The following is a 144,179-nucleotide window of genomic DNA, read 5'->3' on the forward strand; positions in this document are numbered from 1 at the left end:
TCTTGAAAAATTCTCCAAAACAAAATTTTAATAGCTGCACAGTATTCTTTGGTTTTAGGTATGCCTCATAATTGAGTTAACCATATTTCTTTTGTTGAGACTTACATTATTCCTATGTTTCACTGTATAAATAACACTGCAACGAAAGCCTCTATAAACAAGATTTTGAATGTGTCTCTATCTCTCTTAGATCTTTTGAAGTGGGATTTTTGTGATATCACAAAGTAGGAACTCTTCCAAGGGTCTGGATTTATGTCTCCTAGTTTTGTGATAGGAGGTCCAACCATGTCCCCACAGCATTGAATGACAGCATCCCATGCTGCTGGGGACACACGTTTTGATAAGCAAAAAAAGATGGGGAGAGCTATGTAGTCATTTTCATCATTTTGATTATTGGTTGGTTTGAACACTTAGAATATATTTACTGGCCTTTTCTTTTTCAGTAAATTGTATCTTCATGACCTTTGAAATTTTTTTAAAGTTTATTTATTTTTGAGACAGAGAGAGAGAGAGAGACAGAGAGACAGAGCGTGCAGGGGAGGGGCAGAGAAAGAGGGAGAGAGAGAATCCCAAGCAGGTTCTGCGCTGTCAGCAAAGAGCCTGATGTGGGGCTCAATCCCACGAACTGTGAGATCGTGACCTGAGCTGAAATCAAGAGTCAGACTTGTAAACGACTGAGCCACCCAGGTGCCCCTCCATTATTTTTAGACTCAGATCTTTTTCTATTCAGGTCAGAAATTTGCTCATATTTTCTGCTGTGATTTTTTAAAAGCATGCATCTCTTTAATCCAACTTAAATTTCTGTTGCTGTCCCCTGAATAACCAGTTTTGCCTATACTCTGTTGTCTAATCCATACCTTCTCCAGAGCCTTGTAATGCATCCTATGTCATTAAAAAAAATTATCATATCCAATTGTCCACTCAGCATCTCTACTTGAACATCTGCATAATGAATGTATAAAACAGGCCTCCTTTTCTTCTAAACCATCCTTGCTCCCGTCCCTCCCAGGCTTCCCTGTTTTACATAATGGCACATACATTCTTCTATTTGCTCATGACTTCTCTCTTCCTCTCACACCAGCACATCTACTCCATTCAGCTAATGCAGAAGCCCTACATTGAAAACAGTCAGAATCCAACCACTCTTCCTACCGACACTGCTTCCACTCTGCTCCAGCCCCATCACCTCTTGCCTAAGTTATTACAGCCATCCCTTACCTGGTCTGTGTAATTTTGCATTAGGCTAACTTCAGAGGGTTCTCCAAACAGCATCAGAAAGGTATGTTACATCTGTCCTTCCTCTGCCCAAAGCTTCCAATGGCTTGCCCTTCCCAATGGCATACAATGGTGAGGTCCTTACCCTAGCCTGTGGCATCCCCCTCTTACCTCTCCTAATGCTTGACCTGTCTCTCACCTCTGTCCAACTATAGTGGTCTCCTCGCTGGTCTTTGAGCAGTGCAAGCATGTTCTGGCCTTAGAGCATTTATACTTGTTCTCTCCTCTACCAGAAGTACCCCTTGGCCAAGTAGATGCATGGCTCTCACTGTCACTCCCTGTAGGCCTTTGCGTAAATATCATTTTCTCACTGAAGCATTTGCTATCCACACTCTTTAAAATTGCAAACTACACTCACTCCTCTTATGCCCCAAATTTCTGCCTCTGATTTTACCTTGTTTTACTTTGTAACACTTAGAACTAGATGGCATACTACCATTTGTATTCATTTACTTGTTTATTGTCCATTTCCCCACACTAGAAGGAGACCATGAGAGCAATAAAGTTTCTTTGTTTTGCTGGTAAATCTTCAGTCTCTATGTTTTTGTATTCATAATCCCATCAAAGTGTTTGGTCTTTGAGGGTTTCATTCCTTAATGCTCAGGGGGGAAAAAACAACTCCAGGTGTTTAAGTAGATCATAGTTTTCAGAGTCATTTTTTGTTTGTTTGTTTTTGCTGAATGTAGATGAGTTTCTATGTTTTCTATCTACTTTTGAAATTTGGTAGTATAGGGGCGCCTGGGTGGCGCAGTCGGTTAAGCGTCCGACTTCAGCCAGGTCACGATCTCGCGGTCCGTGAGTTCGAGCCCCGCGTCAGGCTCTGGGCTGATGGCTCGGAGCCTGGAGCCTGTTTCCGATTCTGTGTCTCCCTCTCTCTCTGCCCCTCCCCCATTCATGCTCTGTCTCTCTCTGTCCCAAAAAATAAATAAACGTTGAAAAAAAAAATTAAAAAAAAAAAAAGAAATTTGGTAGTATAAAAGGTGAGAAAAATTATTATGCAATGTTCTGTGCCCTACATTTTACCAAAAGTCTTTTAAAAATAAACACTTGGTGTTAGAATATTACAGATTTTTCATATTTAAAGACTTCCACGGGAGAATCTTGTCCTTTTGCAACACTTCTCAAATTTTGCTGTATAATAGGATCTAACAAATTGTGTGTTATAATTGTTTATGGACTTTCCTCTTTTTTTCCCATTTCCCGTCACAAGAATTTCATTCTAAATTCAATAATCTGTTCTAAGAATTACCATGTCTAAATGAAAATGTTGTATAACTAGTTGCCCCACCCTCCTCCCAAATTTCCACATCTGTAGAAGGAGAACTTACAAAATGAGGGCCTATGATTTGGGTAATTTTCTTCAGTGCAAAGGTGGGAAGGGGAGTTCTTGTTTTGTTTTGTTTTACCAAAACTTGGCATAATTATTTGCTGTAGTCTTGAAGAAGTTTTTTTTTATTAATTAAAAGCCAAGTTTAAAATGATTAAATAAGGGGCACCTGGGTGGCTCAGTCGGTTAAGTGTCTGACTTCGGCTCAGGTCATGATCTCAGCTTGTGAGTTGAAGCCCCATGTCGGGCTCTGTGTTGACAGCTCAGAGCCTGGAGCCTGCTTCGGATTCTGTGTCTGTCTCTCTCTGCCTCTCCCCTGCTCGCTCTCTCTCTCTCTCTCTCTCTCTCTCAAAAATAAACAAGCATTTAATTTTTTTTAATTTTAAAAAAGTAAATAAAATTGCTAAATGAAATAAGACACACAGTAGAACTGAGCTCTAATGCACATGCCATGGCTGGTGCCAACCTGCTGCTTTCCAGTTGGGTTTTCCATTAGGTATGGTTTTCCACTAGCCATATTTTTAGCCTCACATATTAACCATTCCTATAATTAAATGCTAGGTAATAAAAGAATCAGAACAGTCTCCGCTCATCTTAACCATGCCCTTTCTATTTTGAAACACGACCAAAAAGAAAGAAAGAAAGAAAGAAAGAAAGAAAGAAAGAAAGAAAGAAAGAAAGGAAAATAAAGAGCAAAGGTGGGGGGTGGAACATGGGAGGAGAAAACAAGAAAGTTTCTTTGGGACACTTTAGTTTACAAACATAGGAAAGGTGAACTTTTGAAAGTTTTCATTAACAAGAAACCAATTTCCCCCTCCCATACACAACTGCCTTCCTGCTCCTTCAAAAAAAAATTTTTTAACCTTTATTCATTTTCGAGAGACAGACCAAGTGAGAGTGGGGAAGGGGCAGAAAGAGAGAGGGAGACACAGAATGCGAAGCAGGATCCCGTCTCTGAGCTGTCAGCACAGGGCCCGATGTGGGGCTCGAACCCACAAACCATGAGGTCATGACCTGAGCCAAAGTCAGATGCTTAACCGACTGAGCCACCCGGGTGCCCCAAGCCTTCCTGCTCCTTCAAATGTCCACCAGTCAACCCAAAAAGTAGTGTTTCTCCAGCTCCTCAGTTGTAGTTTGAGACTCACCATGAAGTAGTATCAAAATGCATTTGATCAAAAATCTGTGAATAATTTTCTAACAAATCTGTGCTACCATAGATGCGTAATATAAAATCACAACTGTGAAAACTGTTACTTTGGAAAAAGAAGCCATGAATCTAAGACTGACTGGTTGCTTAAAACTTCTCCCAGTAATAATGCTTGGTACTTACTCATTTATCTATTCAAACAGATCATCAGTAATGACACCAAATATGCAAGCGAGATTTATGAAAGAATAATTTTAAACTAAGGAACTTTTCTCCACCTTTTATCCACAAATTGGGAAAACACTTTCGTTGTTCAGTTGGTGACTTTATCAACAAAAGCGTTCCTAAAATTAAATCTCACTTAGTTGTGTATTTCTATCGGTTAGAACTTTGTTTGCGTGTGACAAAAACTTAAAACAGAAGGTTGGAAGTTTGTTTGTTTATGAATATGGCCCAGAGGTGGACAGTGCAAGGCTATCAAGTCAGTCCCGTGATCACCGAGGCTCTCAGCACAGGGCTTTCAACTCATTGTCCAGTCTGCAATTACCATGCAGACAATAGGAAAGAGGAAAAAGAAAACAAAGAAAATCTCTCCATTTACTGATGCCTCCAAGAATTTGCATGTGGACCATGATAAGGGCGGTGGGGAAATGTAGTCCTTATTCCAAGCAGCCATGTATTCAGCTTAAATTTGGGGATTCTGTTATTATAGAAGAAAATGCCACACCATTTGATACACTAAAGGAAAGAAAAGTATATAAATGAAACTGTTAAAGAAAATAAGGTATACAAAAAAACTGAGGAAGAGTGGCCAGCCAGAAATTCTTCTACCTTGGGAAGTGTGCAATTACATGTTTCTAGTAGGAACCTCTGAATATCTCCAAAGCACTGTTCAAAGAAAGAAATTTCACTGCCCTCCTCATTTCTCCTTGTTTCCCACCCTGTCCAACCCATGTTAGGGGTTGGAGGAGGAATTCAACGAGAAAGAGAAGAAACTTACCTTACCCCTTCATGGAGGTGGCCAGACCAACACCAGCCCTAGCCTGGGGAGGAGAAAGCTGTGATTTTGACTGAAATAAGTTCTTACACAAAATTGGACATTTTTAAAAGTTTATTTATTTATTTTGAAAGAGGAGAGGGGCAGAGAGAGAGAGAGAGGGAGAGAGAGAATCCTAACCAGGCTTTGTGCTATCAGCACAGAGCCTGATGTGGGCCTTAAACCCCCAAACTGTGAGATCATGACCTGAGCCAAAATCAAGAGTCAGACATTTAACTGACTGAGCCACTGAGAAGCCCCCAAATTGGACAGTTTTAATTACTAAGTTGTGACAGTAAAAGTGATTATACGAGAGATCAGAAATGTCACAGATGCACCTGGGGATTTTATCCAGGATCAGGGAAAGAGCTTTTCTTCTGAATAAAGTTTAAAAGAACAATGAGAAATAAAAGCAAAGATCATTCGTGATTATATCCCGTGAGCATTGCTTGTACAAAGCAATGGTTGCAAGAACTCCCTCGCAGGATTTTTCATGAAGAATGTAAGAAAGTTGCAGAGAACAAGGCTTAGAGAGGCACTAAATAAATGTTGGTTTCCTTCCCTTGATTCTTATTATTCCTTCCACAACTATGCATTGAATTCATACTACTTGCCAATGATGGTTTTCAGAATAAAAACATAGGAGGGGGAAAACATCAGAGCGAACAGTAGAAGTGGATTTGAAAAAGAAGAATCTTTATCTCACATCTCTGGTCTAAAAAGAATTCAATCACTTCTTGTCTAAAGAGAATTCGACGTATCTGCCTCATTACCACCTGGGAGAAGCTGTTGGAATTTTAGACGCAACTCCCAGGAGGGACTCCAGCATTTGAAGCTTGGAATTTTAACTTCATTTTAGTAACAGTCATCCTATAACCTATCTGTTGAGTTGTGAGCTCATATAGTTATTTTTCGGTTAAAAGGTAATGCCAACCCAAATGGGTCCACACACAGATATGAAAGAAAGAGTCTGAAACCATTTCCTAGGGGTATTGGGCTAGAGAGAGGCCTCTTTCCATTTTCTCACCTAAAAGTATAAATTGCAGTTTTCTCCATTAACGTGGTGAATTTCACTTGCCTGTTCTGCTTTCCCAGTTACAATGGCCAGTGCCTACAAGTTTTATCTTTAGTGACATCTAGTGGTTACATATTATAATGCGAACATCTCAGCTTTGATCCTTTACGGGGCTGAAATCACGGGCCACGAGGAGTTAGGCTTGGGATTTGTTTTTCACCTCCTTGTCAAGTAGTCGGGTGGGAAAAATGTCTTTGTATCATGGAAATTCAGATTCTCCCACTTCGGACTGGCAAAATAGAATGTTTGTGCCCCCACATCATTGATAGAATGTCAAATATCTCTGGAAGAGAAGTACTATGTTCTTTCAAGTGGTAATTAGAAAGCAACTTCCTTTCCTACTTTAGGAAACTATGAAGGTGTTACAAATTAACACTATGGAGAAAAGTAGACAAGCAATGCCAAAAGTTTCCATTCCCTTTCCCTGGTTGGAGCAGAGACATGCTATGGAGATTTTTAGAGAGGAAGAAATCCAATGATTCACATTTTTCTGTCTGGTTTGAACTTGTAATTATTTAAAAGCAAAACGAAAACCAGAATTTGGCATTCCAGATTTGAAAGCTATTTCAAAATCATTTTATAACAGATCCAATTGTGGTTCGACTGAAATTTATTTTACTCTTGTCTTTTGTTTTCTCTCAACCCATAGATTACAAAAAATTGGGCAGAGTTAAATGAATTCCCAGAGAACAGAGGAATCTAATCCATTATGACTTTCTTCTTTCTTCCCAACTTGTACGTAGAAAAAAAGCACAAAAATAATATAGCATACACTCATGTGTCCCCATTTTCTTTAATAAAATAAAGAAAATATTATGGGAAAAGTTGGTTTTATTTTTTTCCTTCATTCCAATCCCATTCCCCATCACTATCATGCATATGGTATTTATTCTCCCAGCCAATGTTTTGTAGAAACAATTTTCTCTCTATATATGCACCCATCAAAAATATTATTCAGTGTGTGTTTTAATTATATAAATATTATTGTACTGTAGGTATCATTCTATACTTTGTTTTTTATAGCTATTCATGTATGGATATATAATCTTAGTCCTTTATTTGAACTGCTGAATTCCATTGTATAAAGAGATCACAATTTATCTGTCCATTCTTTTTACTGTAAGAAATTTTTTTCCCAACAGTATTTTTTTTTCCTATTGGAAACAATACTGTGCAGGTACTTTTGTAATGGTGGAGTAAGGACTTCTAAAACTCTGTTCATCCATAAAAGAGATGAGGACACTGGCAAAATTGTCAAAATCAACTTCTTTTCAGAATTTGGGGAACCAGTCAAAGGTTTGCAATCATCTAAGGAGTATTTACTAAAAAAAAAAAAAAAAAAAAAAAAAAAGGATGAAAATCCACAACATTAAAACCACAGTAGCTGTGAAAATTAGGAGCCCAGATGCTGCTAGAAAGGGCAGTATAGCTTCCCCCTAATTCCTCCAAATAACCAACCCTGTTTGATTTGTTTGTTGTCCCCTTGAAAAATACCATTTACAGGGCTTGTCTTTACCTGAATCAGGCTCCTTCAGTACATCTCTATATTTATAGCAGGAAATGCATATATTAAGGAAGAAAAAAGGGGACACCTCGGTGGCTCAGTTGAATGTTCGACTCTTGATTTCGACTCAGGTCGTGATCCCAGGATCTTGAGATCGAGCCCTGCATCAGGCTCCACACTGAGCATGGAACCTGCTTTAGATTCTGTCTGTCTGTCTGTCTCTCTCTCTCTCTAAAATTAAAAAAAAAAATAGGGGAGCCTGGGTAGCTCAGTCAAGCATCTAACTCTTGACTTCGGCTCAGGTCATGATCTCATGACTCAGGAGTTTGAGCCCTCTGTTGGGCTTTGTGCTGTGTGGAGCCTGTTTGGGATTCTCTGTCTCCCTCTCTCTCAAAAATAAATAAATAAACTTTTTTTTTTAAATAAAATAAAAAATAAATAAATTTAAAAATAAAGAATGAAAAAGGATCTCAAATCAACAACAAACTTTCTACTTTAAAAACTAGAGGAAAAAAAAAGCAAACTTAATCCAAAGCTAACAGAAGTAAAGAAACAAAGATTAGGGTGAACATAAATGAAATAGAGATGGTGGGGAGGGAAGGAAATTAATTGAAACCCAAACTTGGCTATTTGAAAAGATAGCAAAATCATAAACCATTGGCTATATTGCCCAAGAAAAAAGGGAAAACCTGAAATGGCTAAAATCAATGGTAAGAAGCCATTACCATCAACCTTCTAGAAATCGAAAGGATTATAAGGGAACACTCTGAACAAATGCATGACAACAAACTAAATAACATAGATGTAATGGACAGATCTCCAGAGAGACACAAACTATCAAAACTTCTCAAGAAGTAGAAAAAAATTAGATTGGATGTAATTATAACGAGAGATTAAATTATTAATCAAAAACTTTCCTGCAAAGAGAAATCTCAAGAACAGACGGCTTTCCTGGTGAACTCTACCAAGTGTTTAAAGACAGACCAGCATCAATTCTTTACAAACTCTTCTTAAAAAACAAAAACAAAAAACAAGAAGATTGAACATTGTCCAATTCATTCTGTGAGCCCAGCATTACTCTGAAAGCAACGCCAGACAAAGGTATCTCAAGAAAATAAAACTACAGATCACTAACTCTTATAGATGTAAAAATCCTCAACAAAAGAGTAGCAAACTGAACCTGGTGACATATAAAAAGGATTATATCCCATGATCAAGTGGAATTTATTTTATAAATGCAATGGTGATTTGTCATCCAAAAATTAATTAATGCAAAACACCATGTTAATATGATAAAGGACAAAAACCTTATGAGCACCTCAATAGATGCAGAAAAACATTTGACAAAATTTAATATCCTTTCATGATAAAAAATACTTAACAAACTCAGGTTAGAAGGGGGGCTTCCTCAACCTAATAAAAAGAATCTATGAAAACCCACAGCTGACACCATACTTAGTGGTGAAAAATTGAATTCCCTCACTACTTCTATCTATATCTACAAGTCAACACTGTACTGGAGGTTTTAGCCAGGGTAATTAGACAAAAAAAAGAAGAGGCATCCAGATTGGAAAGAAAAAAGTAAAACTCTTTTCACTTGCAGATAAAAAAAAAATCTTGTATATGAAAATCACTTGTATTTTTACATATTAGCAATGAACAATCCAAAAATGACATTAAGAAAAATCAATTTCCTTCAGAATCACATTAAAAAGTATAAACATTTATGCACAAATTTAACTAGAGAAATGCAAGGCTTGTAGACTGAAAACCACAAAACAATGTGAGATAAATAAATGGAAAGACACATGTTCATATATCAGAACTTAATATCATTAAGATAGCAACATTCCTCAAATTGATCTACAGATTTGATGCAATCTTTACCAAAATGCTCACTGTATTCATTGTAGGAAATGACAAGTTGATCCTAAAATGCATATAGAAATGGAAGCGACCCAGAATGGCCAGTACAATCTTGAAAAAGGAGATCAAGTTTGGATGACTCACACTTAGTGATTTTAAAGCTTACTGAAAAGCTACTGAAAAGTAAGTGATTTTAAAAGTAAAAGTGATTTTTAAGTAAAGTAAAAAAAAAAAATTAAAGTGATTTTAAAGCTTACTGAAAAGCTACTGAAAAGTCGCTTACTGAAAAGCTTACTGAAAAGTAATCAAGACAGTACTGACATAGGATAGGCATATAGACAGATCAATGGGATAGAACCAAGTCCAGAAATAAATAAACCCTTACCATTTAGTCAGTTTGTTTCCAATAAGAATGCCAAGACAATTCAATAGAGAAAAAAATAGTCTTTTTAAGAAATGGTAGAGATTGGGGCACCTGGGTAGCTCAGTCAGTTAAGTATCCTACTTTGGCTCAGTGGGTTTGAGGCCCGCATCAGGCTCTGTGCTGACAGCTCAGAGCCTGGAACCTGCTTTGGATTCTGACTCCTTCTGCTCCTCCCCCACTCATGCTCTGTCTCTCTCTGTCTCTCAATAAATAAATAAATGTTTTAAAAAAATTAAAAAAAAAGAAATGGTAGAGATAAGTAGGTATTGCACATGCAAAGAATAAACTCCTATTTTTACATCATATACTAAAACTAACTCAAAATGCATCAAACACCTAAATGTAAGACCTAAAACTGTAAAACTCTTGGAAGAAAATATAGGTTTAAATCTTAGAGTGTAGTTGGTTTAAGCAATTTTTTCTTAGATCTGACATCAAAAACACAATCAACAGAAGAAAAAATACAGATAAATTGGAATTTATTAAAATTAGAAACTGTGCTACAATGGACCCTTCAAGAATTCACAGAATGGGGGAAAATATTTGCAAATCATATATCTGGTAAGTGTCTCATACACAGAGTATCTGGAAAATCACTTACAGCTCAACAATAAGAAGACAAATATAACTCAATTTAAAAATAGGCAAAGGTCTTACATAGACTCATCTCCAAGGAAGATACACAAATAGCTAATTAGTAGATAAAAACATGCACAAAGGAGATACAAATCAAAATTACAGTGAGATATACCACTTCATACCCACAGGGATGGCTATAATAATCATAAAAAAAGATGATATTAAGTGTTGGCAAGCATGTGGGGAAATTGGAACCCTCAGACATTGCGGATGAGATTCTGAAATGGTGAAGCCACTTTGGAAAGCAGGTTGGTAGTTCTTCAGAAATTAAAAATAAAGCTACCATATGAACCAGCAACTTTCCTTCTCCAGTATATACCCAAGAGAAATAAAAACATAGGTTCACACAAAACTCTGTACATGAATGTTCATAACAGTATTATTCATAATAGCCAAAAAGTAAAAAAACAACCCAAATCTACATTAACTGGTAAATGGATAAACAAATGTGGCCTATCTATACCCTGGAATATTGGTCAGCCATACAAAGGAATGTAGTACCCATGCAGGCCACAACATGGATGCATTTTGAAAACATTATGCTAAGTGAATGAAGCCAGTCACAAAAAGCTATATGTTGTAGGATTCCATTTATATGAAACGTCCAGAATAGGCAAATCCATGGAGACAAAAAATAGATTAGTGACAGCCAGGTGTTAGGGGAAGGAGACAGTGAGTAACTTCAAACTGGCATAGGGTTTCTCTTGGGATTAATGAAAATATTCTAAAATTGGATAGGACACATAGTTGCCCAACTCTGTAAATATATTTAAAACTACTGAACTGCAAACTTTTAGAAAATGAATTTTATGGAGTGTGAATTGTATCTTTATATTTACTTATTTGTTGTGAAGTGCTATCTTATTATTTACATTCCAGTGACTTCAAGGCAGCTTAAGCATCCCTTAATATTTATTGATCAGTTTTCTTCTTCTGTGAATTTTTATCCATATTCTTTGCCCGGCTTCTATTGGGCTGGTGGTGTGCAAAACTACATTTCAGTGCTGGTGATGTATGAACCAGAACCAGAAGCTTCCCTCGACAGCAGTGACAAGTAAGCATTAGTGGCCACTTGGACATGTCAGTACTTTCGAGAGGGAACCACATCCATTCCAGAATGGAATCTCTGAAACACATGGTTACCATGACAAATGACAACATCTCAAAGGATTCCTTTAGTTGACAAGAGTGTTTTACTTTTGGCTAAGAGGTAAAGTACTTGAGTTTCTTTTCACTACTGTGCCTCATCACCAATAACAGAGAGGTTACACACAAGTAAGTAATTTTTCTCCTATTAACCCTTCAGTCAGTCAAAAGCCTGTATTCTTTCTCAGGTGACTACTTTCCTTAGTTTGTATTGCTAAAAGAAAAAGTACGGGGGCGCCTGGGTGGCTTGGTCGGTTGAGCGTCCGACTTCGGCTCAGGTCATGATCTCACAGTCCGTGAGTTCGAGCCCCGCGTCGGGCTCTGTGCTGACAGCTCAGAGCCTGGAGCCTGTTTCAGATTCTGTGTCTCCCTCTCTCTCTGTCCCTCCCCTGTTCATGCTCTGTCTCTCTCTGTCTCAAAAATAAATAAATGTTAAAAAAAATGTTTTTAAATAAAAAAAAAAAAGAAACAAGTACAGATACATGAGGATGTACCTCACCATCTACCCTCTTCTAAAGTTCTTACCAAATTTGCCGATTGGAAGAGTTCATCTTCATTCATTGATCTCCTGACTTCATGTCTATCATCTTTTCCACCATCTGCCCACATCTCTTCTGCCTTGCAGGCATTTGAGCTCCTGTGTTAGCTGATGGCCGTCTAAACCACCTATTGGCTGGCACCCACAAAATTTGGACTCAACCCAAGCACCCAAAGTCTAAAACTGAATTCCCATCCAGAAAGCCTTTCATTTTCTTCAAAGAAGCTGGACTTCAAGGAGTCAGGAAACAAACCCATCAGGTGGTGAAAAGCCCATGAGACTAATCAGTGTACACATCAGTTTAAGAAACGCTAATCACAATTTATTAAAATAAACCAGACACACATAGAAGCATAGAATAACAAAAATCGGATCAGGGAGAAAATCCTAGATCTGTCCTAAAATTTATTCATAAATTTAAAATTTATGTATTTAATCCCATGAGAATTTTAAGGAGTGAATTTTTCCCAAAGCGAAGTCTTTGGTGGGATAGACTAGGCACATTCATTTAGTAAGATGCAAAGTGTTTGGGAATGACAATGCAAACACTCAACAAATGAAAAAACAGCTAAACTGTGAGCACATACAACATCTCAGGGACGAGGCTTTTGTTCCCATGTTTGGATCCAGACATGCCTCCCTGGGAATGGATAACCTTTGGTTCTGGTTTTGAACCAAGGATAAGTGGTGAAGCTGAACTAAGCAAGGAGTCAGAAAGATAAGCCCTAGTGCAGAGGGCTCAGGATCGATACGAGAAATTCCGTAGTAGCTTTGAAGCCAATAGGATCAAATAGCTGGGGAAGAATAAGGCTGAAAGAGCAAATTTACACACACACAATTTTGGGTCAGGAAGAGAATTCCTCCACATGAAGGTCCAACAAACATTTGATCGGAGGATAGTTCATCTCATTCGATACTGAGTAATGATTACAAAGGAATCAAAGAAAGATTTTACAAGAAAAAAAGCAGGAAAGTAATATAAAAATAAATGACAAATAATTTTAGAAAAATATTTTCAAAGAGCAGATGACAAAGACTTTACAATTCAATGAAACAATTTTATATATAAAATGTGAGGATAAAATAAAGATATAAGAATTCAGGGAAGACTAGTGCGGCTCAGAAAAGAAATGGAGGAGAGAAATATTCTACAAAAACAAAGGGCATGTTGGAAACAGTACAAAGAAAATAAACATTGCTGTGAACATGATAAGGAGCAGGAAGGACAAATTGAGGTCAGCTAGAAAGACTTTTTAAAAGACATTTTTGGGGTGCCTGGGTGGCTCAGTCAGTTAAGCGCCTGACTTCAGCTCAGGTCATGATCTCACGGTTCGTGGGTTCGAGGCCCACATCAGGCTCTGTGTTGGCAGCTCAGAGCCTGGAGCCTGCTTTGGATTCTGTCTCTCCTTCTCTCTCTGCCCCTCTCCCACTCACACTCTGTCTCTCAAAAATAAAGAAACAGTAAAAAAAAAAATCTTTTTTAAGACATCATATGTAAGCACAATTGGTATCACCAAAGAAGAGAACTAAAATAACAGAAGAAAGTATTTAAATACAAATTTTAGTAAAACTTTCCATGAATGTATAGATTGAAAACCAGGCTACGTCCCCAGAAAAATTAACTCAAGACAATCAATGGTGAGTTATAGCCATTGAAAATGGCTGATTGAAATCACATTGAAAATGGTGATTTTCAAAGGTAAATAAAAGATGCTTTGGAAATCCAAGAAAAGGAAAAACGTTCAATTAATCTATTCAATGCTAGAGGACTCTGGAGCTGAGCCTCTAAAATCCTTGAGGAAGATGCTGTGGCCCAACAATGTTGTGACTCAGCCAGACTTTAATTCAGAGTGAATGTAACAAACATTTTTTAACATGAAAGAACTCACGTGATTCCCCTCCTCAATAGACTAACAGAAAATGAACTTTAACCCAACTAGAGATGAACGGGCAAAGCATGGCCGATGACAGTGGATCTAGCTCAATGTAGGGCTAAGTCACAAAGGAAAATGAAGATTATTATTTCAGAACTGAATATAAATATTATAAACTTTGAAAATATAGAAATGATATAATTAATAACATAAAAATTAGAAAACAAAAGGGAAAGTAATGTCAGGACATTGATTTCTTCATTATTAAAGCTTAGGGATTAATAAGTTATCAAGGACAGTCAACCCTTGAACAAGACAGGGGTCAAGGACATCAAACTCTGTGCCAGTCAAAAACCTGCATATAATGTTTGATTCCCCAAAAACCTAACTACTGATAGCCTACTGTTGACTGGAAGCCTTACTGATAACATACATTTATAGTACTCTATGGTATACACTGAAAAAAATCCACATATAAATGGGCCCATACAGTTCAAACTCCTGTTGTTCAAGGGTCCACTGTAATATAAACAGAAAAGCATAAAGGTTTCACTAAGTAATCAGCTAAAATTATATGGAGAATGAGGGAGGGGAGGAAATAAAAATTCATTGTTGATTTCAAAAATTTCATCTTGGCTCACAGTTGGGACTCGACAGATTCGCTCTAAAGTTTTGAAGAATAAATACATTACAAAAAGTTAGTCATATTAATCATAATCACAAGAGGAATATAAGCCTTTCGTATTAAAGAAACACACAAACACATCACATTATACACACACACACACACACACACACACACACACACACAAAGTAAGGGAGAAAATACCAAATCATAAAGGATTTAAAGGTAGCTACAACAGGGGCGCCTGGGTGGCGCAGTCGGTTAAGCGTCTGACTTCAGCCAGGTCATGATTTCGCAGTCTGTGAGTTCGAGCCCCGCGTCAGGCTCTGGGCTGATGGCTCAGAGCCTGGAGCCTGTTTCCGATTCTGTGTCTCCCTCTCTCTCTGCCCCTCTCCTGTTCATGCTCTGTCTCTCTCTGTCCCAAAAATAAATAAAACGTTGAAAAAAAAAAAAAAGGTAGCTACAACAAAAGCAGAACTTAAAAATAGGACAAAAGTAAAAACCCAAATCCATTATGTAAATACATCAAAACTCACCTATAAGAAGAAAAGAATCTGGGGCACCTGGGTGGCTCAGTCGGTTGGGCGTCCGACTTCGGCTCAGGTCATGATCTCACGGCTTGTGAGTTCGAGCCCCGCATCAGGCTCTGTGCTGACAGCTCGCAGCCTGGAGCCTGCTTCAGATTCTGTGTCTCCCTCTCTCTTCTTCCCCTCCCCTGCTCATGCTCTGTCTCTCTCTCAAAAATATATAAACATTCAAAAAAAATTAAAAAAAAAAGAAGGAAAGAATCTGGCTGAATTACAAATAAAACCCAGAAATATGCTACATACTAGAGACATTTATAAAACAAAAGATCTCAAAATGGTTGTAAATAAAAAGATGGAAAAAAAGCATTCCAGGAAAATGTACACAAATAATTGTGACAGCAAATTAGGAGTTGAGATCTTAATCCAGATAACTTGAATTCCACACTTGGAAATAAATGCCTGGCTTGCTCAGTCCATTAAGCCTCCAACTCTTGATTTTGGCTCAGGTCTTGATTTCACTGTCTTGAGATCAAGCCCCACGTTGGGCTCCACACTGGGCCTGGAGCCTACTTGGGATTCTCGCTCTCTCTCCCTCTCTCTCTCTGCTCCTTCCCCACTCGAGCTCTCTCTTTCTCTCTCTCTCAAAAAAAAAAAAAAAGACTTTAAAACATTAAATGTATTTTTAAGTTTGGAGAGCACTGAGATCTCCTTTTTTTTTTTTAATGTTAATTTATTTTTGAGACAGAGAGAGACACAGCATGAGCAGGGAAAGGGCAGAGAGAGAGGGAGACACAGGATGTGAAGCAGGCTCCAGGCTCTGAGCTGTCAGCACAGAGCCCGACACGGGGCTTGAACTCACGAACTGTGAGATCATGACCTGAGCCGAAGTCGGACGCTCAACCGACTGAGCCACCCAGGCGCCCCAACATTAAATGTATTTTTAAGCAGCACTTAATGAGAAAATGTATAATCCATAATGAAGACAAAATAATTATAAAAATCTACATAAGAAGAATTTTAAGATGCCCCCCAATATTCCTGTCTCTCAGTATCCATGCTTTGAATAAATCCCTCCCCCACGAAGCTGGAAAGGTAAGGCAGGATGTGGGCTGCTCTCTGCCTGTGATGAGATATGACAATGTTCCATAATATGGCAAAAGGGATTTTACAGATGCAATAAAGGTTATTAGGCAGCTGACTTTGAGTCGATCAAAATGGGTGTTGCCCTAGTGGGCCTGGTGCAAGTTTGGGTCTAAACGTGGGAGACGGAAGTCAGAGATTGGAGTGAGAGAAGGTCTTGCCCACGTGGCAAGGGATGGCCTCTAGGAGCTGAAAGGTGCACTCAGACACAGCCAGCAAGAGAGCGGCCCTCCATCTTAACGGTCTCAAGGAACTGATTTCTGCCAAACACCCAAATGACCTAGGGGAGGATCCTGTGCCTCAAATGAGATTGCAGTCCCTGCCGACACCTCAACTCCAGCCATGTGAGACCCTAAGCAGAGCTTAAACCTTCTGATCTGCAGAAACTGTCAAACAATAAATGGATGGTTTTTTAAGCCATTAAGCTTGTAGTAATTTGTCACACAGCAAAAGAAAATAAATACAATGTGCATTCCGTATAACATAGTAGCATGAAAACGATAAAGCAATGGAAAATAATACACCTATTCCTGAAATCATAAGGCAACTACAAATCACCAAGCACAAAAAAAAAGTCTTACAGGAAATCAAATAGTGTGCAAAAGATACAATCTCACCTACATGAAGTTCAAGAAAAGGCAAAACTAATCCTCTGATGTTAGCTGTCAGAATAGTGGTTATCTCGGGCTGGAGGGGGGGACAGGAAGGGTGCGAGGGGGAAGGGTTCCCACTGAAAAGGGCACAAGGGTACCCTTTCAGACACTGGAAATGTTTTACACCTTCATGGTTACATGGTTGTATAAATATGTAAGAAGTCATTGAGCTGTACTCTTAAGATTTTGTGCACTTTGTTATATTACCCCTTAATAAAAGTACCTTTGGGCAAAAAAAATGATAAAGCAAAACAAAACTATAAGAACGTTACTAGTTCATATACTAACACAAAACACTCTTTTGCAGTACTATTAGAAGACTTTAATTCAGCTTTGTCAGCATGACATCAAAGATTCAGAAAACAAGTAAGAATTTAGGATACAGCAAAGACAAAGGTAAATATGTATATGTATGTGTATGTTGTGTGAGAGAGATCTGTATATCAGTCTCTATCCATTAAAAACAGAGAAATGTATTTTTTTTCCCAGTGAGCACAAAAGGTCTATTCACAAAAGATCACCCTGTTAGGTTAGAAATCTCTGCATAAGTTCCAAAATGTAGAAATAGCGAAAATACTTTCTGATCACAAGGCAAAACATTAGAAAGTAATAACAAACTTAGGAGACTAAGCAAAGACGAAAACAAAAAACAACCTACCATTTTGCCATCTGTCCTACTCTATTTTGAACAATTCTTGGGTCAACGAGGAAATTAATACAGAAATTGCAGAATGTTGGTAACACATCGCAGGACCTACAGCACACAGCTGAAACTGCAAACAGAAAAAGATCCATAACCTTAAATATTTAGACTACCAGAAAGAATGAAAGTAATTGAATGAATTGAATGAATCATATATCCAAAGCAAGAAGTTAGAAAATAAATAAGTAAGTAAGTAAATAAATCCAAAAAAGGCAGTCAAAAAAGAAGGCATACATTCAAGGGATACAAGAGAGCTGATGCATAGGGGCACTTGTACCCCAATGTTTATAGCAGCACTTTCAACAATAGCCAAATTATGGAAAGAGCCTAAATGTCCATCAACTGACGAATGGATAAAGAAATCGTGGTTTATATACACAACAGAGTACTACACAGCAATGAGAAAGAATGAAATATGGCCCTTTGTAGCAACGTGGATAGAACTGGAGAGTGTTATGCTAAGTGAAATAAGCCATACAGAGAAAGACAGATACTATATGTTTTCACTCTTACGTGGATCCTGAGAAACTTAACAGAAGTCCGTGGGGGAGGGGAAGAAAAAAAAGAGGTTAGAGAGGGAGAGAGCCAAAGCATAAGAGACTCTTAAAAACTGAGAACAAACTGAGGGTTGATGGGGGGTGGGAGGGAGGGGAGGGTGGGTGATGGGTACTGAGGAGGGCACCTTTTGGGATGAGCACTGGGCGTTGTATGGAAACCAATTTGACAGTAAATTTCATATTTAAAAACAAAACAAAAACAAACAAAAAAAAGAAGGCATACATAAAGACAAGGCTGAATTCCTGAATTTGATGAGAGGAATAAGAAGACTACTAAGCTCAAATTTTGATACCTTCTCATGATGAAGAGGACACTTCACTTGAGTGACATTCTTTCCTAAAAACCCAGTCTTATTATGAGGAAAACACCCGACAAATGCAAATCAAGGGACAGTCTGCAAAATACCTGACTAGTCCTTTTCAAAACTGTCAAGGTCGTGAACAAGGGAAAGTTGCAAAAACAGTTACAGGTCAGAGGAAACTAAGGCAGCAGGATGACTGAATGCAGTGGGATCCTGGAATGGGAAAAATGGGTGAAATCCATATAAACTCTATAGTTTAGTTAATAGAACCGTACTAATATTAATTTCTTAGCTTTGACAAATGTGCCATGGTAACGTACAATGCTAACATTAGGGGAAGCTGCGTGAGGGGTATATGAGATCTCTTACTAGCTTTGCAAATTTTCTGAAAATCTAAAATTATTCCAAAAAAAAAAAATCTAAAGAACTTCAGAAGACCTAGAAAATCTAGGCAGAGCAATTAAAATGGAAGAAGTAAGAATAATTACCAAAGGGCTATCTCCTCAAACAAACAAAAGTATCCCAGGTCCTAAAGTTTCTATAAAAGAATTTTCCAAATATTTCAGTAACTGATAACTCCAATCTAACTCGTCATTCTGATAACATAGAGAAATTTAAAGAGCATTCACATTATTGTCCATGGAGTAAATAATTAAATAATAATATATTTTTCCTTTGTAATATATTATTTCTATTTTCTAAAAATACTGGATGATGAGGTACCTGGGTGGCTCAGTGGGTTCAGCATCTGACTCTTGATTTTGGCTCAGGTCATGACCTCACGGTTAGTGAGATTGAGCCTCGAGTCGGGCTCTGTGCTGACAGCGCGGAGCCTGCTTGGGATTCTGTCTGTCTCTCTCTCTCTGACCTTCCTCCGCTAATACTCTTGCTCTCTCTTTCAAAATAAATAAACTAAAAAAAAATTTTTTTAAATAAAAATACTGGATGGTTATGTGCAGAAATGGCAAATAGTGGTAGAAATTTTTGTCTCATTCTTTATTTCAATGAGAATGCTTCTAATCATTTCCTTATTATATCTGGTCCTAGCTTTTGTGCTTATATATCACATTGAGAAATTAACCACATATCTACTTTATTAGGAACTGTTATCAAGAATAGGCTTACAAAGCAGGGCGCTTGCATGGCTCAGTCAGTTAGGCATCTGACTCTTGATTTCGTCTCAGGTCATGATCTCTGGGTACATGAGTTCGAGCCCCGCATCGGGCTCTGTGCTGACAGTGCAGAGCCTGCTTGGGATTCTCCCTCTCTCCCCATCCCCCTTTCCCCTCCCTCACTCGTGCTGTCTCTGACTCTCTCAAAATAAATTAATAAACTTAAAAAAAAGAATATGCTTACAATTTTATCAGATTTTTTTGCCTCCACAAAAATTATTATGTAAATTTTCTTCTTTTTAAAGCAATTAATGTTAATAATTGTGTTATGAGCTCTCTTTTATTGAACCATCCCTGCGTTTGGAATAAATACCACTTGGTTATAGCTTATTATTCTTTTAATGTGTCTCTGTATTCTGTCTGCTAACCTTTTTACTAAGTGTTGTTCAGTATCTGAAGTTTTAGTGTGCGTGTGTGTGGGTGTGTGTGCATACTATCCTTGATGGGCTTTGCCATCAAGATCATACTAGCCTCAAATTTGGGGATACATCCCGCTAAGATGATAAGAGATTAAGTTGATTCCCTTTTAACTAGTCTCCTTCTCCCTGACTAGTAACCGGTCTCCAGTGTCTACGGTCCATCGTGAAATGGCATCGCCTGGTAAGTGAGATTCTAGAAGACATTAATGTAACTGAAATCTCCCGGGTAAATAAAAATAAAGTAAAACAAAATAACTTGTTCACTGTCTCCATTACAAGGGTATCATAATTCGTGTTTAAAATACATGTATCTGGGGCAAGGAAAGAGGCAGTTTGATTGAAAACTGGCTTTAGTTTTTTCTTCCCTGAAGAATCATATTCTTGCTTACCCTCATGTGCCCCCTGGAAATGACTTTCAACACTAATTCAAAAGGATGAAAGTTTTGACCCACCATCCCACTGTTTTCCCCACTTACCCACCCCCCATCTCCTAAATGATCTCCTACAACAGCCTCATATCCTTCCTTCCATCATCACTGTGAAACCCCTTCCCACCAAACTGGATCAGAAGTAATGCCATGAGCAGACAGAAAAAGAAAACTGTTTTTCCCAATTCACAGCCATGACCTGGAGAAATAAAGACAAGAAGGTGAGGGGAGCCATAAGAGAGGGAACCCCTTCCCTGCTCCAATCATAGGGAGAACAGCTAACACGTCCATAGCATTTATAACATGGTAGTCATGCTCCAATGGCTTTAAATAACTAAGTCATTTAATCCTTGTGACAGCCCTCCACGGTGAGTACTATTGCTATCCCCTCCTGGCAATTGAAGAGACAGAGCAGCAAGTGACCTGCCCATTTAGCTGCCAAGCGGCAGAGCCAGGATACAAACTCATGGAGTGAGCTCCAGGGGCTCTGGAGTCACAGTAGGAATTAGTGAGACAGCTTCAAGAACATGGTCCTACAAAGGTGAAAACTGCACTACAATTCAGGCCTTACTTTGTTTTCAAAAGCAGGGTCTCTATTTCTCTTAGCTGTGGAAACGATCAAGTCCAGAAATCAAATTGTGACATAGACTTAGGTTGGAAATAGTCGAATACAGGAAACAAAAGAAAAAGAAAAACATGGTCAGATGGCCCATAGGACATAAAACAGAAACTTGTTTGACATGGGCGTCGGGGTTTGAGCCTAAATTGAGTTCCTGCTAGGCTTCAAGCACGTCTGGACCACTCCCATTGAGACAGAACTAACAAATGAAAGAGCCTGCAGGAAAAGAGCACATCTCAAGTGAAGAGATTATCAAGGTGTGGTTCAAGGGTAAGTGGATGGTGGAGAGGAGAGGAGACGCTCTCACCGAGGCAGCTGCTGAGTCCTAGGACGATGGGGCTGCTATGAGAGAGAAAAGCAACAAGCAGCTGGAAATGATGATAGTAAATGAGGTTGCCTGTGGCTCTTGCTCTAAAGCAAGAGCCCCTTTTGTGCGACCCCGATTCTCTTGATAACGGCTACCAGCAGCCATGGGACCCTATCAGCAAGGATTAGCAGCAGCATCAATGCCTTTGGCCAGAGGGCAGGAACAGCCTCAGCAGCATGTTTTGGCTTCCACAGGGATAGGCGATGTCATCATAGCAAGTCAGCAATAAAGGAGTTATCACACTTTAAAACTACTAAAGATAGCTCAAATATATAAACCAAAATCTTTCTGTCTCTAATTAGACAAATCTATCCCCTTATTTCTCTTTTTCAAAAATATATCAGCTAATTTTACTCATTTGTACTTCCAGATGGACTTTGGAATATACTTGTCAAATTTCTCCCAGAATTTCTTTGGCATTTTGATTAGAATTGCACTAAATTTACAGATTTACAGAGAATTTACTTCTTTAAATTACTGTCTTGTCATCTGGCACATGTATGTTTCTTTCCCCTTACTTGAATCTTCAGTAAAGTTTTTTTCTTCATGTAGACCTTGGACATTTCTTAACCATTTATTTTGGGGTATTTTATAGACTGTACGGTTATTGAGTGTAGATTATATGATTTCCAAATATTTTCTGTCAGTACATTGATTGTCTTATCTTTTCCTTAATGGTATCTTTTGAAGAGCAAAAGGCTTTAGCATTAATCAAGTCTAATTTATCATTTTTTTTCCTTTTATTGACTGTGTTTTACAGCCATATCAAAGAAAACTGTCCCTGAACCAAAAATGACAAAAATGTTATCCTATTTTTCTTCTAAAGGTTTTATAGTTTTGGCTTTTACATTTAGATCTATCATCCATTTTGAGTTCTTTTTGTGTAGGCATGAGGTAAAAATATCAATTTGTATTTTTACATATGAATCTCTGTTGTCCCACTCTTCTGTTTCACATCCCGCATTGTTGCAAAACAACGTGACCTGCATAATTTCTATCTCTGGGAACTTAAAGAGATTTTCTTTGTGAAGTGGATATACGATAAAATTTCGATGTTCTTCTAGTTTTATGGAAGTAGGGCACTCTTATTTTTAAAAATGAGAATAATCAGAGACCCGCACCCTCTTGAGCTGTCGGAGTTGATGCGAACGTGATGGTTTTCATGATCTGTTTTACTCGGTTTCTTTTTTATATTACATACCAAGTAATATCTATTACAAGTTCTGAGGGTTTAAAAGATGGCATTAAAGAGGTGGGAGGGGAAGAAAGCAGGAAGTTATATCAGCAGACTTCTATCAGGTACTGATACACATATCTGTGAACATAGGGCTGCACAGTGCGCCACCACCGGCAAGTTTGAGAATTGCATGAATGAAGTCACGTTGAGATTTGGACCCAAAACAACACTTTGACTAACAAGTACCAAGTAGATATTACTAGGCAGTGATACGGGACACACTAACTTGGTTATGATATCCATGTATACTTAAGCGTAAAAATAAAGTTCCTCTTTTTGCAGGCCCCAGTCAAGAAAGTGGAAATCCTTCCCATTTAGGAAGTCAGGGATAGTTGGGTCTCTGGGTCTGTAGACACCTTTGATTTTACAGGCATGCTGTAACTTTTGAGTTACCTCAAGAGAGTGCACTCTGGTGGCCTTTACTAATGCAGTTCAGCAGAAACGCTCACTGCTCTGTTTGGGGAAGAGGAATCAGAGAAAGCACAGAAGTCTACCTGAAAAAAATGATAAAAAGAAAGGTCTGAGGTCTCCAGGCACGCAATGTCAAGGTTTCTTCAGTGAGTATTAATCTTTTTATAAATTTTTTTTCTTAATTTTTGACAGAGAGACAGAGACAGAATGCAAGTGGGGAGGGGCAGAGAGAGACAGGGAGACACAGAATCCGCAACAGGTTCCAGGCTCTGAGCTGTCAGCACAGAGCCCAACACAAGGCTCAAACTCACGATCTGTGAGATCATGACTTGAGCCGAAGTCAGAGCTTAACCGACTGAGCCACCCAGGTGCCCCAATGAGTCTTAATCGTTTACACCAGAATCAGTCAAAAGGCAGGTACACATGGTTTTGATTTTGCCACAATAATATAGACTTGCTTTTTTGAGCCTCATGTGTTGACTTTGGTCTTATAGAAAGGAAAAGTAACCTTTGGCCAGTAGTGCCTTTTTCTTTGTTCGTTTGTGTCTGAGGATAGCTGAGGATCTCAGATCCAAACGTGAGACCCGCACTGAATGCTCAGCATAGAGAACCCGCCAATGTGAGGATCAACACAACTTTGCACCGAACTCTTCCACCCAAGTCTCCAGTGGCCTTTGTGGCTCCAAATCCTAAAGATGTTTTTCTGTCTTTTTCTTTTGGGACCTTTAAGCACTGTCACCAGTGACTATGTATCTCTTAAATCTCTCTTATTTCCTCTGCCGACACCGGAACCAACCCTCTTCTATTATAGTCTCTCTCCTGGGTAACATGAGCCTTAACTGTTCTCCGTGTAATCAGTTTATCCTGTTCAATCAAGCGGCCTTGTGATCTTGTCCCCCTTTTGATTAAATGACTACGTCCGCCATTCCCCCCCCCCCCCCCACACACACACACATACCCACTTGTTCTTAAAGATGAGTAGCAAATCTTTAGGCCTCACAAGAGGACTTGCTGTGATCTGGCCTCTCTGGGCCCATGACTTAGCATGCTTTGCTCTGGCCAGAAGGCCTTCTTTCGTGTCCTGTAAAACAGTGGTTCTCAATTCCGGCTTCATATTACAATTATATATGGAGCTTCAGAAACAAAAACAAAAAACTATTGCTAGGGCCATACCTCCAGAGATCTGGATTCACTGGTGTGGGGTGAGTTCCAGGCATGTGGATCTTTTGAAGGTATCCGAAGATGATTTTAAGGCTCAGCCAGGGTTGAGAGCTACTTCTCGAAAGCATTAAACCCTTTCTCAATGCATGGATATTCATGCCCACAATTCAGATTCCTCATCTCTCTGCACTTTAGTATTTTGCTTTTGTCAAAGAAAAGAGACATTCTAGGGAGCTAGAGATGAAGGAAAAGGTGCAGACTCACATTATATTCTAGAGGACCAAGTCCTCTTGGATCCCTTTGGCCATTGCAATGTTAATGGTTGGAATGGAACCAAATGGTTCCCTTTGAGCATTCCCAGGATTGCTTGAGAATTACTAGAAGGGAGTTCAAATTCCCTCAGAATAATGATTATTATGATAATACCATTTGCCCTCGGGCTAAGGTGGCATCAGAAACACATAATGTCTGTGATTTGAAACATCTGAGGCTTAAGGAACTAGTCAATCTGGCACGACTCCAATTTTTCTGGCCAAGAATGACAACAGATATTGAACAAAAATGTCAGTGATATAAGATATATATAAAAAGCAGATGGTCAGCTTAAAGAAGAAAGCCAAAATAATAAATATGGAAGCTTAAGTCCTACCAGGCTGGTCCTAGAAGCTAGTATTATGAAATATATTACAAAGTATAGATTTCCAGGATTGTGACCATCTTATCATTTACTGTGGGTTTCCAGTGAAGAGCCATAGTGATGAAGGAGTAATTGAAAATGAGATGAAAGAGAACTTATCCATGTAACAGAAGTTAAGCCAGAATGATAGTCCTAACTCCCCAGAGGTGGCCCTGAGAAATTTCGGGGAACTCCGGTGAGCATGTTATGTAGTCTGAAGAATAACAAAGAGCCTAACTGGGGAAAGCAGGTAAAATTCCTGGCCAATTCCTGTAACTTCCTAGGTTCACACCAGTTCAGAACCCACGTATAGATGTTAGACAAACCTATTGCTTACTGAGATGCGCACTGGCTTTGGGTATTACGTTAATATCAGTGGTACCTATAGCACAGGCAAAAGCACGTTCACGAGAAGGAAGGGGTGTGCTGTAACTCAGTTAATCAACAACAGTGTGATGTGAAGGTAATGTGAGCAGAACAATAACCTGGTGATGGAGTTGTAGTAACAAATTTGGCTCCATGAAAATAAAGAGAAGCTGGCTGACAGATGGGGAACAGAAGTCTGTGTTACTATAGATCAACTAATTGACAATGTATTACTGTGAAGCAAGCTCCAGGGTTGAGTGGAAATAGTTCACTTAAAAAGTGCTGCTCAATCCTGGATGTACTTCAGAATCACCTGGAAGCCTTGCTCTGTGTGTGTGTGTGTGTGTGTGTGTGTGTGTGTGTGTGATCTTGAATACAGACCTCTTAAATCTCTGGAGGTGTGGCCCAGGAATCAAAATTGGTTATTTTTCAGGCCCTGAGTGTACAGCCAGGGTTGAGAACCACGGATTTCAATTTGAAGTGTTACAAATTGATTTCCAAGGACTAACACCCAATTAGAACTTTGTCTATGAGGAAAGTTCCCAGTGAGGCAATAGTCCCAGAAGAACATTGCTTATATAGTGACAGAACGTGCTATTAGTCACTGCCCAGAGAAATACTAGTGTATTTCTGGCCAAATTGAAAGAAAACAGTGCCAAGGACAAAAATCTCTAATTTCAAACTAGACAAACCACCATTTATAGTTCCCATGTCACAGTGAGAGTTGTCTGCCATGTAGGTTTTATGTTCTCTACGTAATGATAATGTGAGATATGCTAATAAACAACATAGCAAAGACTTATTCTCTTAAGATTGAATAAAATCACATTTGGTCTTGTTAGGAATCAACGATAGGTATGGATATAAATATTTTAGAGAAAGAAGAATAAGTCTTTTACACCACTCGGTCTCAGCACAGCCCAGGGAGGGGGGTGTTAGAAAGTGTTCAGGGTGCTGTTACCCAGGAAGGTCATGGCAGGATACTTGTGCCTAGTGGGGAAATGCCAGTTTTTAGTTCCAATCCCAAACAGGAAGTTTCTTAAATGTCTTAGTTCTGGCTGATTTAACAAGATTCCATGGACTGAGTGGCTTAAACAGCGGAGGTGTCTCACAGTTCTAGAGTCTGGGAAAGCCAAGATCAGAATATGACAGATTTGGGGCACCTGGGTGGTTTAGTTGGTTGAGCGTCTGACTTCGGCTCAAGTCTTGATCTTGCAGTTGACGAGTTGGAGCCCTGCGGCCCGCTCTGCGCTGACAGCTCAGAGCCTGGAGCCTATTTCAGATTCTGTGTCTCACTCTCTCTCTGCCCCTCCCCTGCTCATGTTCTCTCTCTCTGTCTCAAAATTAAATAAACATTAAAAACAATTTTTTTAAAAAGAATACAACAGGGGCGCCTGGGTGGCGCAGTCGGTTAAGCGTCCGACTTCAGCCAGGTCACGATCTCGCGGTCCGTGAGTTCGAACCCCGCGTCGGGCTCTGGGCTGATGGCTCGGAGCCTGGAGCCTGTTTCCGATTCTGTGTCTCCCTCTCTCTCTGCCCCTCCCCCATTCATGCTCTGTCTCTCTCTGTCCCAAAAATAAATAAACGTTGAAAAAAAAAATTTAAAAAAAAAAATAAAAAGAATACAACAGATTTAATGTCTGAGTGAGGTTGGTCCCCCTGGTTTTCAGACGGCCACCTCCCTGCATCCTCACGTGGCAGAGAGAGAGAGTGAGCTCTTTTGGATCTCTCTTATAAGGGCACGGATCCCATCTTGTAGTGCTACTCTCATGACTTCATCTGAGCCTCATTATCTCCCAAAGGCCCATTTCCAAATACCATCGCCCTGGGGATTCGAGTTTCAACATATGGTCTTGGAGGGGACACAAGCTTGCAGTCCATAACATGGACTTCACAGGCATATAGCCCTATCTACTGGATTAATTCTGACATCCCACAAAGGTAAGACACAGACCCCACAGGGTACTCAATACTGGAGTCAGAGGAGCGGCACTGAGCAGACAGGACAGGGCTTTTTTCAGGGTGATAAGTAGTCAGTGGCAGGTGTTTGCCTATGCATTAGAGAGAATAAATACCCTCAGAAATAACATTATTTTACAGCAGCACCTAAAAGAGAACGTTGAGTTGTTTCAGAAGTACAGACTGGGAATTTCCGGAAACAGCACTATTGGTTCCGATGCAAGAAGTGACATTGCCACAGAGGCTTGTATAAACAAGATAAGGATGCACGCAAGAAAAGAGATACTCCTCCACCAGACTTGCCTCAGGTCTCCAGTTTCTTCAATAAAGATCTGGAAAGTCTGCATAGGATCTCACTGATTATAATTGATAAGTTTAAATCACTGTACATTAACCTATAACATGGTTCTCACTCGATAGCAGAAGACATTCTTCAGTAAGTCCTGATTTAAATCATCCTGCTGGTATTTTTATCAAGAGACCCCACACCGAGTAGACTGTACTTAACAGTTACGGTGTCGTAGAGGGCATCCTCGACAACATTTTGTCCAGAAATGCTACTTATAGAAGCACGGTGGTTGGCTGTAAAAGGCCACCATTTAGGCCAAGATGCTATCATGAGTTTAAATTAATTTGGTCTCAACACTATGAACTCTTGGACTTCTAGTCCCGTCCAGTTTGGTCCGTTGCTCTCGGTGAAGGAGAGAACTACGTGTGATGCCTCAAGGGCTGCCATCATTTATTCTTTTCTTTTTTCCAGGAGCACATAGCTACCAGCCTATGGGATGTATACTCAGGCCTGTTCGGTGATCAAGCCATGATTCTCGCCGTGAACTCCAGGTACAAGAAGCTATAATGCTCTCGCATTTCACTGACTGAATATCTTTAAAACACAATAGAGAAAACTCACACTTGTGAAAAACAGAAAATTACTCCAAATCCTACCATCCTAATTCAGCAGCTGTTATTTCTTTCTTTCTCATGTTCTTCCTCAATTCTTCTGTATTGCATGGATAAACAGATAGTCTAATTATTGTAGAAAAATAAGCAGATTGTGGAGGGGAGGAGCCAAGATGGCGGAACAGCATGGAAGTTTTTTGTGTGTCTCACATCCATGAAATACAGCCAGACCAACACTAAACCGTCCTGCACACCTAGAAAACTGATCTGAGGATTCACACAACAATCTGCACAACCTGAACCACAGAACTCAGCAGGTACACGGCGCGGAGAGGTGAACTGGGGGAGAGAGAAGCCACATAGGGCAAGGAGCCACTTTTGTGTGTGGAGAGAGGATGGAGACAGGGGGGAGAATACGGGAAAGGCACCCCCCCCCCCAAAAGCAGCTGGAGAGAAAGTGGAAAAGTGGAAACACCCACAGGGACTGAACTAAAAAGGAGAAAGGAGAGGGTTTAAATTCCCTGAAGACTCTGTAAACAGGGGGAGCAGAGGCTGAAACTCCGCAGCACCATACCTGGCGGCGCTCAGGTGGAAAGGGCGAATCCCCAGGAGCAGAGTGGAGTCCGGGGGGCTTCGGGCCACATGGGAGAGACGGTTCCCCCGCTGGGAGGACACCTGGTAGAGGCGGCGTGGCCCCCGCACAGGCAAAGACCCCGGCGGACCGGGAGAACGGCCACATTCGCTGGTGCTGGAACAAGGACGCTGGGGGCGGAGCCCGGTGCCAGAATGAGTGTTGTGATTTTCCATAATCCCTGAAACGCCGCTGCTACACGATGGCGCGAACTTTCTCTGGGGCGGGCTGGCCCCCAGCTGCAGTCTCGCGGCGTCGGCACCAGCAGGGTCCCGCGAACGTTCCCGGGTGCGGCAGGCACCCAGCCATTGCTCGGTGAGACCCTCCGCAGAGGGGCAGAAAGGGTCAGAGCTGCAGTCCCTCAGAAGTAAGGGGTCGGGAGACACAGCCGCATCTGACATAAAACTCAGGAGGGAGGAGCTGCCTGGGGCTTGGTCACGGACAGTGTAAGAGCGGGGAGTGGGCGGAAGCCGAAGACAGAAGACGGTTGTGCGATTGCTGATCAGGGAGAACAGAGTTCCGATATTAGAGAGCGGGTAACCGGGTGACACCATTTTCACCGTCCCGCGCATGCGCGCGCGCGCACACACACACCTGCAGCACCACAACAACCCACCCCAGTAAGCTAGCTGCGCCATCTAGTGGACAACGGAGTCGTTACACTAAGCCCCGCCCAAAGGGCCAACCTCCCTCTTCAGGACACAAGTCTCTCTGCCTGCTTAGTTTATGGACTATAAAGCCCTTCATAGTTTCACTTCTAGGGGAAAACAAAGTAATTTCAATCGTATTTCAGTCTGTTTGCCGGTCCATCTATTCAATTTTCTTTCTTTTTTTCTTTTTTCTCTTTTTCATTTCTTTTTCTTGAATACAGAGAGAGAAAAAATTCATTTTTACTTTCAGTTTGCATTAAAAATATTTTTCTTTAATTTTTTTCTACTGTATTTTTTACTTTTGTGTAAGTTTTTTTAAATTCTATTTTAATTCCATCATTTCATTTTAGTCTACTTCAGTGTATTCATTTTTTCAAATTTTCAAAAGATTTCCTTTTTTTTTCTTTCTCCTTTTTTCTCTAATCTATCAAGCCCCTTTCAACACACACACCAAAACACACCCAGGATCTAGCATCATTTATTTGATTTTTGTGTGTGTGTTTGTTTTTAATTTTTTAATTTTAATATTTTTTTAAATTTTAATATATTTTTAATGTTAATTTTTTTTACCTCATTAATTCCTTTTCTCCCTTCAAAATGATGAAATTTGAAGGGAGAAAAGGGAGAAAGTGAGTCACTGATTTCTCGTAATTCTTAAATTATTCTCCTTTGCCTTAATCTCCCTCTTTTTTTTCTGCTTCATTATTCTCCATAAGTTTGTCTATATCGCTGATTTTCTGTCCTGCCTCATCCATCCTTGCCACCGTGGCATCCATGTGACATTTCAGCTCAGTTATAGCATTTTTTAATTTCATCCTGACAAGCTTTTACTTCTTTTCTCCCATCAAATTCCTTTTTCTCCCTTCAAAATGATGAAATGAAGGAATTCACCACAAAAGAAAGAGCAGGAAGAAATGACAGCCAGGGACTTAACTAACACTTGCTTGTATAAGCAAGATGTCTGAATCAGAATTTAGAATCATGATAATAAGAATACTAGCTGAAGTTGAAAATAGATTAGAATCCCCTTCTGCGGAGATAAAAGAAGTAAAAGCTAGTCAGGATGAAATTAAAAAATGCTATAATTGAGCTGAAATCTCACATGGATGCCGCGGTGGCAAGGATGGATGAGGCAGGACAGAGAATCAGTGATATAGACAAACTTATGGAGAATAATGAAGCAGAAAAAAAGAGGGAGATTAAGGCAAAGGAGCACAATTTAAGAATTACGAGAAATCAGTGACTCATTAAAAAGGAAGAACATCAGAATAGAGGTCCCAAAAGAGAAAGAGAGAGAAATAGGGGTAGAAGGGTTATGTGAGCAAATCATAGCAGAAAACTTTTCTAACCTGGGGAAAGACACAGACATCAAAATCCAGGAAGCACAGAGAACTCCCATTAGATTCAACAAAAACCGACCATCAACAAGGCATATCATAGTCAAATTCACAAAATACTCAGGCAAGGAGAGAATCATGAAAGCAGCAAGGGAAAAAATCCTTAACCTACCAGGGAAGACAGATCAGGTTTGCAGCAGACCTATCCACAGAAACTTGGCAGGCCAGAAAGGAGTGGCAGGATATATTTAATGTGCTGAATCAGAAAAATATGCAGCCAAGAATTCTTTACCCAGCAGGCTGTCATTCAAAATAGAAGGAGAGATAAAGCATTTCCCAGACAAACAAAAATTAAAGGAGTTTGTGACCACTAAACCAGGCTTTCAAGAAATTTTAAGGGGAACTCTCTGAGGGGAGAAAAGATGAAAAATAAATAAATAAATAAATAAATAAATAAATAAATAAATACTAAAAGCAACAAAGACTAGAAAGGACCAGAGAACACCATCAGAAACCACCTCTATAAGCAACATAATGGCAATAAATTCATATCTTTCAGTACTCACTCTAAACATCAATGGACTAAATGTTCCAATCAAAAGACATAGGGTAACAGAGTGGATAAGAAAACAAGACCCATCTATATGCTCTTTACAAGACACCCACTTTAGACCTAAAGACACCTTCAGATTGAAAGTAAGGGAATGGAGAACCATCTATCATGCTAATGGTCACCAAAAGAAAGCTGGAGTGGCCATACTTACATCAGACAATCTAGACTTTAAATACTGTATCAAGAGATGCAGAAGGGCATTATATCATAATCAAGGGGTCTATCCACCAAGAAGACCTAACAATTGTAAATATTTATGCTCCAAATGTGAGAGCGCCCAAATATATAAATCAATTAATCACAAACATAAAGAAACTCATTGATAGTAATACCATAATAGTAGGAGACTTCAACACCCCACTCACAGCAATGGACAGGTCATCTAATAAAAGAATTAACAAGGAAACAGTGGCTTTGAATGACACACTGGACCAGATGGACTTAACAGATATATTCAGAACATTTCATCCTAAAGCAGCAGAATATACATTCTTCTCCAGTGCACATGGAACATTCTCCAGAATAGACCACATACTTGGACACAAATCAGCCCTCAACAAGTACAAAAAGATCGAGATCATACCATGCATATTTTCAGACAACAACACTATGAAACTTAAAATCAACCACAAGAAACAATTTGGAAAGGTAACAAATACTTGGAGAGTAAATACCATCCTACTAAAGAATGAATGGGATAACCAAGAAGTTAAAGAGGAAATTAAAAAGTTCATAAAGCCAATGAAAATGATAACACCACAATCCAAAATCTCTGGGATGCAGGAAAGGCTGTCATAAGAGGAAAGTTTTATTTATAGCAATCCAGGCCTTCCTAAAGAAGGAAGAAAGACCTCAGATACACAACCTAACCTTACATCTTAAGGAGCTGGAAAAAGAACAGCAAATAAAACCCAAAACCAGCAGAAGACATGAAATAATAAAGATTAAAGCAGAAATTAATGCTATCGAAACCAAAAAAAGAAGAAGAAGAAGAAAAAAAAAACCCAGTAGAACAGATCAATGAAACCAGAAGCTGGTTCCTTGAAAGAATTAACAAAATTGATAAACCACTAGCCAGTTTGATCAAAAAGAAAAAGCAAAGGACCCATATAAATAAAATCAAGAATGAAAGAGGAGAGATCACAACCAACACAGAAGAAATAAAAACAGTAAGAGAACTTATGAGCAATTATATGACAATAAAATGGGCAATCTGGAAGAAATGGACAAATTCCTAGACACATATACACTATCAAAACTAAAACAGGAAGAAATGGAAAATTTGAACAGACCCATAACCAGTAAAGAAATCGAATTAGTAATCAAAAATCTCCCAAAAAACAACAGTCCAGGGCCAGATGGCTTTCCAGGGGAATCCTATCAAACACATAGGGAAGAGTTAACACCTACTCTCTTGAAGTGTTCCAAAAAATAGAAATGGAAAGAAAAGTTCTAAACTCTTTCTATGAAGCTAGTATTACCTTGATCCCAAAACCAGCCAGAGACCCCACTAAAAGGAGAACTATAGACCAATTTCTCTTGATGAACATGGATGCAAAAATCCTCAACAAGATATTAGCTAACCAGATCCAACAATACATTAAAAAAAGTATTCACCATAACCAAGTGGGATTTATACCTGGGATGCAGGGCTGATTCAATATCCGCAAAACAATCAATGTGATTCTTCACATCAATAAAAGAAAGGACAAGAACCCTCTCAACAGATGCAGAGAAAGCATTTGGGAAAATACAGCATCCTTTATTGATAAAAATCCTCCAGAAAGTAGGGATAGAAGGATCATACCTCGAGATCACAAAAGCCATATATGAAAGGCCCAATGCTAATATCATCCTCAATAGGGAAAAACTGAAAGCTTTCCCCCTAAGGTCAGGAACAAGACAAGGATGTCCACTCTCGCCACTGTTATTCAACATAGTATTGGAAGTCTTAGCCTCTGAAATCAGACAACACAAAGAAATAAAAGGCATCCAAATCGACCAGAAGGAGGTCAAACTTTCACTTTTGGCAAATGACATGATACTCTATATGGAAAACCCAAAAGATTCCACCAAAAAACTTCTAGAACTGATTCATGAGTTCAGCAAAGTTGCAGGATATAAAATCAATGCACAGAAATCGATTGCATTCTTATACACCAACAATGAAGTGACAAAAAGAGAAATGAAGGAATCGATCCCATTTATAATTGCACCAAAAACTGTAAAATACCTAGGAATAAATCTAACCAAAGAGGTGAAAAATCTATACACTGAAAACTATAGAAAGCTTATGAAAGAAATTGAAGAAGACATACACACACACAAACAAAAACAAATGGAAAAAGATTCCATGCTCCTGGATAGGAAGAACAAATATTGTTAAAATGTCGATACTACCCAAAGCAATCTACATATTCAATGCAATCCCTATCAAAATAACACCAGCATTCTTCACAGCGCTAGAACAAATAATCCTAAAATTTGTAGGGAACCAGAAAAGACCCCGAGTGGCCAAAGCAATCTTGAAAAAGAAAACCAAGGCAGGAGGCATCACAATCCCAGACTTCAAGCTAAACTACAAAGTTGTAATCATCAAGACAGTATGGTACTGTCACAAACGCAGACACTCAGATCAATGGAACACAATAGCGAACCCAGAAATGGACCCAAAAATGTGTGGCCAACTAATCTTTGACAAAGCAGGAAAGAATATCCAAAGGAATAAAGACAGTCTCTTCAGCAAGTAGTGCTGGGAAAACTGGACAGTGACATGCAGAGAAATGAACCTGGACCACTTTCTTACACCATACACAAAAATAAACTCAAAATGGATGAAAGACCTAACTGTAAGACAGGAAGCCATCAAAATCCTTGAGGAGAAAGCAGGCAAAAACCTCTTTGATCTTGGCCACAGCAACTTCTTATCAACACGTCTCTGGAGACAAGGGAAACAAAAGCAAAAATTAACTATTAGGACCTCATCAAAATAAAAACTTCTGCACAGTGAAGGAAACAATCAGAAAAACTAAAAGATAACTGACAGAATGGGAGAAGATATTTGGAAACGATATATCAGATAAAGGGTTAGTATCCAAAATCGATAAAGAACTTATCAAACTCAACACCCGCCACAAAACAAATAACTCAGTGAAGAAATGGGCAAAAGGCATGAATAGACATTTCTCCAAAGAAGACATCCAGATGGCTAACCGACACATGAAAAGATGCTCAACTTCACTCATCATCCAGGAAATACAAATCAAAATCATAATGAGGTACCACCTCACGAACCTGTAAGAATGGCTAACATTAACAACTCAGGCAACAACAGCTGTTGGCGAGGATGCAGAGAAAGAGGATCTCTTTGGCACTGCTGGTGGGAATGCAAGCTGGTGCAGCCACTCTGGAAAACAGTATGGAGGTTCCTCAAAAAATTAGGGGCGCCTGTGTGGCTCAGTCGGTTGAGCAACCGACTTCGGCTCAGGTCATGATCTCATGGTTTGTGAGTTCGAGCCCTGCGTTGGGCTCTGTGCTGACAGTTCAGAACCTGGAGACTGCTTCGGATTCTGTGTCTCTGTCTCTCTCTGCCCCTCCCCTGCTCATGCTCTGTCTCTCTCTCTGTCAAAAGTAAATAAACATTAAAAAAAAAGTTAAAAAAAAATTAAAAATAGAACTACCCTACAACCCAGCAATTGCACTAAGTATTTATCCAAGGGATACAGGTATGCTGCTTCGAAGGGACACATGCACCCCCATGTTTATAGCAGCACTATCAACAATAGCCGAAGTATGGCAAGAGCCCAAATGTCAATCAATAGATGAATGGATAAAGAATATGTGGCATATATATATATATATATATATATATATATACACACACACACACAATGGAGTATTACTCAGCAATCAAAAAGAATGAAATCTTGCCATTTGCAACTATGTGGATGGAACTGGAGGGTATTATGCTAAATGAAATTAGTCAGAGAAAGACAAAAATCATATGACTTCACTCATATGAGGACTTTAAGATACAAAACAGATGAACATAAGGAAAGGGAAGCAAAAATAATATAAAACCAGTGAGGGGAGCAAAACATAAGATACTTAAATGTGGAGAACAAACAGAGGGTTGCTGGAGGGCTTGTGGGAGGGGGATGGGCTAAATGGGTAAGGGGCATTAAGGAATTTACTCCTGAAATCATTGTTGCACTATATGCTAACTAATTTGGATGTGAATTAAAAAAAATAAAATTAAAAAAAATTTTTTAAATAAGCAGATTGTACAATTCAATTTTCTGTAATATTTTTCCTTTTGGCACTATGTCTTAAGTTTATTTTTTCTGCCTAATCATATTTTCATTTTAATGGCACTAGAATATTCCCAAATTTTGAAATTTTCTAAATTACATTTTATTTTACCAATATTATGATAATCATCTTTGTATATAAAAGATCGTATCTTCTCTGTTTTTTTGAAATAGCCTTCTGAGGGTGAGGTTACTGATTTAGATGATAGGTAACTACAAAAATGCCTTTGGCTGGGGACCCTAATTAGTTGACAATCCCAGCTGCTCCCTATGTGGATTCATCAGCACATTTGTCCAGGCAACATGGTGGGCCAGTCAATTCTGATGGGTGTCTTTGAATTGAGGAAACCCATCCACCTCGCTGAAGCCTTTTTGGAACTTGCTGTAGTCTCAGCTACTTTCTACCCAAACCTACCTACCTACCTACCTACCTTCCTTCCTTCCTTCCTTCCTTCCTTCCTTCCTTCCTTTCCTCCTTCCCTCTCTTCCTTCCTTCCTTCCTTCCTTCCTTCCTTCCTTCCTTCCTTCCTTCCTTCTCTCTCTTAGAAATCTCAGGCATCTCTAATCCTGTTTTGGTGTCTGCTTCCCCTGGACCCAAACTAACACAGATGGGATGAAAAGTTTCTTAGAGTTTTTCATAAGGAGTCAGTCTGCTGTCCAGAAAAACCTCACTAATAATGGCTCTTCAAAGCCTAGCCACAAGAAGATACAGATATACAAATACATTTTTATACTCTACTGATTTAATAGGTTCAAAATTATACCTCATTATTATTTTAATTTGTATTCCTTTCAAAAAATCAAGACTCAATATTTTCTGTATGTTTATATATTTATAAATTTTCTCATGTGAGAATTTTCTCATTATCTCTGTCACGTCATTAGGGTTTTAGTGGTGGTATATATTTAGTAAGCTTCTCATGGTATTTTTATGGTTTTAAAATTTTTTATTCTTTTTTATCTTGTTAGAATTGATTTTATAGTCATAGCTATATTTTTGTTCATGTTTTATGTGATATCTGGTATAAAATTAATTTTCCATTGCACTTTAATATTATGTTCACTTTCTCCTAGTTTTCTGTTATTCAATTTTTGTTACCCTCCAGTCTATAATAGATATTTTTATGTATGAACTACTTTAAAATATCTTTCCAATTCCATAATACAGACCGGAAGTCAACAAACTATGGTCTATGAACTAAATCCTGCTGTTTTTTGCAGCCTCCTGGTTTTGTACATTCTGAGAGAAAAGAATGTCTCTTACCTTTTTACATAGTTGGAGGGGGGTTAAAAGAGGAAGACTATCTCATAACATGTAAATGCTATATGAAATTCAAATTTCAGGGTCCATAAAGAAAGTTTTGTTGAACACAGCTACGTTTATATATTCACGTATTGTCTATGACTGCTTTTACATCACAATGACAGAACTAAGTAGACATAGACAATTTGGCCAGCAAAGCCTAACATACTTCTTATCTGGGCAGTTACAGACAATGTTGGCTGACCCCAATACAGATAACATTTATTTAAAATGCCTCATTTCCAAACACTCTGTGTTTTTTTTTTAATTTATCTGTGTAATGGAATAGCTATGGGTTTAAGGGTTCCAAGCTGTTCTTGAGCATCGTGATGGCAGTGGTGATATATGAGGCTCCATGTGTGATAAAATTGTATAGAACTAAATACACACACACATATGCACACGAGCACAAATAAAACTGGGGAAATCTGAACAAGATTGGTGGATTGAATCAATATCAGTATTCTGATGGCGATATACTAGTCTTTGGAGAATGTTACCGTTTGGGAAAACTGAGGTGAGTGTGTTAGATGTTTCTCTGTATTATTTCCTTCATTTATTTATTTTTTTATTTTTCATATTTGAGAGAGAGACAGACAGACTGAGGCAGAGCACGAGCAAGGGAGGGGCAGAGAGATGGACACAGAATCTGAAGCAGGCTCCAGGCTCTGAGCTGCCAGCACAGAGCCCGACGCAGGGCTCAAACTCACAAACTGTGAGATCATGACCTGAGCTAAGTCGGATGCCCAACCGACTGAGCCACCCAGGCGCCCCTCTCTGTATTATTTCTTACAACAGTATGTGAATCTACAAATATCTCAATAAAATTTTTAATTAAAAACAGTGTTCTAAAAGCGCGTTCTGACCCAACATGAAATACTATGACAATAAATTAGTCCCACATTTGGCCTGGTAAGGGCAATGGAGTATTTATCTAGATATTTTCTATTCCCATGTTAGGATGTTCTCTAGAATATACATTCTCTTCCATTGTTTAGAATTTTGTTGTAGTCCCACCACTAAAGTGTTTTGATTTAGGGCTGTTTTGTAATAGATTTTATTATCTGATCAAGCTGGATTTTCCTTATTTTATTGATCATTTCCAGCATGGTAACCTAAGATAAATTTTTATCTTTCTAAGTGAAAGGTAAGCATATTTTGTCAACTTCTGGTGAAAATGTCCTGAAATTTTAATTGCATTTTCAGAGTTTGTAAAATGATTTGAGATTAAGTGACATTTATAAATGATCTTCCTCTTTATAAATCTATATTTCTAATTATTCAAGTTCTGTTTTATGTTCTTTCTTAAAAGTTGATTGTATCTTTGGGGTGCCTGGGTGGCTCAGTCAGTTAAGCATCCGACTTCGGCTCAGGTCAGATTTCACGGTTTGTGGGTTCAAGCCCCACGTTGAGCTCTGTGCTGACAGCTCAGAGCCTGAGGCCTCCTTCAGATTCTGTGTCTCCCCCTCTCTCTTCCCCCTTCCCCCCCCCACCTGCTCACGCTCTGTCTCTGTCTCTGTCTTTCTCTCTCTCAAAAATAAATTAACATTAAATTTTTTTTTAAAGTTTGAGGTATTTTTGACATAGATTCTGCACATTACTAGACTAGCTTCTTAGTTATACTATATTTCAGGGTTTACCCCCCATTTTGTTTGAACAGCAATTTCTGATATACTGGGATGCATATGGGATTTTTAGGGGGGCATATTTATCCTGTGTTTGATTGAGCTCACTGAACTATTTTTATTAGACCATGTCTTATTCGAAATACAGCAAACTCTGACATAATATTTTAAATTGGAAATTGAACCCTTATGTTGTTCCTGTTTTTAATAAAAACTCTTACACTACTTCTCAATTAGCAAAATGGTGGATCTTGGTTTAAATAAAACCTTTCGAGAAATTATTTTACAGATCTTTTTCCTTAAAATATGATGTTGATATTTATTCCTTTTCCAAGATTGACTAAAGCATGATTTTTTTATTTAATCTATTAATAGGCATGTGCTAATCAATAGTTTTTAAGACATTGGACCATCCTTACCTTCCAATGATAAACCATAATTGGTGGCATTTCAAAATTATTTTATCGTTTCAAAAAAACTCTTACTCTAAAAACTTTAATTTTATACTCATAAATGAAATTGGTTAATTTTTTATTATTTTAATTCCAGTGTAGTTAACATTCAGTGTTTATTAGTTTCAGGCATACAATATAGTAAGTGATTCACCAGTTCCATATATTATTAGTCAGTCCTCAGCAAGATAAGTATAATGTTAATCTCCTTCACCTATTTCATCCATTCCCCTGACCTCCCTCCCTCTGGTAACCATCTGCTACCAGACTCCAGTTAAGAGTCTGTTTATTCATTTGCCTCTTTTTTTTTCCCTTTGTACATTTGTTTTTTTTTCCTAAATCCACAGATGAGTGAAATCATATGACATTTGTCTTTCTCTGACCAGCTTATTTTGCTCAGCATTATTCTCTAGATCAATTTATGTTGTTGCAAATGATAAGATTTCATTCTTTTCATGACTGAGTAATATTCTAGTTGTGTGTGTGTGTGTGTGTGTGTGTGTGTGTGTGTGTGTGTGTATGCACACTTCTCTATCCATTCATCTATGGATGGACATTTAGGCTGCTCCCATAATTTGGCTATTGTAAACAGTGCTGCTATAAACATAGGGGTGCATATATCCTTTTAAATTAGTGTTTTCATATTCTTTGGGTAAATACCCAGTAGCACGATCACTGGATTGTAGGGTAGTTCTATTGTTCATGTTCTGAAAGACCTCCATATTTTCTTCCACAATGGCTGTACCATTTTACATTCCCACCAACAACGCAAGAGGGTTCCTTTTTCTCCACATCCTTGCCCAAACCTGTTTTTTCTTGTATTGTTGACTCTAGCCATTCTGACAGGTGGGAAGTGATATCTCATTGTGGTTTTGATTTGAATTTCCCTGATGATGAGTGATGAGGAGCATTTTTTCATGTGTCTGTTGGCTGGATGGCCTCTGGGGAGAAATGTCTATTCATGTCTTCTGCCCATTTTTAAATTGGATTATTTGTTTTTTGGGTGTTGAATTTCATGAATTCTTTATATATCTTGGATACTAAACCTATATTGAACATGTCATTTGCAAATATCTTCTCTCAATCAGTAGGTTGTCTTTTAGTTTTGTTTGTTGTTTCCTTTTCTGTGCAGAAGTTTTTATGTTGATGTAGTCCCAATAGTCTATTTTTGCTTTTGTTTCCTTGCCTCAAGAGACCTATCTACAAATATGTTATGGCCAAAGTCAGAAATTAGTGCCTGTGTTCTCTTGCAGGATTTTTATGGTTTCAGGTCTCACACGTATATACTTAATCCACCTTGACTTTATTATTGTGTATTGTGTATGAAAGCGAACAGTTTCATTCTTTTGCATGTAGCCAGTTTTTCCAATACCATTTTAGGAGAGACTGCCTTTTTCCCACTTGATATTCTTTCCTGCTTTCTTGAAAATTAATTGACCATGCAATCGTGGGTTTATTTCTGGGGTTTCTATTCTGTCCTATTGATCTATATGTCTATTTTTGTGCCAGTACCATAATATTTTGATTACTACTGCCTTGTAATATAAGTTGAAGCCCAACATTGTGGTCCCTCCAGCCTTGTTTTTCTCTTTCAAGATTGCTTTGGCCATTTGGGGTCTTTTGTGCTTCCATACAAATTTTAAGATTCTTTGTTCTAGTTCTGTGAAAAATGCTGGTGGTATTTTGATAGGGATTGCATTAAATCTGTAGATTCCTTTGGGTAGTGTAGACATTTTACCAACACTTGTTCTTCCAATCCATGAACATGGAATGTCTTTCCATTTCTTTGTGTCGTCTTCAATTTCTTTCATCAGTGTTCTATAGTTTTCAGAGTACAGGTCTTTCACCTCTTTGGTTAGGTTTATTCCTAGGTATCTTATTATTTTTGGTGCAATTGTAAGTGGGATTGTTAATTTCTCTTTCTGCTGCTTCATTATAGGTGTGTAGAAATGCAAAGATTTCTGGGTATTGATTTTGTATCCTCTGACTTCACTGAATTCGTGGATCAGTTGTAGCAGTTTTTTGGTAGAGTTTTTAGGTTTTCTCTATATAGTAGCATGTCATCTGCAAGTAGTGAAAAGTTCACTTCTTCCTCATCATTTTGGATGCCTTTTATTTCTTTCTGTTGTCTGGTTGCTGTGGGTAGGACTTACTTCCAGTACTATGTTGAATAAAAGTGGTGAGAATGGACTTCTTCCTGAACTTAAAGGAAAAGCTCTCAGTTTTTCTGCCATTAAAGATGTTAGCTGCGGGTTTTTAATACATGGCCTTTATTATGTTGAGATATGTTCCTTCTAGATGTACTTTGTTGAGGGTTTTTATCATGAATTGATGTTATACTTTGTCAGATGCTTTTTCTGCATCTATTAAAACAATCAATATAGTTTTTATCCTGTCTCTGATTGACGTGATGTATGATGTTAATTGCTTTGCAGATATTGAACAGCACTTTGCATTTAGGGAATAAATCCTACTGGATTGTGATAAATGATATTTTTAATGTATTGTTGGATTCCATTTGCTAGTATTTTGTCGAGGATTTTGGATCTATGTTCACCAGAGATATTGGCCTGTAGTTCTCTTTTTGTGTGTGTGCGTGGTGTCTTTATCTGGTTTTGTATCAGGATAATGCTGGCCTCATAGAATGAATTTGGAAGTTTGCCTTCCTCTTCTTTAACTCTTCTTTAAATGTTTGGTAGAATATACCTGTGAAGCCATCTGGTCCTGAGCTTTTGTTTGTTGGGAGTCTGTTCAGAGTCTGATCATCCATACACCATAAAGAAGTCAAATTAATCTTCCCAAGATTTGAAAATGATCTAATATATTCTAAGAGCTTCCATTTCAAACAGTGGGTATTAGATATTTCAATTTTCCTGTCCAGTAGAGAAAAGATATTCCGAGTCCAGCACAAAATTTCCTGCCTTACGGTCAATATCACCATCTTTTCAAAAAATAAGAAAACATTTTCACCTCCCAAAATATCAGGAAGGACTGTTATCCACATCACATATATCAAAGGAATAACAATTATGTCATAATTGATCTAACTGCTGATGGGCATAATTGATCTAACTGCTGATGGGCAGGTTTCTTTTGCCAATAACTGGAGGGATGCAACCCCATAGTATCAGAAATATTAAATGTGAGAAATGTTGTATGGTGGTTTAGAGAAAATGTGGCAGTAATACATTTCAACTAAAGCTCAGCATGGCTTTGTGGGCTTGCCTGGAAATATAACCACTCTTTACATTATTGTGTCTATGGAGAAATATATTCTGGTTTCTAAATAACTGATTACAGATGATTTTTTACAAAGAAATTCATTCCTTTATATTTACAGTGCCATTGTCATTTTTATGGGAATATTTATTTTATTTTTTTTTAATTTTTTTTTCAACGTTTATTTATTTTTGGGACAGAGAGAGACAGAGCATGAACGGGGGAGGGGCAGAGAGAGAGGGAGACACAGAACCGGAAACAGGCTCCAGGCTCTGAGCCATCAGCCCAGAGCCCGACGCGGGGCTCGAACTCCCGGACCGCGAGATCGTGACCTGGCTGAAGTCGGACGCTTAACCGACTGCGCCACCCAGGCGCCCCTTTATGGGAATATTTAAAAGTCCACATGTTATATAAAGCCAGGAGCTGGGTCTCATTTTCTAGCACATTCTCTCTGACCCAAGGACGAGCCACCAAAGTTAGGTTGCATTTGTTATCTTCTCTGTTGAATAATTGTACCTTTTTTTCTCATTAGCTTTGTAGATCCCTCACTGCAATTTGAATCCCAACTGAAGATAATAGAGTCATCCTTTAAAAAGGTATTTTCTATTCCAAGTCTTGAGAAAGTGAGGCAAATGGGGAACAGTGAAGATGACAAAGAGGACATAGAGGTAAGTCTCCGCTTCAGTTATGAAGAGGCACTGTTATGCGCCACAGCAATCCTGACAAATGCCCTTGCACCAAATGCCCTTTGCTACCTCCTTCACTCTTTTGAGATATAATAAACAGTCTATTCCAGTGCCTCTGGACTCCTTGTGAATTCCACAATCCTTGGGATTTAATGGATCGTATAGGAGTTATGAGAACAAATGAGTGAAGAGAGTTTAGGTTAATTGTTTTAGCAAGGACAGAGTTTATGGGCCAAGGCTGCAAAGAAGAAAAGAGGAGCAAAGAAAGGTGGAGAGAGGAAGAGCCCTACAGTAAGGTCAACAACACCTCCGCTCTCCATTTCCTCAGCACAGCTACACAGTGCACCTGCCTTGTAAGATGGGGGAGCGGTTCACGGCACATTGTACTGCGTGAGGTCCCATCTCTATAGCTACCTCGTTCCTTTCTTGCCTTCAGTGTATGGGGAGAACTCAGGACCCGGGACACAAAACTATAGACGTGGAGTACAATTACATCTAATTATATCTGGCTGACTGTTTGTGTAATATTTTTGTTTTTCAGAATTTATATCAAAATATTTTAAACATGTATGAAGACACTCTTCTCATCTTGGTGTCTAAAGACCTCTACAAACTGCAAATCTTAAAGGTAAAGGGAAATCAAGCACTTTTGTTCTCTGGTCTGAAATCTAAAAGAGCTCAGTGTATTTCACTAATCATTTCCCTTTTGTCATATTTGTATCTTCTTCAAGTATTTGGTGGCTGATCTTTTGTTTCCTCCGAAGGTGTAAAATATCCCCCAAATGAAATCACTTCCCTTTATTTGGATTACAGAGACACACTTTTAAGAATGCAATCTGGGGAGGATGGCATCACCAGACACTTAAGACAAATGTTATGTGGCAATGTAAAAGTGAATCCAATATGGGTTGACAGAGAGGAGAGGGTGACTGGCCTAAATCACCTTCAGGTCCGTGCGACATTAAATCATACTTTGGTAGTGTCTATATGATTGCTTGTTCCCCCACAGCCCTGGGACTGGAGAATCCCATGAGCATCCCATCCTCATGGACGCCATGATAACTAACAGAGGAAGGTGCAACAGCTGCGCCAAACCCCACTTGCATCAAGACTTCACTGTTTTTAACATCTCAGTCAGAGACAGGAGACTGCTCAGGATATCTGACGACCTTTAGCTGTGCATTTCTAGCAAGATGGCATCAGGGGAACCTGTCTGAAAATACTGGGGAACCAGAGTGACTTATTCTACCAGGAGCATTATGAGTCTGTGCAAACTATAAAATACGTTCAAGTCAAGAAGCAGAATTGGTATCTATGAAGACAAGAAGGAATGTGAGGAAAAATAAAATCTACTGAGTTCCTTTGTGCCTAATTTAAGCCAAATATTTTCTGTGTACTTTAAAATTTTCACCTCACAGCCCTTTAAAGTAGTTGTGATTATTCCATTCTTACAACTATTTCCCCATGCATGCTCTTTCAACCAATAAACCATTGTTTATTGAGCATTTGTTCTACATCAGGCACTAAGCTGAGTACTTCATATATGGGTTATTTCATTTAATCCTTACAATAAACCTATGAGGAAGTTACCATCATCCCTCCCGCCCCCATTATGCAGATAAGGAAATGGAAGCAGAGAGAGGAGGAATAGTATGTACAATGCTCATGAATGGGGGAGCTACTCGAACTTAGTAACCTGGTACTTAACCATGTTGCTCTTATACCTTCCATGTCTAGAAACTCTCTTGATCCTCAAAAAGATGAAAGCCCACACGTAGAAAAGGCAGAGACTGACCTCCAGGGATTTAGACTCTTCTGCCCTGGGAAATGGACTTCAGACCAGTTTTATACAATAGGAGCAAGTGAAAGGAGGACATTTAGCATAAATTCCATGGACGCCAGCAGAGTGCCTTAAGAATCTGTTGATGGTAGCTGGCATGTGAGGCATAGGCAGTCTTCTTCCCTTACCAAGCTTGTAAATATGTCCCTGCATCTGGAGATTTAGAACAAATAGAAGTTACAGCAAGATGGAGTTGAATCAAAATTAGCAAGAACCTTCTAACCGAGCTGCCTCCAGGAATATTTTCTGCACCCATGAGCCAGAAAATAACTGAGTGTTGAATCTGCAGAGGAAATTCTGGAGTAAAATGACATTTCAGGATCGGATGACATTTCAATTCTCTTTTAAAATAGAAAGTCAGAGCCTGTGATTAAAGAGAGAGGATAGTACTTTGAAAGAAAAAGACAAGAAGCAGCGGATAATCCCATCACAGCCTCATGTTAAGCTCTTTATGATGACTGACAAAGTGACCCGTTAGACTGCACATTAGTAAAGACTCATTGGATAGAATTAAGTAACATACAACCCATGCTGGAGGGGAGGTGGGTGGGGGGATGGGCTAAATGGGTGATGGGCATTAAGGAAGACACTTACTGGCATGAGCACGGGGTGGTACATGTAAGTGGTGAATTACTAAATTCTACTCCTAAAACCAATGCTACACTATATGTTAACTAACTGGAATTTAAATAAAAAATATCATAGTAAATAGAAAACAAACAAATACATTAGTAACATGCTACCCAGGTGTAGTTGCTACAATGGATGAAGTGTGCTAGATAGCTTGCAGCATACACCTAGCCGGTTGTCCGTCTTTTTGAGAGCAATGTAGGTTAGATGTGACATAATCAGGAGCCCCCCGGGGACCCTTGACATGGTGGAGACGGAGACTAAAAGGAGGGGACTGGTAGAAACGGAAACACCACGCTCTAGGATGATTCTTGTGTTTCCCACAGGACATGGCCATGTGGATGAATGAAGACAGTTCATACCTGCAGGAAAGAGCCATAGTGGTCATCAGCAGGGTGCTGAGCTTTGCCTCCAGGAAAGTCAGGGGATACGTAAGTGACAGTGCAATTACGCCACCCGCTCCTGAAGACCGAGTCTCTGTAGTGCTGCCTTCCAAGTCTTGAGGCTGGAGAGTTCTAAATGCCTACTTGGTAGGAGCATGCGGGCAGGTTGGGATACTGAGAAGAGTCAATATCCTACGTGATTTTACATGGCTCTGCAACTCGATTTTTTCATTGAACAATATGTCCCTCAGATATTTTCATGGCAATGTATGTAAGTGTATCTCATTCTTTCAGCCAAAGCATATGTCCCCGTAGTTTTGATGTATTGTAATTTAACTATAGATGGAAATTCGGGTATATTTGTGTTTTTTTTCCTACTTCAAACAATATACAAATGGTTATCTTTTTTTCAAGTGCTTGTTCACTTAGAAATGCTTAGAAAGATAATAGATCAAAGAGTATGGATAGGTTACAGTTTTAGCATTACAAAATTATCCTCCGGTTTGTATTCCTGTGGTTATTAGAGTAATCATTTGCCCATACCTTCACCAACACTGGGATGTGATTGGACTTTCTAACGGTTGCCTTTCAGCTGGAAAGCAAACAGGCATCTCAGAATTTCCAGTATTTACTGGGGTTTTCTGTATTTTTAATAACATCATTCCTTGCCTTCTAAAAATCCTTGCTGTCTATGAACATTTCTCTCCCTTTTGGATAGCGTGCATCCAGTCTCTGTTTTGAAACTCATTCTTAACTGTGATTTTTAAACATAAGTCTTCTAATTGCTCACCTGATTGTTTGAATCATTCAGGAGTTCAGAATAAAGGGGGCCAGAAACATACATCCGTGATGACACCTTCACGTACCCATTTTCTACCTCTTATACAGAGAGCTTTTGACATATTGAGACAAAAAGCCTAGATACACTTTACAATATACCTGAATTTTTACTGTTTTGTTTAAAATCAGCTTTGGAAGGTAACATAATTTACTTACAGGAGGAAATGCAGTCCAGGATGTTCTTTGCATCAGCTAATTCTCTATTTCAAAAGAGAGATGGAGTGATTTGCTTCAATCTTCTGGGGGCAGCCTTCTATTTCTAAAATGGCTTGGTTGTCCGTTCATATGTCTGAAAGGCTAGTCATTCAAAATTTTGCAGCAAGGCTTGAGATTAAGTGCAGTTCACAACTCCAGCCTGCTTTCTGAACAGTTTCTAAATGTTTCACGCACTCAGCAAGTCTTTGATGGCGACTGTCTGACCGAGATCTATTCATGAGCGGCTGTCTGCTTTTGCATTTGTATTCAGTATACATATACTTGTTCATTTATATTCTAGTGAGTTCCACTCAGGTAGCAGGTATGACATTTTGGAGTTTTGTCATCTTCTATCACCTCTTCTCAATTTTGATTATGTTCATGAAGTTCATTCTCCCCTACACACATCTCATCCCTCAACTGTTAAAAAAATAAATCTGCAAATTCACATGTGTGCAGAAGCCTGTCATAAATTGGGTGTCCTTACTTACAACTGAGATTTGAGCAGTCAAATAGGGTAACGGATTACTTTGTTCTGCAATGTTCACTAAGGACCAGCAGGTGGAAGCACACCAGCATTTTCCAGAACATAGAAGCTAAGCTAGCATCAACCAGTTCGTCATAGTCAAGCAGGCATAAAACTTTATTAAGTTAACTTTCTCTTTAGGATAATGTCCTCTAAACATGGTTAAGTCAGTGAAATTAATGGGGGAGAGAGGACAAATATATGAAATAAAACAGATGAATGCATTATTAAATTAAAAACTAGGCTTCCCCCAGGCCTTGTCTCTGTATCTGTGTGTCTGACACATTGTAGATAATCAGTGAAGATCTGCTTTGCCCTTCTCTAATTATATGTAACTACCTATTCTGTGCTCACGTGCTGTCCGTTCGCTGGAAAGACTTTTTTTTTCTTTCATAAATTACTGTATCCTGGGGTGCCTGGATGGTTCAGTTGGTTAAGCGTCTGACTTCGGCTCAGGTCATGATCTCATGCTTCATGAGTTTGAGTCCCGCTTCAGGCTCTGCACTTGATAGTGCTGAGCCTGGAGCCTGCTTCACATTCTGTGTCTCTCTCCCTGCCCCTCCCCGACTTGTGGGCGCTTGCTCTCTCTCTCTCTCAAAAATAAATAAATAAACATAAAAAAATAAATTACCCTATTCTATACCTTCCAGAATCTCAGTGGCCCTTGTATTATTAAATAATCCAAACTACCATTTATATTCTATCAAAAATACTCTTTCCTGTAGTAATTCCCCTCATATGACCTATGTGCCTATCAGGGTGAAGAACTTCCACACTCAGAGAGTATTTGTCCCTTCAATTAAACTATTCAATTTTCAAACAGGCAAAGAAACGTGAGCTAATCGTGTCATCTTATATCATTAACAGAAAGACTTTTCCTGGGTTTGTTCTTTTGGCACAGTCTTTCAGCATTTGAGAGATGCGTGGGGCAGCGCACCAGTGGTCCTGCCAATCTTTCTCTTGCTTCAACAGTGTTTGGATGGAACAGACTCAGGGGCGCCCCTTTTATTTATTTTTTTTTTTTAATTTTTTTTTTTAACATTTTATTTATTTTTGAGACAGAGAGAGACAGAGCATGAACGGGGGAGGGGCAGAGAGAGAGGGAGACACAGAATCGGAAGCAGGCTCCAGGCTCTGAGCCATCAGCCCAGAGCCCGACGCGGGGCTTGAACTCACGGACTGCGAGATCGTGACCTGAGCCGAAGTCAGACGTTTAACCGACTGAGCCACCCAAGGGGGGCGCCCCTTTTATCAGCCTCCGACCACTCTCCAAACTTTTTTCCAGTTGCAACCTTTGGAGCCATCTTCTTGGCCACCCTCTGCTTCCAGGACCAGCCGATACCCTATTTTGAGCTTAACTCCTTATTACCGATCAACTCCTTATTACCGAGCACCCAGGTTCGTCAGAATTATTCCACAGAGGTGGAGGCCGCTGTCAACTGCCTGGTCAACAGACATCTGTGGGCCTCTTACACCTACCTCTCTCTGGGCTTCTATTTTGGCCATGAGGATGTGGCTCTAAAGGCATAAGCCACTTCTTTCAAGAATTGGCTGAGGAGAAGTGGGAGGGCACTGAGCGTCTCTTGAAGATGCAAAACCAGTGTGGCAGCCATGCCCTCTTCTAGGACATGCAGAAGCCATATCAAGATGAGTAGGGGTAAAACCCTGGATTCCATGGAAGCCGCCCTGGTTCTGGAGAAGAGCCTGAACCAGCCCCTTTTGGGTCTGCATGCCCTGCGTTCTGCCCATGCAGAGCCCCATTTCTGTGACTTGCTAGAGAATCATTTCCTCAATGAAGCGGTAAAAGTCATCAAGAAGATGGGCGACCACCTGACAAACCTCCACAGGCTGGCTGACCCCCAGGCTGGGCTGAACGAGTATCTCTTAAAAAGCCTCACCCCGAAGCATAACTAAGAGCTTCTGGAGCCCAGCAGCCTTTTTGAGGGGCCCCTCTGGCATCCCCCTGGTGCGAGGGCTTGTGCCTGAGCCTCTTCCCGCAGCCACTAGGCAGCTTTTTAACCACACTGCAGCCCTCTCCCAAGCTATGGGCCAAATGTAAACGATAAAGCTTTTAGCAGCAATAATAATAATAATAATAACTAGATGAGTGGGAATCCCCCCACCAAAAGAAGGTGGGTGGGATTTAGGGAGGAAGATGGGGGTGGAGTAGGAGGACCCTAGGCTTGCCTTGTCCAACACATACAAGTAGGTGACTACCAAATCATCTTAAGTACCCTAGAAATCAACCTGAAGACTGGCAGAATAAACTCCACAACTAAAAGTAGAGAAGAGTCCAGAAGAGCCCAAATCAAAGATGGTAGGAAGTGTGGACACACCATTTGGGAAAAAAACAAATCATGAATTCTGTGGTAGGGAGGGAGATGTGGTCGAAGAGAAGGGCAAGAGACAGACTAGCACAGTGGGTAGCACGCGGGGAAGACGAATCCCCATGGCAATTGGCTTGGAAAGTGAGAGGAGCCAAATTTCATGAATTCTTGCAATCACTGGGGCTTAAAGCCTGGAGCTTTAAAGGTCAGCAGACTTGGCTCTAGAAGAGCTTAGAGGACATTGTGCTGCTCCTAGAGGGAAAGCAAACAGGCAGCCTATGGACATACAGCATGGAAACAGTGATATGAAAAGCACTTGGGGCACACAGTGAGGAGGTAATTTGCTCTTCTCTGAGTGTGCCCCAGAAAGGCAACATTCATGCAGAAACCCCCCTCCATGAACAAGGGAACTGGCAGATGTCGTTTCCTTCTCCTTCCCCTCAGCATTAACACAGACCCATGTGCAGCAACCAGGACAGCGCAATCACTACCTAATTTGCTTACATGAAGCCCGGACCGCCCCCCCCCCGCCCGCCGCCACCATGCTCCAGCAGAATCACCCTTCCCAATCATGCTTGCTTGGTCCCAGCCCAGCAGGTGCCCTTTCCGAGAAAACTGGCTGGCCCAAACCCCTGCCCATGTTGAGTCTCCTGTCCCAAGAGTTTTGCAGGGCTTCAGTTCTGGTAGAGGTGGCAATGGGTATCATCTCACAAGCAGACCAGAGCACACCTAGTTAAAACTTGTCACATTCGAACCAAGGACCAAACACTTCCCACAATAGGCAGAGAGACAGACAATTGAGCTTCAGGATAAAGTGGCCAGGACACAACAGCAGAGCACACACAGCACACATTGAAGATACTCCCTGAAGTGACAAGCCCTGGGGAATAAGGGAGCTTACATTATAGGGCACTACAGGACCTCTTCTTCATAAGGCCATTACCTTCGAGAACAGGAGACATAGCTGACTGTTCTGACACAGAGAAGCAGGCACAGAGACTTAGACAAAATGAGAAGACAGAGGAATTTGTCCCAAGTGAAAGAACAGGACAAGGTTACAGGCAGATCTAAGTAAAAAATATATAAATAACATGCTTGATAGAAAATTTAAAGTAGTGATCATAAAGATACTTGCTGGATTTGAAGAGAGAGTGGAAGGCATCAGTGAGACTATTAACACATGATAAAGAATTACATAGCACAGATAGAGGGCTGAATAAATAAAATCAGAGACATGCTTGAGGGAATGAATAGCAGACTGGAAGAAGCAGAGGAATGAATCAATGACCTGGAAGACAGAGTAATGGAAAGCAATCACACTGAAAAAAGAAAAAAAGAATTATGCAAAACAAGAATAGACTTAGAGAACTCAGTGACTCCATCAAACATAATAACATTCATATTGTAAGGGTCCCAGTAGAAGAAAAGAGAGAAAAAAGTGGGGAGAAAATTTATTTGAAGAAATAATAGCTGAAAACTTCCCTAATTTGGGGAGAAGGAAACAGACATCCAGATCCAGGGAGCACAGAGATTCCCCAACAAAATCAACAAAAGCAGATCCACACCAAGATATATCAAAATTAAAATGGCAAAATATAGTGATAAAGAAAAAAAATGGTTTAAATAGCAAGAGAAAAAGCATCAGTCAGTTACAAGGGAAAACCCATGAGGCCGGAAGGAGATTTTTCAACAGAAACTTGGCAGGCCGGAGTTCATGATATATTCAAAGTGCTGCATGAGAAAAATCTGAAGCCAAGAAAGCTCTGTCCAGCAAGGCTATCATTCAAAATAGAAGGAGTGATAAACAGTTTCCCCGACAAACAAAAACTAAAAGAGTTCATGACCACTAAACCAGCCCTGCAAGAAATACTAAAGGGGACTCTGTGAGTGGAAAGCAAAGACCAAAACTGACAATATGAAGGTAGGAAACACAAAAGCAGTAAAAAGGACTATTTCTGTAAAAAAAAAAAATCAGTCAAGTCACAAAATAAAAAGATGCAAAATATGACAACATACGACTAAAACGTGGGGAGGAGAGGAGAAAAGAATGGGTTCAAACTTAAGTGACCATCAACTTAATATAGACTGTGACATGCAGAAGAGGTTATATACAAACCAATGGTAACCATATATCAAAAACCACTGATAAACATGCAAAGAATAAAGAGAAAGAATTCCAAATATATCAGTAAAGAAAATGAGCCAACTACAAAAGAAAGACAAGAAAGGATCAGAGAAAATCTTCAAAACCCACCACAAAACAGATGACAAAATGGCAATAAATACATATCTATCAATAATTACTTTGAATGGAAATAGACTAAGTGCTCTAATCAAAAGACCTAGGATGACAAACTGGACAAAAGACAAGAGACTCATTTCAGTCCTAAAGACACGTGCAGATTGAAAGCAAAGGGATGGAAAAACTTTTATCATGCAAATGGATGTCAAAAGAAAGAGTATCAAAACTTAGATCACACAAACTAGACTTTAAAACAGACTGTAATAAGAGACAAAGAAAGGCACTATAAAATAATAAAAGGGACAATTCAACAAGATGGTACAACAATTATAAATATTTATGCACTCAACATGAGTCCACTCAAATACATAAAACAATAACAAACATAAAGGAATTAGTTGATAGTGATACACTTACAATAAAAGACTTTAACACCCCCACTTAAATTAATGGAGAGATTATTCAAATAGAAAATTAATAAGAACACAGTAGTTTTGAATGACACACTTGACCATATGGATTTAACATATATTCAGAGCACTCCATCCTAGAAGTGCAGAATACACTTTCTTTTCAAGTGCACATGGAACATTCTCCAGAATAGATCACCTATGAGGCCAGGAAAAAAGTCTCAACAAATGCAAAAAAGATGATCTTTTCTGACCATCACACGTGAAACTAGAAATCAACTACAAGAAAATTCTAGAAAGACCACAAACATATGGAAGTTCAATAACATGCAGCTAAACAATGAATGGGTCAACCAGGAAATACAAGAGGAAATAAAAAATTACACAGAAACAAATAAAAATGAAAACACAATGGTTCAAAACCTTTGAGATACAGCAAAAGCAGTTTTAAGAAGGAAATTTAGGGGCGCCTGTGTGGCTCAGTCGGTTGAGCGGCCGACTTTGGCTCAGGTCATGATTTTACGGTCCATGAGTTCGAGCCCTGCGTCGGGCTCTGTGCTGACAGCTCAGAGCCTGGAGCCTGTTTCAGATTCTGTGTCTCCCTCTCTCTGACCCTCCCCCATTCATGCTCTGTCTCTCTCTGTCTCAAAAATAAATAAAAACGTTAAAAAATTTTTTTAAAAAGAAGGAAATTTATAGAAATACATACCTACCTCAAATATACAACCTAACCTTACACCTAAATGAGCTAGAAAAAGGAACAAGAAACAAAACCTAAGACCAGCAGAAGGAAGGAATAATAAAGATTAGAGCAGGAATAAATGAATATAGAATAATAAGTAATAAAATGTAGAAACTAAAATACACACACTGTAGAATAAATCAATGAAACCAGGAGCAGGTTCTTTGAAAAGATCAATAGTATTGATAGGCCTCTAGCCAGGCTTATCATGAAAAAAAGTAAAAAGACTGAAATAAATAAAATCACAAATGAGAGAGAACTAACAACCAACACCACAGAAAAACAAACAATTATAGTAGAATATTATTAAAAACTATATGCCAACAAATTGGACAACCTAGAAGAAATGAATAAATTCCTAGAAATATATAAACTGCCAAAACTGAAACAGGAAGAAATACTTTGAACAGATCAATAGCCAGCAAAGAAATGAAATCAGTAATCAAAAAACTCCCAAAAAATGAAGGGCCAGGGCCAGATGGCTTCATAAACAAATTCTATAAAGCATTTAAATACAAGTTAATACCTGTTCTTCACAAACTATTCCAAAATATAAAAGAGAAAGGAAAACTTCCAAATTCATTCTATGAGACCAGCATTAACCTGATACCCAAACGAGGTAAATATAACCACAAAATAAGAGAACCACAGGCCAATATCTCTGGTGAACATAGATCCAAAAATACTCAACAAAATATTAGCAAACTGAATTCACCAATACATTAAAAAAAATTATTCACTACAATCCAGTGGGACTTATTCTCAGGATGCAAATGGTTCAATATTTGCAAATTAATCAGTGTAATACATCACATCAATAAGAGAAAGGATAAGAACCATATGATCATTTCAATAGATGCAGAAAAAGCATTCGACAAGGTAAAATGCCCATTCATGATAAAAACCCTCAACAAGGTACATCTAGAGGGAACATATCTCAACATAATAAAGGCCATGTATTAAAAGCCCGCAGCTAACATTATCTTTAATAAGGGGAAAATGAGAGCTTTTCCCTTAAGGTCAGGAAGGAGTCCATTCTCACCACTTTTATTCAACACAGTACTGGAAGTAAGTCCTACTCACAGCAACCAGACAACAGAAAGAAATAAAAGGCATCCAAAATGATGAGGAAGAAGTGAACTTTTCACTACTTGCAGATGACATGCTACTATATAGAGAAAACCTAAAAACTCTACCAAAAAACTGCTACAACTGATCCACGAATTCAGTGAAGTCAGAGGATACAAAATCAATACCCAGATATTGTATGGAAACCAATTTGACAATAAACTTCATATATTGAAAAAAATAAAAAAAAAATCAATACCCAGAAATCTATTTGCATTTCTACACACCTATAATGAAGCAGCAGAAAGAGAAATTAACAATCCCACTTACAATTGCACCAAAAATAATAAGATACCTAGGAATAAACCTAACCAAAGAGGTGAAAGACCTGTACTCTGAAAACTACAGAACACTGATGAAAGAAATTGAAGACGACACAAAGAAACGGAAAGACATTCCATGTTCATGGGTTGGAAGAACAAGTATTTTTAAAATGTCTACACTACCCAAAGGAATCTACAGATTTAATGCAATCCCTATCAAAATACCACCAGCATTTTTCACAGAACTAGAACAAAGAATCTTAAAATTTGTATGGAAGCACAAAAGACCCCAAATGGCCAAAGCAATCTTGAAAGAGAAAAACAAAGCTGGAGGGATCACAATGTTGGGCTTCAACTTATACTACAAAGCGGTAGTAATCAAAACATGATGGTACTGGCACAAAAACAGACACATGTATCAATAGAACAGAATACAAAACCCAGAAATAAACCCACGATTACATGGTCAATTAATCTTCAAGAAAGCAGGAAAAAATATTGAGTGGGGGAAAAAACAGCATCTTTAATAAATGGTATTGGAAAAACTGGACAGCTATATGCAAAAAATGAAACTGACCCCTTCTTACACCATGCACAATAACAACTTACTGAATGGGAGAAGATATTTGTAAATGACATATCTGATAAAGAGTTAGTATCCAAAATACAAAGAGCTTATAAAACTCAACACCCAAAAAACAAATAATCCAATTAAAGATGAGCAGAAGACATAAATAGACATTTCTCCAAAGGAGACCTCCAGATGGCCAACAGACATATGAAAATATGCTCATCATCACTTACCATCAGTGAAATGTAAATTCATACAATGAGATATCGCCTCCAACATCTCAGAATGGCTAAATCAAAAACATAAGAAACAACACATGTTGGCAAGGATGTGGAGGAGAAGGAACCCTCTGGCACTGTTGGTGGGAATGTGAACTGGTGTGACCACTGTGGAAAACAGAATGGAGATTCCTCAAAAAGTTAAAAACAGAACTGCTCTGTGATCCAGAAATTGCACTACTAAGTATTTACCCAAAGAATACAAAAACACTAATTCAAAGAGATACATGCACCCCTATGTTTATAGCAGCATTATTTACATAGCCAAGATATGGAAACAGCCTAAATGTCCATCAACTGATGAATGGATAAAGAAGTGGTATCTATACACACACACACACACACACACACACACACACACACACACACACAATGAAACATTGCTCAGCCATAAAAAAGAATGAAATCACGCTGTTTGCCATGACAAAGATGGAGCTAGAGAGTATAAGACTAAATAGAAGAAGTCAGAGAAGGACAAATACCATATGACTTTAATCATATGTGGAATTTAAGAAACAAAACAAATGGGCAAAGGGAAAAAGAGAGAGAGAGACAAACTAAGAAACAGACTCTTAACTGTAGAGAATGAACTGATGGTTACCGAAGGGGAAGTGGGGAGAGGCATGGATTAAATAGGTGATGGAGATTAAGGAGTGCACTTGTGATGATGAACACCGGGTAATGTATGGAAGTGTTGAATCACATTGTACACCTGAAAGTAATATAACCAACCCTGTATATTAGCTACCTCGAATTAAATTTTAAAATAAATAAATAAATAAAAGATGAGTGGAGGATTTCCAGTCAAAACTAACAGATTATCTGCATGCCTTTCTCTCCTCTCCCTCTAAAGTCCTCACAAAATGGAAATGATGAAATTTGTCAAATTAGTAAAGTTTTAGGTGGGCTAGATGTCAATAGGATGATAGAAAAGATAGAAAATGGTAACTGACAAAGCCTCACAAAGGAAGCTGAAAGACAGGTGCATGTGAACATTAGGATGGGGTACAGCTTTTTAGGAAGCAGTTTGCCCTATGCAACTCTGGAGTAGCTGGAGCTTGGAGGTCCAAGTAATGATGAAGGGTGAGAGGCAAAGCAGGGTTGAAAATACATGCATTAACTGAAAGGATTCACTGAAAGTTTATACAGAAGACTCTATTCCCTTCCATCCCCCTTTACACATGTACTATATTCCACAGGGACCTGGGTCCACTGGCAGATAAAATTTGAGGACTTCTTCCTCAAAATGGCTAGAAAATCCCCTGAGAAAATTATCCTGATTGTTCAGAAATATTTCAGTGTAACCCCAGCGTCCCCACCTAACCACTCTAAAGCAAAGCCCACCTGTTGATGAGCCTTGCTCACATACATAAATTCTGCCAAGAAGCATTGCATTTGTAAGTATGACTAGATAACCAAGATTTGTCAGACATTTGGATTAACCCCTCCCAATACCAGAGTCAGCCCAAGATAAATAAAGAGAGAAACATGATTATCAAAATAAAGAGTCAATTCAGGTCACAGGTGAGAATTTAGCCTTGAAAAGAGTAGAGAAAACATATTTATATGCCAAAAGAAAATATAATTAAAGTAAAAATGGCCTATGCATTAAACAATTTTACTTAATCATAATAATAAGACCACATTATTGATTTTCAAATTTTAGGATCAATCACAGAAAACTCAAATAAGTTATCGAATCCCATCAAATGCTATAAACTTAACAATGCAAAAGCAAAAATGCAGGGAAGAGTTTAGTGGTTCTTCAACAAGTTAAATACACAATTACCATATGACCCAGAAATCCTAGGTATATACCCAAAAGAATTTGAAAGAGCTGGTCAAACAAAAACTTTTACACAAATGTTCATTGCAGCATAATTCGCAATAATCAAGACGTGGAAACAACCTAAATGTCCATCAACAAAGTGAATGGACAGATAAAATGTGGTATATTCATACAATGGAATATTACTCCACCAAAAAGAGAAATGAGGTTGGATATATACTGCAACATTAATAAAACTGGAAAACATTACACTAAGTGAAAGAAATTAGACCTAAAAGCCTACATGGTCTATGAAATTTACATGAAATGGCAGAATAGGCAAATCCACAGAGACAGAAATCAGCTTTGTGGTTGACAAGGACTGTGGTTACCAAAGCATAAAGACTGACTGGTTAGCGGTTTTCACTTGAGGTGATGAAAAAGATTTAGAGCTAGAGAGAGGTGGTGGTTGTTCCACATTGTGAATGTGATTTATGCTACTGAATTGGGTACTTTAAAAGGGTTAAAATGGTAAATTGTAGGTTATGTATATTTTTTGCCACAATAAATAAATGCACGATAAAGTACAGGCAAAGGTAGTAAGAAAGTAGAAGACATGGTAGAAAAAAGTTGAAGGGAAATACAAGTGCTCCAAAACACTTACTCTATAAAGCAGAAGATCAACAAGGTATTTGTATACTATGAAACAAGAAATAAAAGTACTGCCATATTATGAAAACAGAAAAGGGAAGGACTACAAATCGTAATGTGCCATAATGAGTAACAAGCTGTATAGAGAGGATGGTGGTAAAACAGAAAGATGTGATAACCCCTAATTTATCACAGCAGGAATAGATAGGCAATGTCCCAAACTGATATTAGAACAGAAATGGGAGTCCATTATTTAGAGATAAAAAGGTGACCTCCAGAAGAAGCAGCTAAAAACACTTAGGAGTGGTTGCCTCTGGAATTTAGTACCTAAACTACCATTATTGTTAAGACAAGGAACCGGAGAGGCCACATCTACAAAGAAGGAATCCAGTAAGAAAGGGTCAGAAAAGTGAGCAGAAATACTCCAGCTTAGGGATGGATTCTGAGAAGTTTTTTTTTTTTCTCCAGATCTTAATGCTTATTTTCCTTTCAGCACTTGGATAGATTTTCTATAAAAGCAGGGCCATATTGTATTGGAAGTTCCCAAAGTCTTGTGTTGGAGAGAGTGTAGCTGTTGTTGGTACACTTCTGAAGGGCATAATCAGTGTGCTCCACAGTGCAGAGCCTTTCTCCTGTCATGTTCCCCATCCTCCTCAAACGTGCCACGCAATCTAGAAACAGCCACACCTACAATAGAGACAGAAATTAGACAGACCCAACCCGGCAAACAGAATAGATAGACCACTGATAGCTTCATTTACAAAAACACCTGGTAATTGCACATCCACAAGTTCTTGAGGAGGCATAATCAGAAAAGCCATTTGAGGCAAATAAGACTTTAGGGGCAATCCCTTGTAAATGGTTCCCAACTTCTTTGAACTAAGCTGAGAGGATTACTCCCCCATCGGCCCGATAGAGAAGTACCACTCAGTCCCACAGTGTGATGGTGGTTCTTAAAATCTTGCCATTAGATGGAAAAAGAAACCTGGGCTGCAATTCCAAAGAAAAGAGCACCCAGGGAAGGAAAACATGTCTCCCTAGAGCCCAGTGTAATGTCTGTACTGTCTGCTTCTAGATTCTCCTAACTCATAGGACTCCTAGAGTAGAGGGACCCCAAGGCCAGCCTTACAAAGAATCCACAGAAGTAAAGGATTATCTCTACTTCTTCTGCTGAGACCATCGTTCCCAGTATCCTTGTTCAGTTATGCCCTTGACCCATGACCCAGTTCACTTCACATTCCTCTTTAGAAATGACTCTGTGTGTGTGTGTGTGTGTGTGTGTGTGTGTGTGTGTGTGTGTGTTTAAGATTGAGAGAAAGGGGTGGGTCAAGCAACATGAGAGGCAGGGCTAAGCAGACACATGAGAGAAGTAGAAAGAAAGAGAAACAGGCTGTGGGATCCTCCCAGAGGGTTGACTTGGTTCTAACTTTTACCACCAAAATTTGCTCTAATCCTCGAAACATCTATTTAAGAAAAATAATCACCTGTCTTAGAAACAAGAAGGCCTACTAGTTTACCAAACCTACATGTGAACAGAGCCCCCTTTGTTTAAAAAATAATTGGTAATGGTACTCAAACCTTCACAAAACCAGAATGTCCCTTCCACCTCTCCTTTCTTCTTGACTAGTCAATCAAGATGAAAATCTAACTATTTGAACAGCCTGTGTCACAGGAAGTTGTAGGAAGAAATACATAAAGGTTGTGATAGTAGCTTTGACATCAAAAGTAAATGCTCTGAATTTTTAAAAAATGAATTTCTTTGGGAAGAATCAGAACAACTCCAGGAGGAAAAGTTACATTTCTCCAGTGGCTTACAGAGGCATCTGAAGTGTGTCATACATAGACAAGAGCACATGACAGTTTTTGGATATCCTCCCTCTGCCCCAATATCCTGGAATGTGCTGCCTGAAAATTGCTACCTGATTTACAGAATAGAAACTAACATTAGTTGAGTTCCCATTATTTCCAAACACTTTGCTAAGAACTTGCTTTTTTGTCATAAATCGTCCCCACAATAACTATTATAAGGCAGCATTTGTTATCTACATTTCACAGAGGAGGAAACTGAGGTAGTAACAGATTTGAACATAGGTTTGGTAAATTTGGAAGCTCATCCTGTAACTCTAGTCCGATATAGATATTAGAGGATCGGATACCGACATTCGATGTTGACTAGGCACAGAAAATGCATTTTTCTCCCTTGTTTTTTCCCATTAGGCAAGTGTTGACGCTCCATGTCTGGGTGTCCTGGCAGCAGAACTGTCTCTTCTGTGTTGCCATAATGACGTCTCAATCACACAACAAGCATCCTTGGGCATGCATCACCTCCTCTGCATTGCAAAGTGTCAGAACGGTAAGAATGATTTACCATGTCTTCTAAGGGGTACTACAAATTGTCCCTAACTATTCTCCTTGTGGGTCCCAAGAAGGCTCTATGTCTGTAGATTTCTAAAGCCTGCCCCAACATCTATAGCTCCACTTTCTAACACGCCTTTCATAATCTTTTTAGAATGATCAAGATATGCCAATCATGGTTCTTCAAGATCTATAAAGTACTATACTTGGATTAGTGTTGGGTGTTAATGCTGGGGACAGGAATGCTGTGGGGAAGAAGAGGAGAAAGAGAAGAAATGGTACCAATGGGACTTTTTAAAAAAGGAGGTATATTTTCCCCCTCTAATGGGGCATCAAATGGAATATTCAGATTCTTGCTTCAGGGGTGGGGGAAAATTAGCCACCAGCAGTAAATGCTGCTGTGGCCTGCCTAACAAAGCATAAAAGCAAGTCCTGAAAGTATCATACTATTTCCAAATAACTTAGAGAAAAGATTTACCCTCCTGTAATACATGACTAAATGTATAAATATAAACATACATATATATATATATATATATATATATATATATATATACTTGAGCTTACCACCTAAAGTAAGCTCAAGTAAGTTGTAGACTGCAACCCAATGGTGTCACCAAGAAGAGACAGAATTAGGGATCCAGAGAGGTCATGATAGCTAGAGCTCACAGGTCTGAGGGCCAGAGAGGAGTGCACAAAGAGCTCCAGAAATTTGCACAGGGTTCTCCTTATTCAGGTATGTAGTGGTCAGAACACGCATGTGAGAGGATGCATGGGTGCTCAGTTAGTTGATTCTGCTCAGGTCATGATCTCATAGTTTGTGGCTTTGAGCCCTGTGTCGGGCTCCACACTGACAACACAGAGCCTGCTTGGTATTCTCTCTCTCTCTCTCTCTCTCTCTCTCTCTCTCTCTCTCTCTCTCCCCCTCTCTCCCCCCCTCTTTCTGCCCCTCCCCCACTCATGCTCACTCTCTCAAAAGAAGTAAATAAACTTAACAACAACAACAAAAAAGAATACGAATGTGAAGGAAACTACCTGAGGCCAGGGGGGAATGTTTAGGGAGAAAAATCCAATGAACTCACAAAGTCTGGGAATAGTGCCTATGACGATAAGCCAACATTTAAAACTTCATAATGCACAAGTAATGAGGAAGAGTACTCAAAGGGTTTTGTTTCATTAGAAGGAAAAGACAATCTCTAGACTACATTGTTTTAGTGCCACTTAACAGACCTTAAAAATAAGATCTAAAAAGATCAGGTTATCTCCAAATACTTTAAACGTTAATCAGAATGAAGCTCAAACCTACTCCTAGGAATACCAATATTCCAGCAGTCAACAAGTTAAAATTCACAGTGTCCAATAACAATTATTACACTTGCACAGAATCAGACCACAGCACATAATGAGGAGAGAAATGAATCAAAACTGACCCAGAAATAACTCAGATGATATAATTCGTAGAAAGGGACGTTAAAACAATTGTTATAATATATTCCAATTATTTAAAGAGTCCAAGAAAAAGATGAACATGTTAAGTAGAGACATAGAAAAATTTCTAAAAGACCTCAATTGGACGTCTGGAGATTAAAAGCATAATATCTGAGGTGAAGAACACTCTGGCAAAAATTAACAGTGTAATTTTCAAGAGGGCCAGAGAAAATAAGACACATTTCATTCACAGGAACAAAAGTAAATATGACAGTAAATTTCTTATCAGTAAAAGCCATAAACAATGGAGCAGCCTCTCAGTGTACGGGGGGGGAAAAGGCAATCTAGAATTCTTTAGCCAGCAAAAATTCTTTTAAAAACAAAAGTGAAATAAAGACATGTTTAGATATACAAGAGCTGCTAGAATTCATTGCCAGCAGATCTGCAATAAAAGAAATATTAAAGGAAATCCTTCAAGGAAAAACATCCAGGTGAAAATCTAGATCCGCATAAAGGAATGAAGAGTAATGTGTTGCAACTACGTAGGTAAATATTCTGTCCTCATTTAAAAAAAATTTTTTTAATGTTTATTTAGTTGAGAGAGAGAGAGACAGAGAGAGACAGAGCGTGAGTGGGAAGAGGGGCAGAGAGTGAGGGAGACACAGAATCCGAAGCAGGCTCCAGGCTCTGAGCTGTCAGTACAGAGCCCGACATGGGGTTCGAACTCATGAACTGTGAGTTCATGATCTGAGCTAAAGTCGGATGCTTAACTGACTGAGCCACCCAGGCGCCCCTTCTCATTATTTAATCTTTTAAAATGATAACCAACTGTTCAAGGCAAAAAATAATAATGTAAAAGCTATATGACAACAATAGAGGCTTGAAAGAGGAAGTAGGATTACTTTTCAAGGTTCCTGCAAACAGAGTGTGACATGTCACTTAACGAGTAAACTGTAATAAGTTAAAGATGTGTAATATAAACCTTAAAGCAGCCTCCTAAATAATATAGCCAAGAGATACATATAGTAAGCCAAACTGAGATGTAATGTTTTAAAAACTACTTTAAAAGAAGACAAAAAAGAGGAAAAATAGAAAGAACAGATGGGAAAAATAGAAAACAAATAGTGAAGACTTAAAGCCATCTAGAGTAAATGTAAGTATTCTGAACACCTCCAGTGAAAAGGTAGAGATTATCAGATTGGATAAAAAGCAAGGCTCAACTATATGCTGCCCTATGAGAAACCCAGTTTATTTTTTTTTTTTTTTTAATTTTTTTTTCAACGTTTTTATTTATTTTTGGGACAGAGAGAGACAGAGCATGAATGGAGGAGGGGCAGAGAGAGAGGGAGACACAGAATCGGAAACAGGCTCCAGGCTCTGAGCCATCAGCCCAGAGCCTGACGCGGGGCTCGAACTCACGGACCGCGAGATCGTGACCTGGCTGAAGTCGGACGCTTAACTGACTGCGCCACCCAGGCGCCCCGAGAAACCCAGTTTAAATGCAAAGCCATAAATAGAATAAAAGTTAAAAGTTGGAAGATAACACAGTAACACTAGTCAAAAAGAAATTAGAGTGGCTGAGTCAATATCAAAAAATATATATTTCAGAGCAAAGAATGCTTCCAGGGAAAAAGAGGATCATTTCATAATGATAAAGGGGTCAATTAATTAATAAGACAACAATGCTAAACGTGTATGTCCCTAAAATAAAAAATTTATAAAAATTAAAATACATTAAACAAAAATGGATAGAGCTAGGGGGCGCCTGGGTGGCTCAGTCGGTTAAGCATCTGACTCTTGATTTCAGGTCAGGTCACCACCTCAGGGTCATGAGATTGAGCCCCGCAACACTCTCCATGCAGAGCAGGGAGTCTGCTTGAGACACTTTCCCTTCCTCTCCCTCTGCCCCCACTCGCTTGTGCACATGCTCTCTCTAAAAATAATTTTTTAAAAAAGGATAGAACTACAAGGAGCAGATGTACAATTATAGTCAGAGAATTCAGTATCTCTTTCTCAATAATTCATAATCACACAGAAAATTTTTAAGGATATAGACTTGAACCAACTTGACCTAATTAATATATAGAGAACACTCCACCAATAATGGAAAAACGAACATTCTCCTCAAGGGAAAAACAGAAAACTTACCAAAATAGACCACATTCAAGCCATGAATCAAATTTTAAGAAAGTATAAAGTCTTTAATTCGTCCAAAATGTATTCTCTGACCAAAATGGAATTAACCTAGAAATAAAACTAGAAAGATACCTGGAAAATTCAAAATAATCGGAAACCAGGTAATCCACTTCTAAGTAACCCATGAGTCAAAAAAAAAAGAAATAAAAGTAGAAATTGAAAGCATTTTGAACTAAATGAAAAAATACCTACAAAGAAAATGCCAGACTGTAATGTTCTAGCAAACACTTAAATGTAGAAAGTATTCCAATCCTACCCAAATTCTTCCAGAAATGTGAGAATGAGGAAACACGCCAAATCATTTAAGGAGGCCAGCAACATTCTGATACCAAAACCACATAAAGACATGACAACAAAAACAAAAACAAAAAACTACAGACCAATGTTCCTCAAGAACATAAGTGCAAACGTTTTTAAATAGATCCGCACATATATGGTCAAATGATTTTTGATAAAGAGTCAAAGGCAATTCAATGGAGAAAGAGTAAACATCGATAAATGGTGTTGAAAAATTGGTTATGTATCTATGCCAAAGAAAAGAACTTTGATCTATATCTTATATGTAATGCAAAAGTTAATTCAAAATGGACCCATAAAACTAAAACTATGAAACAAGAAGTCCTTGTACCTTGAGTTAGGCAAAGATGTCTTAAACACAACACCAAAAGCATGACCTATACATTTTAAAAGTGAAAAATTAAGTATTTCTGCTCTTTGAAAGACACTACTAAGAGAACAGATAAGCCACAGACTGGGAGACAATATTTGCAAGTTACATATCTGACAAAAGGCTCACACCCAGAATTTAAAAATGAACACTCCAAACTCTGTAAGAAAACAGACAACCAAATTAAAAAATGGTAAATTTGAATTTGAATTACTGAGTCATTTCCCCGAAGAGACACAGATGGCAAAGACACACATCAAAAGATGTTCAATATTTGGTTATAAAAGACGTGTAGCTTAAAAACTGCCCAAGATCCCACTACATATTCATTAGGATGTCTCAAATGGAAACTCTGACCATACCATATGTTATTAAAGATGTGAAGCAGCTGGGACTCTCACGTTGCCAGAGGGAGCGTGACATGGTACGACAACTTTGGCAAACAATTTGGCCGTTTATCCTAAAAAGATAAACACACTTCGACCAAATGACCCAGTCATTCCATAACTTGGGATTTAGCTAAGAGAAATGAAAGCAGATACCCAGAGCAAAACATGTACACAAATGTTGACAGCACCTTTATTTGGAAAAGCCAAAACCCTGGAAACAACCCAAATGTCCATCAATAGGCAAATGGGTAAGCAGACGATGGAATAGTATTCATCAGTAAAACAGGAATGATAACCTATACCTATACCTATACCTATACCTATACCTATACCTATACCTATACCTATAACCACTTGGGTGAATCACACAACAGTTTCGCTGAGGGCAACATGCGACACAACAGAAGAGTGCATCCTATATGAATCCACTTATCTAAGATCAGAAAGTACACACTTGTCAGAAAGCCAATGACGGAAAGCAGACTGTGGATGTCTTTGGATCAGGGGTGGGTACAGGGGAGCAGGTGTGGTGGCGGCAATGAATATGATTGGGTTTTTTTAAATTTTTCGTTTATTTATTTTTTTTATTGCAGTAATGTTTTTATGAGTATATAATATACATATATAAAAACTTACCAAACTGTACATTTTAGACAAACTGGATGTCAATTATATCCCTATGGAGCTGTTAACAAACAAACAAAAATCGTTACAAGTTACCTTCTCTGGAACTAAAGACATCAGCACCTGAAGCTTTCACTGAGAGCTCCTGGCTTTCCTGCTATATGACTTCCCAGCTCTTTGCAAAATGCCTCCAAGTCTGGTCTCCTATCAAGAAACCCTCCACCTTAGCGACAGCTTTTCCAGGGCGCTGAATGATGTATTTGATGGCCTAAATATATTCAATATCTGCTGAACCTATTAAAATGATCTGTGTCTTTCATTCGTATTTCACAGAGGCCTCACTTAAACACTTTATAGACTCTGAGTCTGTGCTGTCATAATATCTGATGTGATCAAACTGTCAGCAGAGAGTTAAATGTTCAGAACACTTTATATCTCCAGAATCGGATAGGAAGGAGAAATTGGAAACAGCAATGTCATAGAAGGAACTGATGATCAACAAAAACCTTAAACTCTTTTTCTCAATACAGAGGACATTGAAAAAACTAAATCCACAAAGTATGAGAAGCATGGAAATCACTGCCTCCTGTCTCCATCCTCCGTACAAGAATTTGTACCCAAAGTCTTGCAACGAGACAGAGCTAAAATTGCCCAGGTAACTTACCCCCCGCTTTATCCAATGGCTTTTCTTTCATGTGTATTATTACTTTTAGTGACAACTTCTTTCTTCTTTCTTTCTTTCTTTCTTTCTTTCTTTCTTTCTTTCTTTCTTTCTTTCTTTCTTTCTTCTTATGTTTATTTATTTTTGAGAGAGAGACAGAGAGTAAGCAGGGGAGGGGCAGAGAGACTGGGAGACAGCTCAGAGCCTGACTCAGGGCTTGAACCCACCAGGAGTGAGATCATGACCTGAGCAGAAGTGGGATGCTTAACCGACTAAGCCACCCAGGAGTCCCTAGTGGCAACTGATTTCAACAGTTTCTATTTTTAATAAATTTTTCCATGTTTTTAAAGTTCAGTGAAGCATAGAGTAAATAATATGTAGAGTGTTTGCCTTCATGATTTGCATCTCTATGAGTAAGAATGATGCCAAATATTCCTGAATATAGCAATTTATATTATTTTTATGTAATCCTTATAGCATGCACATGAGGTATTTTCTAGTTTTATACTTCTTTTGTTTGATTAATAAGTATGTCACTAAAGATGGGGAACTCTGGTTATTCAGCAAAGTTAGTAGAGTCATCAATCAACAGGCTTTTCAATAGTATTATAATTTACTCAGCAAACATCAAAATAACTTGCTTTAGATTTTGTTTTAAAACACCTATTACGGGTCCCTGGGTGGTTCCATTGGTTAAACATCCAACTGTTAATTTGGGCTCAGGTCATGATCTCACAGTCGTGAGATCGAGCCCCACATTGGGCTCCGCACTGAGCGTGGACCCTGCTTAATATTCTCTCTCTCTCTCTCTCTCTCTCTCTCTCTCTCTCTCTCTCTCTCTTTTCCCCCTCAGCTCTTCTCCCCTGCTTGTACTCTCTCTCTAAAAAATAAAAACCTTATTAAAACAAATTTTAAGTTGAAGTGATAAACCTCAGTACCGCGTAAATAATTTTTATACTGACCCCAACCCTTGGGGAAACCTAGGGAGCTCTGTATACTCCCTCACTTTCTTCAAGGTACATGGGCTTATCCACACACTTGCGAGGTCACCCAGCTCTGCAGCCTAGGTTGGGCTGTCTAATACCTGGCCCTCTAGCCACACACGTGGAGCCAACAGCTCAGCACAGTTGCTGGGGACGCCCTTCAAGGCTAGCTCATCTCTGGAAGTGGGAGAGTCTTTTGGTTCCTGCTAAAAAGTACATACGTGAAGCAGTGTCTTCTCCTCCCATGGCCGAGGGGATAGAATCGTGTGAAGCTGAGATGTGGAAGTGATACACCTTACATAACATAGTCAAAAATACTGCATAGATGTCTTAAATACGCACCGTAAATTTGAATTTGAATTACTGAGTCATTTCACCAAACAGACACAGATGATACTGCATTTTTCCAGAATCAAGCATTTATTCTCACCCACCCCACACCTCAAAAATCACGAGCCTGGTTGACTATGAAGTTATCCATTTACACGAAGAAACCAAGCATCTAGAATTTCTTAGAGGGGCGCCTGGGTGGCTCAGTGGGTTAAGTGTCCAACTTCAGCTCAGGTCATGATCTCACACTCCATGAGTTCAAGCCCCGCATCAGGCTCAGGGCTGACAGCTTGGAGCCTGGATCCTGCTTCGGATTCTGTGTCTCCCCCTCTCTCTGCCCCTCCCCTGCTCATGCTCTGTCTGTCTGTCTCTCTCTTTCTCAATAATAAACATTCAAAAAAATTAGAATTTACTAGAAAGTTCTTCTACTTCCTTCCATCCTCCATCCAGTGCCCTGGACTCGGGACCCTGAGTGCCATGATTAGGCTAATGAGTGGATGGGCAGCCTCCTCTGAGCCTCTTGCAAGCGGTTCATAGTTTTTCATTTCTTCCTGGCCTGGCCCCACAGCTGACTTATCCAGATGAAAATATTTGAGCCGCTTTAAAAATCAGAAGAAAAAAAGAAATAAATGCAATTCCACTTGAACTCTAGTCATCTCAATATCACCACACTTGTGAAATATGACTTTCAACATTTTTGAGTGAAGGAAGAGGGCTAGAACTGCAAAAATGCCTAAGGCCCCCCCAAAACCACGTAGCGGTACCTGGCCCCTGGGCCTGGAGCTTCAGCGGTCTTTCTTATGTTGTTGGTGGTCAGCCCTGAGGCCATGGCTCTCCTTTTGGTTTCAGAGTGTAGGACAAACTTTAACGCCGTCCTTGCTGACTGACTTTGTGTGGAGTCTCCTGATGACACTGTCTTCACCTAATTGTGTAACTGCATTCAAGGCGTCAACCATACTGAAACTGACTCTGGAGTATCATGCCCATAAGGTCACCATGGTAAGACACTTGACAATGAGTAGGGGGCACAGAGTTTATTCTCTAACTTTATTCTCTCGTTGCCTTTGTTATATGCTACTTCTTTTCCTATGTATTTCTTGTTATTGTTCAACACGTCGCTTTGATCAAATGAGGGGTTTTTGTGTGTGACATATTTCAGGCATACGGAAAGTGTGGAAAACAATGCATGAATGTTTACCTGCCAATCATACCAAATAATAACATTTTTACCACATTTGCATCAGTGTTTTTAAAGAAATACATTAATAACTGTAGAATAATGCAGATATAATTGAAATCTCCTGCGTAGCCACTAAGGAAAGTTTTCAGGGACCCTCAGCTTGCTGCAGACCTGGCTATATGATTTGTGGGGCCAAGTGCAAATAAACGTGGGGCTTCCTGTTCAAAACATGTGCTATTATTTAAAGTGCCATTAAATATACAATCATATGTCACTAAATTCTACTCCTGTAACCAATATTACACTATATGTTAACTAACTAGAATTTAAATGAAAACCTAAAATATATATACAGTCCTATGAAGTTTTTCCCCCCTTTCCTCCATGGTCTCTCTCTTTCTCTCAATTTGTCATAGCATTTTTATTTTCTACTTAATGTCTTTAAGCTAAAAAAAAAAAAAACTAAAATTTTAAAGTAGCACAAATTTTACCAGCCGTTTTTACATCGTGCCATGCCATTTACAGGTGAAAACACAGAAGTGTTTAACTCAAGAAAATAATGCAAGTGACAGCTCATACACGAATATGTTTTCATTCGCACCAAAAGAGTGGAAGCAATACACAAAACTAACTCGATTGTTTGTATTTCACTTCTGACATTCACACTTTCTATAAACGCCTTCTACCTTCAGCTTATTGATGAGTCATCATTTTCCATTTAAGTGGTTGAGGCTTCAATGAATGCTTATCTTATACGCGCTGTGATTTCCCACTGACTGCTACACATCTCGGATCCACTGGAAGTCTGTGCACTTAGACTGTGCACGTTGCATGTGAACGGGACTGCACACGGGAGCCACAGCCACCAACTTCCCGGCTCACGTGCATGCTCTATGGTCCCATGGGACTTCACTTCGAAAACACAAGCTCAAAAATAAAATTATTTCAATATTCGAGATGGCGACAGCAAAGCTCTGAACTTTCTAAGTGCGGAACCCTGTCAAATGCATAGGTCACATGCTCATGAAACCAGCCCTGATCTGATGGTGACATGAGGGCTGAACTCTCAGTTTCTGGTGCTGACACATGGTGTTATTTGACTGAAAATAAACTGAGAGGGGAGCCTGGGTGGCTCAGTCGGCTGAGCATCCGGCTTCAGCTCAGGTCATGACCTCACGCCTCGTGGGTTCAAACCCCATGTCGGGCTCTGTGCTGACAGAGCTTTGGCTTCTGTCTCCCTCTCACTCTGTCCTTCCCCCACGGGCGCTCGGTCTCTCCAAAATGAATCAATGTTTGAAAATGTTTGAAAAAACGAAAAAAGAAAATAAACTGAGAGCTCATACTCATATTCAGCGAGCAGGAAAAGGGAAGTAAAGCTTTCTATAGAACTCCCAACATGGCTACATCCAGGAGCATTCCAGAAGGCAAGTTGGACCAAGGGGAAAGCTGGAGGGCGACAGTCATTTCCTTGATAGATTAAGCTCTTCTCTCATGCGGTGAGAAAGAGAGGGTAGATAAAGCCATACCAAGGCCCTGGAGGGGAAGAGGAAGGAGCCCAACAGAAAACTAGACGTGAAAAACTAGCCTCTGCAGCAATAAAATCATTAAACAGAGAGAAAGCAACTGAACAGAAATGGGGTTCAGCAATTCATCGCTCCACCCAAGCTCCCACAAACAATTCAAGTACTGAGTACAGTGGATTGTCATCTTAAACAGGGCTAGGTTCTAAAATCAGTTATAATGGGAAATTGTGCATAGTTAAAATTATCCCTGGAAACCACTGAAACTGCACATGGAGTCTGTGGGTTTCCAGTCTCTAAATAACCGTAACACAGCAAGTCTTTTCTTGAGAATGAAAGCAGATCATTACAGCACACTTGCGCATACAGTGACATAGCTGGCTTGTTGTAGGGGGCGTGCTGCCTGAAAAGGAACGGGATGAGGAGAAAAGGGGATGAGAGTGCCTGCGCTCTCTCGCCGTCTCTCAAAAATAAGTAAATGTTTTAAAAAATGTCTATGGAGAAGAGTAATGTTTAATTGTCTCCCACTTCGTGCTCCCCTTGGAGCATATATGGCGGAAGGAATGTCCTGCACTCTTAACACTTCGCTTATTTTTTTTTCTTTTGTTTGGAGTAGAGGGCTGTGCACAGATAACTAACTGAATTGTACATGAGGCAATCGCAATGGGATGTAAATTTATGTCAACCAACATCTCAGCTTATGATCTCTGAGGAGTATTTCCAAATAAAAAATGCAGGCATCCAGGAAGATGAAAATTGATGTTGAATCTACAACCATTAGCTTGAGACAAATTTCAGGTCTAACTAGAAATCTCCTTGTTTAGGAATGCATAAAAAGGGGAAAACATTGAACACACATAGGACTTATGAATAAAATTTGCAAGCTTATGACTCAGTGTTTACCATTCTGGGCCATTCTTCCAAACACAGTTTCCCCATTCCATATGCATATTCAAGTCTTCTTTAATTGCCAGAAAGTTTTTAAAGTATACAGTTCCATTGTTTTTCTGTTCCATTATTTTGACTTCCTTCTTTTTTTTTCCATTTTTTTTAATGTTTATTCATTTTTTGAGAGAGAGAGAGACAGAGCATGAGTGGGGAAGGAGGAGAGAGAGAGAGAGAGAGAGACAAAATCTGAAGCAGGCTCCAGGCTCTGAGCTGTCAGCCCACAGTCCAAGGCGGGGCTTGAACTCATGAGCCATGAGATCATGACCTGGCTGAAGTCGGACGCCCAACCAACTGAGCCACCCAGGCACCCCTATTTTGACTTCCTTCTTAAAGGACTTGAATTATACACATGTTTTCTACACTGAGCCTATTTGTTTTATATAATGAAGCCTACCTTCCCCAAATAAACTTTTTAATGGGTATTTTGGGGTACCTGGGTGGTTCAGTCGGTTGAGCGTCCGACTCCGGCTCAGGCCATGATCTCGTGGTTTGTGAGTTCAAGCCCAGCTTCGGGCTCTGTGCTGACAGCTCAGAACCTGGAGCCTGCCTTGGATTCTGTGTCTCCCCCTCTCTCTGCCCTTCCCCCGCTCATGCTCCGTCTCTCAAAAATAAACATTAAAAAATTTTAGTAAATAAATTAAAATTTAAAAAAACAGGTATTTTTCCACTATAGTAAATAGATAGGCTTCTTCTCATCCAAATAAGTATTTTACATTGTGTAGTCGCACACGTGAATATGCTTTCCTCTAGTGCGTATTTGTGTGTAGATTGCTGCCGTAGCCATTCTGAAAAGGACCGAATTCTTACATCCAAGAAATGCCTTGGTTGACAGGTTGCCATGGAACAAGAGGCACTTGTTTGACCCTTGAAATTACTTTTCCAGGTGTCTAAGATTGTGGATGCTATTTATAAGAAACTGCGTGAAAACTCTTCTCATGTGATGAGGCAAGCTATGCTGCGGGTCACTACCTTGCTGACACGCACTTCACCAAAGAAGGTCATCTTTCAGCTTATGGATTATCCAGTTCCAGCGGACGAGTAAGGCCCCCTCACCACTTCCTACAGTGCTTTGTTCCCAGTCTCCAGAATCAGACAGAGCTAGACTCGGGCTTCTTTTTTTTCTCAAAGAGGGTATCTATGTTTGTAACACACGGGACGATCATAAAGCTTAAATAAGATCATACATGTTATTCATATTCTTGTACGATATCTACACAATACTATAGACCACTGACAAATGATCATCGTCACTATTTTTTATCTGAGGCTTTAAATTGTGTTCTGCTGCATATACCACGGGAACAAATCACTCCTCGGAGTGATGATGGACGTTTTCCCCATAAGTAATAAAACGTATAGTGCTTTTTTTCTCACTTATGAAGAGCAGATGGAAGGCATTTCCACCTGCCAATAAAATAATGAAACATTAAAAATTCCCAGATATAATGGAGAGTGCCCTGTTACTTACATGTTTATCTGAAATTCATGATCCAGGATCACAGAAAATATTAAGGGGAAAAGAATACCAGTGTGAGCCTATGGGACAGTATGAGCCTAACACACATTAGACGAGCAGAGTAAGGGACATCACTCCATTTCTACCTTGAGAAGGTACCTTGAGAAGGAAGGTAATACTTCTCTACTATTAGTGTAAAAGGCAGGAAGTCACATTACGAAAAGGATGCAGGCTTTGGAAACGAATCTGAATTCCTTCCCAGCCACACAAGTTTCTAAATTCCGTGATCAGATTTCCCTGTCTGTGAAATGAGGAAAATTCTTTTTTATCTGTAAATCAATTATTGTGGGTTAAATGAGTTAACATCTGTAAAAGGACATCAAAACTCACAAAATGCCAAACCAATTATATGACTGACTTTCTTTTTCCAACTGAAAGCTTGTATTTATTTAGGAGGTTTAAACTCACAAAGTATTTTACTACCTAGAAAATTCCTGGAAATTAAAAATCTTCATAAGACTCAGCGTTTTCTCATTCAGGAATTAAGCACCCCATTGTATGTAAAATATTACCAGCCTTCGAGCATTTTGTTGAAAATGGGTACAAGTTGCCAATGAATCCAGTACAAACGATATGAAAGGAGGGAGTACAGAAAGCAAGCATAGAGTCAAGTGAACTTCATTAAAATAGTCACCAGCAGGGGCGCCTGGGTAGCTCAGTCTGTTAAGCATCTGACTTTGGCTCCAGTCACAGTCTCACGGTTTGTGAGTTTGAGCCCCGCGTCGGGCTCTGTGCTGACAGCTCAGAGGCTGGAGCCTGCTTTGGATTCTGTGTCTCCCTCTCTCTCTGCTCCTCCTCGACTTGTGTGCTCTCTCTCTCAAAAATAAACATTAAGAAATTTTTTTTTAAATAGTCATGAGCAGATCTTGTGTATCTAGGTGGGGGCTGAGGCAGAAAAGAGTGGGATTTAGAGTTGAGCTACATCAGACAAACAGAAGAAATGTCTGATCGGTTAGAAGGTATGATCTGAGAGGTAAGGGAATGAGACAGACCATGTGAAACTGATGTCCATGTGGGTCTAAGCTTGGTTGTAAGCTGAGCCCCAGAGGCAGGAACAATTGAGTAACGGATTCTAAAGAGCTGGTATGTCTCTGTTCCAGGGGACCAGGCCCCCTATTAGGAACCTAAACTCAGAGAGACTGAGCAGTAGGATCCAGAACCCCACATGGATTGACAAGGTATCAGGAATGTACCCACACAGAGATGTGTAGCAGTTTTTAAGATGAGCACTAGTAAAAATAATCTTGAAAAGTGGCTAGGTGTGCAGAGGGAGGGAGGGGACTGAAGGTAGAGAAGCCAGGGTGCTAGTGACACCTGTGCCACTAGAATGTGTGTGACCTTTCACTAAAGGGCCCACCCCCCTGAGCTCAATTTTTTAAATCTAATTTTCTTTTTTTTTAATTTTTTAATGTTTTTATTCATTTTTGAGACAGAGAGAGACAGAGCATGAGCAGGGGAGGGGCAGAGAGAGAGGGAGACACAGAATCTGAAGCAGGCTCCAGTCTCTGAGCCGTCGGCACAGAGCCTGATGCGGGGCTCGAACTCACGGAGCGCGAGATCGTGACCTGGCTGAAGTCGGACGCTTAACCGACTGCGCCACCCAGGCGCCCCTATTTATTTATTTTTGAGACAGAGAGAGACAGAGCATGAACGGGGGGAGGGCCAGAGAGAGAGGGAGACACAGAATCTGAAGCAGGCTCCAGGCTCTGAGCTGTCAGCACAGAGCCCGACGTGGGGCTCGAACTCACGGAGTGTGAGATCGTGACCCGAGCTGAAGTCAGACGCTTAACTGACTGAGCCACCCAGGCGCCCCTAAATCTAATTTTCTAATATTTAAATTTATATGTTAATCTTTACTTAGTATTTCTACCTCTTTGTTTTTTTTTTTAAGTTGATATATTTATTTATACATTAATTTGTATTTCCATACCAGTTTTTTAAATATTCTGTTATTCCTGGACAAACGAGGTCACAAGATGGGAGGACCAGAGTACGGAGTGGGGAAAGCTGATCAGTTCTTGATACTGAGCTGGACAGATATTTAAATATGGTAGAAAATCACGGCGCCTGGGTGGCTCAGTCAGTTAAGCGGCCGACTTCGGCTCAGGTCATGATCTCCCGATCCGTGAGTTCCAGCCCCGAGTGGGGCTCTGTGCTGACAGCTCAGAGCCTGGAGCCTGTTTCGGATTCTGTGTCTCCCTCTCTCTGACCCTCCCCCGCTCATGCTCCGTCTCTGTCTCTCAAAAATGAATAAACATTTAAAAAAAATTAAATGTGGTAGGAAATCAACTTGCAGACTTGCAGACTGTATTTTCCGTAAGATCTCACGGACACTCTTCCTCTGTTTTCAAGGACAAGAGACTTAATGAGATCATTTGGAAATGAGCATGCCAGTTTGGTTTAGACTTGTCTGTGATCTCTTTGGTATATAAACATGTAAAAGAAAAAAAAGACTTCGATTCATGACACTGTATTAAGCAGGAAATGAACAACCTGATTCTCATCGTGATGGTTGGGTGGGGGGTGGGGGCTGTGTTTGCAGCACTTTGATACTGATGTGGCACGCGGCAGGTTCTGAGTCAAGCGTGGCCCCTCATGTGCTGAAAACAATCTTATTGATACTGAAAGGAAAGCCTGGGGAAGTGCATGCTAGCCTCCCGGAAAGAAGACGTTTCTCTCTCGATACTACTAATATGATGCCTGTAGCGGTAAGTAATACTTAAGTATTAAGTACTAAGTGCTTCCTTGTCCTGGTGTTGTTTTTCTGATCATGAAAATCCCCATCTTCCCACAGACTCGGTCATACTTCTGGACACTGTCCTCTCCTTCATTCATTCATTCATTCACTCATCCAACACATATGTATTGAGCGCCTACTGTATGCCACACCTCGACCAGGAAGCATACATTCCGGTAAAAGACACAGACAATGAACAAAAAACTGTGTTATGTATCAGATGACATAGAGCTGAGAAAAGACATAAAGTGATGTGAGTAAAAGAAAGTGACAGGGAGTTTAGGAAGGTTGGTCAGGGGAGGGGCCTCTGCTGAGGTGACATCTAGTCAGAGAGTGAAGGAGTGATCCTTGCAAATACCTGGGCAAGAGAGAAGAATATCTCCCAGACAGAAAGACAAAAGCCCTGTAGATGGGAGCTTGCCTAGTAAGTGAGTGACTCCAAGGAAACTGAAAGGAGAGAATGGAGCAAGGGCGGAAGTTTGGAGATGGTCTCAGAGACTAGCCACCGGCTAGACTGGATAGACTTTGATACGCATGTGAAGCCCTGATGTCATTTGCGCCCACCATTTTGTATCTCCCAAGGACTAAGCTCACCACTCCCGGGAGTAAATTCTAGTCTTACAGAGACATAATGGGAAACAAAATGGGTAGCGCTCCACAAATGTGAGGTGGTGGGATGTGTTTCTCTGATGTGGCAGGTGGGTGTTGCAGTGGTTCGTGGGCCCAACGACCGTTAGTGATCTGGCCCGTCTCCTCTTAACCATCTCACTGGCCTGGATTGTTGAAGCACGGGAAGGACCTGGGTTATTGGTAGGACCATCCTTCATGGCCACATATGAAGGGGACACTGGGAAGTATACTGTCCTTGGGAACCAGCTTGCTTCCTCCAGTTTGGCACCTAGGGGGTTGTTGATAGTACTTTGAGAGTTCATTGCCATAGAATACTGGGCATAGTTCCATTTAAAATGGACTCCATAGCTGTTAGGGAATGAATGAATATGCATGCACCCTCCAGGCTGCCTTCAGGGGGTTGCAGGACGGATTGCGGTGTTCCTCCCTTCCCCCTCACTAAGGCTGACTAGGTTTAGAGGCAGATGGCTACATTCTTGACTTCTTTTTCCTTCCCTTGTAGGCATCCCAGGCCCTGTGCACATTGCTGCCTGTTGGTTCGTACAAGAAAGCAGTGGCCCAGTTTTTCCCCCAGCTCCTGATGGCCCTCATGCTCCAAGTCTTCTACATCAGTGAACTGAGACTGGTGACAGAGGACAGGCCGTTGTGAGATTGCAGTGGTTATTTCAGAGTCAATAAGAAATAAGCTCCCAGCTGTCAACTATTTCTAGTCCCTCGGGTTCATGTGGAACTCCTTATAATCCTACGCAATGCATTCATTTATTACAGTTTTCTTTGTGAAACTACCCCGGGTACCTAGAAGTGAGCTAGCACCCTCCCTGAGTGTATGTGGCATGTATAAAGAAGCACCCCCACTTTCTGCCACAGTCGGACGGGTTGGGGGGCACCAAGGGGAGAGAGAGCAGGTAGGAGCTTTAGAGTCAAAGCCAGGCCCATGCTAGCTCTGCCATTTACTCCCTGAAAGTGATTTCTCGGGGTAATTGTACGTGTGAGATTAAAATAACGCGTGCAAATGTGCTTTATGAACTGTGAAGTTTTATGATTGGTGATGTGACGTGTGGGCTTAAGAGGGTACACATTCTGTCCATGTAAGGTAAGATTCAGCTGTTCCCTTTCACCCAAGGCGGTACAGTTAGCTTTGCCCCAGGGAAATCTGGACCCACTGCCTGCTATTTTCCCGCATCAGGGGTGGACTTCTAAGCCAGGCAAAACTCCAAAGCACAATGCATCCCATTAAGATATTTAACCCATTCTCCGTCTTTCAAGCAGACATGCACCAAATCATCCCACACAGATGAGAATGTATCTATTTATTTAAAGCATCTGAAGAAGAAACCCTGCGGACACTTTCAGCAAATTATCACATCATTTAATATTTTGTGCTAATAACCTGTTAAGCTAACAAATGACTAAGCTGCTCCATGATTAATCCCAGATTTTACATGCCACCATTTCAATTGAACCCTCAATCCCATGTACTGTTAATCAGGAAAGACGGAGAGCACTGAAAGTTGGTTTCCTTTGAAACATCCCCTTTCCCCAAACCACCATCCTGCCCCAGACAGAATGAAAAGGCAGGTCACATGAACTTCACTATGTGAAGGCCACTGTCAAGTGGTGACTCGGCTCTTCTTTGGGGCCTTAGCTATGCCCGGGATGCCCTGAGAGTTCTGCTGAATTGTTCTGGACTGCAGCAGGTGGATATTGCTCTAAAGAAAAAGAATTGCTGGAACCAGTTTTCCGAAGAGCTGTTTCACCATCAGGGGGTCTACCTTATTGCCAAGTAAGAACGGGGGCTCTGCACAGGGTTCTCTGTCTCTATCTCATCTTTCTGTCTCTGTCTCCATCTTTCTTCAGTGAAGCCACGTGTGAATGCCATCAATATCCACTCCGACTTCCCAGTCTCTCCTAAATTGCCCTGAATTGCCATTTGGTTTCTAATTCTTCCCTTATTTTGAGGAGTTTATTACTTATTGGGATAGTTTTCCCTTTCCTTGTCCTCCTACTTGATGATAAAGATACCTAATCATCCTCCCTCCAAAGAGCAGGTTTCTCTTTCAGATATGGAGAACCAGGTAAATTTACTTTTTCTTTCCTCTACTGTTAGCTGATTCCCGCTCTGCAGGCATCAGACAGTTATGGATGTGCTCCCACTTTAAAGAGGTTCAATAGAGGGGCGCCTGGGTGGCTCAGTCGGTTAAGCATCTGACTTCGGCTCAGGTCATGATCTCGCGGTCTGTGAGTTCGAGCCCCGCGTCGGGCTCTGTGCTGACTGCTCAGAGCCTGGAGCCTGTTTCCTGTTTCCGATTCTGTGTCTCCCTCTCTCTCTGCCCCTCCCCTGTTCATGCTCTGTCTCTCTCTGTCTCAAAAATAAATAAACGTTAAAAAAAATTAAAAAAGAATACTTAAAGAGGTTCAACAGAAATATGTTCTCAATGAGACAAATTTGGAAAAGCAGGAAAGAGAAGTTTGATTTTTCTTGTACCAGAAGTTTTTTTTTTTTCTTTATAGTTAGCTTCTTAGTGAATAGCAAATTTCTGATTATAGGGATCATATTTTCTGATCAAAAATCAAGATACATGGACTTGACCACATAATAGACCATTTGAAGTTGTAACAACTCAGAAAGTACAGGCTCTATGGTCTCCGGGCTTTTGCTGCATTTCACATGGCATATTATTTGCACATAGATTTCAGGAACACATCTTATTTTATAAAAGTATGATACATCTGCACCCCACAAGTGGCCACTAGTTAAGAACCACAATATCCTTAGTACTTTTGGATCTTCTTACTCAAAGTGTGGTCCACAGACCAGCAGCTACGGCAGCACCTGCAAGTTATGAATAGAAAGCAGAATGGGATCTCATAGGGCCCACACCAGACCCACTGAACCAGAATCTGCTTTTTAGCGAGATCCCTGGGTGATTTGCATGCACGTTAAAGTTTGAGAAGCCCTGGTGTAGAATGCCAACCCAGAGTCTTCAAATGAAACCTGTCACGTCAACTTTCCCAGGCCTGCCACCACCCATCTGATCCAGACCAGTGTGTCAGGACAACCGTAAGCCTGGTCACTGTCCAGAATGGCTTAGTGAATCAGGACTCACCACCTGTCCTCCCGAGTAACACACGATAGTCCCAAACTCTCTTCTTCATTGTATCGTTCCAAGGAAGGACTTGGTCTAAAACCATGATGGTGACCTATGCAGCCATCTTGGATTGCTAGGGTATTTATTTTGTGCTATTTGTTTTCTCTCCTTTTGGTCAGGCAGGAAGGAGCTTGCGGTATTATAGGGCATTCTGTTACGTGGCACAGGAGGGGAAAGATAGGAAAAGGAGTGATGTTAAGGAAAGAGACATTGTCAGTGATCCAGGTATATATAATTCCCTGGAGTCTGCATAGAATTCAGAATGGGGATGCAGTTTGCCTTGGACTAGGGATTAGAAAAGATCTTTATTTTTACCTGGGAGTACAAAATATGAGGATAATGCTTCTCTCCAGCATACCAGTAGCATTTGCTGATGCAGGAAGAGTTTTCATCGTCTTTGCTAATTCAGTGCCTTATTCTCTTTTACAGAACCCTCAGTGAATACAACTTTCCACAGTTTCCAGAGACTTTGCAGTATCTCTACAAGCTCTCAGTGGAAGGTCCTAGACGGTCAGAAGACAGTGTCATCACAGTAATATTCTTCACTGAAGTGAGTTTTATTAGGAGACTGAACAACCAGGTCCTCTTTCCTTACGCAAACTTAAGGCAACACTCCAACCTTTTATCCCCCTCTCTGAATATTGATTCTTATCAAGGGTTAAGACAATGACGGATAACTTTAGTCGTTTCCTAGGAGATGTGGATTTGCAAAGACTCAATTATTTTTGTAGTCGTATATCTCTGCATGCTTGTGAAAGTATATCAAGGGATAATTGAGTTTACTTAAAGATAGCAGGTAGCATCTGGGAAATGAATGATACTTCAGACTGGGGGGAAAAAAAAGGAACGGTCCAAATGACTGAGTAAAACGAAGATATAGAGCTACATTAATTTGTGTATAAATATCTACCATAGATTGTAATACTATACTAGAGTCAAGCAAATTGAGGAAGTCCTTTGATTTCTAAAAGGCAGGTAGAAAGTTGTATAAGTTGAAATTATCTGAGTCAAATATAATTTTTCCATAGAGGTAATATATAATGAAGTACTGGTCTAAGGCACCATATTAAATATTCTCAAAATTTTGATGTAATTTCAAACATCATAGTCAGCAAAACAGTTAATAAACTATAAAAGACTATATACTACCTACTTCTAAAGCTTTTAGAAATATACATAAATCAGTTTAACTGAACATTGCGGTACCAAATCACCAATGGTTTCAAACTTGCTTGATCCATTTGAATCTCTCATTACTTTTATTATACAATTCATTATTTTCATTGTATTGGCCTTTAAGTATATACAAACATTAAATAGGCCTAAATAGGACATACATAATTGCTCCTATAAAATGATACACTCAAAAGAAATTTACAAATGACCTAAGATTTATTTATATTTATAGATAGAAGCGTTATTACTGTGACAGACGATAGCGAAACCTGATTGCCTGTCTAATCATGAATATGGTGCTTACTGCTATTGGAGATTGGCAGGCCTGTCCTTCCAGGAGCTGAGTAATGACCACATTCTTCTACTGCTTTCTCTAATTGAAGCTTCTGGGAAATCCTCAACTGTCCAGTTGACTGTGAGGTGACGTGGCCTTTAGCTGTTCTGAGTGCACAATCTATGTATTTTACCTTAGTTTAGTCTTGTCAGCCAGCAATATTTAACACGGTACTATTGATGCTTATGACATTTATTTATATATGTTATTTCTAATTTTCTACTGATCTAAGTAACCATAGAGTTAACATGTTTGTGCCTAAATCTTCTTTCTTTTAGTATTTTAGCTTACTTCCTTCTAATAGATTCCAAGTATCTGAAATGATAACAGAAGAGTATAAGCATTCTCAAGGCCAAGGATTTTTATTGCTAGACTGATTTCTGGAAGGCTCCCATGCAGTTTGTGGGTGCTCCCACTGCACTCCTGCCATTATTGATGAGTTTTCCAATTTCAGAGGAGGATGTGATTTGACTTGTCCTTAATTTTTAAATGTCTCGAGAGGTTGAACATTTTAAAACTATAATTTCTATAATCTGAACAATCCGATCTCTCCTTTGCCCGTTTGCCTATAAAAGTCTTAGTGTTTTTCTCAATGAATTGTGTGATCCTCTGTCGCTGTGTCTCTCCCTCTCTCTCACACAACACACACACACACACAGAAATTTGTGAAGGATGTTAAGTATGTTATACATTTAATTATAATGCCTGATGATAATCGGGGCCCAGTTTGTTGTTTGCCTTTTAATTTTGTTTGTGAAACGTGATTTTTTTTAAAATTAACATTAAAAATCTGTGGCTGAAGAATTGACAAATATTCATTTATAATCTATTCACATTTATATAAATTTTTACATGTAATGTCGTTTCCCATGAAGTTTATATGGTATACCATGAAGTAGGATATAACTTTAGTTTTCAGTGAATAATTAACTTCTGATTCCAGCATCATTTAATTAATAAGCCTTAAATTCACTACTCACTGGTGACACTACCTTCATGAATTCTATTATTAATTTCATGTACATACACACATACACCAACACACACCCATAGTAGGGTCTACCCCGGATTACACTGTTAGGTTCCATTTATATTTTCACTCCTGTGGAAATATCACAATGGAATTATGGCAATTTGCAATAAAATTAAAAAAAATTTTTTTTTGTTTATTTTTAAGAGAGAGGGAGAGACAGAGCATGAGTGGGGAAGGGGCAGAGAGAGGGGGAGACACAGAATCTGAAGCAGGATCCAGGCTCTGAGCTGTCAGCACAGAGCCTGACGCGGGGCTCGAACCCACGAACCATGAGATCACGACCTGAACCAAAGTCAGACACTTAACCAGTCCTGAGCCACGCAGGGGCCCCTGCAGTAAACTTTAATATCTTGCAAAACGACTTTCCCTACACTCTCTTCAAAATGTCTTTAGTCCTTCCTATGTATTTGTCCTTCTGGTTACATTTTAAAATAATTTTGTCAGGTTTAAAGGAAAAACACTTTCACTGAAACTATGCAGTTGAATTAAAGCTATGTGCTTCTTAGGAATCTTTACAATATTTCCACTTCTCTTTTTTTATTCAGTATTTTGCCATTTTCATATAAGTCTTACATATTAATCTTGGAATTCTTACATACTTTCTCAAATTTATCTTTATTAAGTATCATTTTGGGTACAGGTTTTCGGGTTTGTTTTGTGTTTTGAGATAGCTACCACCCAATATTAGAGTAGGTTCAGGTGTACAACATAGTGATGTACACTAGTACATCATAGTGTACAACATAGTGTACACATATGTGTACAACATAGTGATTCTATGACTCTAGGCGTTGTGCTATGATCACCACATGTGTAGCTTTCACTGTGCAACGCTATTACAATACCACTGACTGTATTCCCAGTGCTGTATCTTTTATTCCCGTGATTTATGCATTCCATAACTGGAAGCCTGTATCTCCCACTCTCTTCCACCATTTTGCCCGTCCCTCTCCCCCTCCCTCTTCTTTTTGGCAAACATCAGTTTGTTCTCTGTATTTATGAACCTGATTCTGCTTCTTATTTGTTTATTTGTTTGTTCTGTTTTTTAGGTTCCACATATGAGTGAAACCGTGTGGTATTTGTCTTTCTCTGTCTGAATTATTTCAGTCAGCGTGATACTCTCTAGGTCCGTCCGTGTTGTTGCAAATGCAACATCTCACCTTTTTAATGGCTGGATAATATTCCGCTGTGTGTGTGCCACATCTTTACCCATTCATCTATGGATGGACACTTGGGTTGCTTCCATATCTTGGCTAATGTAAATAATGCTGCAATAAACATAGGGGTGCATGTATCTTTTTGAATTCGTATTTTTGGTTTCTTTGGGAAAATACCCAATAGTGGAATTATTGGATCATATGGTATTTCTAGTTTTAATTTTTTGAGGAACCTCCATACTGTTTTCCCAAATGTGGCCTTTTTCATTCAATTTTCAAGCTCATTATTGCTGGGGATGTTCAGGAAAATTAGACTGTATTGTCTTAAATTCAGCTACTCTCCTGTGCCCTAACAGTAACTCTAATAATATTTTTGTTAATTCCCTTGCATTTTCTAGGTATATGATCCTGATGTATGAAAAATAAGGATACCATATTGTTACTTGTGTTCAAATTACTTTCCTGAATCATGTGTTTTTGCCTTGGCCTTTAAAGTTCCATTTTGTGAATTATCTGACCTCTCCCTTGCCCATTTACCCATTCTGATCTTGGTGTTTTTCTCAGTGAATGGTGTAATTCTCTCTCTGTCTCTGTGTCTCTCCCTCAAATACACACATTTGTGAAGGATATAAAGTGATCTATGAACATGTACTTTGACAATAAATACATCCTTAGTGAAATATATTCTAAGGACAAAAAAAAATTCTGTAAAGAAATATTCACTTTTATCCAGGAGGTTTATAGATACTGTATGTTGATGCTATAATTTTAAGACTATGGTATAAATTTTACAGCAGAAAGCAAGTAAGCAAATATATTAATACTGTTGGCACCAAGTTTTTCCAGGTGAGAGAAAGATGAGGCAAACATAAAGCCATAAAAAGCTAATATAAACTCTGTTATATTAGATTTGAACTGAATATATCTACATTGTCCAAATGATCTCCTGACTGAAAAAAAAAGAATACATCATGGTTCAAGTAAAGGCCAAGAAGACATGATATTCCAAAAGCAATGAGTACACTTTAGTGTCCATTTCTAATGGATATAGTTTTGCATGATTTTGCCATCCGTGAGCTTGAGCCCTGCATTGGGCTCTCTAGTCTCAGGGCAGAGCTTGCTTCTAACCCTTCTCCTCCTTTTCCTCCTGTCTGCCCCCCACCCCAACTCGTGCTCTCCCTCTCTCTCAAAAATAAATAAACAGGGGCGCCTGGGTGGTGCAGTCGGTTAAGCGTCCGACTTCAGCCAGGTCACGATCTCGCGGTCCGTGAGTTCGAGCCCCGCGTCAGGCTCTGGGCTGATGGCTCAGAGCCTGGAGCCTGTTTCCGATTCTGTGTCTCCCTCTCTCTCTGCCCCTCCCCCGTTCATGCTCTGTCTCTCTCTGTCCCAAAAATAAATAAACGTTGAAAAAAAAAATTTAAAAAAAAAAATAAAAAAATAAATAAACATTAAGAAAGAAAGAAAGAAAGAAAGAAAGAAAGAAAGAAAGAAAGAAAGAAAGAAAAGAAACGAAAAGAAAAGAAAAAAGAAAAGAAAAGCTGTCCCAGAAGATCCTAGTGTGCATCTTGGTTAGGAACCATTGACACAGAGAATATCCAATATTCTCTTTAAATTTCAATCTATGTCACACCCCTTTTCTCACTGCTCATTTTGTTTGTTCTTTTTAATATGATATTGGTCAAAATTTGTCTATTACAACGCTTTTTTTCCCACAGCACAGCCATTAGATTGATTAATCCACTGTGTTTCTGATTCCCAAGTCCATTAACCCTGCTTCTCTCCTTGTTATTTTCTCACACCAATTTTCTTTAGCATGTTCTTATTGCTTGTAATATTTTATTTCTCATGATTTCAGGAAATAAACAATGTATTCATTTTTAACACTTCTTTTCAAGCAAAGTCAAGTTGTGCATTTACTTCCAACCACCGTGTGCACATCCATTTTATTTTTATTTTCATTGTTCTGCAGTAATCTTTGTTGTATGTTTGAGTTCCTCTGTGGTTTACCATTTTGATCCACGAAAGGGAGAATTCTCTTAAATTTCCAAGTGCTTATGGGCTTTTTTTCTTCCATTTAAACTTTCTTCTTGGTTTCTTCTTTTCTTACATACATCATGATTTTTTTAAAGGTGCTTTTTAAATGATTTGTTTTAGGGAAGTTATTGATTTTTTTGATCTGATAATCAATTTCTGTGAAAGTTGTTTGGAATGTTGAAAAGAATATATGGTCTCTCCTTCCGTCTCACTTTTGCTCTCTTGCTCTCTATTTTTCTATGTACTTGACCTTAGTCATATCTTAAATTCTTGAAATGTTTTTTGTTAAACTGTCACTTGTGTTTCTAAGACATTTTTAAAATATGTATATTTTGGCTGCTAGTTACTAGATGTATAAAGGCTCGTGGTAATCACATCTTCATTTTGGGTATTAGCTATTAAATACTAAAACTCCATAAACTGGCCTCCCCATCCCTGCCCGCCCTCCAGCCTCACTACCTTTCAGTCTTCTCTTCCCTTCTCATCCTATCACTCTGGCCTTCTTTCAGATGTTCAAACACACCCTGCTCATCTACCACAGGGCCTTTGCACATGGGTTACCTTCCTTGGGGTTATCTTCTCCAAACACTTTATCTAGCTAATGCCAACTCTGCTTTCAAGTCCAAATCTAAATAACAATCCTCATTCTAATTTCAGTCTACAAATGCACAATCTAAATTCAGTTCTCCTTTAAATGTTTTTGTGGCACCTTGTAGCTTTTCTTGCTAGTACTGATCACAATTAGCAACTCTGTTTTCATTGGCATAGTATCCTATCTCTTATAGTGTAGGTTAGCATTGTTGTACAGTATCAGCCTTTCTTGCCGGTCATGACCACAAGGTCATAGATTGAGACTGTTTTGCTCACTACTGTTTCCCCATTTACAAGCATAGTGCCTGGCCCATGGTAGGCACGGCCTCCAAGTATATATAACCATTCTCTGTTAAGGAATTCACCTACCGGACTACAATCTGAGAGAGGGAGGTAATTTAAATTGAGTCACTAAGTTCCCAAGAATGGAGAGAAAACAATATATATATATATATATATATATATATATATATATATATATGTGTGTGTGTGTGTACACACACACACACACACACACACACACATATATATATATATATTTAATTTCTAACAACATGGGAGTTGGAACACTGACCTCCATGCCATCAAAAATCCACATGTAACTTTGAGTCCCCCAAAAACCTAACCATTGATAGTCTACTGTTGATTGGAAGCCTTTCCAATGACGTAAACCATCAATTAACACATATTCTGTATGTTATATGTATTATATACTGTATTCTAACAATAAAGTAAGCTAGAGAAAAGAAAATGCTATTTTAAAAAATCATAAGGAAAAGGAAATACATTTATAGTACTGTGGTGTAAAAAAATCTGCATATAAGTGGACCCACAGAGTTCAAACCTGTGTTGATCAAAGGTCAACTAGAGACATATACAGATATAGATACAGATGATATATAGATATATATGCATGTATTTCCTATTATGACTGCTACTTCTCCTTCCAGAGAACTCAGAAATTATGAACACAGAAATGTGTGTAGCGATACATATGCGCATTTGGAATTTCAGTGACATTCATGCTACGGTTTTACTGAGAATGTCTTGATTTTTATGGCTGAAGCAGAAATCGTGCATTGGCCTTTCTTCTGCTTATGATCTTGTTGACTGTTTTCTTGCAGCTTCTGAATAACTTCTTCAAGGACCCATTCCCAGAAGAATTTTTGGTTCTCTTCCGAAACTGGGTCAATGACTCCAATCCTGCAGTTAGCAAACTGAGCCTCCAGAAAATTGCCAACATGGCGCCAGTTATCAATGAGGTACGCGCGAATGTGTGTGTGTGTGTGTGTGTGTGTGTGTGCGCGCGCGCGTGTGTGGGGAGGGGGGTGGGTGTGGCTTGTGAATGCCATCACCATCAAAGTTAACCTGAGATTTGATATTGCTCAATATCTTTACTGATAAAACCTTGATATTTCTCAGTTTCTAACAGCTAAACCAGTATCAAAGCCTGATGTTTTGTCGGCAAGAAAATTGGGTTGAGTAGAACTGGTGGTGTAAGTAAATTCAGGAGCGTAATGACCTTGTTTACATTTTCCCCACAAAATCATTCATTGCCCTCGGAATTGAGCAGCATCGTCCTACACAAACTCTTTTCTTTCAGTCGAAACCACGCACACGTTAAGTTAATTTCCCCTTCAATACACACAGGTGCTGACACATTAATTCCGATCTTGGGGCCCTCGCTCAAGGTTTTTCTTCCACACCTCACAACACGTTCCTCCTTCACCCATACATATTCACATTTGTCTCCTTTTTCAGCTCAAGTCAAATTCCGCGGAATATTCTGACCTGGCAGCCTCGTTCTTCTCAGAGCCACACCAACTGTCAACACTCGCTTATACAATACTTTATATCAAAAATTCTCTGTGAACCACCTGGGTGGTTCAGTCAGTTAAGCGTCTGACTCTCATAATCTCACACGGTTTGTGGGTTCGAGCCCCGAGTCAGGCTCTGTGCGGACAGTGGAGAGCCTGCCCGGGATTCTCTCTCTCCCTCGCTCTCTGCCCCTCCCCGACTCTCTTGCTCTGTCTCAAAATAAATAAATAAACTGTAAAAAAAAAATCCTCTATGTATGATGCTTGGGCCAGCCGTGTCAGCATCTCCCAGAAAACTTGTTAGAAATGCAAACTGTCAGGCCCCACCCCAGGCGTGTTGAATCAGGAATCCTGGGGTGGGGGTGGGGGTGGGGGGGGGACACCAACCTGTGTTTTTGTAAGTCTTCCAAGTGATTCTAACACAGTTTAAACTTGAGAATCACTGTCTTACACTGTTTCCTACTGAATCATGTGAACACTTCTTGCTTTCCAGGAAGATTGAATCTAAGCATACCCTTACGTTTTGTAATTCTCTTATAAATTCCTTTTTCCTTAGTTGTTTTTTGAATTCCAGTCAGTTAACATACGGTGTAATATTAGTTTCATATGTACAATTTAGTAGCACTTACATGCAATACCCAATGCTCATCACCTTAATCCCCATCACCTACTTAATCCCCATCACCTACTTCACCCATCCCAAAGTATCTCGCATAATGGCATTATGCTGATTCCATAACCCATTGTTGATTTAATAATAAATTTAATAACAAATCCTTGTTTATCTATGAAGCATAGTCTCTGAATGCTCAAAGCCGGTCAGTGGGTACCGGTTTTTGCACGTAGAGAGACATGAGCCATGGTCTGTTTGCTTTAAATAAATCACACATGTCAGTGTATATTCTATTAGTAATCAGAGTTATTTATTGCCTTGTCTGGCACTCTTCCCAATGTTATTAACAACTGAAAGGAGGATTCTATGTCAAGGTTAGCTAGGAGAGAAAGAGAGAAACAGTGGAGAGGGAGCTGGGTTGAGATCACATACTATCTATTGGTAAAGACAACTTTCTAGCCAGATGCAAGGCCTCTGGCTATTTTTTTGGTAAATGGTCTCTGTTTCTTTTGCTTCTTTTCTTTCCAGCCTTTGTTTCTCTTCTTTGAGAAGAGAAGGTGTCTCCTTTTTGCCTTTTTCCTTGCTTTATAATCTGCTGTCTCTGACTCCCAGGCCTTGGCTCAGCAGCTCGGTGGCTCTCACGTCCACACAAGTCACTGGCACCCGGTTTAGAGGTCACACTGTTCGTGATGTGCTGGTGAATGCTTAACGGTCACCTCTCTGGAAATAACACCAATTTCTCTGGTGTAGGTACTCTCCATACGGCTAATTTCAAGCTGTCAAAGGGGCATCATTAAACAAAGAATTGGGGAGAGATACATAGTAGCACATCACAATTTAATATTCCTACCATACAGATAGGATACGTGTATCATATGCCCTCAATGGCATATAAGAGTAAACTGGAGGCAAAGAAATAGGAAGTGTAAGTTTTGAGTATTTATTACCATTGTTTTATTTCTTTACAGATTTACCAAACTTGGTTTTTAATAGTGACTTTTTAAACTTTGATTCCAGTGTAGTTAACATGCTGTGTTATATTAGTTTCAGGTGTGCAATAGAGTGATTCAACAACTCTATACGTCACCCATGGGGTGTTCATTGTGATAAGTGTACTCTTGATCCCCTTCACCTATTTCACCCTCTGCCCACCCCCCTCCCCTCTGGCAGCCATCAGTCTGTTGTCTAGAGTTGAGAGTCTGTTTTAACAATCAGCTTACAAAATTTTTGACAATGTGACAGTTGACCGTCTGGGGGCAACCCCCCCACACCCCTGCATGCTGCCCAAACTCTGGTGTGTTTGGTACCAAATGCTACCCCAAGTCTCCTTCTAGCTCCAAAATCCAACCATCTTCCTCTTGTATCTATAGATAGAAAATGTCTGCAGCTTATTAATATCCATCTTGGATGCCTTCCTCTCAAAAGAAAAGACGGTTATAATTCGGGCCTTACTCACCCTTCGAAGACTTTTAGGCAAACTGGACAAGGTGACCTACTCTACTTTGTGTATTAGGATTGCTTCCAGCTACTGCCCTCTGATGGATCATGTGAGTTACAGTTACATACGTCACATCATTCGGTTTTATAGATAAGCTGAAGGCCCAGAAGATAGTCATTTTGTGCAGAAGCACCATCTTTTCCAGAGATAACAATATGAGCCAAAGAAGTACAATCTCTCTATATATAGTTATATACATATAAAACTAACCCGTGAGGACCTGGAAAAGTCGGCCCATAAGAAAAGAGAAGCAAAAAATAGCCTCTGTCTTTGCATGAAAGAGGAATTGTAGCTCAGTAGCTGTACCTCGGCTAACCCTGGGTCTGGATTCCCTGGGTTCAAATCCCTGTTCTGCCTCTTATGAGCTGTGAAATGTTGAGCAGGTGATTTAGTCTCTTAATGTTCAGCCTCTCCACCTATAAAATAGAGAGAGTGGCACGTGTATTATGGGCATTAGAGATGACGGGTACAATGCCCCAAATGTGTTAGTTATTATCATATAAAACTCTAAGTAAAAGGTCTTTCATCAAAAAGTTGTGCATTTTGAAAATTCCCATTTTGTATAGTAAATGTGTTCCAGAAAAGTTGGGTGAAAGCAAGATATTTTAATAAGCAACAACACTTTGGTATGCCATGGAGAATCTATTTATTTTTAAACACTTCTATGAGTTGTTTGTGAACCAGAGAATTATTTCATAGAAAATTATTTTGCCAAAATGTATAGGCTCTTAATTATTCAGGTTTCATTGAAGAAGGGTGCAGAATATTAAATTATAAAAAAAGAATAAATTTAGTGGCAAAAATTATTTTCATAAGGATATAGTAATAATAATGGTAAATGGATTTATTGAGCATTTACTAAGTACCAATCACTATTCTAAGGGATTTACATGGACTACCTCATATAATTCTCTAAACAACTCTATTACTATTATCCAGTTTACATGTAAGGAAAGTAAAGCAAAGAGAAATGAATATTTGGCCAAGTTCACACAGCTAATAAGTAGTGGGAATGTCCATGTAATAAATTATTTTCAAAATGAAATCACTTGGGAAAAAAAAAACTAAACTAAACTAAATAAATAAATAATCAAACCAAACCAAATGAAAAGAGGCAAAATCAGAGAGAAAGTACCAAATATCGATTTACCCTAAGTCATCCCTTGGACATAGAGTATTTGAAAACTACTGGATATCAATGAAACTATGACACTATGTGTCTCCATTTTTTTTAAATTTTTTTTTATGTTTATTTTTGAGACAGAGAGAGACAGAGCATGAACGGGGGAGGGTCAGAGAGAGGGAGACACAGAATCTGACACAGGCTCCAGGCTCTGAGCGGTCAGCACAGAGCCTGACACGAGGCTCGAACTCACGGACCGTGAGATCATGACCTGAGCCGAAGTCGGCAGCTTAACCAACTGAGCCACCCAGGCGCCCCACTATGTGTCTCCATTTTAAAAGAAAAGAATAATTTGCTCAAGCTTAATCTATGGGGAATAAAAACAGGATTTCATCAGGTGTGGGGCACTAAAAGCTCTTTCCACTGGTCCAGATAGGCTTTCAATGGTTAGTATATCTTCCTGTAGACTAAGGATACAACAGGTAACCCACAGATGAATGCACTTTGTGGGTGTGTTACATTTGGCTGTCATTTGATATCATTTGTGTTACATTTAGACTGTTGTCTGAGTCCATTATTTTTAAACTGGGAGATTTCTCACAGAAATCTGAATTGTAAATGAAATACCAGAAGATTTGAGAATACTGGAGCCCACAAACCCATTTGGCAACAGTCTGCAGGAGCAGACTCAGGGTGCCCTCTCTGAGAGAGGCCCGAGCCCTCTGCTTCAAGCCCCCCTCCTCTCCCTGCTACCTGCTTTGCTTGTTTACATCAGCTTCCTAGCCCCAAGGACATGACTTGATGACCATTGCTTTAGGTTTGAGCTTTCTTCCACATTTGTTACCTCCGGGAAGGAACATACAAAGCCACATTAGCCATTTGTATTTTGCTGGGAATATATCTAATATATTTCTGAAAACAGAAAGGAAAAGCAATTAATGAAATCATGAACAAAAACTGGGAAGTGATACGATATTTTTAAAGATTAACCTCTTCTCTGACTTGCAGTTTTTCTCTCCTAGCTTTTTATAATCCCAAAACCTTCCTATTTGGCATAAGCAAGCTCTTAGAAACCTGGTTCTTATGCCAATATGCAAAGAGTTCCCATTGGTATTCACCAGTAATCTGCAAAGGCCTCCAGCCTTTGAATGCACCATGGTTACTTTAAGCACCTTTATAGAAATTACTTCCAGGTTATACAGATTATTCCAATTTATATTTTTAGAACGTTCTTAAATACTGTCTTCCTGAATTTAAGAAACACTTTTCACAGGGAATTTTCATAATGCATCTGAATTTGAGTAAGCGAATCTTTATTTTCCAATCAGAAAAAAGCTGACTACTTAGACTGAGATGAATCTTTTCTAAAAATAAATGATAATTATAATTATATATATGTATGTATGTATATATATCTACATGGTATATATACACATATAGTATATATACATGTAAATATATTTAAACATATATACACAAGTGTGAGATATGTATCTCCCACTGCTTAAAGAAAAAAGCCTTAGTAATATCCTCATATGTGACCTTTCTCTGTGTGCATATTGCAGAGTAATGAAGGCATTCGGAGTATGGCCATTCGACACTTTGGTGAATTACTCAGGGACATGAGTCATTACATGTGGATGCTAAATGATGTGGTTCTTGGAGGCTTAGTGCCCCTGATCCTGTTTTTGGAGGACACAGATATCAGTGTAGTTAAAGTAAGTCCTGTGATCTCATTTTTCCTAGTTTTGCATAGAATCATAGTGTTTTTGGTAACATCAGACGAGCAGATCCTCAGTGACCTTTTTCTGCTTCACAGGCATGTAGACATACATTAACAATCTGTACCTCAGAATTAAACTGGTCGACATCTTATTTGCTCAAAGACAAATATTACAATTTTGAGCTGGTGGTGCTCAACATCTGTAACAATCTTGTAAGTAACCCCACAATGTTTACTACCTTAGCAGTTCTAGAAATAACTTGAAAGGACCCAAACTGATGAAAGGTGTGGCAGGGACAAGAGTGGACCCTGGAGAAGGAATGTGAAGAAAAGATAAGACATGAATAGTTACAAGCCAGGGCTTAAGACCAGAAAAAAATTAAATTTTCTGCTTCTTCCCCAACATGGATCGCCTCTGATTATCTTTCTCCAACCCACTTACTTTGAGCTACGGATGGTGATAAACGTAGGAACAGCATTTCAGATCACCAGAAGCAAAACTGGAGTTACTTTGTCATCATCTTAATGAGCTGGTGTTCTGGAAACCAGCATGAATTGCAGCAATAGACAAGTGGGGCTGGAAGAATGCTATGCAAAAGTTGGAAACACAAAGTTGGGCTTAGGAATCATATAATAAACTGAATAACATCTCCAAACAAAAGGGTAAAGTGTATACGTAGAAATCTCCAAGGTTTAAATTGGTCCTAATGTGGTATAAGCAACCAAGCTCTTTTTTCTGGAAGCCTCTCTAGAAGAAACATGCTTTTGCCAATGACTGAGGTTCCCCCCCCCCATTTTATTTTCAGCTTGTTTCTCATGAGAACTACATTACAGATTTGATATCTGACACCTTGGGGTTCCTGAGAAGCTCCCGAATATATCTGAGGAAAGCATCAGTTATTTTAATTGGTAAATAAAATTCAATTCTCATTTTTTAATTTGCCTTACAAGGTACAGAATGGGGTAGCAGCTGGAAGTCTTTCTTAAAAAAAATACAAATTTTCTTGGTTTATGAGGGGCAGCACCTGCCATGGTGGTATCTATTAATCAAAGTTAGATATGTGATGAGAATAGAGTTCTATTTGCTAACACAGTAAGTATTATTATACAAAGTGCATTCAACAGGATGAATTTCAGATTTTAAGATGGTGGCAAACCATTGCTAATTCTTCCCCTTCACTGCCTAAAAATCACTACCCAAAGAGCAAGAAGAATATAAAAAATACAAATACCATCTTCAATAAAATAGGACAACTGTAACTACAAATTACAGATGAGGAAATGCTACTGAATCCAATAAAGTTCTTTCAAAAGTGTTGTGGGGGGAGGGGAGGTGCAGGAAGATTCTAACAGAGGACAACTAAAGTTTTTGATCTTGTACAAACCTGACCAAACAGGGGTTTTGTCCCCCTCACTAGTTTGTTACCATAAAGATCGAAATTAATAAACCTTTATTTGGAATGACAGGAGGTGAGTTCCCTGTTTGGTAGCGGGATCTTCCCTTGACCCTATTTAGCATCATGGAGTAGCAGGGGCACCCAGGACTGAGGAAATAGTCATGTCAGTCGGACTTGTAGAGAGGAGTCTGTCGGTCAGTGAAGGTAGAAGACAAATCAAACCAGGCTCATCACTAGAGCTCACGATCTCTCTGGGGCTTAGAGGAGCAACGCAACACAAACGTGCAGAAAATCCTGTGTCATAAGAACTTTATTTCAAACTGGAAAGAGATCCTATCCTGAATTCTACCCTGGAACTTTCTGCAAACAGTCCTCTATACCTAATATTGCAAGATCCCAAAATAAATAATTGAAAAAGGCATTATCTTTCTACAGAGGTATTTCCATGGGGAAAATGGAGGACAAAAAAAAATTAGAAAATGTTTCTACAGACCAGATAAAAACCATGATATATATTTCTGTGAACCCAAAACTTTGTTATGTAAAGATCTAAGGTATAATATCAACACACAGGCAGTATATGATAGGAGAACGGGAGCACAGGAAAAATCAGCTTTCAAAGAATGGGGGGAAAGCGTAAGAAAAAAACTATATAACCATTAGTACACTATAACCAGCAGAAGAGAAAATATAGATTGTTGAGAACCTTAGGAAGGAAGGAACAACAGGTACAGGATTGAGAAATGCTAGCAAGAGGAATGAAAACCGGCAAGAAACAGTTTGAAAAGCTAAGGGACAATGAGCAATCCAGAAGATAGATAAAAGAAATGCCAACTATGCATAAATATCCCTGAAGAAGAAAAATGATTAGGGGTGCCTGGGTGGCTCAGGCAGTTAAGCGTCCAAATTCGGCTCAAGTTATGTTCTCATGGCTGGTGAGTTTGAGCCCCGTGTCAGGCTCTCTGCGGTCAGCTCAGAGTCTGGAGCCTGCTTTGGATTCTGTGTCTCTCTCTCTCACTGCCCCTCCCCGACTCGCATTCTGTCTCTGTCTCTGTCTCTGTCTCTCTCTCTCTCTCTCTCAAAAATAAATAAATATTTAAAAAAATTAAAAAAAAATTTTAAAAGAAAATGATTAGAGCAAAAAGGCGTTCATTCCAAAGGTATAACTTAAGGGGCTCCTGGGTGGCTCAGTCGGTTAAGCATCCAACTCTCGGTTTCTGCTGAGGTCATGATCTCATGGTTTGGTTAAGTTTGAGCCCCACGTCAGGCTCTGCCTTGACAGTGCAGAGCCTGCTTGGGATTCTCTCTCTCTCCCTCTGTCTCTGCCCCTCCCCTGCTCATGCTCTCTGTCTCTCAAAATAAATAAACTTAAAAAAAAGGTATAATTTAAGAAATAAAAGAATTAAATAAACTGAGGTTTGATAAAATGTTTTTCAAGAAACATTTTATACAGAATGCAGCATTAAGACATTTCCTAATGAAGTTATGGAACTTCACAGTTAAAGAATTCTTTGAGCATTTAGGGGGGGAAATGTCATCTATAAGTTACAAAATAAGTAAATCTGGCCTTAGATTTCTCCACTTCGGTATTCAACCCTAAAATAAAGTAGAATAGTGCCTACAAAATCCTAAATGGAATGAAAAGAAGAGAGAGGAAAGAAGAAGGAAGGGAAAAGGAGAGAGCAGCAAAGAGGGGGGAAAGGAAGAAAAGAAAAAGAAATAAGAGTCCTGGGGGGCGGGTGGGAGATGAATGAGGGAGGAAGGAATGAAAGAAGTACGGACAGACGAAAGGAAGGAAGGGAGATGGAAAAAGAAACTACAATGTGTGCAATATTTCTATGGAAAAAAAAAAACCTTGCAAGTATTACTGAAAGACACAAAGAAGATCTGAAAAAATAGAAGGGTATAGACCAAATTTTGGGAAAGAAAGAATCAAATTTAAAAATGTGCCAGTTCTGGGGTGCCTGGGTGGCTCAGTCCATTGAGCGTCCAACTCTTGATTTCAGCTCAGTTCATGACCTCAGAGTCGTGAATCCAAGCCCCGCATCGGGCTCCACAGAGCCTGCTTGGGATTCGCTCTCTCCCTTTCTCCCTGTCCCTTCCCCCCTCTCTAAAATAAATAAATAAACTTAAAAAAAAAACAAAGAAAATAAAATGTGCCAATTCTTTCCTACATGGATCTATGCATGGAATGAACTGCCAATTCGAATATCAGTATGGCTTTCTTTTTGCAAAACTGACATGTTGATTCTAAAAATAATGTGGAAAGTTAGCATACAAGAATATCCAGGAAATTATGATCAAGAGAAAAAAAAAGATGGGGCCAGGGGTGGGGGTGGGGGACTAGCTCTATCAGATATTAATACAGCTACAGTACTTAAAATCACACGGAATAAATAGACAAACAAGTAGAACAAAGTACCGTCCAGAAATAACTATCAAAACATGCAGTGTTTTAAAGTGAATCATTGGCTTTAACTAACAGGGATGAGAATATAGAATCTTCCTTAAATAGCTTCGGGACACCTGGTGAGCCATCTGGAATTTCAAAAATTATTTCATTCCTATCTTACTTACTTACTTCAAATAAATTCCAGATAGTCAAAGGCTCATATGCTAAAAATGAAACCATAATGATAAATAAAGTAGAATAGTATGGAAAAATTTATTGTATAGTCATGGGGTGGGCAAGACCTTTCTAAAGTAAAGGTCAAAATCTAGGAACCATGAGGAAAAGATTGATAAACTATGAAAAAAAGTAAATACTTCTGCAGGGCAAAACCACTATAAACAGTCAGAACCCAAATTGAGATGATACCACAAATGAAGGGTGAGTTCTCGCTGTCCAAAGATTCTTTACAAATCCATAAGAAAAGACAAGAAATTCCTAAAAATTCCCATTATCAGCATAGAATTCTGTACAAAATAGCTGACATTTAATAAAATAAAATTTAAAAAAACAGACATATAGAAAGAATTTTTTAATGCAAGAAAAAAACCAAACAATGGAAATAGAATCCAGGATATACAATTCTTGAAGTAGGTATGAGCTTTAAAATAGAAATTATAAATGTGTTTAAAAGATTAATAAAATGGAATGCATAATTCAGTGGGGTGGGTAAAATTAACAGCAGATTAGAAAGACCTGAAAAGAGACTTTGAGAATTAGATCTGTCAGAACAAAATATTCAGCTTCAGGATCGAAGTTTGAAGAGATAAGAGTAGAAAATAGGAAAAGAGCATAAGAGTATGAGACATGGTGAAAAGGTGAGAAATACACATCCATAAGGAGAGAGGAAGAAGAATGAGACAAAAATGTTTGAAGGGTAAAGGCCAAGAATTTTCCAAAACTGAAATAAGGTAATAACAAGAAATAACACATCTAGGTTTGTAAAAGGAAAATAAAACTTTTAAAATATGTAGACAAATAATTATATTTAAAAATATTTAGAACACTGGAAGGAATTCAGAAAAACTGTTTGAATTAACACATAAATTTAGCAAGCTTTCTAGACACAGCATCAAAATACAAAGATCAATTGGATCTCTATATACTAAGAATAAACCATCAGGAAATCAAATTTTTGAAAATGCCTAATACAATAGCACCAAAAAATCCTGAAATAACTCAAAATAAAACTACAGAAAGATGCCCAAGATGGGTACGCAGAAAACCAGAAAACCCTGAGACAATTTTTAGAAACTTAGATATATAATGTTGGTGGACTAAAGGATCAGAGAGTATGGTACCTTCGACTCTTCCCCAAACTGATCTGTAAATTCAGTGAAATCCCAAACAAAATCTCACCAGGGGCTCTGAGTGTGAGTGTATGTGTGTGTGTGTGTGTGTGTGTGTGTGTGTGTGTGTGTGTGTGTGTGTATGTGGTGTGTCTGCGTGCGAAACGAGACAAGCTGATTCTAAATTTTACATGAAAATGTAATGGTTTGAGAATAGCCAAGATGATTTAAGGAAGAACCACAACGTTGAAAACTTATACTACTGGGTAGATATCAGGACACAGTAAACATTAAGGTAATGTGGCAGTGGCATTGTGATCGAATGAAGTCAAGACACTACCCCCCCCCCGCCCCCACCACACACACAATTATGATACAAGTGACCCTGCACAGCAATAGGGAAAGGACAGTGTTTGCTTTAACGGTTCTGGGTTAATCACACAGGGATATAAAAAATATCTTGACTCCTATTTTATGCAATATAATTACAGTTGGATCTACAATCCAAAAGTGTAAGAGGTAACACAATAAAGCTTCTAGAAGTAAATACTGAGTAGTAGGATATCAGGATGACCTTGAGACAGCAAAGATTTCTTATAAGGACCCCAAAATTCACTAACCATAAATAAAAAGATAGTGAACTAGACTACATTAAAATTAAAGACTTCTGTTTATTAAAAAAAAAAAAAAAGGAAAAGTTTAGCCCCAAAGCAGGAGAAGAATTTGTAAGGCATGTAACATTTAAAAAGATTAGTACCCAGAATAAAAACGCCTACAAATATATAAGTAAAAGACAACTCGATATAAAAACAGACAAGGGACTTGTCAGAACAGGCATTTTACAAAAGAAATATAAAAGTGGCCAATAAACACTATATAAAATTCTTATTAATCATGACCAAAACAGCAAAGAAAATCACAGTGTGATGCCACCAAATCCATGAGAATAACTGAAAGGAAAAAGACTAACAATGTCAAGTGGTAGGAGGCAAAGCAATGGAAATGTTCATAGTTACAGGTGGGAGTGAAAATTGATACAACCACTATGGAAACTGTTTAACAGTAACGATTAAAGGGGAAGATAAGCATATCCCTTAGCCAATAAGTCTTCTTCTAGCTACATACCAAACATTAATGCGTACAAATGCATACCAAAATTCACGTACAAGAATGCCCATGATAATATCATTATTCGTATAGCCTCAAATTGTTCAGCAGCAGCAGAATGGATTTTTTTAAATGCTGCATTCATAAGATGGAGTATCACATAACTGCGTTCAGCAAACTTTTTCTGTAAACGAACAGATAGTAATTGTTTTAAAATATGAGTACTGTCTGGTCTCTGTCAAAACTACTCAGCTCTGCCATAAAAGTAGAATGGATAAAAGTAGCAATGGATAATACATAAATACATGAGCCAATGAGCTTGGCTTTGTTCCAAGAAAACTTTATTTGCCAACTCCTGATATGTAGCAGTGGAAATGAATGAACTATTGCTTCATTAAAGAAGTTGGATGAATCTCCCAATAATGCTCAACAACAAGTTGAGCTAAAGAATAATCTAAGGGGTGGGGGAGGAGATTGGGAAGGGCATGCCAGAGACTTCTGGAATGGTAGCAGTTTTTCTATTTAATGACCTAAGTGGAGCTAGAAATGTTCTCAGTAATCATGCACTGAGCTGTGCCAATATGATTTATGCACGTTGATACACATAAATATATCTCCATAAAAAGTATCATTAAATAATAATTATTTGAAAGCACTAAAAGGTGTTCCAAGGATAATCTAAGACATGGTTTGCTTTGAGGAAAGCTATGGAGGCAGCTAGATTAGAGGATGCATTTCCACAATGTATTTTGGGGTCACTCTAATACTACTTTGTGCGTAGGGTACCTGGCAAAATCAGGTGGCCATTTACTGCTCAGAGATGAAATTGAAGTCATGCTTGAAGGTAAGTGTTGAAGTTATAATGAAATCTGTATGTATGAGTTATGTATAAGTCTAAATGAATTCACTGTCTGTGATTCAATTCACATATGTGTTCTATAATGGTGCCAGGGACGGGAGGAGGGTGGCAGGGAGGAATCAATGGAAAAACTAGGTTAAAGGGTATCTTTTTTTCTTTTCTTTTCTCTTCTTTCTTTTCTTTTCTTTTTTATTTTCTTTTCTCTTCTTTTCTTTTTCTTTTCTTTTTTTCTCTTCTCTTCTCTTCTCTTCTCTTCTCTTCTCTTTTCTTTTCTTTTCTTTTCTTTTCTTCCTTTCCCTTTTCTGCTTCCCTTTCCTCCCTTCCGTTCCCTCCCCTTTCTCCACTTGCACCGGAGAGAATTAAGGAACAGTGTTTGCTCTCAAGATGTCCGAACTTTGGCATCTCTCTCTTAGCCTCTATTTCCTCATCAGGATCAGATTTACAAACAGGTGGGATAGAAAATAGGGTGGCAGCTTCCCTCCCTTCCGTGTGTGTGTGTGTGTGTGTGTGTGTGTGTGTGTGTGTGTGTGTGTAATAGACTTTATTTTTTAAAGCAGTTTTAGATTTACAGCAAAATTGACAGGAAGGTACAGAGATTTCCTATATACCTCCTGCCCTCACAAGGTTGCACAGCCTCCCCCACCATCAACGTCTCCCCCACTCCAGATGTTTGTTACAACTGATGAACTGATGTCGACACATTATGATCTTCCTTTTTTATTCCCTCATTCCCCCCATTCACTCATTTCTTCAATACCTATCTGTGGACAACCTGCAAATGCTAAGCCCTGTAATTCTGCCTCCGTGTCCTCAGAATCTTCTTTCTCTCCCCCTTCTCTTCCTGCTCCTTCCCCTCCCTTTTCCACATCTGTCCTCCCCTCCCCCCCCCATTTCTTCTTGTTAAGAAGAAAATAACTCCCACAAGCCTGGTGTCTGGATATAATGACATTAGCCTTTTGGTATATGTATTATCTCAGATATTTTTAAAGAATATAAGCTATTATATATTTATTTTTTGAATTATCAAAAAGTTGTTTAACTTTCTCATTTCCTCATATATTCATGCCAATATTCATATATTCATGCCAAGAAACAGGGGTTTGCATCATCGTAGTAATATGTGTGTGCCATTTCATTTTATGATATGGCGGATTTTTACGTGGTTCTCTGTTGATGAATGTTTAGACAGATTCCAACTTTTCTCATTATTATGAGTATTACTGAGCCTCTTGATGAATATATATTTATGCCATGTAGCAGAATGCTTAGCACATGACAGGCATTCAGTCAATGTTTAGTGAGAATTCCTATTTTTCTTTTAATGGGGTCTGGTGGGGATAGCAGGTAAAACTTCCTGGCTGCTTCTAGCCAAAATAGTGAAATTTAAGGGTGGAGAGGAGAGAAGGAGAGACTCTGTGAGACATGGTGTTCATTCAGGGTTAGAGCTTCTCGACCACGAAAGAGATGTCTTGAACTAAAGGTTCTTCTGCTCTTAACAGCTATTGACAGAGTGCTTTGGGATGAAGATCCCATCATCAGGCAGTTGGCAGAAATCACCCACAAAATTTTTAAGGAAATAGCCCATAGACTGACGTCCTCACATGTTAAACAAACCTTCCGAAGATTATTTCACTTCATCTATATAAAAAAATTGAAGCCTCTTTACAATTATAACTGGCCCAACAACCTGGCCAGCAGTCCTATGAAGATTAAGGAAACCGATGGTGACAAGGAAGGACTTACCGATGAGAATTATGTATACATGTTTGTAAAGAATGAGACTTGAGAACTTCCCAGAAGAGGAGTGATTTTCCTTTCCCACCTGATAACTTGAGTCTATAGGTACGTGCTTTTCTGAAGGATGCTGGAAGCCTTTCCTGTCGCTTCTTAGCTCTCTATTCAAATAGAGAAATCTATTGCTTCTTTATGTTTGATGCTGAGCAGAGAGTTCACCTCATCAAATCCGCTAATAAAATTGAAAAATCATATAAGCAAAGCATTTGATGAGAAGCTCTTGATTTTGATCAAATCAACCCACGTCTACTGAACACCTTCCAAGTACCAGGCACGATGCTAGGCGGTGGGGACATCTGGATGATATAAACAGGGTTTCTGTTCTCAGGAGAGTCACAGCATGGCTGTTTCCATCCTGCTTGGGCAAATGCTGCCCAGGGCAGTTTCAAAAAGGAAGGAACGGAACTTGTACTGCAGGACGAAGGGGAGCCCCTGTATTCTTGCATTCTTGTTGGAGACACTGAGGCAAGAAGAGTGTTGGGGGAGAGCTAGAGACTTTGTTAAGGACACAGGCGGGCAAGGAAAGAATGGGGAGAGCTGAGGCCTGAGGGGAAGATGATGCTGTGCCCATCACTTTAGACTTTTTGAAATGAAAATAGGATAACCCGTCCTAGTTAGTGGTGACCATTGCCCTCAGGATCTGGTGTCCCGCCATCCTGACCCATCAGAGGGTCCTCAATGGTCTTGCCTGACCTGTTGCTTGGGTTCATCTTTCATTCCCCTCACCGTACCTCCCTCCCACCCTGTGCTCCCTCTCTGGCATCAACCCCTCCAGCCCCAGGAAACTACCGGTAACCCCTACGGTTCAGGTGTTGTGTCTTTGTAATGTGTCAACTCGCAACGCTCGCACATTTCCACTGCTTCGTGGGCCCACCGCACCGGTGTGGGGTAGCAGTCACTGCATCTGCCCTGGGGTCCTCCTTCCACATCTCTGACTTCTGAGCCAGTGGGTTTAGTTCCGTTGACAAAGGACACCAGCTTCTCCTGTGGGACAGCCATGGACGGTAGAAGCCATAGGAGACTACCGCAGCTCCAAGACTGTGGGTTCTACCCCGTCCTTGCTGTCCTACTTTACACCCCCCCCTTCCCTTCCCAACCGCATTGAGCTTGAGACTTCAAGCTTGGCATCAATGTGAAGACGACAGTCTTGCAGAGACTACGTCCCCCATGGTTGCTTGCAGTCACATCCTTGGTCATGCCTCTCTAATTCAACCCTGACCCGTGTATGGGAGATGCACTTTCCAGGCCCCTTTGGAGTGTTGCTCCTGTGTTTCGCCTTAATGCTCTGTGTGCTCTCGTTGCATTTACCAGCTTGTAGTGAAATTATTGCTTTTTTTTCTCTTCCTGCCCCACAACATTGAAGTTTCTTAAAGGTAAATGCTGTATCTTACGCCTGGTGGAGTACTCTAGAGCCCCGCGGTGCCTGGCACCTGATGAATGCTCAGTGAATGCATGCCAATGAATGAAGTGCTAACAGGACATGTTGCCCTCATGCTTCAGTAAGAATTTTCAGATATTAATAAGCGTTGGCTAATATTAAACATAATGAAAGAATGGATACTTTTAATTTACTCCTTAGTCCATATTACTTCATTCTTACCCAGATGTTCCAGACCTCACTTCTCAAAATCAAAGCAACTTCCTTTCCCACCTTTAAGCGAGCAGGATACCTAGTGTGGTAGGCTACATAATAACCCTCCTAACGATATCCAATTCCTGATCCCCAGAATCCGCGAATATTTTACCTTCTGTGGCAAAAGGAGCTTTACAAACATGATCAATTAAAGGATTTTGAGGTGAGGAGATTAGCCTGGATTATCCAGGTAGGCCAAATATAATTATAGGTTCTTTATAAGAACAAAACGGGAGGCCAGAGAGGAAAGAGATTTTTGGAGATGCAACACCCTTGCTTTGAAGCTGGAGGTAGGGACCAGAAACCAAGGAAGGCAACTCTAGAAGCTTAAAAAGGCAAGGGAATGGATTCCCTCCCAGAGCCTCCAGAGGGAGCACAATGCTACCAACACCTTGATTTTGTTCCCAGTGAAACGCATTTTGGACATCTGAACCCCCAAACTGTAAGACAATAAGTTGATGCTGTTTTAAGCCACTACATTTGGTAGACCAGAAATAGGAAACTAAGATACCTAGATTTCTATGAAACAAAGCAAACCAAAGTAAACTCTAACTCTCCCCACTCAAACACACACGCACACACACACGCACGCACACAGACAGCAATGAGTATAATGGACCTTACGCAAATGTCAAGGTTTCTGTAAAAGATCTGATATTCTGTGCTATTTATACATTAGACATGCTCTTCAAAGTCCATTAGGCCACCCCATCCTCACACCCAACTGACACTATAGCCTCTTCATCATCTCCCGGCTCTCTCTCCGCTTTCTCCCTCCCATCTCTTCTCCCCACCCTGCCGCCCACCACCCTGAATTCCTTGACTTCCCAGGAACCATGAGCTCTTTTCACTTTGTTGTAAAACAGTTGGCTCTCCACAGGTTCCAACTCTAGCCTGAACTTCCATATGCTCTGAAGACATAAAGGCCTTCTTGCAAAACGTCCTATCTTCCTGAGGTCCAATTGTGATTCTAAATAAATAGCACATTCCCTGCTGGCACGTGTCTGTGTTACTGCCATTTTCAAAAATTTTAATAATTCTTGCAGGCTTCCCCATGGCAATCATGAATGTGACCTTTGGTGCTGTGCAGAACATGGCCACCGTCCTGGAATACTCACCCCTCACTCTCTGCTCTCCAGGGCCACTGGCTTTCTCATCTCTGTGTGACCCATGCATTAGGGCCTGCGCTCATGCTCTTCCTGTGCCTGAAACACATCATCACCCAGCCAGTTAGTACCCATCTTTCTTTCTTTCTTTTTTTTAATGTTTATTTATTTTTGAGGGAGAGAGAGAGAAGAGGAAGGGCAGAGAGAGGGGGAGACAGAGGATCTGAATCGGGCTCTGCAGTGACAGCAGAGAGCCCAAAGCAGGGCTCCAACTCACGAACCATGAGATCATGACCTGAGCCAAAGCTGGATGCTTAATCCACTGAGCCACCCAGATGCCCCCCTACCCATCTTGCAAATGCCAAGTCAAAATTCATGTTCACAGAACCCTCTATATGCCTCTGTAGCACTAACCACAATTACTAGAATAACTAGGGTAATAACTAGGATAATTACGGAACAAATTAATGGAAAAAAGTAATTTATTTTACAATGAGTTGCCTATGCCCTGATCCCATTGCTAAAACGTCAGCTCTATAAGATCATGCACCGTGTCTGCTTGGTCACCCCTGTATCCACCAGGGGCCTGGCACAGTGCCTTATGCATAATAATATTTAATATACATTTATCACATGGATGGATGAATGAATGAACGAATGAACACATAACCAGGTTTTCTGATACTAAGAGGCTAGATGTGTTGGTAATAATAATAATGGGAAGACTCAGCCAAAGCTTGATTAGGTACATTGTTGTGGCCCCTGGTATAAGGAATGGGCTACCATTTGTTGGATACCTACTATGTGGTCAGCATTTGTCTTATGATTATCTTAATTCATTTTCACAATAACCCTGGAAAAGGCATATTTTTGCCCCATTGTGCAGATGAGGCACTACCGTATACTCTATTAGCTTTGATGTCCATGGAGCTGGAGAGAATGTAAGTGGTCCCCGGTGAGGTCACTGTTCCAGAAAAGACCACTGGCCTCTCTTCTATGCAACAAAATGATGGTGGCACCCGGTCAGGGAAGGAAATAGCCTCCCACTGAGATACCCTCTCTAACTCTCAGTATGTTCCTGTTGCACATTCTGCCCACTTCCTTCGAACAAAATAGCGACAGAAATCGATAAAACTGAGTGGCGACTATATGCCAGACACTGTACAAGGTGCTCTATTGTACGATCCAAATTTATTCTTCCAAATATCTCAGCAGTTGACTCTTATTACTGTTTCCATTTTACCCTTTAGGAATCCAAGTCTCAGAAAGGTCATGTAAATCGTCACCATCTTAGGGAGAGGAAGATAGAATATTTAGCCTCAGGGACTCCAGACCCAGGGATCTCAATCACTACCACATTGTATTTGCCTTTTAGGGATCGATTTTTCCCACTGGCTATAAAACCTCGTTATATATACTGGAATCACTTGGACAGTTGTTTGTTTTTAAAAATTTTTTTTAACATTTATTTATTTTTGAGAGACAGAGAGAGACAGAGTATGAGCAGGGGAGGGGCAGAGAGACAGGGAGACACAGAATTCGAAGCAGGCTCCAGGCTCTGAGCTGTCGGCATAGAGTGGGGCTCGAACTCACAAATCGCGAGATCATGACCTGAGCCGAAGACGGACGCTTAACTGACTGAGCCACCCAGGCGCCCCATGTTCGTTTGTTTTTTAAATAACAGCAAGCTGATTTTAATCTAGACCATGTACATCAGAATCTTCCGGTCTGAGGCCTGGGCATCAATGTTTTTTAAGATTCCAGCTGGATGGGGTGCCTGGGTGGCCCAGTTGGTTAAGCGTCTGACTCTTGATTTGGGCTCAGGTCGTGATCTCATGCCTCATGAGACCGAACCTCACACCAGGCTCTGCTCTGTGCTTGGGATTCTCTCTCTCTCTCTCTCTCTCTCTCTCTCTCTCTCTCTGCCCCTTCCCTGCTTTCTCTCTCTCTTTCAAAATAAACATTAAAAAAAAAAAAAGAATCCAGGTGATCTAGAGGGAAGACAATACTATAAATCAATGTTATGAGTTCATCCTGGAGACTGGATTTAGACATTTGTGTATCCCCAGCGTCCAGCACTGTGTCTGACATGCGAAGAAAAACCTTATAAAATGTATCTATGATTTATTGTGCCGTAGGAACCAATTAGACAGGAACCAATCATTTATAAACAAACATTTGTTAAGTGTCTAGTGTAAGCAAGGCACTGTCCTGGGGAATAAGGATATAAGTTAAGCATTTCCAGATACACGATTCTAATAAGATATTGCCAGTCAGTTCTTCTATAGCGCGGTGAGCAGCAGGAAAAGAGTCTATTTCCCTGTAAAAAGAAAAAGTACCTAAATTCTAAGGAGAGCTCCTGTGTGGACTAGGATAGTCAGGATTCTAAACACTGACGAAGTAAAAATTAGATGTTTACTACACTTATATCAATTTGCTTACTTTCCAGCAGATTTTGCTTTCTTTGCAATATCTAAATGGACATTGATGTCGAGTTAATAGAAGGCAAATTACGCACATGGTGTTGAGGTGGAGGCAAAGATCACGTGGGCAGACAGGAAGGCACGTCTGGTAAAGAACGGAGTTTTTTGGGCAAGGAAATATTGTGGTGGTCTTAAAACCTGGCGGCATTCAAAGTGAACCACTACTCCAAGGTCTCCCTCTCGGAATAATAATAGAAGAATCTAGACTCGCATTGAGGAGTCGTGGGGTTGAGTCTTGCGCTCTCCGCTTACTAGCTCGAAGCCTTAGGTAATGCACTTCATTTCAGGTTCTCTTGCTGTGAAATGGAGTTAATATTCCCCAGGAAACAGGATTATTATGAAGCTTTCACGGTGTAATTACAGATGAACGCCTTAGAACGGATTGTGTTAACATAAGGCGTTGGGTCAGTAAAGGCCAAATCCCTAGTGCAGGTTTTCCCCCTTATTTGGATCCCTGAGAGTGGTGGTTATTCCTGGAAGCCTCTCAGCTGGGAGAGGCGTTCTCTCCATGCACCTTCCCTCTGTTCACACCCCTCCCTCCATCCTCAGCTATTCAGGCTGCAGGGACTAAGAGAATGGATGGCTGGGTGATCTTTCGCAGCCGAGCTCCCTCCCTGGATTGTGCGCTGTCCATTGGCCTCTCACTGATTTGGGGGTCACCACTAGAAGTCTTGCTCCTTTTGTCGGATCCCCCAGAGAAAACCCAGGCACGTCATTCTCCTGAGAAGTCTTCAGTGAGTCCTTGTTCTCAGCGTGAAATTCTAACTCCTGAGTTTGGCAAACCTTCCCTCTCCTGGCCCTGCTTATCTTCTCTAGACTCGTTATGTCCCGACCTCCTCCTATTATCTATGCTGATGTCTTAAGGGACCACATGCAGCTGTCCCCACACAGCGATTGGGAGCCAAAACTTTAGAATCTGTCGGCCTGGATCCCACCGCGTGCTGGCTCTGCGTGGGTGCAGGCAGGATCGCTGACACTTTTGTGTCTCAGCTTCCTCCTCCATAAAATGGGGATACAGATTGTACCCAACTCTTTTTTTTTTAACGTTTATTTATTTTTGAGACAGAGACAGAGCATGAACGGGGGAGGGGCAGAGAGAGAGGGAGACACAGAATCCGAAACAGGCTCCAGACTCTGAGCTGTCAGCACAGAGCCTGACGTGGGGCTCAGACTCATGGACCTTGAGATCATGACCTGAGCTGAAGTGGGACGCCCAACCAACTGAGCCACCCAGGTGCCCCGGACTATACCCAACTCTTAAAGTGTGATGACACTCATCTAACTTGTCCTAAGATAGTACACAAAGACCACTTAAGTACACTGTCTAATATTTAATCATTCATAAACATTACTACCATTGTTACTACTAATTTTATTATTGTTCCTGCCCTTACAACCCTCTTCTTCCTCTTTCCCTTTAAAATAATAGAATCAAGGGCTCCCACTTATCACAAGGCTATGAATTTCCAGGTACTGCCCCCAGGAATTTTAAACATAGTGTTTTTATGTTTCACTTATCACAAGAACTCTAATATGGCCCTCACTTTACAGACATAACAACTGAGGCTCAGAAAGGTCAAATGATTTCAGCCTGCTTCATCCGAATCATGTTTTTACTTCATTAATTCCCACTTGATTTGGGTATTTGGCTAATTCTTCACCCCCTCCTGGTGCCTTTCCTTGGCTTCCTAAGACTAGCGGCGGTGTCCCTCTGTGCTCCCCGCCAGAGTCACAATATCTATGATAGCAGATTTTAACTGCTGCATTCAGGGGTGCCTGGGTGGCTCAGTCGGTTAAGCATCCGACTTTGGCTCAGGTCATGATCTCGTGGTCCGTGAGTTCGAGCCCCGGGTTGGGCTCTGTGCTGACAGCTCAGAGCCTGGAGCCCGTTTCGGATTCTGTGTCTCCCTCTCTCTCTGACCCTGCCCCATTCATGCTCTGTCTCTGTCTCAAAAATAAATAAACGTTAAAAAAAAAAAAAGAAATTCAACTGCTGCATTCAGATGTTTTGTCCACTTGATGGGAGTCTTTTGAGAAAAAGAGTCTTCTGTGTTCATGCCCGTGCACCTGGTAGAGTGCCAGATTCAATGAAAGAGCGAGCGCAGAATAAAGCAGTGAGACAACCCTTAGGGCCCGAGGAGAGGGTGCTACCAAAGGAATAGGAATTTGTGAGTAGCCGATGCTGCCCTGAAATCGAAAGGAAGCTTTAGCTGACTTGACACCAGCAAGGGCCACCAGCCTGATGCCCCTGGGCTGGGCCCGAGGGCCTGCCGTTGACATCTGGGATCAGGAACGTATGTCACAGTGATCGCAACACATCTTCAGTCTTCACGGCCCATCTCCTCTGAAACATATCCGAAGCCCTTTACACATTTGCAGGGAACTGACAAGCACAAAGCGTGCCCGTCCCCGTACAAGTTACCTCATATACATTTCACCTCCCGCAATCCTCACGGTAACAATTTAAGGCGAACTTTATTATCCCAGGCTTGCCAATGAAGAAAATCTCTAAGATTTGACTAAGGCTAGAGACACCAGATTCGCACACAGCTCTGCGGGATTCCACAGAGCCGGCTTCTCCCAGGATGTGGCTGGAGGTCCTCTGGCCTCCTCCTCTGGCCGTGTGACAGGTTGTTCCCAAGAGCCAAAATGCCAAAGCACCTGGTGTGTTAGTTAACAAGTTAATGGTACCTGAACACTGGGATTCTCAGGGAAAAAAAATTACATAACAGTGTGTGTGTCAAAAGTAGAAGGAAAAAAGGTGGAAACAAACCAAATGCCCATCAACAGATAAATGGGCATACAAAGTATGGTTTATTCGTACAATGGAATATCATCCAGCCATAAAAAGGAATGGAGTGCTGATACATATTACAACATGGATGAATCTTAAAAACATTATGCCAAGTGAAAGAAGCCGGCCACACAAGACTACATACTGTATGATTCTATTTATACAAAATTTCAGAACAGATAATTCGAGAACCAGAATGCAGATTAGTGGGGCCACAGCAGGGAACAGGAAGAAATGAGGAGTAACTGTTTAATATATAGGGTTTCCTTTTGGAGTGATGAAAATGTCCTAGAACTAGGCAGAGGTGGGATGCCTGGGTGGCTCAGTCGGTTAAATGTCCAACTCTTGGTCGTAATCTCATGGTCGTGGGTTCGAACCCCACATCAGGTTCCACACTGACAGCCCGGAACCTACTTGGTATTCTCTGTCTCCCTCTCTCTCTGCCCATCCCCTGCTCATTCTCTCTCAAAATAAATTAAAAGAAAAGAAAACTTTTAAAAAAGAAAGAACTAAATAGAGGTGATGGTTGCACAAAATTTTGAATGTACTAAATGTCATAAATTTGTACACTTTTAAATTAGTTTAGATTGTGTGAATCTTACCCCATATTTTTTTAAGAAGATGGCTCCACTCTCCCTTAGCACTGAGAACGCGACCCAACATCCCGACCAAGACCGCTACCCTCCCTGAACCACGGTCTGCACACATAGTGATGCTTTTTGCCTCTACTACAACGTACATGACTCCCCCCTGCCCATTATGGCATGGCCTGGGAGGAATCTCTCTCAAATCTCCCTCCTGCTATGCGACCTTAGGTGCATTTCACCTAGAGGGCAAGCATCTGGAATCAGAGCCTCAGTGTGTCCTTACGAGGCCCGCAGATCAGCCAATGAATATATTTGGCCAGTGAGGCCAGTCTGCAAGTGAAGGTTTCAGAGCCTAAACCCAAAGACAAGCTACTTTCTACGGTTGTGGACACGCTGCAGGGGATGGTTTGCCTATATTCGGTCTGTGCCTATCATGGCAACTAAGATATCTTCTTCCTTTTGAAAAGAAGGGAGACAATATATAACTTCTGAATACAGAATTCTCTGGTGAGGAAGGTCTTAGGAAGTGATTTCAAAGCAGAGGAAAGCCCTCCACGGCAGAGTCTGCTGAATGTCCCCACATAGATACTTAGCTTCTCAAGCAGAGACCAGTCCCTTTAAGACTAGAGGTGGCCAAATTTCACGCCAATGGAAGGCGAGTAGAGGCAAAGCGTACAACTTTGGCATCACTTGCTTAAGAGGAAATCCCACAGCCTGGTCATCTGCTTTGTGTCTTTCGGCCAGCTGCATGTGGAGGTGGAACTCAGCTTCAACCCTGCAGACAGTAACACGCTCTTTGGACTAGGGCAGAGCTCCCACTAGCCTGGGCATCTGGATGGCTTCTCAGTAGACCCTGCCCATCCCGTACTTTTATACGACACAGAAATAAACAACTATCTTCACTCCGATGAATATAGCCCCACTCCGAACACCCAGCTCAAACAGCCCGAAGTTACACTTTAAAATCTTTCATGCTTCGCCATAAAAACTTCTCTGTTGAGATGTCAGTGCTGTACCTTAAGGATTATCCTAATGAACTAGTACTCATCAATTGTGTCTTCAAATAAGTGAGTTTAAAGGATTCTTTCTGGAGGAGAATGAAGAACATAACACAAGTCTCCCATTCCGTCAGAACGTACCCTTTCCCCCAAGAAAGACAGTAGTTTCATCCAGTTAATGCTCTCTGCTCGAATCCGGTGACTTCTGGGTGACGCGGCCACTCCTCAGTGGGCGTGGCTTCCCGTAGCCTGGTCTGGTATACAACGCGCTACTCTTCATTGGACAGACAACAGTAGAGCTCTATTCCAATCCTTTTTTTTTTTTTTTTTTTGCATAGTGCAGAAAGTGGACAAGTCTATAAGAGCTTGGATTTTATTAGCATAATCAGTTTAATAATAGAGTTTGTAGCAGAGTGATGTGATCGATAGCAAGTCCTTGACCCTTTCTAGTACATAGGAAGAGGGAGATTTCCCAGAGTCCTTTGCAGTTAGGTTGGCAAGTGCCGGTCAAATACGAGTGAGCGACGAGTGTCACTTCTGTGTTGAGGTGTGAGCACTAGATATGCTTGCTCTTCCCTTTCTGCATCAAAGGTCATTTGTGAAAGATGATGGCAATATATCATGAAAGGTCCTTGGATCCTTGAGTCTCCATTTGGAGGATAACGTCCCAGAGAAAGTGTCCAACCCACATTATGTGAGTAAAAAATATGCTTTTAATGTTAAACCATTGGATTTCCAAGTCTGTGTATTCCCAAAGTTTATCCTAATTATCTTGACTAACATAGCATCTCGTGTGGAATTCAGATATATGGGCAAATGTTCACATATGATGGCTGTCTACAAATCAAACAATAGATGAGTTGAGACATACGGTCTTCAAAACATTTTTATGTAAAACTTTCATATTTCTCTATCATTACATTTTACCCTCAGTATACACATTCAGTGTTTCCTTAAAATCTTACATTTCAAATTATCTGTTTACCATTTTGAGTATTCCCTTTAATATCTCAGCAACTGTCAGGGCACCTGAGTGGCTCAGTGGGTGAAGCGTCCGACATCGGCTCAGGTCATGATCTCGTTGTTGGTGGGTTCAAACCCCATGTTGGACTCTGTGCTGACAGCTCGGAACCTAGAGTCTGCTTCAGATTCTGTATTTCCCTCTCTCTCTGCCCCTCCTCTCTCTCTCAAAAATAAATAAATATTAAAAAAATTTTTTAAATAATAAATCAGGAACTGTCTTTCAAAAGTATCTTTCAAAAGCATATTTTCAAAAAGTATGTAAAGTGAGAATTCTCAAACCTTAAAAACATTACTTGTTATCTTAACAAAACTCTTGCTATGGGCAAGCAAAAAACCTTCAGTATTTTTCAGAGTAATAGTCCTATGAGGTTATCCCTTCAGTAGTTTTAACCGATTACAATGATTTATGTCTTTAACTCATCGATCCATAATTGAAACACTTTATTCAAACATCATCTAGACTAGTTTTTATCTCCCAACGTGCTACACATCTATGTCTACGTTCAGTATTTTCTGAAAATGGACATTTTTATTTTTATTTCATTTGATTGAACAGTCCCCAGCATTCATATGAAGGGAGGTTGATGGGGGCTGGGTCTGTTGTCCAGAATAGCTACCATGACTTTTCTATGTGGCTTGGGCTTTCTCACAGTCCTAGGAGTAGACTTCTAAGAGAATGGAAGGAAGCCATATCACTTTTATGACCAAAATGTCACTTGTACAGTAGCCACAAGCAACCGGGATGCTTAAGGAAGGAGCTTAGAACCCATCATTCAATAGGAGGGTCACAGTAAGATTCTAAGAAGAACACGGGGGATTGGGGATAATGCACGCATTCTGGGGTAGCACATCCTACCAGAGTTCCATAGTTTGTAGCCTTGCCGAGTTAAGAAAGCCAACTGCTACCCTACTTCAAACAGAAGGCATTATAAGTACAGGCTTAGGAGAGAAAATCAGTGCTACTTTCATAAAAGAGCAGAAAGCTTCTGGTGTGATCGAATTTGCCATTTTCTCAAATTTCCTCACAGCAGGAGCCATCTGAAAAGGTAGCACAGAAGCCAGTGGGGAAAAGGTCAGAATTGTCACATGTAAAAAGTATGTCTTCACAAGATCTTTGGCTGTTGTTTCTGATGTGTGGAAATGACTGGAAGCAAACAGACAGCAGGCTTGCAAAATCTAAATAGAATAAAGTGGTCAAAGGTGCCCTAAACCTGGCCTGTAAAAGCTTTTAGGTGCTAGAATAATCTCAGTGCACTCAAACTGCCACGAAAATAAGTGGGTTTCAAAAGCTGGGCAAACTCCCAGAAGTGCATCCATTATAATCCTCACCTCAGAGAGGAAAGATCGAGGTCCACAGAGGACAATGCACAAGGAAGATGCTCCCAGAAAGCAGACTCGGGAGTTGCCAGCTTGTGTAACCAATGAGCTTCCCCTGTGCTAAGGCCCAGAGTCCTCACCACGTCTGCCAGGCAGAATTTGATGATAGCTATGGACCGGTGACCACCACATGTTTCCCATCGTCCCCTTTCCTGAATGGTAGTTTTTATTTATTATGTTTACCTGTTCCTTCTCCACTGCTGCATATTGAGTGGTTAGAGGCAGATGACATCTTTCTTCCTGCCTGGAATGTGGTCACTCTATTGGGAAGAAAAGAGCCACCAAGTGTGACCGCCATGAGAAGCAGAAAGACAAAAGGAATTTGAACCCTGGGGGGTTATTAAAGCCATGCATATACTCTGCATTCTCAACTCCTGAACTTCTTATTAGGTAAGGAAAAATTACATTCCTTTTATAGCTATTGTTTTTAATCTCTGTTACTAGTAGTCTAATGTAATTAATGCAATCCTGACTGGCACAGTATTGTATTCTTGTAGTCAAGTCCTGTACTATTAAAATACCATATTTTATTGACTCAACCCTAAGACTCACCCTGATTTTATGTACCAAAAAGAAAAGAATAGAAGAAAAATATTCTGTCCATCAGAAATATAACATGATATTGATTGTAAGACACATACCTATTGCAATGGTGTTAAATACGACTCAGCTAAATACATTGTGTAGAGTTAGAGCTTGATCCATTTGCTTAAAAATAAAATAGTCCTGCATTTGGCATAAGCATAGAACATCTTGGAAACACAAAAAGTCATTAATGATGATTACCTTTGGGGAGTAGAAATGAAAGATATAGGGTAGGAAAGTTAATTTTTGCATTTTCCTTTCTATAGTTCTGAGATGTAGTATTTTTAGGAGTCATCTAAGCCAGAATGAGAGCACTAAGAGGGTGAATATTTAATTTCATCCACCACTGTTATCCCAAGTCCTAGTCCTATCGTTTCATAGACACTCAATGGAAACCAATTTGACAATAAATTTCATATCTAAAAAAAATAGACATTCAAATATATGTTGATCAGGTGAATTATTTTTTAAATAAGTCAGTGTCATTGAAAAAGTAAATGAAGAAATTGCTATAGCATGAATGTTAGTGTTCCCCCCAAATTCATATATTAAATCCTAGCCCCCAATGTGATGGTGTTAGGAGGTGGAGTCTTTGGAGGTGATGAGGTCATGAGTGTGGAGCCCTTGTAGAAGAGATCCCACACTGCTCCCTAGTCCCTGCTGCCATGTGAAGATACAGTAAGAAGTCTGCAAGCTGACCAGGTGCCAGCACCCTGAAACCAGACTTCCAACCTCCAGAACGGTGAGAAATAAATGTCTGTTGTTCATAAGCCACCAACCATGCGGTACTTTGTTATGGCGGCCTGAACAGACCAAGACAGAAATTGTCTGCTTTCTCCTCATTGGTCTACAAGTTCCTCTGCAATTAGGGCTGTGCCATATTTCTCATTGAATCCCTAGCACTTTGTGCAATGCCTGGTCCATATTAGGAACAGGGTAAATATTTGGGGAATTAAAAAAATGTTTTGCAGAGACATTTAAGCTCATTCTGTGGAGGGTGCCATTGTGATGTGGGGCAGAGCTGTGATTTAATCAGACTCTCAGGAAAAGCATTCTTTTGGTGGCAATCTGTTGGAGATGGAAGAAGCAAGGGTAGAGTCAGGAAAGTGAGTCACGCCGACAGATGAGGTCGCGTGAGGGCTTCTGTCCAGGCTGACACGGGGAACAAGAGATGGAACTTTACATTTTCCTTTCACTTTGAATATTTCAAAACTCAGCATCACACTTATCACAAAAGGCAGTATCCCTCTCTATTCCTCCCCACCCAGTGAGTTGGATAGACGCAAAAAAGTAGACGCAAAAAGTACAGCCTCAAAACATTAAGTCAGCTTCCTTCAGCCACCCCATGCTCAGTCACAGAGCCGGGCTAGAACTCATAAGTTTGCTTCTAATGCTCTGGTTTCACTAGACTCTGCTGATTCCTTTTCTAGGAAACCTTCTCTCTGGCCCTCTTCCCCCACCACCTCCCCACGACATAGAGAAAAAGTCGAGAACTGCGAATCTATAGTTTGGAAGGAGAATGCTAAAAAATATTCTTTTTTGGAGATCCTTCATCAAGAAACACGGGAACCACAATTCTATAATCATATATTGATTGGAACTGGACCGCTCCTTAGAAGTATGTTTTCGAGGCCAGAAGCCCTAAGCTAGCCCACAGTGTCGGAGACTTTAATCCCTGGTATTTTGATGTCCTATTTCTTTACACCTTGATTTCAGTTACTGCCTTTCTCTCTTTTATTTTCCCTTTCACCACCTACAGATATGGAATATGTCCCAGCATAGTGTCCTTCACCAACTGTCAAGCTATAGAGGAAAGTATTCCATTAAGGGGTTATAACCATAGTCAAGAGTAGCAAAAAACAGGAAGAATAGGAAAGTGGAGGAACAGCCCCAAGTAATAGGGGTTACCTGGACCAACAGTGGCTAATGACCATGATGTTCATTGCAATAAATAAGCTAGGAAAGGCTGTTTCACAGTATTCTTTTTTTTGTTTGTTTTTAATGTCTATGTATTTATTTTGAGGGAGAGAGAGGGAGAGCAAGAGAGAGAGAGCAAACAAGGCAGTGAAGTGGCAGAGAGAGAGGGAGAGAGAGAGAATCCCAGGCAGCTCTGCACTGTCAGCACAGAGTCCCATGCAGGACTCAATCCCACGAACTGTGAGATCATGACCTGAGCCAAAATGAAGAATTGGATGCTTAACTGACTGAGCCACTCAGGTGCTCCCACTGTGTTCTTTAAGATACAGAGGGGTGCCTGGGTGGCTCAGTTGGTTGAGTCTTTGACTCTTGATTTTGACTCAAGTCATGATCCCAGAGTCATGGGATTGAGCCTAGCATCGGGCTCCAAGCTGAGTGTGGAGCCTGCTTAAGTCTCTCTATCCCTCTCCCTCTGTCCCTCTCCCCCTTTGCTCAAGCTCTCTCTCTCTCTCAAAAAAAAAAAGATATAGAGACCATAAGTCAATAAGGCCTAATATACATGCAATATTAGTAATTGCAAAAGCCATTGAATAATATATTGAAGTTTGAGAGTATTTTAGGTCATTCCTTACTCATAAAGTGTCTATCACTTTACAGATGTGTTTAGTGACAAAAAAATTTATAAACTAATCCCAGCAATGAAATATTCTCTACTTCAGAAAAGTTTAAAATAAGCATAATCATGCATTCAGAGGATATTACAGGTATTTCAAACTCTTAAGTCTTTACTAAATGAAATAGTTATAAAAAGTACTATTCTCTTGAAGCATAAACATTGACTTCTAAACTTTATTTGCGATTTTTTAATTTGTTAAGCCAGAATCACAAAATAACAGACACCTGCTTGGTTCTGTCATTTCCATGGGTTTCCCATACCTGTTCCCTGAAGTATGCTTTTGTGTCTAAACAGGTCATAGTAAACTTGTACAGGGCTCTTCCGTTAAAAAAAAAGAGACAACAAGTTCCAAATAGAGTCATTGGCTCCCCAGGACAGCAAACCAAGAACTATGGTTTCAACCTGTACAGTTTCAACCATTTCAGGAATGTGATCCTTTAACAGTCAACCTCAAAATTTCCTGATCAGTGCTAGAAGCAATCTGCATGGTAAACAAACAAACAAACAAAAAACACAACCAACTCTGTCAAATGAAATATCACCTTGAAATCACCACAGTGAACTATTACCTTACACCTGTCAGAATGGCTAGTATTAAAAAGACAAGAAATAACAAGTGTTGGGGAAGATGTGGGGAGAAGAAACCGTCACACCCTGCTGGTGGGAACGTAAACTGATGCAGTCCCTGTCGAAAACAGTATGGAGGTTCCTCATAAAAGTTAAAAATAAAGCCACCATACAATCCAGTAATTCCACTTCTGGACATTTACCTGAAGAAAACAAAAACTCTAATTCGAAGAGATATATGCACCCCTATGTTTATTGCAGCATCATTTGCAATAGCCAAGATATGGAAGCAGCCCCAATGTCCATCAAGAGATGAACTGGTAAAGATGTATATAATGGAATATTACCAAATCACACACACAAAGATGAGATCTTGCCATTTGTGACAACATAGATGGACCTAGACGGTACTGTGCTGGGTGAGATAAGTCAGAGAAAGACAAATACCACAGGACTCCGCTTATATGTGGAACCTAGAAGACAAATGAATAAACAAACAAACAAAAAGCAGAACCTGACCCACAAATACTGAGAACAAACTGATGGTTGCGGGAAGCGAGAGGGAGGGGATAAAGGGGGAGAGGAAGGCACATTCTTCCAGACATGGAATGAATACATCACGGGGATTAAAGGTACAGCAGAGGGAATACAGTCAATAGTATTCTAGTAAGTTGTTTGGTGGCAGGTGATAACTACACCTGTGATGTGCATAGCAGATTGCATAGACTTGTTGAAAAACTATGTCGTATACCTGAAACTAATGTAGCATTCTGTGTCAAATGTGTCCCACTTAAACAAACAAACAAACAAACCCTGCCTTTCCCTTCCCTGCCAAAAGAAGATGTAGCAAATCTTTCTTTTCTTTTGCTAATCAGCTTCCTTGCTCCAACCTCTTTCCTGTAAAAACCTTTCATCTTTTTTTTTTAATTTCTTTTTTCAACGTTTTTTATTTATTTTTGGGACAGAGAGAGACAGAGCATGAACGGGGGAGGGGCAGAGAGAGAGGGAGACACAGAATCGGAAACAGGCTCCAGGCTCCAAGCCATCAGCCCAGAGCCTGACGCGGGGCTCGAACTCACGGACCGAGAGATCGTGACCTGGCTGAAGTCGGACGCTTAACTGACTGCGCCACCCAGGCGCCCCAAAACCTTTCATCTTGTACAATTCCTCGCAGCACCTCTCTACTTGCTGGATGGCAAGCTTCCTAATTCATGAATTGCTCAAGGAAGCCAATTAGATCTTCAAAATTGCTGGTTGAATTTTGTTTTATTTTTAACACCCCCTAAGAGCCAAGCACTTTATATGTGTTATTTCATCTTTATATCGGCCTTCTGAAGGTAAGGAATTTTTTATTCCTTTTTTTTTTTTAACGTTTATTTATTTTTGAGACAGAGATAGACAGAGAATGAACGGGGGTGTGGGGGGGGGGGTCAGAGAGAGAGGGAGACACAGAATCCGAAACAGGCTCCAGGCTCTGAGCTGTCAGCACAGAGCCCGACGCGGGGCTCGAACTCACAGACCATGAGATCATGACCTGAGCCGAAGTCGGACGCTTAACCGACTGAGCCACCCAGTAGCCCCTATTCCTTTTTTATAGATAAAGAAACCAAGGCACAGAGACAGTAATTTGCCCAAGGATACATAACCAGTAAGCAAAGTTCAAATATTCAAACCCAAATTTTCTGACTCTCGCCTACCCAACTTTTGATTGTCAAGCTCTGCTATTTCCAATCGTTTTAGGCTCATGACATGAGGGCATCACACTTTGATTACAGTATCTTACATTCATCTAAAGATCCTAATTATTATAAACCTTAATGTGGTGCCTAAATGGTGTCTCTCAATTCGATGGGGACCTCCAAATGTGGGGCAACCATCAGGTGGATGCCAGTGGCACGGGAGGTGAAAGAATTCACCCGAGGCAGAACAAAGGAGATAGAAGTTTATGGAATACACCACAGGGGGGCGTCGCAGGACAGCAGAGGAGAGGCAAGTCTGCCAGGAGGCAGAGGGTGGGGGCCGCTTTCAAGGAGGGAAAGTGAGGAGGTATGGTGACGTACAGAATTTCCCTTTTTGGGTAAGCGTGCCTAGCTGCAAGTCGCCCGCTGGTCAGTTAGAGCCTATGGATATTTCAGGGTGAGTTGCCCGAAGGGCCTGTGTGTATTCAGCCAGGTGGTCACCAGGCCCTTTCTGTATCCCATCGCTCCAGCCTGTTTGCCTAAAAGCGGCCTCCACACTTTACACATCTGTCACCTTCACAACACAGTTATTTGTTGTAGCAAGGATCTACAGTAAAACCTTGGTTCGCGAGCATAATTCGCTCCGGAAACATGCTTGTAACGCAGAGCACTTGTCTATCAAAGCGAATTTCAAGAATTATTGGCTCAGTTGCGGTCATGTGACTTTTGGCATGACGCACTACTCATATGGCAAGATATCGCTCATTTATCAAGTCAAAATTTATTAGAAACGTTTGCTCATCTTGGGAAACACTCGCTGACAAGTTACTTGCAATGCAAGGTTTTACTGTATCGCTACTTAAAATTTTAAAAATTACCTTTCTTATGACCTGGTCGCAGACTAAGCTACCTTTAGGTATATGGAGCAGAAGTGAGCCCAGGGCTTCAGAAGGATACCCAGCTTCTTTTCCAAAGCCAAGCCTGGGTACACACACTCCCTACAATTCTTTCATTTGCACTGAGTTAGTAGTAAATTCATGAAGTTTACGATCTACTAGAGAGGCGATATTAGACATATAAATGTACAAATTAGCGTACGATTATAAAATGTATGCTGTCAAATATAACAGGCGCTGAGATCATGTCCTAAAGGACCCAATATAAAATGGGGATTTGAGAGGTTTCTTTATGCACAGACGGATTCTATAGGAATGTAGTATCTGGAAGAGTTGGGGATCATCCAGGCAGAGGGGACATCATGTATGAAGGCACAGAGGCAGCATCAGTTGTCATTAAAATAGGGGAGTCACTTAGGAAACAATGGATTTCACTGGACATTGTTTTATATTAACACTGAAACCCTGGTTAACTATCCCACAAAGAAAGCTCCCCGGTGACTCAGAGGCTAGGAGTTGGCCTGGGAGTGGGGGGCAGAAGGGTGCAGCCAGGAAGCTTGGAGGGCCATGGGGTGGGGGGGAGGTGAGATGTGCGGAGGCCTGGGGCCAACTTCATTCTGCTTGCCTATTTGTGTGTTCAGCTGGGCTCTGGGCTGGATCTCTGGAGGGAAATGGGCTTGTGGTCCGGGGAGGCATGAAGTTCTGCCTTAGACGAAAGGGTGCTAGCTGTGTGACTCCTTTCTACCCTTGTGGTGTGCCGAAGTGATGGAGACTGGGCTGTGTTACAGATAGATCATTTTGGGGTTGTTGTTAGAACAGGCAAACGAAAACACAGAGAAAACAGAGTCCAAGTTAACATAGTTTATTTCTGCATTGTGAATGCTGAGAAATGTGTCATGCAAACAAAAAGTACCGTATCAATTGCAGGTTAACGGCTCTTGAGGTAAAATAAGGCACTGGAGGAGCAAGTTTCCGTGACTCAGTAACAAAAGTTAACAGAGCCAATGAGGATTTCTTGTTTAATTCTCTTCCAACTCTACAGACGTAATTCTGCTTTCAACTTCATGACACCTTCATGTGGTTTTAGCAGGGGATAAACCTCTTCTAAGAATCTCTGCACCTGTTGGGATGCACGACCCATAAAAGAAGGATCCAGTAGATGGTCCGACTGGGAGTGAATGGGACTGATAGAGGCATCATCCTGGCTTCGCTCTATGAGGTCACTGTCACCCGCTTCCTTCCTGCTTGACCACAGCAGCTGCCTGTTAGGAAAGCACTCTTATTGTCTCGTGGCGATCCTGGAAGCTAGCCCCAGCTCTCACCATGGCCGTGATGACGTTCTCCGTGGCCGTGAAAGGCAGCTCTTGCTGAACGCACTGCTCAATTACTTCGGGGTATACCGCCAATCCTTCAGAAATGTTCTGCAGCGTATTCAGTGTAACATCTGCAGCAAGAAGTGCCTCAGCCAAACAGATACATAGATGGACACTGTCATCCGCTGTGCCCTCAAACCAATGCACAGATGCTGCAGCACCGCTCTGAGCACACAGGGTTCCGCTTGTGTGGCATTGCACTTGGGTCAACCTGCTGTCTCTCAGAGGGTTCCCTTATCTCCCTGAGGTGTGCCAGGAGTCATATGTCAGTACAAATTTTATGCGTGAATGCCCCCAACCTAGCCAGCACCTGAATAGCCACTTTTCGTATATAGGTCTGATGTGGTTTGAAGTGTTGAGGTTCAGAGCCGACAGCCAAGAAAGAATTCTGGAGACATCTTTGTTGCAGAAAAAAAGTGGTTTTATTAAAGCATGGGGACAGGACCCATGGGCAGAAAGAGCTGCATTGTAAGTGTAAGGAGTGACTGATTATATACGAATTTTCTATCCTATGGAGGGGAGGATGACATCAGGGTCCCAAGAAGTTGAATCTACAGGTTTCTGGAAGTTTGCTATGGATAAAATTGCTTTTTACCTTAGGGGCGCCTAGGTGGCTCAGTCATTAAGCGTCTGACTTCAGCTCAGGTCATGATCTCACTGTTCGTGAGTTCGAGCCCTGCGTCGGGCTCCGTGCTGACAGCTCGGAGCCTGGAGCCTGCTTCGGATTCTGTGTCTCCCTCTCTCTCTCGGCCCCTCCCCTGCTCGCTCGCTCTCTCTTAAAAATAAATGAACATTAAAAAAGTTTTTTTGATTGCTTTTTACCTTGTAATCATTAAGATAGTTATAAACTGATGGAGACTCTGTCCTGCATGACTGGGATCTCTATCAGTGAACCATTAGTTTTTTCCCTTTCCTTGGTTCTTGGGCAGCCAGGAGTGCCCGAGGGATGTCACACTCATCCCACCTGACCTGGGAGGTTCCTCCCCTCCCCCCAGGTGGTTGTTAGCTTGTGCTTTGACTTCAGCTTGCCTCGGTTTCCCCACATCATTCTCCACCCTGAACAATTTTAACCTCTAAACCTTTAAGGTTGCTGAGAGTGGAAGGTCTTGTCTTCTGTAACTTCTTCCTGCTGAATAGGGGCGTGGGGATGTCCCTAACTATGGGTCAACACTGTCAGTGGGGGGCTTTTGTAAGTAGGAGTTATGAAAGGAGAAGCAGCGAGTCCAAGGGGGGGGGGGCACACGTGTGGAGTGGAAAGGATCACCTGCAGCTTGAAGTTATGGCAGGGAAGGAGTCTTGGCACCAAGTAGTGAGTTATTAAGAAAGCAACACACTACGATGAGTGTGGCTATAAGAATGAGAAGTCCAGGGGCACCCGGGTGGCTCAGTTGGTTGAGTGTCCGACCTCAGCTCAGGTCATGATCTCACAGTTCGTGGGTTCGAGCCCCGCATCAGGCTCTGTGCTGACCTCTTGCTCAGAACCTGGAGGCTGCTTCTGATTCTGTGTCTCCTTCTCTCTCTCTCCCCCTCCCCCGCTCACGCTTTGTCTCACTCTGTTTCTCAAAAATAAATAAATGTGAAAAAAAAAAAAAAAGAATGAGAAGTCCAATGAAAAGATCCCTAATTGTTGACCATAACCGTCCCCAGGCCAGGAACGTAACCAATCATTGAAAGAGAGAGAAGGATTTTGGGGTGGCTTAGTCAGTTAAGCGTCCGGCTCTCGATGTCAGCTCAGGTCATGATCTCACGGTTCGTGAGTTCAAGCCCCACATGGGGCTCTGCCCTCGCACCACTGACAGTGTGAAGCCTGTGTGGGATTCTCTCTCTCCCTCTCTCTCTGCCCCTACCCCACTTAAAAAATAATTTTTTAAAAAAATGAGAGAGAAGGACTTTGTAGAGCTCCAATTTGGATATTCACATTTTTTAGTAACCCTGTGACATTTCTGTGATAACCTGGGTTGTGCACACAGAATTCTGTTTCAATAATGCCCTATGTGCCACCTTGTGCTGTGGTTAGAGCATCTGAAGCCACTCTATTTTGTAGAACTGCTTTGCTCATCTGTGCAACTTCAGTATTAAGTAAGGAGATACTGTTCTGTGAATCACTGAGTGCCTTTATGGTGTATTTACTGAGGACTTCCATGTGCCAAATTGTACTTTCTAACCCTACAGATGGAGAAAAATGGATGCCAAATGATCATACCATTGAAAACCAGATCGTGTCCATCTTTGTTGTTTTTTTAAATTGTTTTAATGTTTTTATTTATTTTTGAGAGAGAGAAACAGAGACAGAGGGCAAGCGGGAGAGGGGCAGAGAGAGAGGGAGACACAGACCCTGAAGCAGGCTCCAGGCTCTGAGCTGTCAGCACAGAGACCAATGCGGGCGGGGCTCGAACCCACAAACCACAAGATCGTGACCTGAGCTGAAGTCGGACACTTAACCAACTGAGCCACCCAGGTGCCCCCACCTTTGTTTTAAATTGGGAAGATTAGTCAGGGTAGAGATGGTTTTGTTAATGTGCCCATGAATCCAGGCAAAACTTAGGGTGCAACAACCTATCCACTCCGGAGGAAGCCAGGGCCATAGGTTAGTCCCACATAACCAGTGGGTTCTGTTTGGAGCTGGCCGTCTGATTCCAGGTCACCTTATCCAATCAGTAGCAAACTTGTCAGTAGCCTGGAGCACAATGGTTTGGGAACTTGTTTCTAATGATAGCCATCCTAAACGCCCAGATGTTGGCTATTTTCCCAGGTATCATATGTATGATTTCTTTGTCCCCAGCATAAAAGTGCCTTTTGACTGAGCTGTCCAGTCGTGGGTGTGAGCCATAAATATACATCCCAAATTTGATATATGCCATTCTCAGCATAGTGATAAGTAGGGTTTCATAACTATGGCACTTGTTGGCAGGCAGCAATTTGTGGGTTTGTAAAATCAGTTAAGATTTTAATAGTTTGAGGGCATGAAAAAGTCTGGTTATGTCCCGGTAAATTCCATATCCTATCGATCATGGGCCAGGAAGAAACATCCTAATTAGTGATAGGTTTATCACAAGACATTGCATCATTATATATCATCACTGAAATATAAGAATAGAGAGAGAGCCAATCTGTGCCTTGTAAAGGGGAAACCCACCAGGGCAACCCAGATGTACTTGACATGGGCAAAACTCCACATACGCAACTAGCTGTTTGATTTTGTAGTTTAGCATCATGTTGTGCCCATTGTAGAAAGGAATTGTCAGCCAAGATAGGTGGACAGAAATCAAAGAGGAAATATACAACCTTCATCATCATTTGAAGAGGAGTTTGAGATCTTCTACAGGTTCACAGAGTCGGAGGTGCATTTGTTTGCTCATGGGTCTCCTGTGAAGGAGGTACAGGTTTTATTCTAGATGTATGAGCCCGTGAAGTGTCCCTCTAATTTTACTGCAGGGGGAGTACATAATATGACCCGATATGGACCTTTCCATTTTAGATTTAAGTCTCTGGCTGTATTTGACTTCCAATTTTTTCAATAAACTATATCTCCAGGACTTACATGGGGTGGACTTTCAGTTGTAGTTAAATCAGGTTTGGGGAGCATGTGATCAGTATACTCATTAAGTAATTTGTGAATTAAACTAGCCTCAAGTGAATAATTTAACAAAGCATTACAATCTTCATCTAATAACAGATCCACTGGAAGAAATGGCTTTCCGTAAAATACTCAAAAGGGTTGAGTCCTAGAGGTTGTTTTGAAGCAGTTCTTGCTCTGAGAAGTCCTATTGGTAAAAGAGTAACCCAATTTTCCTGGGTCTCTAAGACTGAGTTTAGTAAGGTGTCATTTTAAATTCTTGTTTTTTACATTTATTTATTTATTTTTGAGAGACAGAGAGAGACAGAGCCCAAGTGGGGAGATGGGCAGAGAGAGAAGGAGACACAGAATCCGAAGCAGGCTCCAGGCCCCCGGCTGTCAGCACAGAGCCCAGGGCGGGGCTCGAACTCACAAACCTCGAGATCATGACTTGAGCTGAAGTCGGACGCTCAACCAACTGAGCCACCCAGGCGCCCCAGTAAGGTGTCATTTTAAAGTATGGTTAGCTTTTCCTACCTTCCCAGAGGATTGTGGACGCCAGACTGAACACAGAAAATACTTAGTTTTTAAAACTTGCACTATTTGTTGAGTTGTTTCTGCAGTAAAAGAGGGACCATTGTCACTTTGAAGGGATCGTGGAAGGCCAAATGTGGGAATAATTTCTCGCAACAAAACTTTGGTTACTTCTGTGGTTCTTTCGGTTTCACGTGGAAAGGCCTCCATCCATCCTGTGAAGGTATCAATAAACACTAGTAGAAACTTACAGCCTTTGCAAGGAGGCATTTGTGTGAAATCAGGCTGCCAGTCTTCTCCTGGGTATGATCCAAGTCTTTGGACTGGTTTAAAAGTGGGGGAGGGCGGACGGTGCCTTCTGGATTTACCTGCACACAAACAATACAGGATTGGCAGAACAGCTTTACTGAGGCTGTGAAGTTTACTCCATCAAATATATTTTTGATTAAATGTTTTAAAGCATTTTTGCCCAAATGAATAGCCCGGTGTTTATAAACCCTGTGTTACCTTCCGTCGATTATTCTTGGGTATGAAGATTTTTCACTCTTGTGCATTTTTTGAATATCCTTGTTCCTGGGCTATATGAATTTCTTGGCCTGAATAGACTGGAGCTATGGACTTTACTGGAGTTAAGACTGGTATAAGATCAAATATTTGTTTATCCCACACTGCCTGCTTGGCATGATGGTCTGCTGAATTGTTTCTTTTAGATTTTAGATCATATCCTTTGGATATCCTTTGAGGTGAATTACAGGTACCTCCTTAGGTAGGTATACAGCCTCAAGAGGAGTAATAATTTCAGGCCCATATTTGATTGGGGAATTATGCCTTGAAACTAGTCCTCTTTCCTTCCAGACTTCTCCATGGATATGTAGCATCAGAAAAACATATTTGAAGCTCCAATCGAGGAGCATGGATAAGAGCTATCAATTCAGTCTTTTGAGCAGAAGTATTTATTGGAAGGGCTTTTGCCTCAATGGTCTTAATTAGACTAACTATAGCATATCCAGCTTTTCTCTCTCCCTCATCCATGAAGCTACCGCCATCAGTAAACTAATTATCATCTGCATTTTCAATAGAGGAATCTTTTAAATCTGATCTGCTAGAATGAACAAGATTGATAACCTGAGCAGTCATGTTCCAACATAGAAGTACGATGGTCAGGCCCAGGCATAAGGGTAGCTGGGTTTAAAATTTGACAGGTTTTTTTTCTTTTAATTTTTTTAATCATTTATTTATTATTGAGAGACACAAAGCATGAGCAGGGGAGGGGCCAAGAGATGGAGAGACACAGAATCTGAAACAGGCTCCATGCTCTGAGCTGTCAGCACAGAGCCCGACGCGGGGCTCAAACTCACAAACTATGAGATCATGACCTGAGCCGAAGTCAGACGCTCACCCAACTGAGCCACCCAGGTGCCCCAAAATTTAACAGGTTTTAAGTATTATTTCATGTATCTAAAAGCATAGCCTGGAATTTAGTAAGTTGGCCTGCCATTATCTATTGGTGGCCTTTGGTTTCTAAGACACTCTGGACCGGATGTGGAGTCATCACAGTCAGGGACTGTCCCATACTAAGTTCTGAGGCTCCTTCTACCAGGAGGGCTGTTGCAGCCACTGCTCAGAGACAAGTTGGCCACCCTTGAGCTATGTTATCAAGTGACTTTGAAAAATAGCCCACTGGTCTTATTTCATTTCCTAATTTCTGGGTAAGAACCCCCAAAGCTTGTCCCTGTTTTCCTGCTGCGTATAAAGTGAAAGATTTTTCTAAATTTGGTAAAGCCAAAGCTGGGGCTGATGAAAGCCTAGCTTTTATTGTTTGAAAGGCCATCCACTGAGCGTTAGTCCAGAGTAAAGATTCTTCATCAGGGCCCTTAACTGAATCATGCAGTGGTTTGGCCAAGAGCCCAAATCCAGGAATCCATAGGTGGCAAAAACCTGTCATGCCTAGGAAAGTACAGAGTTGTTTTTTCGTAGCTGGGATTCCAAGATCTAATATAGCCTTTTTCTCTGTCCATAGACAGGGTCCTGGTGTTAGTTCATATTCCAAATATCATACTTTCTGTTTCAGTATTTCTACCTTTTTAGGGGAGATTCAATACCCTCTGTCTGCCAAGAAATTAAATAAAAATATAGAATTGTTATCAGACATTTCTTCTGTGGGACTACAGATTAGAATATCATCCACATATTGTACTATAGTCCCTTGAGTCAGGGAGATATCATGGAGGTCTTTACTAAGCACAGCCCGTAAGAAGTGAGGACTGTCTCTAAATCCCAGTGGCAAGACTGGCCAAGTTAATTGAGCAGCCTGTGGGCTTGAAGGTGAGGCCCATTCAAGGGCAAATAGTGGCTGCATTTCGTCACTGAGAGGGAACCAAAAGAAGGCATCTCCTAAGTCCAGTACTGTAAGCCAGTTGGTGTCACCAGGGACCTGGGTGAGAATAGTATATGGGGGCGCCTGGGGGGTTCAGTCGGTTGACTGTTGATTTAGGCTCAGGTCACGATCTCATGCTTCATAAGATCGAGCCCCACATGGGGTTCTGCACTGATGGTGTGGAGCCTGCTTGGGATTCTCTTTCTACCTTTCTCTCTGTCCCTTCCCACCCTGTCTCTGAAAATAAATCAATAAACATTTAAAAAAAAGAATAGTGTATGGACTCGGCACTATGGGATGAACAGGCACTATTGCTTCATTTATAGCTAAATCGTATACCGTTCGATAGTCTCCATTTGCCTTTTTTACTGGCAAAATTGGAGTGTTAGAAGGAGAGTGACAAGGCTTTGACCATGTTTAAGAAATTTGTCTATAAGTGGTTGTGACTTGGCCTTGGCCTCAAGTATTAAAGGGTATTGTTTTCTATGCGGTACAGTGGTTGGGACCTTTAAAGTCACTTTAATTGGTTGGGCTCTCAGAGCCCATCCTGGAGCATCATAATCCCAAACCTGTAGATTTACTTCCTTCCAGATATTAGAAGGGATATCAGGGTAAGGTTTTAACTCTCCAGGTGTTAAAGACAATGAGCTGTCTCCTTATTTAGTAACTGCTTCCCAGTTTATATGTTAAATCTCATCCCAGTGATGGAGTGGGACAAGATGGAAGGACTAAAAAAACACGAGCAGCCAACTGACTTTTATATTTATAGGTTAAAGACATTGCTTGATGGCACATTTTAGTTTTCCCCTCTATGCCAACAACTTTATGGTTAGAAAGACAAGTAGGGCCAGTGTGCTGAAAAAGAACAGAATAAGTGGCTCCTGTATCAATAAGAAAATTGACAAACTTACCTCCCACATCCAGGGCAACCCGGGGCTCAGTCATCTAGATGTCAAAGGGAGCCGGACCAGCCTCAGGGCCCTGTCATGCCAGTTTCTCTGGTTTTAACTCTTGGGCAGGGTGGTGAGTGCTTGACCTTCTCTCTCTCTCTGGACACAAGGACAGTCTCTCATCCGATGTCTTTATTTTTACAAGCAGGGCATGACCCAGGGGGAGAGCCCTTGTTGGGACAATCTCTGCTCCAATATCCCATCTGGCCATGTCTGAAACATGGGATCTTATCTGACCTGTCATCTGGAGTCAGCCCTTAGCAAGGACTTCTGGCTAGTCTGGTGTTGTGGGAAGCTCGAGATAGCAGCAGCCAATATTTGAGCCGATTATCACACCCTGTAACTCAGGCCTCTGGTCCTTTTCTGGTATTAATGCCATGTCACTATTATTGAAAACTCCGAAAGCCACCTCCAAGAGGTGCTGAGTGGGAATTTGAGGGTCTAAAGTCATTTTTGTTAACTTCCAGCGGATGTGAAGTGCCCACTGATTTATAAAATGCATGTTTAAAATAGGCATTCCTTCAGGTATAGTTGGGTCCAGGTTTGTATATTTAGGATTAGCGTTCTATTAAGCAACCCTGAAATAGAGCAGGATTTTAATCAACTCTTTGGGTGACTTCCTGATTTTTGTTAAAATTTACAGGTTTAGTAAATCCTTTTTTCATTCCTTCTGTCAAACCATACATCTCGTCTTTCCCTTTCCTGACTATCCTGATAGTTTCAATGTGGTTCAGTATTTGGGACAGCAGCTCTCTCCGCAGATAATGTTCCCTGTCTCTTGTTGCCAGTTCATCAGCAAACTCTTGATCTCCTGCCCAGATGCAGTTCTTTTCCTCAAGGACTCAACAAAGGGTTAATATGATATCTACATATCCAGGTCATATCCTACATGATAGATATTTGTTGAAAGTCCTCAATAAACTGAGAGTATTTTCAGAATATCATCCTCATTGTTGTCTTATCTGAGCCAGGTCTGCCATGAGACATGGACTCTCATTGTGCCCATTTCTCCATTGGCAACTTCCCTAAAAGGGCAGATTCCAAATTTAGGTGGGTCTTCTGGAAGACAGGGAGTCCCACTCCAACTAAGTCCCAGCTGGGCTGGGAGCAGAGAGGTCTTGGGTTTATAAGGAGAAGGCATAGCAACAGAGCCAGTATCTTCTTTGTCTGGACTGACTGGTGATTCCTCCACTAAGCCCAGCTTTATTAGGAGGAATGGGCCTATATAGACATCATCATCCAGTATGTCCAGAGGGATTTTATTAACCTGGTTGGTGGCTAGAAAAATTCTTCAAGAGGACCTCAGGTCTGGATCCTGATTTAGGGACATGAAGGCCTGAGCATAGGGTACCACGGTCCATTTGCCCTGCTTCTTGCAGAAGACATCTGATAGATCATATTGAAGCTTAATGTCCTGTTAATGGGCCATTTTTCCTCTTCTCCTAAGGAGTACTGAGACCAGGAAATGTTACAGAAGAAGATCAGTTTTTCTTTTTTCCTTAGATCTTGCAATCCAAATTGATTCCAGTGGTTTAAAAGGCATCCCAAGAAAGAATCCTTGGGGGCTGAAGAAGAAGCTCCTATGCTCCTAGAAAAGTAGAGAAGGTCCATTACCAAGAAAATCCCCCCTGCCTCCCAGGTAGTGTCCCACGAAGGATATGTAAGAGGTTTCTGGTGTCAAAGTGACCTGAAATCAAATGAAATTGCTATGATCACTGCCTGCCATTAAAGGCCCTGGAGGAGGGAGGCTAACATCCCCTCACATCCCCATTGCATTCTAGACCGCGAAATGGGTGCCAAAATATGGACCAAGGTACCATGCCATGCCTTGAAGGCCATGCCATAAAAGACCATGCCTTAGTTTACCTTGAAGAACCCGCTGTTTTTAACCTTATAGAAAACACTAGAAAAGTTTTACAAGGGGAAATTACAATTTTGTAGTTTAAGTAGTTAGTAGAGGACACTGACAGAGAACGGTAAAGATTGAAATCCATCATGGTCTAGGGGCACCTGGGTGGCTCAGTCAGTTAAGAAATCCATCATGGTCTAAATGACATTCCAGCACATGTAGTCTTTACAGCCAATCTCCCTAGGAAAGGGTCCCCAGTTGGGCTTTAATTCAATCAAGTACTGGTTTCCACCACTCTGAGTGGAGGTCTCTAGGCCAGAAACAGTTAGACCAGAGATATAAAGGGGATCACATTAGACCAGTGAGGAGGAAACCTTACACAGAAGTCTTAAGATCAGTAGCCATGCTAGTCACTTAGTTGACGGTCCCGTGTCTAAATAGACAACTTTGGATAAGGACAGGAATAAAGAGAGGGCATCAAGTTTGTGGCTCTTACTACCATTCTGGCCAAGGTACTAGCTTCCAGCCAAAAAGCAGGCTACTTTTTAGAGTGGCCACAGGCTGGAGGATTGCAGCCTGAGCAATCAACATGAAAGTGTTCAAATAAGACCATATTCATTGAAAAGCCCGTGAAATGAAAGTAAAGGGAGAGAAGAGGAAGTACTCATCACATGTGCACCAAGGCTCAGAGTCCAGATGAAAAGACTCAAAGCCCCATGTTGGACACCAAAACTATGTAATCTATAGTGTTGGGGTTCGGAGCCCACGGTCAGGAAAGAATTCTTGAGACATCTTTGGTACAAAAAAGGTGGCTTCATAAAAGCCTGAGGACAGGACCCATGGGCAGAAAGAGCTGCATTATAAGTGTAAGAAGTAACTGATTATATTAAGAATTTTCTCTATCCTATGGGGGGCAGGGTGACATCAAGGTCCCAGGAAATTGAATCTATAGGTTTCTGGAAGTTTGGCTGTTGATAAAATTGCTTTTTTCCTTGTAAACCATTAAGACATTTGCAAACCGATGGAGACTCACGTCCTGCATGACTGTGACCTCTATCAGTTAACCATTGGTTTTTCCCTTTCCTTTGTTCCTGGGCAGCCAGGAGTGCCTGAGGGATGTCACACATATCCCACCTGGGACAACTGTTAGCTTGTGCTTTGCCCTCGACTTGCCTTTGTTGCCCACATCAGGTCGGCCGTATGGTGATGAAAACCCTTAAATCCTGCCTTTTCCGATACCATCTTGTCAAGCTGCTGTATCCTCTGGTCACCTCCCTCGAAGAGCTGCAGGAAGCTGGCCTGAACACGGGTGGTGCCCTTCATTCCCCAGAAGCACAGGTCATCTCAGACACACTTCAGGTTCTGGAGATCCAGGCAAAGATCCCGAATCCAGGGTTAATGGAACATAGCTGGGGGTGGGGGGTTGCACAGGATGATACTGGAATTATCGACAGGGGTGCAGGCTGCACCAAGAATTTTGGATTTTATTTTGAGTCCAGTGGGAAGCCAATGAAGCATTTTAGGCAGGAAAATGATGCCCAAGTTGAGCTTTTTAAAAAGGTCATTTTGGCTGCTTTGTCAAGAAAGAAATCGAGGTGGAAAAGTGTGGAAGCAGGGAAACTAGTTGGGTCATTGCACAAGGCCAAGAAAGAAGTAGTAACAAATTATACCGAGACAGACCATACTAAACCATGATGTATGGCACTAAACAAGTTCAAATAATTTTACCATCACTTCATTCAGACCCATCCATTTGTACCAAGAGAAGACCACAAATAACTCTGAACAGACCCATGTATTCTATTAAAACAACAACAACAACAACAAAAACCAGAAACAAAATTAAAACAAAACAAACAAACAAAAAAACCCAGAAACAAAAACAAAAACAAAAAACAGGCCCCAAATGGAGTCACTTATGGTAAGCTCTACTAGATTCAATACCTAAGGTAACTGCAATGTCAGCCTCTCCCAGGAGTGGAATTTTAAAGCACTCAGTCTGGAATTTTCTGACCAGCACTAGTTAGGTAATCTGCACGGTAAAACACTCCCCCCACCCCCTCCTCCTACCACCTTCCTTTAAGGGAAGTTAATCTTGCCTGAAATAGTCCTTTCTTTTCATTTGCTAATAACCTCCTTGTCCCAACTGCTCTGTTCCAGTCTACAAAATCCTTCCATTTTGTACAACTCCTCAGCATGCCCCTCCATTTACTAGAAGCAATCATGACCAGCGCATGAGTTGTTGAATAGAGCCAATTAGATCTTCAAATTTACTCCGTTGAATTTTTGTTCTTTAACAGATTCCAAGAGAAGACCAGCATCTCCTGCCAAGTTCACACATTCTAACCAAGAACTTGCTTGCCTTCTTCTGTCTTAAAACCTCCCTTTGATAACCCCAGCCTCCAGAATGTGTAGGTACCTTTCCCTAGCCACCCCCCCCCCCCTTTTAAGACACTGTCAAAGGTTGTCAAGGCAGTCCTCTTTCAGCTTTACACAGTCTGCCTGTTTTCTCCTGGTCTTTATACGTGGCAGCTTTGACCGTAACTTAGACTATGGTGGTACCAGGCAAAATAAAAAGTGGATGGAGTCCATGTGTATTTTGGATGTAGACGCCATAGGTCTTGGAAATTGAATATAAAGGATGAGAGAAACAAGATGATAAACATTAATTCCAAATTTCTGCTCTTTTATTTCACTCCAACGAGATAAAGCCTGAGGACCCGATGCAAGGTACTGGCACAGTTCTTGGCATGTAGCAAACAATAAATGTTACCTGCTCTACTGAAGATGATTCACAAGCATGAATTCTAATATGCAAGTTGTCTATATTAATTGTATTTTCCTATAATAATTTTTGTTACAAGCCCCTTTTCTGCCTGGTAACAGAAGCCTCCTCAGTCAGTTCCAGTGTGGCCCCAGCTCCATCCTGCAGGGGGAGGCTGAATGGCTCCCTAGCACCAAGCCATCAAGGTGCTCGGGGGACAGGAAGGTTGATGCAGCTGGTTCTTGCTCGACATCACCACAGTGATATCTGCTAACACTACCTCATGTCTGTCAGGTGTTCTGTCATTCATCCGCTAAGTCATCCCTGGGCCCTGTTCGTTCCCACCTCAAGACCTCACGACAATCAGCTGTCTCTGCCACGCGTGCCTCTCTGATCCATGAGAAAGACTGTTCCTTCTTCTAAACACCAACTATGAGAAATTAGATGGGGCTGCCTCAGGCACTTTGCCTTTTATATTCCACTGTCCCCATTTCATGCTGGACCAGGGAAGCCTGGGACTTTGGGGGGGTGGGGGGAGGGTGCTTATCAGCCTCCTGGTGTTTCCCTGGGTCTATAAGGGATGGGCGGGAGGCTCAGGTCCTTTCGGTCTCACACCTGCAGATCCCTGCAGTACTTTCTTCCCTCTCTCCCATCAAGAGAACTTAAGGGAGGGGAAGCCGGCACCACAATTTCCAGTTCTATCTCCTCCAATGAGAAGATAAGCCCACCTGGCCCGGGGGTGAGATAAAATGGTATTCTTTCAAAGCTTTTGTTTATGCACAGAGCTTACTTTTTTTTTTTTTTTTTTTTTTTGTCCTGTGTTCTATGCCCCCGGAAGATACTAAATCACTGAGATTTGAAGGAGGGAAAGGGTTGTACAGTTCAGGAAATACTGAGAGCAACAACTAAATTCTTTAATATATCAAAATACTGTCCCGCTATATAGTTATTATTGCTGTTCATATTTACTGTGAATTCACTGATTTCAAGAGGCTTTGTAGAGAAGTAATTAAGCACTTAGACTCTGGAGGCTGAAGGCTTGGTTCAAATCCCAGCTCTGCTAATTGTGCACTAATTGCTAGCGGTATGACTTTGGGTGATTGTTTTTAGTGCCTCAATTTCTTCATTTGTGTCCTGGAGATGATCATAATACCTCCCTCACAGTGTTGTTTTGGGCATTGAATGAGATCATTAATGTCAGAACATGTCATGTCAGAATAGTGCGCATCTTGCCTGCAGTGTGTTTGCTTTACGACTACTAAGCCTGTCGGGCCCTTCTGACACTTGGCAGAAATCCATCACTGGTTCCTGTAATTGTTGGAGAAAACAAACCACTGTGATGCTTCCAGAAGAAAATGTTGTATGTGAGCCCATAAGATGACATTACAATCCCTACCCTTAACAGCATAAAAGCAGATATGGAACATAAATTTAGAACTATGGAGCCATATACTTTTAGAAAAGACTCCTTATCTTCATTTATTCACTCATTTTCTTTTTATTCAATTAAGTATGTATCTACTAGCACGAGGCGCTGCTCTAGAAACTGGGGGCACAGTCTGGATTCCATGGTCCTCACACTCTGGTGGAGGAAGACAACAGAAATAAACTGAGAAAGAATAAACAGCTGCCCAAATGATACAAAGCCTGTGTTAAAATAATTAAGATTCATTCTCTGCTTGTTCTGGAAGACATTCAAGAATTTTTCGGCAATCCTGATAACAGTTACCAGGCAATGGAGAAAAATTCTCCAAACCCAGGAATATTATTCTGAGAACGCCCAGATTAAGGAGGGAGACACAGATAGATCATCATGCATATGTTGTCACAGTTTGCGATCCATGTTAAATGTTAAGCTAGCTGTGGGGGCACCTGGGTGGCTCAGTCGGTTAAGTGTCCAACTTCGGCTCGGGTCATGATCACACAGTTCGTGGGTTTGAGCCCCGTGTCAGGCTCTGTGCTGACAGCTCAGAGCCTGAAGCCTGCTTGGGATTCTGTGTCTCCCTCTCTCTCTGCTCCTACCTCGCTTGCTCTCTGTCTCTCTCTCAAAAAAAAAAAAAAAAAAAAAAAAAAAAAAAAGTTAAGCTATCTGTGGCTTAGTAGTATTGAGTCACATTAGGGCCAGCCCAGTTCATGTAAAATATCTGTGCTTAGTGTGTCGAGATTTAACATTAACTATGTGCCTTAGGAAGTCACTTAACCTCCTCTGAGCACTGGTGCTCATTTGTAAAATGGAAAAGGTCACGTCTATCTTATAGGACTCGATTAGAGGCAATGCCTATACAATACGTGGTAGGAACTCAAAAATTGTTGCTCTACAATGGATACTTAAGGGGAACCAGACACTATCACATAGACCTCATTGAATCTGCAGCACGTTGCTGTGATGTAGGTGTTATTATCATTAGTTTGCCCTGAAAGAAACCAAGACTGAGTGAAGTGACCCACCCACCCCACAGACACTTCTAATTTCCCACTATAGCCCTGACATGCTCACAGGTAGCTGTAGGAAGCGTATTGCTGTGTAAATGAAAACAGCTTCCGGTAGCCTTGTGGCCTGGATTTGCACAGCCTATTAACTAGTAGTCCTCTAAGAACTCCAAAAACCCTCACTTTGGGGTGCCTGGGTGGCTCAGTTAGTTAAGCGTCTGACTTCGGCTCAGGTCATGATCTCACGGTTTGGTGTTCGAGCCCCACTTTGGGCTCTGTGCTGACAGCTCAAAACAGGGGCCTGCTTCCGATTCTGTGTCTCCCTCTCTCTCTGCCCCTCCTCCGCTCATTCCTGGTCTCTCTCTGTCTCTCAAAAACAAATAAACATTAAAAAAAATAATAAAATTTAAAAAACAAAAAACCAAAAATCCTCACTTGGTTTAACTCTTCCCTGGGCTCTAAGAAAATTAAAAAACCAGCTCCCAAACCAACTTCCTGGTGAATGGGTCAAAACCGGACTCAGGCAGAGTTGGGGCAAAGACAATCCATTTTACCAGGGTTTTCGACTCACATTATTACTAATGAGTGCCTGGCGGTGCGTCAGGCACTGTTCTAAGTGCTGAGGATACAGCAGCAAATAAAATCGAAAGGAGTCTTTGCCTTTATGAACCTTATATCCAGCAGAAGGCAAGAATAGATAATAAACAAAACAAATAAATAAAGGTTAGATCATGGGAAGTTCTGTGGGGAACCATAAAGTAGGGGAAGGGGAGAAATGTGGGTGAGAGCGAGCTGTTCCAAGGAGCCTCTCCAACTCTGCACAAGTCCGGGGGGTAAAACCAGAAAAGGCCACCTCGGTGCTAGATGCTTCACAGCAAGACTGATTTGCTTTGTCCCTACCACTGGAGATCAAGGCTACGAGTTACTCTTCTTGGAGTTGCTTGGACGAAGGACGCGAGCCTACCTGCTTTGAGAAAAACAGTGACATGGGGGCTTGTAGAAGTTCCAGGGAGGACTTCTCCTATGTGGGTTGGTGATATCCTGTTATTGCCAAGGTTGTTTATCTTGGGAGGTTCAGGCAATTGGGCAAGCTCACCACTAGAAGGATGAATTGGATGGCTCTCCCTTTGCAGAAGTACTACCAGTTCAACAAACACACCATTTTGCATGCCAGGCTCTGGGCCGTCCCTGGGAACTGTGCACCCATATAATTTCATTGCCATATCAAACTGAGTTTATAGGGGAGGAAAAGTCATGGGGCGAAAGCATTTTGTAGGGCAGATAAATCAGATCATTCTTTAGAGAGCATTTATTCTTTAACAGGCCTATATTCATGTATACCAAGCTTTGGAGATTTTATTTTATGGTTTGAAATAAAAAGCCACTTGCACATTGATTATCTCATGAGCATTTTTGTTAGAAAAGACCTTTACAAAGCCTATTGTAAATGGATCCCTCAGTTGCCAACAACAGGTTGAATTTCTGTTTCTTATGACATTATGAAACTGGTCTTAAGTCATTTCCCTTTTATAGTGTGTGCTCTGCTCTCTTTGTATCTAGTAACCTTCACCTCCTCACCACTTAGCCCTTGTTCCCACAGCTACGCCCTGGACCCTGTCATCACCAGGAATTACTCCACCACTCGTATCTTAAATTCAAGCAATCCTGCTTTGGGACCTCCACCTCTTATATTTCCAGAACCCTGAACCTCCTATATTACTTTCGTAGGGCTGCCATAACAAATACCACAGATCAGGTGGCTAAAAACCCAGAAATTTATTTCTTCACAGCTCTGGAGGCTGGAAGTCCCAGATGAAGATGAGGATTTCTTCTGAGGCCTCTCCCTGCTGGATTAGTCGGGTTCTCCAGAGAAACAGAACGAAGAGCCATTTGGAGACACATATAACAGAGTATAGGAATTGGGTTCAGTAATTCTGGAGGCCACAAAGCCCCACTATCCGCCTTCTGCAAGCTGGAGAGCCAGGACTGAGAACCAGAAGCTCCAATATTCAAGGGCAGAAGGGGTTGGATGTCCCAGCTCCAAAAGGAAGAGACCAGATATACCCTTCCCCCCTGTTTCTGTTCTGTTCAGGCCCCCAGTGGATTGGATGCTGCCCGGCCTCCTTGGTGAGGGGGATCTTCACTCACTTTACTGATGCAGTGCTAATCAGAAACTCTCACAGACACACCCAGAAACCATGTTTTACCAGCTCTCTGGGCATCACTTATGCCAGGCAAGTTGATGCCTAAAAATTGACCTACACGCCTGCTTTCTCTCTGTCTTCACACAGTCTTTCTTCTGCATATGTCTGTGCTACAGTCTCATACTGGATTAGAGCCTATCCTAATGACCTCATTTAACCATAATTATCTTTTTTTGTACAAAAAAATTTTTTTAATGTTTATTCATTTTTGAGAGAGACAGAGAGAGAGAGAGAGAGAGAGAGCACAAGCAGGAGAAGGGCAGAGAGAGAGACACACAGAATCCAAAGCAGGCTCCAGACTGAACTGTCAGCACAGAGCCCAACGCAGGGCTCGAACCCACAGACCATGAGATCATGACCTGGGCTGAAGTCGGACGCTCAACCGACTGAGCCACTCAGGTGCTCCCCCTCTTTTTTTTAAGTTTTATTTATTTATTTTTAAGAAAAAAAGTGCATGCATGTATGTGCACAAGTGGGGGAGGAGGAGAGAGAGAGGGAGAGAGAGACAGAGACAGAGAGAGAGAATCCCAAGCAGACTCCACCCTGTCAGTGCAGAGCCTGATGCAAGGCTCGAACCCACAAATGGCAAGATCGTGACCTGAGCCGAAGTCAGACACTTAACCGACTGAGCCACCCAGGTGCCCCATAACTTTAATTGTCTTCAAATAGAGAGTTAGGATTTTAACAAAGGAATTTGGGGGGGACATAGTTCACCCCATAACCGTCATTCCTACCACACCAGGTCTCCCAATCTGTTGGGACATTCAGACTCTTGAGACCATCCTCTCACATCATTTCCTTCTCTGCAAGGCCAAGGACTCTTGTTTTCCACTTCAGCAACCTTCCTAACAAAAGACACAATTCCACCACTCTTCTGCTGTCGACCCATCTAAAGAAAACACAAGTCTTGGATTAATTCACCTGTTGTGTAACTGAGCTAATTGTGAATTTGCTCCTCGGTGAGATACAGAAAGAGACCACACTAGCTGGGATCGTCACACAAAGGATACTTTATTGGATGCAAATAAGGAATCATGGGTAATATCTTCCAAAGCTGTGATGCTCCGAGTGGGGGGTGAGTGGGTTTCTTTTATTTAGGGGTAGGATAAACATTCAAGAGGGGAGTTTGGTCACCACACGTAAAGGTGGGTATAAGGTTGCTCACGTGTACTTAGGAAACATGTTTATACATGCATCAGATGCTACATCATTAATAAGGAGATTTGTGTTCCCCTTTGGGCAGAGATTTCAACATTATAACTGGATAGATTTAACCACCGGACACTCCATAATTCCTCTTTTTAATTTTTTTCCTTCAAAGACATGATTTTTTTTTATTCACTTTTCAACTTTTTTCTGTTTTGACAGTCTGGCTAAAAACGAAAGCACATTTCAGAAATTAAAATTTTTAGTGGTGAGCCTACCTACTTTTTATAATCCAACTTCATGAGCAAATTGGATCTGAATCAGGCTCTTCCCCTTCTCTGAAATAAGACATGTGATTCAGCGACCTCACACAATATCCTCCTGCCACTCATTGCTGACGGGGTAGCAAGTGTAGCCGCATCTGCTAGTCTGCATATCCCGGGTCCAATCTATTAGATTTAGTCATGTTTCACCAAATTCACATGAATTTAAACTTATTGGTCCTTATTTTATCTACAAATATGTATCTTTTAAGATTATTTCCATTATTTAAATGCTTTTCAAATATGTAAATGCTTTTCAAATTAAATGATTAAATAAACAAAGTTTGAAAGATGAAGATAGGACTTTGCAGAAGCCACAACCCAACTGTTGGAAGAGATTAAATACCCCCAACACCAGCACTACTCTGCATCTGATGCACTAAACTCTACTCGCCACAAACTCCTGCCTCTCCTCTCTGTCACTCTGTTTAGGATTTTGTCCTACATCAATTAACACTTTTACTGAGTACTCTTTGTTTCAAGATACTGTGCTAGGCATTGAGTATATCATCATGAGTATATGTATTCCCTTCCTTTGAAGATTTTAAAGGGTAATTGCAAAAACAAGACAAACAGGAAATTAAATAATAATGCAAAAGATAGTAATAACAGTGCAAAATAATAAGCAAGGCAGAACATAAAAGGTTGTCACAAGAAGGGTGCCTGGGTGGCTCAGGTGGCCGAGCGTCCCACTCTTGATTTGGGCTCAGGTCATGATCCCAGGGTCATGGGATGAAGTCCCATGTTGGGCTCTGCACTCAGTGTGGAGCCTGCTTAAGATTCTCTCTCTTTCTCCCTCTGCCACTCTCCCTGGCTCCCTCTCTCCCTCTCTCTCTCTCTCTCTCATATAAAAAATTTTTTAAAAGTTGCTACAAGTTGGGGAAAGAGAGTCAGAGAGGGAACTGGTACTTTTGAGAACCTGTTGGGGCGCCTGGGTGGCTCGGTCGGTTAAGCGTCCGACTTCAGCTCAGGTCATGATCTCACGGTCTGTGAGTTCGAGCCTCGCGTCAGGCTCTGTGCTGACAGCTCAGAGCCTGGAGCCTGTTTCATATTCTGTGTCTCCCTCTCTCTCTGCCCCTCCCCTGTTCATGCTCTGTCTCTCTCTGTCTCAAAAATAAATAAACATTAAAAAATAAATAAATAAAAATAAAAGAACCTGTTTTATGCCGGGCTCTGTACCAGGTGGTTTTACAGCCTAAGCATTTCTAGATGGCAACAAGCTTTGTTAATTAGCATTATGTAACTACTGCTGTTCCCCTGAGTTTCGTCTGAGCCTTCAGAATCTTGATCATAATAGAAAATAGCCATTTAATGTAGGAATTTACTATGAAAACACAATTCTATCAAGTTTGCTGCTATTAATATCCCCATTCTATAAAAGAGAAAACAGAAGCTTGTAAACATTAAGTAATTTGCCCAAGGTCAAACATCCAGTAGCTAGAAGAAACAATTTTTTAATTCTAGACTTTATGCAAGTCACTCAAGAACTTCAGAGTATCTCAAACCCACACTCTGGAATAAGAACCAGATGGCCTTCCCTTAGCTAAGTTAAGCATAAATACAAGTAGCACTACCTTACAAGACAGGAAGCAGGGTCTTTATGTGAATGGGCAGTTGCTCCCTGCTGAGGAGCTGGTCAAAGTAGCCTGTGTAACCAAGGGACCAAATCTAGTGTGGTCTGGTCTGGTTTGTATGATCCTTAAACTCAGCAATTCTCATGCCCCGGGAAGAGTTTTGCTTTCTTTCCTTTCAGAGCCAGTGGGGGAGTAAGGCGTTACAAGGCGTGTGATTCATTCTTGGACTTCACCCTTTGCTTCTGACCCAGTAGGTTTGGGATGAAGCCTGGGCATGGGAATCTGCTTTCTTTTGTAATCCCTTCAAGTTCATTTTGGTGTTCACACATGTTTAAGAACCTTTAATGCCCTAAAGCATGTTTCAGGGCAAAACGGATTAGGTTTAGCTTCGGTGTAAGTGATGAAATAAAGGCCACTTTCAGCGATTCATCACTTGATTTCTCAAGCTGTTTGCTCATTTCCACTAAGACCTACAAAATGCACTGCTTTAACCGAAGAAAGCTCCTCTTAAACAGAAGAGTGTATTTTTTGGTGCCTATATTTTCCTTACCAGCTGTGCTTTCTTCCAGAAAGATGCTTTGCTGCTCAATGAGTATGTGTGCAAAAATACTGTCTGCCAAGTAGCATATGCCTCTGTTTCATATACATCAGCTAATTTATCCCTGTGGCCACTTTTTGCAGTAGTGTCCGTTCTTACTTTACTGATTAAAAAAAAAAAAAAAAGATTTGGGAAAGAAATAACTTTCTCAAGGTCATGCAGCTAATATACGCTGGAGCTGAGTTTCAAACCAGATCTGGGTGATTCTAAATCACTCTCCTTTGATGTTTTCCTCTTGGTCTTCATTTTCTTTCCTGCCCATGTCTTGAGCCCCATCGTATTGCCCACAGGTGTCTCTGAGTCTTATTCCTGGTTCTGAAGGCTAGGGAAGTTGAAACTTGGTGCCAGGTAGATTCCTACCTAGAATTTTCAGCTTATATATGAGCCTTTGGAGAATTCATTGGTTTGATGCACACTAAAAAGACGAACAAGTTTGCTGTTTGGTAACTTTGCCTTTCATTTTAGAGACTATGCATAAATATTATCTAGTGTTTATTCATTCACCTTATTCCTACCTAATTATGGCTCTGAGACCAATTCCCACATTTGTTGGGGGGAGGGGGTGCCCTACACCACCAAGCAATTCTCTGGACACCATCTGGGTATCCTACAATCCAATTCAATTCTGATACTATCTCCCCAGAGATGGCCATCAGATCACACAGGTTATGAATTCAGTCCTACAAGACTGCCACCTCCCCACTTCAGAGGCTGGTCACAAGCCCAGGTTGTTACCTGTGCTTCTGTCCAACCGGCTACAGATTGGAGGTTCCCATGACTCCCCCCTTGGGTTCAATGTTTTACTAGAGCAGCCCACAAAACTGAGAGAAACGTTTTTCATACTAAATTACCAAAGAAGACTAAATTATAAAAGAATATAACCCAGGCAGACAGAAGAGATGCATCAGGCAAGATAGGGGACAGAGTGTGGAACTTTCATGCCACTCTTCACAATCTCCACTTATTTGCCAACCCAAAACTCTCTGAGCCAGTCCTTTTGGCCTTTTATGGAGGCTTCATTATATCATCGTAATTGATTAAGTCATTAGCCTTTGATAGGGGGCTCCAGCCCCTCTCCCCTCCCAGGAGGTAAGAGAACAAGAATTCCGACCCTCTAAATACACGGTTGGCTCCTCGGGCAACTTGCTGCCATTTTTAGGTGGCCAAGGGGTTTCCAAAAGTCACTTCCTTAACATGACAAAAGACACTACCACTCTCACCTCTTAGCAAGTTCCAAGGGTCTTAGGAACTCTGTGCCAAGAATGAGGATGAAGATTAAATTATATATTTCTTACTATAAATCATAAATTTAAATGCTTGCTTTTTATTATAAACATTGATGTATTTCCCAGGAATACAAGGTCTCCAATTAGAAAGAAAATCTTTCTGTTACTGGACTTTTTTTTTTTTCCAGATCCAATCAAACCCCCTAGCAATAATGTCACCATGGATGATATTATCAAGAGAGAGAAGGACAGTGAGAAGAAGTACAATATTTGTCAAAGTTTCATAACTTTAAATGGGCTTGACTGTAAGGCAGACTGCTAAAGACCATAGTCTCTTCTGCTGTCCTGGGCTTCTGATTCTAAGATTGGACCTCATTTCTAAAACTTCAGACCATTCACTAAATAACCTGGTGAGAATATACTATGCATTGGACATTGGGCTAAGAGTTGTGCTAAGATGAATCCAAGGAAGAACAGAAAACATGACTCCCACATTCTGCAATGAATTTTTAGAAATGAAATATCATTATGCAATGACAATGATAATGGTAACTAAGGCATAATTGTGTCAAAATAAAATAAGATGAAGGTCAGGCTTGAAGATCCCCTGAGCAGACAAAAACAGCTAAGCACTTATTTGTTAACCTAGCTTACTTCATGAATGTAAGGGCAACTGAACTTGGATTATTTCTTGTAAATGTCTCTACTAATCATAAATGAAACCTGTCATCTTCCTAAAATGGTATGTCAATCACTTTTAACCAATCCCCTGCCATCTGGAAACTTCTATTGTAATAATCATTGTAATAATCACTACCATCATCATCATTGTAAAGGTTAAACAACTTCCTTGCTCGCACTTTATAAATCACCCTGTAACAGCATGTCTCTAAGCTTCAGGCCACTTTTGGGTTTGAAGTCTCCCTGTTCCAAGACTATTTTGTTTCTCACTCAATAAGATATTCATATCAGGTAAAGCTCTCTAGATTTTCTTTTGACAGTAGATAATCAGTACAGCGAAAGTTGAGATATCAAAATAAGCAGGTGCTTCTTTGAGCCTAAGTAAGTCCTTGCAAAGAAAAGGAAAAAAATCATTCTACTATCAAATAGCTGTACTATAACAACTTTGACTTTTATCATGCCAGAAAGTGCTAAATTATGTGCTTAAACAGGGTTCTTTTTGTTGTCTGCTGATAAGATCAAAGACAGTTTGGATCTCTTGTAGAACCTTCAGAAGTTGAGCCAGCAAAACTAGTTTACAAGTACACTAGGTTTCGTGTAAGTAAATGCATGCTAATCTTCAAACCAACTTGATCCACAGATAAAATCCACAGTAATCACCACTATAACATTTTCATCACTATATGTAACATTTTCATAATCTTCAAGCTTTCAAAAGCAATTTCAATTTCTTTTTTTGTTTGTTTTCACATGATGACTTCTGTGAAAGTGGCTTCTGTGTTGCTTATGGGCCAGTAAGTGTTGGGTCTTGTCTTGATGTGACCGGGTTTGGGAGGGATAGGGAAATGGAAGAGTATTTATTTGAAAACTTACCAATGATATCTTAAATTTTAAAGATATACCACTGATGGCAGTCAGTTAGGAGTAGAACTGGAAAGTAGCCACAAAGAAGATCACTTGAATAGAAATTGCATGAGGGAATTGTTCCTTGATCCTCAGAACATTAGCTGGTGCACAGTAGGCGTTCATTTACTAGATTAATGACTGTGAAAAGTACACATGACTGTAGTTCAAGATACAAATGAAAGGCATCATTCTCCTTGGTTATAAGTTCCAACCAGCTCTGTGAACCTTACCTATTTGCTCTTCTGCCTATTTAATGTCATCCGACTCTGCACACTGAATGAACAGTGTGCGTGTGTGTGTGTGTGTAAAAGTGAAATTACCTACTTATGTGTCTGCCTCCTCTGCTAGATTCTGCACCCGGTGTCAT

The 144,179-nt window shown here is 40.4% G+C and overlaps 1 protein-coding gene and 1 pseudogene across 1 annotated transcript; one reads left to right on the forward strand and one right to left on the reverse strand.

Moving 5' to 3' along the window:
• Positions 1–11,466: 11,466 nt before the first annotated feature.
• MROH9 (maestro heat like repeat family member 9) lies at positions 11,467–101,205 on the forward strand. Its single transcript, XM_043567798.1, has 22 exons — positions 11,467–11,568; positions 17,104–17,192; positions 20,084–20,130; positions 27,934–28,013; positions 42,746–42,881; positions 43,441–43,527; positions 45,696–45,800; positions 59,911–60,046; positions 65,883–66,007; positions 68,176–68,325; positions 71,858–72,012; positions 75,033–75,198; positions 76,360–76,502; positions 77,503–77,640; positions 79,436–79,556; positions 86,456–86,593; positions 89,132–89,308; positions 91,948–92,100; positions 92,202–92,318; positions 92,912–93,014; positions 99,129–99,191; positions 100,706–101,205. Exons 2-22 carry the CDS (start codon positions 17,138–17,140, stop codon positions 100,990–100,992), a joined length of 2,682 nt encoding a protein of 893 aa, XP_043423733.1. The 5' UTR covers positions 11,467–11,568; positions 17,104–17,137; the 3' UTR covers positions 100,993–101,205.
• Positions 101,206–119,859: 18,654 nt separating this feature from the next.
• Positions 119,860–121,223, reverse strand: LOC122476456 (annotated as a pseudogene).
• Positions 121,224–144,179: the final 22,956 nt, after the last annotated feature.

The sequence above is a fragment of the Prionailurus bengalensis genome, chromosome E4, assembly GCF_016509475.1.
Source record: "Prionailurus bengalensis isolate Pbe53 chromosome E4, Fcat_Pben_1.1_paternal_pri, whole genome shotgun sequence".
Classification (NCBI taxonomy): Eukaryota; Metazoa; Chordata; class Mammalia; order Carnivora; family Felidae; genus Prionailurus; species Prionailurus bengalensis.

What these genes read in the sequence shown, in the direction of transcription:
- MROH9 (XM_043567798.1), top strand. Translation starts at nt 17,138, where the DNA reads ATGACATCAAAGATTCAGAAAACAAGTAAGAATTTAGGATACAGCAAA. An exon ending in TATCCAGTTCCAGCGGACGA is followed by an intron (nt 72,013 to 75,032) that starts GTAAGGCCCCCT and finishes CTGTGTTTGCAG; the next exon opens with CACTTTGATACTGATGTGGC. An exon ending in AATTGAAGTCATGCTTGAAG is followed by an intron (nt 99,192 to 100,705) that starts GTAAGTGTTGAA and finishes TGCTCTTAACAG; the next exon opens with CTATTGACAGAGTGCTTTGG.